The 115677-nt window shown below is 42.7% G+C and overlaps 1 protein-coding gene across 16 annotated transcripts; it reads right to left on the bottom strand.

Moving 5' to 3' along the window:
• Window positions 1–20173: 20173 nt before the first annotated feature.
• LOC100353215 (zinc finger protein 717) lies at window positions 20174–74346 on the bottom strand. Of its 16 annotated transcripts, none has more exons than XM_008274894.4 (4): window positions 73930–74346; window positions 25535–25661; window positions 25206–25298; window positions 20174–23722 (listed from the first exon to the last, which is right to left on the bottom strand). In XM_008274894.4, the coding sequence occupies exons 1-4, from the start codon at window positions 74329–74331 to the stop codon at window positions 21795–21797; spliced, it is 2550 nt and encodes an 849-aa protein (XP_008273116.2). In that variant the 5' UTR covers window positions 74332–74346; the 3' UTR covers window positions 20174–21794. The 16 variants fall into 16 exon arrangements, with proteins under 16 accessions (XP_008273116.2, XP_051689647.1, XP_069904831.1 ...); XM_051833687.2 differs by having other exon boundaries at window positions 25128–25298; XM_070048730.1 differs by having other exon boundaries at window positions 73905–74267.
• Window positions 74347–115677: the final 41331 nt, after the last annotated feature.

Consider the following 115677-nt stretch of genomic DNA (forward strand, 5'->3'; position numbering starts at 1 on the left):
TCCAAAGCCAGGAGCCAGGTGCTTCTCCTGGTCTCCCATGGGGTGCAGGGCCCCAAGCACTTGGGCCATCCTCCACTGCACTCCCAGGCCACAGCAGAGAGCTGGACTGGAAGAGGAGCAACCAGGACTAGAACCTGGTGCCCTTATGTGATTCTGGTGCCGCAGGAGGAGGATTAACCAAGTGAGCCACACGCCGGCCCCTAATACGATCTTATATATACAGAAATAAAAGGATCATTTACCACAATTAAATGGAATTAATCCATAGAATTCAAGCACATATCAAAATATACAAATCAATAAATGTGACCCACCATATATGAACGACATCTATATATGAACAGAATATGGAAAAGTGTTAAAAATTATTAAATCTTGGGGCTGGCGCTGTAGCATAGCAGATAAAGTTGCCAACTCAGTGCCGGCATCCCATATAGGCACCTGTTTGAGTCCCAGCTGCTCCACTTCCAATCTAGCTCTCTGTCCCTGCACCCGTGTGGGATAAGCTCCTGGCTGCTAATTTTGCTCTTATCACCCTGACTTGCATCCTGGAGATGTGAAGCACGGGTGGTGTGGGGGTAGGGGTTACTCATGCAGGACTGAGAGGGGCTGACAGCACCTGTGGCGCACACAGCCAGGGTGGTATATGTTGGTTTTCAGTTGGTTTTCTTGCCCTTGAGACAAGAAGTCTTTTCTTTCTAGGGATCTGGACTCCTGGGGTTTCCCGGGCTGTGCTGGGCCCTCCACAGCTGCTCTCCTCTCCCAAGGGCCTCCTCATTGGCTTTGCTCCTTCCAGACCTCCTCCCAGCCACCTTTCCTCCCACCCCCTCACTGTGCTAGCCCCCTAAAAGATATCTGAGCCTCCTCTCCATTCCACTGGGGTTGGCACCACTAGTCCTGGCAGCACCAATGGTTAGCAGAGCTCAGCCAGCCTCTGCCCTCCTTGTAAAGGGCATAATCTGTAGTAGGAAGGGGCAATGTTCCTAGGATGGAATTCCCACCTGCCACCTGCTGTCTGGGTGTCCCTCAGCCCGTCTCCTACCTCTTTGGAATCATGGAGTGTCCCCTTGCCGGTGGGCAGAGGACCCCTGGATAGCATCCAGGTGCTCCCCTGGGACCACTGCCCAGAGTGTCCCCGCCCCCTGTGCAAGCCAGTTTTGCCAAATTACCCAACCAGCTTTTACCAAACTGCCCAACTTTCCCTCTAGAAGGTCCCAGGCAGGAAATGATGGTAGAAGACATACCACCTCAGAGGTTTGTTTCCAATGATCTAGTGCAGCAGTGAGACCTCTGGTGATCTGGGCATGACCCTGGGAAACAAGCAGCATGAACAGTTAGGTCTTCCCTGGAGTCAGGGGAGATCAGGGTGGTGTCCTGGGCCTCCATCTCACAGGGCCCCTCCCTCAGAGGTCACTGAAAAAACATCTTCTGTGACCTCGGCCCTCGGCAGAGGCTAAAGGCCTGTGTTGTCTCCTTATAGCTGGAACCAGTATACCAAGATCTAGCATGTGCTCAGCCACTGACACCCCTCCCCGCAGTCCTGGGAAAGTTGTGTGCCTCTGTGTTGCTCTCCTGAGTATCAGTGCTGGGCATGTCTGCGGCCGGCACTGCCTGCTATCCCAGCTTCCCAACGGGCGCTGGTTCAAGACATGGCTGTTGCACTTCTGATCCAGTTCCCTGCTAATGTGCTTGGGAAAAGCAGTGGAAGATGGCCCAATTGCTTGGGCCCCTGCCTCCCACATGGGAGACATGGAAGAGAAGCTCCTGGACCCTGGTTTCAGCCTGGCCTATCCCTGGCTGTTGTGGCAATCTGAGGAATATGCTAGCAGATGGGAGATCTCTCTGCATCTCTCCCTCTTCCTCTGTAACTCTTTCAAATAAATAAATATATATTTTTTAATACTAGGCACCTCTGTAGCTCAGTGACAGGGTGCCGGAGTGCCTTGAGACTCCCTAGAAGGAGGGGCTGGAGCAGGGCACAGTACCAATTCTATCCCACACACAGCAGCCTCTGAGGCATCAGACAAGGAAGGTGGCCACTGGAACAGGTGCTGTCACTGATGTAAGGGCCACCAATCCCATCAGCTGGATCTGTCTGACCAGCAACTCTGGCTGAGGAAGGGGGCGTGGCACCTCAGGACGCACTTGCATGGAGCTGAATGCACCCAGATGCCACGTGAGTGTATTAGGTCCCCAACTCCCAAGCAGGGGGCTGCCTATTTTAGAACCAACACCTCCATTTCCATATGGCACATCCTTCTCAGAGCTGCCACAGAAACCTGTTCCTTTCCTGCATGGCTGCCTCTCCTGCTCCCAGCTCCCTGCAAGGGCTTTGGGGGGTAGGGGAGTGGGCTGGGGGAGCTGGCATTTATTCCATAGCTGTGTGCCATGCCAAGTTCCCAGCAATCAGCAATTGGCAAGTAAAGGACTCTCTGTGCTGGCCTGGGTCCACCCACCTCCCAAGAGAACCCTGGAAGGGGCCCGTGTACATCTTGGACTGCTCAGTTCCCTGTGGTCTGGGTGAACATGTCAAAGCTGTCTCGAGGACTGCACTGCTTCAGGGAACTGAAGATGTTGCTGATGCTCTTGGTCCCCAGGTCTTTGGCAATAAAACAGATGAAACACACGTGAGAACGTAACGTCAGGCCCCATTCGCAGTGTTCCCAGGGCACCATGTGCAGGTGCAGCCAGGGACAGAACAGCCATTGACTCCCCCTCCCCACAAGCTGCTCAAGGAAACAAGGGGGTATCATGAGCGGCAGGGGCCCTGCTGGTGTGAGAAGGCAGGGCCGAGGGCCAGGGCATAAGTCATTTCCCATCATGCCTCTTTCTCCATGTGTTCCTCATTAACCCACTCATGATATCTAAGGACTAGGGTCATTTATGCATCTAGCCACTGTTTCTTAGGCACCCTCAATGTCCAGTACCGACCTAGCTCCTGGTGGGGCCCAGCTTGAATCTGCAAGAGGAGGGGCAGAGGCAACTTTAAAGGCACGAGGCTGGAAGGCCAGGGGAGGGACCCAGCCTCATGGGGAGAGATGGAAGGGAGGAAGTGGCTGGAATGGCAGACGCATGAGTACATGGGAACACCAGACAATGCTTAACAGAGGGGCAGCAGCAGGCTCCAATTTGAATTCTAGATATTAGGCCGGCGCCACGGCTCACTAGGCTAATCCTCCGCCTTGTGGCGCCAGCACACCGGGTTCTAGTCCCGGTCGGGGCACTGGATTCTGTCCCGGTTGCCCCTCTTGCAGGCCAGCTCTCTGCTGTGGCCAGGGAGTGCAGTGGAGCATGGCCCAAGTGCTTGGTCCCTGAACCTCATAGGAGACCAGGATAAGCACCTGGCTCCTGCCATTGGATCAGCGCGGTGTGCCGGCCGCAGCGCACCAGCCGCGGCAGCAATTGGAGGGTGAACCAACAGCAAAAGGAAGACCTTTCTCTCTGTCTCTCTCTCTCACTGTCCACTCTGCCTGTCAAAATAAAAATAAAAAATAAAAATCAATTCTAGATATTAAATCTGGTGGCCATACATGGGATGGCTCAGTGGGAAAATCTCGGTGCTGATGGAGAAAGAGCAGCTACAGCTAGGATGACAGCAACTGGCAGGCCCTGACAAAAGCTTAATTTGCTGAAATGAAGGCAGAAATGGATTAGTGGGGAAGAAGGAGGGTACCAGCAAATTATAGGAAAGAATTCCGAGAGCCCAACTCGCTAATGACATCAACATCAGCACTGTTATTTGTCACAGATTGGTGCCATCCAGTGTGACAAAAGCAGCCAGAGTCATGGGCAGTCTTTCAGATTGAATGAACCATGGAAAAAGGATGACTTCCTTCTAAATGTCAGACCCTGAATGCCTTAGGTTGCCTAGACAGTTTGAGGAAGACACAATTGCAGATATAGTCTGTCAATCACAGATTCAGCTTCTGGATTCTGATGTGGCTACAGCATCCTTCTCAAACCTGAAACCTTTGTGCCACCCTTGGCCCAGTGAACATGCAAAAGGAGATCGCTTCAGCCATGTGGAATATTCCAGTGAGAACACAGCTGGCTATGCCATTCTGCAAGAAGCCAACAACTTCTAGGCCCTTGGAACTTGCCCCCCAGCCTATCTGCCAACACAGGCTTAAACTTCAAGCGCCAGGGCCAGAGTTATGGACTCAGAGAGGTGCAATTGACAAAGACCCAGGGACACACTGGTGCTTTCTTTAAGTCTTTCCCCCAACCCCAATATGAGTCACTCACCCAGGTCTGCAAACTGGGAAGAGAGGGACACCGGGGGCACCGTGCTACCCACCATTGGGCTGATCGTGGCTGGAGACCCGGGGCCCAGGTCTATTAGGTTGTCTTCAGTCACCTAGTTCAGCACCTGAGAGAATGTTAGATGGGCATGTGAGCAGGTGCAAGGTAAGAGGAGAGGCAGGAGCACTGCAAGTGATGGATTTATCCCACCAGCACCTGTTCTGAGAGCACCAGATGTAAGCTTCCTCCAGGATGCCCAAGGCACTTTCCTTGTCTACCATCAGCCGTAATTTGCCCCACAATTACTAGAAGATTTTAACCCTAGCTAGGAAAAGGCAGGGCAAGACCAAACTCAGGCAGCTACACCTCCCATCCCAGCCCCTATGATGCGAGGGGAGCTCAGCCTCAGGAGACAGATGCTGCTGGAGCCACATTTACTCTGTCACTGGTGTTGTGAATTGACTGGCCTGATCTCTACCTCTCTAACATAGCGGGAAGAGAAGGCAGAAGGAAGCAGAGAGGGATGCACCTGCCACCGCCCTGTGGTGCTCACAGCCTGAACAGGGCTGGCCCCAGCTGTGGTTCCGGGCTCTTTGTAAAGCTGAGATTCATGGGCTCTTGGGTGAAAATGCCCCATTCACTCCTGTTACGCTGCTCCAGCACTAGCTGGAATATTGAAACACAAGCCCAGGGAGCATTCAGCTTAGCTGCTAAAATGCCTCAAACCAGAGTTCCTGGGTTTCAGTTCCAGCTCAGGCTCCTGACTCCAGCTTCCCGCTAATGTAGAGCCAGAGGGCAGTGGTGTTGGCTCAAGCCAGCTGGGTTCCTGCCACTCATGTGAACTGAATTTCCAGCTCCTGGTCTAACCCAGACCCCCCACTAAACCCTGGTCACTGTGGGCATATGGGGAGTAGACCAGCAGACAGAATCTGTGTCCAAGTCTATTTGTCAATCTCTCTATGTAAAAAAGAAAATCCCAAACCTGAGTCCATCCACTTGGGAGAAGTGGAACCACTGAGTGATACAAAGTGGCTACAGGCTAGCGCCGGGGCCCTCTGACATGCTCTCACTGCAGAGGTGACTTCCCCCAGCAAATGGTCAGGGCACCACCAGTCCCTCCCGCCACAGTCAAAAGCTGAGACAAGGTCCCGGGTTGGGACAACTGCAACAAAAATCACCCTCTGAGCCCACAAAGGTCAATGCCAGTGCAGTGTGTGTCTTCATGACCCTCCCTGGTGCCAGGCCCTTGTCCTGGGGGACTACACAGTAAGTGGTGTGCTGGCTAGAGCACAGAGGCAGTGAGGACCTCAAGGCTGTCTCAGGCTCTGGGACCCCATCTTTCAGCACGGAAGGCTGACCTAGTCAAGGTCCTTTCTGACCTTGACATTGCGTCCTTCAGGACAGTCCTGGGTGCAGGCATCGGGGTGAGGGGTGGGAACTGTGCCTGCTGTTAAACTTCCTGTTTAACTAAAGGGGAGGTCTTGGGCAGGGTGGATGTTGGGGGCACAGCAGGTTAGGCAGCTTCCTTATGGGAGTGCCTGAATGGAGTCCTAGCTACTCTAATTTTTTAAGATTTATTTATTTATATATTATTTATTTATTTGAAAGGTAAAGTTACAAAGAGGCAGAGGCAGAGAGAGAGAGAGAGAGAGGGCTTCCATCTGCTGGTTCACTCCCCAAATGACTGAAATAGCCGGAGCTGGGATGATCCGAAGCAAGGAGACTGGTGCTTCTTCTGGGTCTCCCACATGGGTGCAGGGGCCCAAGCACTTAGGCCATCTACTGCTTTCCCAGGCCATAGCAGAGAACTGGATCATAAGTGGAGCAGCTGGGACATGAACCAGTGCCCATATGGGATGCCACACTACAGGTGGCAGCTTTACCTGCTATGCCACAGTGCCAGCCTCTGGCTACTCTACTTTCTATCTAGCATCCTGCTAAGGCACCAAGGAAGCAGCGTATGATGGCCCAAGTGTTTGAGTCTCTGCAACCCACATGGGAGACCAGGATGGATTTCCAGGTTCTTGGCTTCATCATGACCCAGCCCCAGGTGTTCGTCTTTCGGGGGGAAGTGAACCAGTGGATCTTCTCCTGTCTCTGCCTTTCAAATATGCATATATAAAAATACACTATATTTATTATATATAATATATAATTTATTATGTAATTTGTTATATATATCATTTTTAAAAAATTGAATTATGATCTTATTTTTTAAAGATATTTTATGTATTTATTAACAGGACCTGGATTGGAAATGGAACAGCCAGGGCTCAAACCAGTGCTCATATGGGATGCTGGTGGCTGACCCTAATAAATAAATCTTAAAAATAAACAAATAGAAAAAAACCCTACTAGGTCTAAATCAGATGTTTCACATTTTTTCTTGTGGGAGAATGTCCAGGTTGGTCACCTTAGACTGCGTATGATCTGTCTGCACTGGAGCTGGAGGCAGTGTGTGTGTGTGTGTGTGTTTTACAGTGGTGGTGGTGGCAGCTGCGGCGGCTTGCACACCCTGCCTGCTTCTCAGACACACTGACATTTACAAAGGGAAAAGCATTTTCCCCCTTTCTCTTTTTAAAGGTGGCGAAGAGGAAATCCTTTTCCTTAGCGGAGATTGTTTATTCCCCCCTCTAATCCTTGTCAAATTCAAAGGATCCTCAAATTCAAAGCATGGCCGCCAAAGGAAGAAGCCTGGCCTGGGTAAATTAGCCCAGAAACATCTGAGCACAGCCCTTAGTGCACCTGAAGGCAAACTGCTGCTGGAGACTGGCTTAGGTGGGGACAGCTGCTGGGCCCTGTCTGTCCTGCCTTAGCATTGGTGCCCTTCGCCTTAGCCCTCAGCACAGCCAGGATGGTGTTGAACTCTTCTCTTCATTACTAGGCAACCAAGTTCAGGGTCCAGCCATGGTCTCTTCTCTGAACAGGTTCCCACCAAGGATGGTCCCTGGGAGTAGGGACTTTTAGCAAACACTACTCACAGCCTCTCTCTCTTCCTCTCTCTCCATATCCTGCTTGGGAGCCTCAGGGTGACTGGTAGCTGACCGGAGATGGAAACCCCAAAGAGAATGGCAAGTGGTCCTGGAGCCAGACCTGTGTGACATCCACACCCCTCCAGCTTGCAACATGCTCCTCTACTCAGCACCAGGGAGAAGTGAGAAGGGGCTCAGCACTGGCACCACACTGCTGCTACCTACACATACATGCTGGAGCTGTTTTAGCAAGGATGCCAGGGATGAGGGGATGAGGAAGAGGAACCTTCTCTCTCTCTCTCTCTCTCTCTCTCTCTCCCTCTCCCTCTCCCTCTCCCTCTCCCTCTCCCTCTCCCTCTCCCTCTCTCTCTCTTCCAGCCTGCAAGCACCATTTGGATCTTGATAGCCTCATTCTCAGGCTGTACAAAATGATCAACTGCAAAATGAGCCTGCGATGGAAGTACTATGCATTTCCAGTCCCATCAGATCAAATGATTCCACGGGCCTTGTACAGCCTGCAGATGGGACGTTCCCTGCCCCACAGTGGGGTCTGTCCTATCCTCAAAATTGAAAAGAAACTCTATGTGGATTCATCTACAAGTCAGCTACCACAGTTCATCTAAATTTCCTCATCTGGGGTTAAAACCGCCTTAGGGCATCAGAACAAGACCCAGGGAGACGGGCTGGTGCTGTGCATTAGTGAGTGGAGCTGCCACCTGCAGTGCTGGCATCCCATATGGGCACAGGTTTGAGTAACGGCTGCTCCACTTCCAATCCAGCTCTCTGCTATGGCCTGAGAAAGCAGTGGAAGATTTCCCCAAGTCCTTGGGCCCCTGCACCCACATGGGAGGCCTAGAGGAAGCTCCTAGCTCCTGGCTTCAGGTCAGCCCAGCTCCAGTTGTAGCAGCCAGTTGTGGAGTGAACCAGTGGATGGAAGACCTTTCTCTCTCTGCCTCTCCTCTCTCTGTAACTGTCAAGTGAATCAATAAATCTAAAAAAAAAAAAAAAAAGACCCAGTGAAGGTGGTGAGGGTGGGCAGCATTTGGGATAAAACAAGAAAAGAGCTTTGAAACGCCCCCTGGGACCGGGCTCTGCCTCCTCAGGAGCCTTGCTGGCTTTTGCCAGGCTGAGAGTGTTGCAGGACAGCAACTCAGCTGCCTTCCCAGGCTTCCCATTTCCTCCTTCCCCAATTGGGCTGTGCGCACGTGCCCTCCGTCCCCAGCCAGGCCACCTGCTGGCGCCCCTGCCTGCAGAGTCCATCTGTTTCAGGGACCTTCAGTGCCTAGCTCCCCAGCTGCCTCCCAGGCCCTGCTCACTGCTGTGCTCACACAGCACTGGGCTCGGTCTCAGTGGGACCAGGCCCTTCTGCCTTCATGTCCCTCACACCCCTGCATGGCAGCCGCTCTAGGGGAGCCCCTATGTGGCCCAAAAGCATGCAAGTACCTGTTCTGAATTGGCTGTGATGGGGCCAGTATGCTCAGAGCCAGAGCCTGCAAGTGTGGAGTAGGGAGCAGGAGGAGACAAGGAGTTAGAGACGGCGCCTGTCTTCTGCTGCAACTGGGACGGGGGCATGGTTGCAGCTGGATCCACTTCAGGGATGCTCTGCCTCGGGCAACAACATAGTGCTATGTACATTGGGGCTGGCTCCACAGCTGGGCCTGGCACCACCCCAGGTAGCACTCCTGGGTCCACTCTGGGCCCAGTCCTTCCACCCACACAGTAGGACCACCAGCAGTCTGGTGACACCTGGACAGGGACCCCTGCCAGACTCTGGTGCTTTCCTTGTTCTCGCCTGTGACAGCGTGAATGGCAACAGAAAGGCACTTTCAATTCTGCAGCGTGGAGCCCCCCCCGCCACTGCTGGCACCAGGAGAGCAGCAGGAGGCGGCCCCCACATCAGTCTTTCCTGGGATCTAAGGACTCCAAGGATTTCCTGGGATTAATACTGAACACCCACAGCTTAGCCTCCCTTCTAGATCCACGTGGTGTGCATAGCTGAAAAACCATGGGGCCACACTTTGCCCCTCTGTGCTGATCTGGTTCCTGAGAATGGGTGCCAGGGCCTCTGAAAAGTAGGTGTAAATGACCTGCACAGGATGGTTCTGCCCAGCAGCCGCCCCTACAGCACCCAGTCCTGCTATTACACTCCTCCACAGTCTGTGAAAGCTGGGGACTGGGCGCACTGTTGCTGCTTAATCACCAGTGGGTGAGCTGTCTCACACCTGCACTATTATTTTTTAAAGTTTTGTTTATTTACTTGAAAGTCAGAGTTACACACAGAGAGGAGAGGCAGAGAGAGAGAGAGAGAGAGAGAGAGAGAGAGAGAGAGAGAGAGAGAGAGAGAGGTCCTCCATCCAATGGTTCACTCCCCAGTTGGCCACAACACTGGAGCTGCACCGATCCAAAGCCAGGAGCTAGGAGTTTCTTCTGGGTCTCCCATGTGGGTGCAATGGCCCAAGGACTTGGGTAATCTTCTAATGCTTTCCCAGACCATAGCAGAGAGCTGGATCAGAAGTGGAGCAGCCGGGACTCGAACCAGCACCCATATGGGATGCCAGCGTTTCAGGCCAGGGTGTTAACCTGCTGTGCCACAGCACTGGCCCCTTCCCCTTGTTATTAAAAGGCAATGTCCCTGGGCTTTTAGAGTGCACAGATGACAAGCTGAGTAATTCACACTGGAGTGGCAGAAGTGCAGTGGCAGCCGCTTGGCCTACACGTTGTGCAGCAGATTCTTTCTAGAAAAATGCCAGCTGGAAGCTTACCCGCTGCAGTGTGTGTATGGGAGACAGACTGTCCAAGTCTGCCATGGGAAATTCTACTCCTTTCCTCTTCAGCTCCTCTGCACCACCCAGCTGAGATCAGGGCTTCTGCAGAAGGTGTCAGCCCACGCCTGCAGAAGGCCGAGAAGGCCAGTGAGAAGGATCATCCCCCACCCTGCCCCCGCCCCCCAAAGGCGGCTGCAGCACCTGGAAATCTGGGGCAGCCCCAGAGACCAGCACTCTCCTACACTTGAATGCAAAGCTCCCTGTTGAAACCTATGGTGGACCTCCCCTGGTGAAATTCTGTTTTGCAGGTGCCACTGACAGTGTGAACGAGAACATGAAATGGAACTCTGGGGTGAATTTCCTTGGCAAAGACACAGGGAAATAACACCTAAGCCCCATGCACAACCTAGGATGCAGCCATCTCCATAGCCACGAGGAAAGCAACTGCTGGGCTCTGCAGCTGAAGGGAGGGGCGGGTAGAGGGGGTGGCCCTCCATCCCAGGGGGAGGGAGCAGCTGCAGGAAAACTGAGAGAAAGCAAAGACATTGATGTGGGGTGTGAAATCTAAGCCAGCTCCAGCTCACAGCAGATCAGTGACAGTCATAGCTGTGACTGCCTAGCCCAGCCTGAGATGACTTTAGCCCAGAGGAGGGCTTATCCCCAAGGGTCCTGCTACCCCACCCCAAGCTTCTTCCATCATGTCCTCCTTATGGCCAGTGTCAACATACAAGGGCCAGGTAGAAAAATCCAACAGAAAGCATGGCCATTTGATTTCCTAAAAACAATGCAGGGGCTAGCACTGTGGCACAATAGGTTAATCTTCCACCTGCAGTGCTAGCACCCAATATGGGCGCTGGTCTTAGTCCTGGCTATTCCACTTCTGATCCATTTCTCTGCCATGGTCTGGGAAAGCACTAGAAGATGGCCCAAGTGCTTGTGCCCCTGCACTCACATGGGAGACCCGAAGAAGCTCCTGGCTCTGGCTTTGGATTGGCCCAGCTCCAGCTGTTGCAGCCATTTGGGGAGTGAACCAGCTCATGGAGAACCTGTCTGTCTTTCTCACTGTAACTCTGCCTCTAAGTAAATAAATAAAACCTTTTACACACACACACACACACACACACACACACACACACAATGTAGACAGGAAAGAGCCGGGATTCCAACAGATTACCATTTCTTTAAAAACTCTTAGATATTTTCTTACAAAATATTCCACTCTTTGGAAGTTAAAGAATGTATCAAAAAAGGCGTATCTGGGGCCTGTTGATGTGATACAGTGGGTCAAGCTGCTGCTTGCCATATGGACGCCAGTTTAGTCCTGACTATTCCACTTCTGATCCAGATCCCTGCTAATGCACCTGGAAAAGCAGAAGATGGCCCAAGTGCTTGGGCTGCTGCTGCTCACATGGGAGACCTGGATGAAACTCCTGGCTACTGGCTTTGGACTGGGCCAGCCCCAGTCATTGCGGCCACTTGGGGGAGTGAATCAGCAGGAAGATTTCTCTCTGTCTCTCCCTCTCTCTCTGTAACTTTGTCTTTCAAATAAATAAATCTTAAAAAAAAAAAAGTCATAGCCAGCACTGTGGCATAGTGGGTAAGGCTACCAACTGCAGTGTCAGCATATGGGCGCTGGTTCAAGTCCACTTTTGATCCAGTTCTGTTATAGCTGGAAAAAACAGTGGAAGATGACCCAAGTCCTTGGACCCCTGCATCCATGTGGGAGACCCTGAGGAAGCTCCTGGCTCCTGACTTCAGATCTGCTCAGCTCCAGCCGTTGCAGCCATTTGGGGAGTGATGTTTATTTGGAAGATTTAGAGAAAAAGAGAGAGAGAGAGGCATTCCATCAACCGGTTCACTCCCCAAATGGCTGTAATGGCTGGAGCTGCACCAATCCAAAGCCAGGAGCTTCTTCTGGGTCTGTCACATGGGTGTAGGGGTCTTAGCACTTGGACCATCTTCTGCTGCTTTCCCAGGCCATAGCAGAGAGCTGGATCAGAAGAGGGGCAATGAGATTTGAACCAGCATCCATATGGGATGCCAGCACTTCAGGCCTGGGCTTTAACCTGCTGTGACATAGCACCAACCCCTCTCTTGACTTCTTAAAAACATTTCCTGTAACAAAAAAAAAAAAAATACAAAGATGTCTACTCTCACTTAAATTGTATATAGTGCTGAAACTTCTAGTAGGAGCAATTAATGACAAAATGAAATGACTTCATGATAAAACTATTCAGTGTCCTGAATTTCGTGGCCCATTAAGCCATTGTGTTGTCAGCATTCCATATCAGAGTGCCAGCTCTAAGCCTAGCTACTTTACTTCTGATCCAGTGTCTTGCTAATATGCCTGGGAAAGCAGCACACAGTCCAATCCTATGTGCCTGTCACCCAATGTAAGAGACAATGATGTACTTTCTGGCAGCTGGCTTCAGCCTGCCCCAGATCAGGCTGTTGTAGCCATTTAAGAAATAAGCTAGTGGATGGGATAACTGTCTCACTATCACTCTCACTCTTTCTCTCCCCATCTGTCTGCCTCTCAGGCTCTCTGCTTTTAAAACAAATAGGGCCCAACACTGTGGCACAGTAAATTAAGTGGCCACCTGCAATAACAGCATCTCATGTGGGCACCAGTTTGGGCCCCATCAGATTCACTTCCATTTCAGTTCTCAGGTAATACACCTGGGTTAAGCAAATAGAAGACCATCCAAGTGTTTGGGCCCCTGAAACCCCGTGGAGGCCTGAAAGAAGCTCTTGGCCGCTGGATTTGGCCTGGCTCAGCCCTGGTTATTGTAGTGCTTGTGGGAAGTGAACCAGCAGATGGAAGAAAACTCTCTCTTTCTGTAACTGCCTTTCAAACAAACAAATAAATCTTATAACAAGAAAACAATGAATAAACATTTTTTTATTTGACAGGTAGAGTTGTAGACAGTGAGAGAGAGAGAAACAGAGAGAAAGGTCTTCCTTCCATTGGATCACTCCCCAAATGGCCACCACGGCCAGCGCTGCATTGATCCGAAGCCAAGAGCCAGGTGCTTCTTCCTGGTCTCCCATGCAGGTGCAGGGGTCCAAGCACTTGGGCCATCCTCCACTGCCTTTCTGGGCCACAGCAGAGAGCTGAACTGGAAGAGGAGCAACCGGGACTAGAACCCGGAGCCCATATGGGATGCCAATGCTGCAGGCAAAGGGTTAACCAAGTGAGCCACGGCGCCGGCCCTGAATAAACATTTGTAAAGATTTCATTTATTTGAAAGGCAGAGCTAGAGAGAGAGAGACAGAGAGAGAGAAATTGTCCACCCACAGGTTCACTGCCCAAATGTCTACAGTGGCCATGGCTGGGTCAGGGGCCAGGAGCTTCTTCTGGGTCTTGCATGGATTTCCCAGTGCATTAGCAAAGAGCTGGATAGGAAGTAGAGCATACAGCACTCAAACCAGTGCCCACATTGGATGTCAGAATTGCAGGTGGTGGCTCAATTCATTCTGTAACAATGCTGGACCCAAATAAATATATCTTTGAAAAGGAAAGTAAAAAATTATTAAACTCAAAAATGAATTCAGCCAGCACCATGGCTCTCTAGGCTAATCCTCCACCTGTGGCGCTGGCACACTGGGTTCTAGTCCCGGTCGGGGTGCCGGATTCTGTCCTGGTTGCCCCTCTTCCAGGCCAGCTCTCTGATGTGGCCTGGGAGTGCAGTGGAGGATGGCCCAAGTGCTTGGGCCCTGCACCCGCATGGGAGACCAGGAGAAGCACCTGGCTCCTGGCTTCGGGTCAGCGTGGTGCGCCGGCCACAGTGTGCTGGCCATGGCAGCCATTGGAGGATGAACAAAGGGCAAAAGAAAGACCTTTCTCTCTGTCTCTTTCGTATTGTCCACTCTGTCAAAAAATAAAATTGAATTCAGCAGAGTTGCATGATACATCAACCACATTGTAGTAATTAAGTTATATGAAAAATGTTTGAAGCAACTGCAGATTTATCTTGGAGAAGGACAGACTTATTTAATGCCAGGGATGAATGTGCTGCCCTAACAAATAGTGAACAAATAAAGAATATGATGTTTCAGAGTAAAAGATGGAAGTGTTTGAATATATGTTGTTTCCTAGGCTGCCATAATAAATCACTACGAAATAGGTGACTTAAAACAACAAAATTGGGATGGGCATTTGGCCAAGCATTTGCAATGCTTCCTGGGGATCAGTCTTGAATCCAGGCTACACTATCATGTCCAACTTCCTGCTGATGTGCCTCCCTCTATGCACCAAGTGAGGCTGGGTTCTTGCTACCTATGTGGGAAACCCAGATTGAGTTACAAGCTTCTGGCATTGACCTGGTCCATCCATGGCTGCTGTATGCATTTGGGGAGTAAATCAAAGGATGATTTTGCTCTCCCATTCTCTCTTCCTCTCCTCTTCTCTCTTCACCTTCCTTTCTCCTTCTCTATCCCCCTTTCAAATATAAATACATACATAAAAACATGCAATAAAAACATCTTTTTCTGTTCTGGAGGCTGGACGTTTGAGATCAGGGTGTCAGCAGGGCCATATTCCCTCTAATTGCTCTGGAGAAGAATGCCTCCTTCTAACTTTTGATAGTGAGCTGTAATCCTTGGCATTTATTGGCTAGAAGCTGTATCTCTAATCTCTGCCTGTGTTGTCTTGACATTCTCCTTTCTGTGTGTCTTCATGGGGCCTCCTTATAAAAACAATACACATTGAATTTAGGGCCCATCCTGATGGGGAATAATCTTAGATTAGCTACTTGGATATGCAAAATTCAATTTCCAAATAAAATCACATTTTGAGTTTCCAGGTAGACATGAATTTGAAGGAAATAGTATTCAACCCAGTAGAGTTTAGTTTGCTTGTTTATCAGTTCATTTAAGGAAACCTTTTAAAACTACTCTATCTACAAAGAAAATAGAGCATCTCATTAAATAGTGAGCATTGAGTCAAACAAAAAGTCAAAACACAAACAGTAGACATGAGTAGGTAGACAAGAATTGATGAATTTGATTGAGACTTAGAACTGAATTAGTTCATTGTTAATCCTTCCTCAGCTTCCCATTAGCTTACTAAAGTGTGTTTCACCATCAAGATGTTCACCTGAGAGCCTGTGAAATGTCTAGAAGTCAGGCAAGCACACAATGCAAACAGTACACATTTAGTTCTTTTCCTCTAGATAAGAAAATTATACAAAGCATGAGGATTTCTTGGGGGCAGCATAGGCATATCCTAGAATGACCACTAACTTTCCCACATCCATAGTGTTCATGTCTTATGTAATCCCCACACCTTGAGTTTGGGTAGAAATTTTGTTTTATCTAATGAACAAAATATAGCAAAGGAAAGGGATTTTCAAGGTGCAATTAATATACCATTTCAGTTGATTTTATGTTCAACTTAAATATCTTGAAAGAGGAATGGGGCCTTTGGTGATGTTGAAGACACTCCTTGCTAGCTTGTCTCATTAAAGAATCGTATTGAGAAAGTCCACATGGAAAATAACTGTAGGTGGTGTCTAGGACAAGAGGACAGCTTCCAATAGAAACTTAGAAAAAAAGACATGATGCCCTGAAAAATGAGAAAGCTGGGAAGAAAATGACGATGGCAGGAGAGTGGGAGCCCTGTGATCATGGGTCAAGAAAGCAAAGGGAGTGAACTAGCAGATGGAAGATCTCTCTCTCTCTCTCTCTCTCTCTCTCTCCCTCTCTCTCTGTAGCTCTACCTCTCAAATCTTTGAAAAATAAATCATTTAAAATGTAAAAAGAAACAGTAATAGGTCTAATAAAAATAACAGAATATTTCTTAAGTAAATTCATGTAATCAATACAAAATTGAATATGTCTATTAAGAGGAGAAAAGGACTTAAATAAATATGCCCCAATAGAAGACATGTAAATGGCCAATATTTGAAAACATCTTAACATCACTAATTTTTGGTGAGACAAAAAATTAGAACAGCAATGTATCACTTTCTACCTGTTAGGAATAGCTATGATAAAAAGATACAAAATCATAAGTGCTCATGAAGATGGAGAAAAGATACTGTACTCTATGCAACTGTATATTAAAACAGACAGCTTGGTAAATAGCATAAACTAAAACAAAAATACCATTAGTTTTAGCAATTCTCTACTAAGGTATATATGAAAGACATGGAACCAGTATAATGAAGACCTATCCATACTCTCATGTGCATTACACATTACTCAGAATAGTTAGATGTAGAAGCTATGGACATATCTACCTACACATGAATAGACTTGAAATGTGGCATTTAAACACAGTGGGGTTCTACTGAGCCTTGAATAATGATATTCCGTCACTTTTGACAATTTACGTGAACATAGAGAATATCATGTGAAGTGACAAACTCAGAAGGAAGTAAAGACAAATATGTTATCTCATTTATATTTCAATTCTGAAAAACTGAAATGCATATTAGAGAAAGAATAGTAGGGGGAAAGTGGTGGAGTAAGGATAAAGGGGACACATTGGACAAGGGGCACAAAGTTTCCAGTAGATAGGAGGAATGAGTCTACAGCTGTGCTGCACAGCATGGAAATTATAATGCTGAATTTCATATTTCAAATGTCTAAGAGAGGCTCTTAAAAGCTCTAACCATAAAATACATGAGATGAAGTATATGTGAATAATTCTCATTTGAAAATTCCAGAATTTGGGGCCAGCGCTATGGCGCAGCGGGTTAACGCCCTGGCCTGAAGCGCCGGCATCCCATATGGGCACCTGTTTGAGTCCTGGCTGCTCCTCTTCCAATCCAGCTCTCTGCTATGGCCTGGGAAAGCAGTAGAAGATGGCCCAAGACTTTGGGCCCCTGCACCCATGTGGGAAACCTGCATCCATGTGGGAGACCCGGAAGAAGCCCCTGGCTCCTGGCTTCGGATGGGCACAGCTCCAACTGTTGTGGCCATCTGGGGAGTGAGCCATTGGACAGAAGACCTCTCTCTCTCTCTACCTTTCCTCTCTCTCTCATTTTTAAACTTTTATTTAGTAGATATAAATTTCCAAAGTACAGTTTATGGATTGCAATGGCTTTTCCCCCCCCATAACTTCCTACCCACCCACAACCCTCCCATCTCCCGCTCCCTCTCCCATTCCATTCACATCAAGATTCACTTTCGATTATATTTATATACAGAAGATCAATTTAGTATACATTAAGTAAAGATTTCATCAGTTTAACCCCACATGGAACATAAATTGCCAACTACTGTTTCAGCAGTAGTCAAATCATTAATTCACATTGAACTACACATTAAGGACAGAGATCCTACATGGGGAGTAAGTGCACAGTGACTCCTGTTGTTGACTTAACAAATTGACACTCTTGTTTAAGGTGTCAGCAATCTCCGCAGGCTCTAGTGATGAGTTGACAAGGCTATGGAAGCCTTTTGAGTTTGCCGACTTTGATCTTATTTCAACAAGGTCATAGTCAAAGTGGAAGTTCTTTCCTCCCTTCAGAGAAAGGTACCTCCTTCTTTGATGGCCCGTTCTTTTGACTGGGATCTCACTCGGAAAGATCTTTCATTTAGGTTTGTTTTTGTTTTTGTTTGTTTGTTTTGTTTTTTGCCAGAGTGTCTTGGCTTTCCATGTCTAAAATACTCTCATGGGCTCTTCAGCCAGATCCAAATGCCTCAAGGGCTGATTCCAAGTCCAGAGTGCTGTTTAGGACAACTGCCATTCTATGAGTCTGCTGTGTTTCCCACTTCCCATGTTGGATCGTTCTCCCCCTTTTTTGATTCTATCAGTTAGTATTAGCAGACACTAGTCTTGTTTATGTGATCCCTTTGATTCTTAGACCTATCATTACGGTCTGTTGTGACCTGAAATTGATCACTTGGACTAGTGAGGTGGCATTGGTACATGCAACCTTGATGGGATTGTATTGGAATCCCCTGGCACATTTCTAACTCCACCACTTGGGGTAAGTCAGCTTAAGCATGTCCCAAATTGTACATCCCCTCTCTCTCTTATTCCCACTCTTATATTTAACAGAGATCACTTTTCAGTTAACTTTAAACACCTAAGAGTAATTGTGTGTTAATTGCATAGCTCAACCAATGGTATTAGTAACTCTTTCAAATAAATAAAAATAAATCTTAAAAAAAAATTTCAGAATTAACATTCAGCAAATGATTACATCATACCCCACAATTATATACAACTATTTCCCAGTTGAGTTTTTGAAAAAGGAACAGATTATCAGGTTACACAAACCTAACAACAATATAATGTATATAGGATTAAAAACTTTTTAAAACTTTTTTGTATTAATACAAAGAGAAATTTCCATGTATTCCATAGCAGAGTGAGAACTTTTTTAAAGCTGTATCTGAGGGGCTGGCACTATGGTGTAGTGGATGAAGCTGCCACCTGCAGTGCTGGCATCCCATTTGGGTGTCAGTTCCAGTCCTGGCTGCCCACTTCTTATCCAGCTCTCTGCTATGGCCTGGGAAAGCAGTGGAAGGTGGTCCAAGGGTATGGGCCCCTGTACCCATGTGGGAGACCTGGATGAAGCTCCAGTTTCCTGGCTTGGATCAGCTCAGCTCTGGCCATTGCAGCAATTTGGGGAGTGAACCAGTGGATAGAAGACCCCACCCCCCCGTAGAGTTACAGAGAGAGGAAGAGACAAAGAGAGAGCTCTTCCATCCACTGATTCACTTCCCAAATGGTCACAACAGCTGGGGCTGTGCTAGGCTGAAACCAGCAGGCAAGAATTTCTTCTGGGTCTCCCCTGTGGGTGCAGGGGCCCAAGTACTTGGGCCATCTTCTTCTGTTTCTCCAGGTGCATTAGTTGCAAGCTGGACGGGAAGTGGAGCAGCCAAGACTTAAACCTGGGCCCATATGGGATGTCAGCACTGTAGGCTGCTGCTTATCCTGGCAGAGCATAGCAGTTGCCCCAATAAAAATTTAAAAGAAAAAAGTCAAAGATAAAAATAGTTCAAAAACTGAATGATGCAGCCAGCGCTGTGGCTCACTAGGCTAATCCTCCACCTGCGGCGCCAGCACACCGGGTTCTAGTCCCAGTCAGGGTGCCAGATTCTGTCCTGGTTGCCCTTCTTCCAGGCCAGTTCTCTGCTGTGGCCCGGGAAGGCAGTGGAGGATGGCCCAAGTCCTTGGGCCCTCCACCCTCATGGGAGACCAGAAGCACCTGGTTCCTGGCTTCGGATCGGCACGCCAGCCGCAGAGGCTAATAGAGGGTGAACCAATGGTAAAAGGAAGACCTTTCTCTCTGTCCAATCTTTCAAAAAAATAAATAAATAAAAAACTGAATGATGGGGCTGGCGCTGTGTCGTAGCAGGTAAAGTTGTCATCTCGAGTGCTGGCATTCTATATAGGTGCCAATACAAGACCCGACTGCTCCACTTCTGATCTTTGGCCTGTGAAAGCAGTATAAGACGGCCAAGTCCTTGGGCCCTTGCACCTGTGTGGGAGACTCAGAAGAGGCTCCTGGCTCCTGGCTTTGGATAGGTGCAGCTCTAGCAATTAAGGCCATCTGGATATTGAACAAACACATTGATGATCTCTTTCTCTCTCTGCCTCTGCCTATCTGCAACTGTGCCTTTCAAATAAATAAATCTTTTATAAAAAAAAAAAGTTTTTTAAAAAAAGTTATTTGTCTTGCCTATCTGAAGTTGTCCTGAACATTGGACTGTTTCAGAAGAAACTGTTAAGTTCAGTGTTGGTACTGGTGGGCATTTTACTAATCTATTACAGAGCATGCTCTCTAATGCCATTACACTCTCTGCCGCTGCTTCTCTCTGTAACTCTGGCTTTCAAGTAAACAAATAACTCTTTTTTAAAAAATCTGAATGATGATAAGAGTGCTGCCTATACTATCTGGACATTCCAATACTGGACAGAATGGACTTGAAAACAAAAGATATTACTGGAGATAAATAAGACATATTTTGTCTAACAAAAGCATCAACAAATATGGTCAAAATACAATTATAGAAACACATATTTCTAAGGAAACATGTTAAACAGTTAATGAAAAAAGAACAAAGATAAACAGAGTGGACTGGACAATAGCAGTACCTGAACATGACAATATGCCACTTGGAATAAAGAACAGAACAAGTAAAACACACTGAAAAAGCATAGAACAAACACACTCACTTACCTCAATTCATTCAGAAAGAGAATGCACAATTTTTGCAAGTATACATGCAATATTTTTCCTTTTGTTTTTAAAGATTTATTTATTTATTCCAAGTTCTTGTCTCTGGGCAATAAGGAAGTGAGGAAAGAAAATTAGAAAAGGAGGAACAGGAATAAAAGACTTAAAAGGGATTATATACTCAGTAATACAGGAGATTCAGGAGATAAGGAGTATTGCAATTTTTAAGACTTGAGGTTGTCCCTGTAAAGAATGAGGGTGATATGTGCAACAATACCTACTTGAATATTCAAATAGACCTTGGGTAGTGTAGTCTAATCCAGATGTGCACACAGACAAGCTGAAATTTCTCATGAGTTCACAGGTCACCACAAGCTCACTCCCTTTTGCTGGACATGATACTCACCATGCTAGGCTGGAGTACAGTATTATGGCTGCAACATGTGTCAGTTGACATACCTGTGGACACATCACTGGTTTGCAGTACAATAATGTGGGGAAAGAATCCTGGGTAGACAACAAAAGTGCTATTCATCAATAACTTTGTAATTAATGAAGATGGTATTCCAAATAAATATTGCAATAACTTGCTCAACTGTTGCAATTTTAATATTTCTTATCAAAATTTATACACGAGAGCACAGTTCAGATACTTGGTTCCAATCACAATGAGAAACAAAAACTGCAGGTTGCGTATGAAAAAGAATTTCTGAAGAATGGTTAACCACTCTATATCACAATTCATCATGTGAATTGCCTAATACTTGCTAAGGTGTGATTCCAGCAAAGAATTCTAAACACATTACATTTTCAGAGCTTCTCTCTGTAATCTTGTTAGGTTTTGTGGAAGTTTGCCTTACAGTAAAGGCTTTTCCAATTGTAATGCATTCATAAGACTTTTCCCTTGTGCAAGTTCTCAGTTAACAATTGAGAGATGACTCATGGTACAAAACTTTTCTATGTATGAATGTTTTCTCATTTCTGAGTCTCTTCATGTGAACTGACAACTGATTTGTGGCAGAGAAATTTTTTCACATTCATTAAATTGATTATTTTTCTTTATTAATTCTCTGGTGTTGTTGATGTTTAATTTCTGGCTAAGGGTTTTCTCATATTTGCTTCATTTGAAGGACATCAACTTTAGTGAATTCTATATTTATGCAAGCCTGAATTCCAGGGAAATAATTTCCACATGTATTACACTCCTAAGAAACCCCCATTGTGAATGCTCTGATTTATAATGATTGATTTCTGACAAATGGACAAATGACTTTTTGTGACAATAATAAACTTTATAACCTTTCCCCTTTATGGCAATCCCTGTTGTATGGGGTGTGATTTCCAGTAAAAGGCTTAGTCACAATGGTTACAATGACTTTGGAAAAAAGCCCTTCCACATTCATCATATTCATAAAGTCTCTCTCTTGTTTGAATTCCATGATGTGTTACGAGGTATTACTTCTGACAAAAGCCTTTCCCACATTTATAACATTCATAAATCTCCACCTTGTGAGTTCTCTGATGTTGTGTAGTGTGATTTTGGCAAAGAGCTTTCCAACAATCATTACAGTCATAAGGTTTCTCCCTCATGTGAATTCTCTGATTTTTATGAAGTGTTACTTCTGAATAAAAGCTTTTTGAAATGCATTACATTCATAGGATTTCTTCCCATTTAATTAGATGATATGCAATGAGGGTAAAAGACTTTCCAAGTCATTACATTCATATGGTTTCTTCCCTCTGTGAATTTTCAGATGCATTCTGAGTTGTGACTTACGGGCAAAAGCTTTTCCACAGACATTACATTCATAAGGTTTCAACCTTGTGTGAATCCTTTGATGTTTGATGAGGGTTGACTTGCACAGAAAAGCTTTTCCACACTCACTGCACTCATAAGGTTTCTCCCCTGTGTGAATTCTCTGATGTATGATGAGGGTTGACTTTTGGCCAAAGGCTTTGCCACAGTCATTACATTTATAAGGTTTCTCCCCAGTGTGAATTCTCTGGTGTGAGACAAGGTATGATTTATAGCAAAAGGCTTTTCCACAGTCATTGCATGCATAAGGTTTCTCCCCTGTGTGAATTATCTGATGCATTCTGAGTTTTGACTTATTGCAAAATGCTTTTCCACAGTCATTACATTCATAAGGTTTCTCTCCTGTGTGAATACTCTGATGCATTCTGAGTTGTGACTTACGGACAAAAGCTTTTCCACAGTCATTGCATTCATAAGGTTTCTCCCCCGTGTGAATTCTCTGATGTTTGATGAGGGCTGACTTTTGGCCAAAGGCTTTCCCACAGTGATTGCATTCATAAGGTTTCTCCCCTGTGTGAATTCTCTGATGTATGATGAGGGTTGACTTTTGGCCAAAGGCTTTGCCACAGTCATTACATTTATAAGGTTTCTCCCCAGTGTGAATTCTCTGATGTGTTATGAGTTGTGACTTATTGCCAAAGGCTTTTTCACAGTCATTACATATATGAGGTTTCTCCCCTGTGTGAATTCTCTGGTGTGATATGAGGTGTGACTTATTGCCAAAGGCTTTTCCACAGTCATTACATTCATAAGGTTTTTCCCCTGTGTGAATTTTCTGATGTCTTATTAGATATGACTTACGACCAAAGGCTTTTCCACAGTCATTGCATTCATAAGGTTTCTCTCCTGTGTGAATTCTCTGATGTTTGATGAGATCTGACTTATGGCCAAAGGCTTTTCCACAGTCATTACATTCATGAGGTTTCTCCCCTGTGTGAATTCTCTGATGTGCTATGAGGTATGATTTCTGGAAAAAGGCTTTTCCACACTCGCTACACTCATGAGGTTTCTTCCATGTGTGAATTTTCTGATGTGTAATTAGATCTGACTTCTTGTAAGTAGTTTCTCCACATTCATTACACACATTTGGGTTTTCCTGTATGTGAGTACTGTGATGAGTGGTGTGGCAGGATTTAGAACTGAATGATTTTCCACAAAGTTTACATGTGTAGGGTTTTTTCTCTATATGTAGTCTTTGATTTATTACAAGATGTGATTGGTAAATGACAGGTTCAACATACCTAATATATTCATAAAATTTCTCCCTTGTGTTGGTTTGTTGATGCATACTGAGGTTGGAATTTTCATGGTAAGCTTTTTGTATTTGAGTTGTCTCTCCAACAGTGACAGTTGATTTATTACAGATGTCTTCCATATGAACCCTCTCAGATTTACAGAACATCTTTTCTGTGAAGACTTTTCCTTGTACAATAGGTTCAAATGGTTGCTTCACATTATGAATCTTGTGATGCTGACTGAGTGGCTCACAGAACTGGAGACAGTCCCAGGGTACTTTAGTGGCATCAAATGTCTCTCCAGCCTGTAGTTGATCAGGCCCACTGGGGAGACAGCTGTTGTGACATACATTGCATTCCTCAGGTTTTAATCCTGAATAGTTTCCCTTTTTGATAAACAGTTTTGGAATATGGCTTGAACTTAAATTAAGTGTTTTTCTTAATTCAACTCTGTTGGGAGCTGATGTCTTGCTATTTTTCAAAACACCTTGATTCAGATTTTTGTCCTGACTTTCCTGGTTGGTTGTATTCATGTCATCCCTTTTCATGGCAACTGAAATAAAAAGAAAAAAGTCACTGAGTCACATATACTGTTTCTCCTGGCATACTCATATAAAAGGAATGAAGTTACTTTTTATCCAAGTGGCATAATGACCATTTTATGGTTTTCCTCTTTCATACATTAATATATTAAATTGTACCAATAGATTTTCCAATTTCAATCATGAATGTGTTCACTACCTGCATTTTTTTCAAGTATGGCAGAATTGCTTTTATTGTAAGATGTGTTAACTCACTGTGTGGGATGCCTGCATCCCAAAACAGTGTAAGTTTGAGCCCTGGCTATTCTGTTTCCATATAGCTCTCTGCTTATGTAAACTTGGAGGCAGCAGATGAGGGTTAATGTGCTTTGGACCCTGTGACACACCAGAGAAGACTAGCTGGAATTGCAGGCTTTTGGCTTCAGACTAGTTAGATGTAAGTGTTGCAGGCATTTGGCAAGTGAGTTAATAGAGGATTTCTTTCTCTCTTTTTCTCCTCCCACGCTACTCTGCTGTTCATAAACATGAAGCAACTATGTAAGATTTAAAGAAGGGACAAATATTTAGTAGAAATATTCACCTATTGCATAGCAACTAGTTTTTCCCATCTTTTTTTTCCAGTATACTTTTATAAAAAATGTGTGTTTTGTGCTCCTCTGATATTTTAACCATAAATATGGGAGTTTTGCTGGATCATTTACTTGCAGATGGAGAAAAGTGAAATGTGTTTATATTATTGTAAGCAGGACCACATTTAAGGAACAGGATTTGAATCTGTGGTTGCCTCTTGTTCAGTCTTCCTAGGAAAAGCATTTGTGGGATTTTTCAAATGAAAAACTGCTTTTATCTCCATTCTATGAAAGCTCCCTCACATTCTAAGGAAATCTGACATCTTTAGCTTCTCAGAACTACAACAGATACAGAAAAGTCCTAATATACAACCATGGGTGTAACTCCCAACAAGGTTGTGGTCACATTCTTTGAAATGTGTTTTCTAGCTCATTCTGAAACCGCTAGCCCTGGTTATACCCTCTCAATTATTTGTATAAATATTGTTAATTGATAATTTGAGTTTCAGAAGACTTTTGACCAACTGTCTCCTATTTTCACAGAAAACTTAATTTCCTTTGCCTTTTGTATCTTTTTGTTTGTCAATTATACTGAAAAATAAGAGAATTCATACTCCAAATTCCAGTCCTAAAAAAATCTGAGCCACAACAAAAACCCATGAGGTTACTTGACCTTAGGACTCAGAATCTCATGACTTTCTGCTTAAGTCTATTATTACTTATGTTTATGTTCTTACACAAGTTCATGTGTAGTTTCATGATTTTTTCTTCCAAACATTTATTTTATTTATTTGAAAATGAGTTACCAAGAGAGGTAGAGACAGAGAGAGAGAGAAAAATCTTCTACCTTCTAATTCACTCCACAAGTGGCTACAACAACCTGGGCTTTCTGCTTGGTTTCCCTGCCCATTATGTGCACACTGACCTGGAAGGCTCTCATTTAGGTATTCTTCCACCATCCATGGCTCTGCTCCTTGCTCTAACTTGATGATCAAGTCAGGTTTGGTAATGCAGGACCCTATTAATGAAAAAAATTTTAGACTTTGTGAAATCATTATCTTGGGTTATTTAAAGGACTATAGCTTGATCCAGAAGCTATGTAACAAATGTTCCAATTTGAATCCTTTCCTCGATGGTACTTTATTCATGGATTCAAATTCTATACCAGTCCATCACTAAACTTTGTAAAGTGTTCACTGATTTGTCAAAGAGCAAGAAAATGTTACCACTGGGCATCTGCTGGGTGTCACTCACCCAAGGAGAACAGGCTGCTGTAGGTCTCCAGCATCACATCTCTGTACAGGATTTTCTGAGCATTGTTCATTTTCTGCCATTCCTCCCAGGTAAAGTACACAGCTAGATCTTCAAATGCTATCATCACCTGCAATATTATATTTCTGGTCAACATATCAACTCTGTCACAAAATCAACACTAATAGTTGTGTATTTTGTGTATGGATATGAAGGAAGAAGGCAGGACGTGGTTTCATTTTAGATTTGTTGAGTGTTTAAAAAGTTACACAGAAGAATTGAACAGAGTCAAACCTATGGTCTATCAGCTATGAAAAATGCCCAAGCTGGAGGAAAACAGGAGCTTCAGGCCCTTCACAAAGGGCCACATCTGTTAAGGGAAACTGCACAGAAGGCTCAAAGGGGAATAAGATTGACTCTGGAATGAGCAATCTTAAGGAGAAGAATGCAGAAGCATTCAGGGAAAAAGGCAAGAAACTATCAGTGAAATTATGATGGGAATGAACAGAGAATTTCCAGAAAAGCACCATTCACAGTCACTTCCAATATGGCACAGAAAAAAAAAATATTTTAAAAGACATGGCAGGCATTTAGCTTAGTGTTTACTAGACACCTCAGAGTACCTTGCTTGGATTTACAGTGCCAGTTTCAGCTTTGAGCTCCTAGCTAATGCAGACCAGGGAAAGCAGTGGTGATGCCACAATTTTGGAGACCTAGTCTCCATTCTTCACTCCTGGCTTCAGTCTTGCCCTACCTCTGTTTGGTATAGTTATTTAGAGAGTGAATAAGTGTGTGGAAGTTATCTCTTGGTCCATCAATTTCTTTCTATATCAAGCTCATAAATATCTTTAAATAAGAGACAAAATTCAGGTAAGACAAAATATAAAAAAACAGCTTTTGGCTTTTTCTAGTATTACTCTGATACAAATCTGAAGAACTGAAATAACATTATACAAAATTAAAATGAAAACAATGGAATTATTTGCCCAAAAACAAAACTTGGGAAAATCTGCAGTACAATCTGCATTTGTGACTCACTGAGAAAAATGCTTAGAGGTTTAAGAACCTAGACTAGGGGGCCAGTGCTGTGGTGTAGCGGATTAACACCGTAGCCTGAAGTGCCAGCATCCCATATGAGTGCCAGTTCAAGATCTGCTGCTCCACTTCGGATCCAGCTCTCCGCTATGGCCTAGGAAAGAAGTAGAAGATGGCCCAAGTCCTTAGGCCCCTGCGCCCACATGGGAGTCATGGAAGAAGCTCCTGGCTCCTGGCTTCAGATCAGCACAGTTCTGGCAGTGGAGGCCAATTGGGGAGTGAACCATCAAATGGAAGACCTCTCTCTCTCTCTCCCTCCCTCCCTCTCTCTCTCTGACTCTCCTCTCTCTGTGTAACTCTGACTTTCAAATAAATCTTTAAAAAAAAGAACCTAGAGTAAGCACAAGCATTGTGGTGCAGCAGGTTAAGCCTCAACCTGCAATGCTGATATCCCATATTAACAGACGATTTGAGTCCTGGCTACTCCACTTCCAATAGAGTTACCTGATAATGTGCACGGGTGTATTTAAAAGATTTGTTAAGGGACTTAAAGGGAGATTTAGACCCCAATACAATAGTACTGGGGGACTTCAATACTCCACTCTCAGAAATAGACAGATCAACAGGACAGAAGGTCAACAAGGAGACAGTAGATTTAAATGACACTATAGCCCAAAGGGATCTAACAGATATCTACACAACTTTTCATCCTACACGTAAAGCATTTACATTCTTCTCAGCAGTACATGGAACCTTCTCTAGGATTGACCACATACTAGGCCATAAAGCAAGTCTCAGCAAATTCAAAAGAATTAGAATCATACCATGCAGCTTCTCAGACCATAAAGGAATTAAGTTCGAAATTAGCAACCCAGGAATCCCTAGAGCATATGCAAACTCATGGAGATTGAACAACATGCTCCTGAATGAACAATGGGTCATAGAAGAAATTAAAAGAGAAATCAAAAATTTTCTGGACGTAAATAAGAATGACAGCACAACATATCAAAACTTATGGGATACAGCAAAAGCAGTGTTAAGAGGAAAGTTTATATCAATAGGTGCCTACATCAAGAAATTGGAAAGGCACCAAATAGATGAGCTTTCAATTCACCTCAAGGATCTAGAAAACCTACAGCAAACCAGACCCAAATCTAGTAGAAGAGAAATAATTAAAATCAGAGAAGAAATCAACAGGATTGAATCCAAAAAACACATTACAAAAAATCAACCCAACGAGGAGCTGGTTTTTTGAAAAAATAAACAAAATCGACACCCTATTGGCCCAACTAATTAAAAAACAGAAGAGAAAAGACCCAAATCAATAAAATCAGAGATGAAAAAGGAAATGTAACAACAGACACCACAGAAATAAAAAGAATCATCAGAAATTACTACAAGGACTTGTATGCCAGCAAACAGGAAACTTTATCAAAAAAGAATTGATTCCTGGACACACGCAACCTACCTAGATTGAACCAGGAAGATATAGAAAACCTACACAGACCCATAACTGAGACAGAAATTTAAACAGTAATAAAGACCCTCCCAACAAAGAAAAGCCCAGGACCAGATGGATTCACTGCTGAATTCTACCAGACAATTAAAGAAGAACTAACTCCAATTCTTCTCAAACTATTCAGAACAATTGAAAAAGAGGGAAACCTCCCAAATTCTTTCTATGAAGCCAGCTTCACCTTAATTCCTAAGCCAGAGAAAGATGCAGCATTGAAAGAGAATTACAGACCAATATCCCTGATGAACATAGATGCAAAAACCCTCAATAAAATTCTGGCCAATAGAAGGGAACAACACATCAGAAAGATCATCCACCCAGACCAAGTGGGATTTATCCCTGGTATGCAGGGATGGTTCAATGTTCAAAAACAATCCATGTGATACACCACACTAACAGACTGCAGAAGAAAAACCATATGATTATCTCAATAGACACCGAGAAAGCATTTGATAAAATACAACACCCGTTCATGATGAAAACTCTAAGCAAACTGGGTTTGGAAAGAACATTCCTCAATACAATCAAAGCAATTTATGAAAAACCCACGGCCAACATCCTATTGAATGGGGAAAAGTTGGAAGCATTTCCACTGAGGTCTGGCACCAGACAGGGAGGCCCACTCTCGCCACTGCTATTCAATATAGTTCTGGAAGTTCTAGCCAGAGCTATTAGGCAAGAAAAAGAAATGAAAGGGATACAAGTTGGGAAGGAAGAACTCAAACTATCCCTCTTTGCAGATGATATGATTCTTTATTTAGGGGAACCAAAGAACTCTACTAAGAGACTATTGGAACTCATAGAAGAGTCCGGCAAAGCGGCAGGATATAAAATCAATGTACAAAAATCAACAGCCTTTCTATACACAGGCAATGCCACAACTGAGGAAGAACTTCTAACATCAATCCCATTCACAATAGCTACAAAAACAATCAAATGCCTTGGAATAAACTGAACCAAGCACGTTAAAGATCTCTACGATGAGAATTACAAAATCTTAAAGAAAGAAATAGAAGAGGATACCAAAAAATGGAAAAATCTTCCATGCTCATGGATTGGAAGAATCAATATCATCAAAATGTCCATTCTCCCAGAAGTAATTTATACATTCAATGCAATACCAATCAAGATACCGAAGACCTTCTTCTCAGATCTGAAAAAATGATCCTGAAATTCATATGGAGACACAAGAGACCTCAAACAGCTAAAGAATCTTGTACAACAAAAACAAAGCTGGAGGCATCACAATACCAGATTTCAGGACACACTACAGGGCAGTTGTTATCAAAACAGCATGGTACTGGTACAGAAACAGATGGATAGACCAATGGAACAGAATTGAAACACCAGAAATCAACCCAAACATCTACAGCCAACTTACATTTGATCAAGGATCCAAAAGCAATCCCTGGAGTAAGGACTTACTTCCCAGTAAGTTCTGGGAAAATTGGATTTCCACATGCAGAATCATGAAGCAAGACCCTTACCTTTCACCTTACACAAAAATTCACTCAACATGGATTAAAGACTTAAATCTTCGACCTGACACCATCAAATTATTAGAGAGCATTGGAAAAACCCTGTAAGATATATAGGTACTGGCAAAGACTTCCTGGAAAAGACCCAAGAAGCACAGGCAGTCAAAGCCAAAATTAACATTTGGGATTGCATCAAATTGAGAAGTTTCTGTACTTCAAAAGATACAGACAGGAAAGTGAAGAGGCAACCCACAGAATGGGAAAAAATATTTGCAAACTACGCCACAGATAAAGGCTTGATAACCAGAATCTACAAAGAAATCAAGAAACTCCACAACATCAAAACAAACAACCCACTTAAGAGACGGGCCAAGGACCTCAATAGACATTTTTCAAAAAAGGAAATCCAAATGGCCAACAGACACATGACAAAATGTTCAAGATCACTAGCAATCAGGGAAATGCAAATCAAAACCACAATGAGGTTTCACCTCACCCCGGTTAGAATGGCTCACATTCAGAAAGCTACCAACAACAGATGCTGGCGAGGATGTGGGGAAAAAGGGACACTAACCCACTGTTGGTGGGAATGCAAACTGGTCAAGCCACTATGGAAGTCAGTCTGGAGATTCCTCAGAAACCTGAAGATAACCCTACCGTTCGACCCAGCCATCCCACTCCTTGGAATTTACCCAAAGGAAATTAAATTGGAAAACAAAAAAACTGTCTGCACTTTAATGTTTATTGTGGCTCAATTCACAATAGCTAAGACCTGGAACCAACCCAAATGCCCATCAACAGTAGACTGGATAAAGAAATTATGGGACATGTACTCTATAGAATACTATACAGCAGTCAAAAACAATGAAACCCCGTCATTTGCAACAAGATGGAGAAATCTGGAAAATATTATGCTGAGTGAATTAAGCCACTCCCACAGGGATAAATATCATATGTTATCCCTGATCGGGGACAATTAACTGAGCATAAAAGAGGAAACCTGTTGAAGTGAAATGGACACTATGAGAAACAGTGACTTGATCAGCTCTTGTCCTGACTGTTGATGTACAATGTAATACATTATCCATTTTAGTATTTTTTTTTGTTCTAGTACTATTGGTTGAACTCTGTAATTAACACACAATTATTCTTAGGTGTTTAAATTTTAACTGAAAAGTGATCCCTGTTAAATATAACAGTGGGAATAAGAGAGGGAGGAGATGTACAATTTGGGACATGCTCAATTGGACTTGCCCCAAATGGTGGAGTTAGAAATGTGCCAGGGGATTCCAATACAATTCCATCAAGGTGGCATGTACCAATGCCACCTCACTAGTCCAAGTGATCAATTTCAGTTCACAATTGATCACACTGATAGGTCTAAGAGTCAAATGGATCACACAAACAAGACTAGTGTCTGCTAATACTAACTGATAGAATCAAAAATGGAGAGAAATATCCAACATGGGAATCAGGATACACAGCAGACTCATAGAATGGCAGATGTTCTAAATAGCACTCTGGCCTCAGAATCAGCTCTTAAGGAATTCGGATCTGGCTGAAGAGCCCATGAGAGTATTTTAGGCATGGAAAGCCAAGACACTCTGGGGAATAAAAAAAAAAAAAAAAAAAAAAAAAAAAAAAAAAAAAAAAAAAAAAAAAGACCTAAATGAAAGATCTCTGTGAGTGAGATCCCAGTGGAAAGAATGGGGCCATCAAAGAAGGAGGTACCTTTCTCTGAAGGGAGGAGCGAACTTCCACTTTGACTATGGCCCTGTCGGAATAAGACCGAAGTTGGCGAACTCAAAAGGCTTCCATAGCCTTGGCAACTCATCACTAGAGCCTAGGGACATTACTGACGCCATAAACAAGAGTGTCAAATTGTTAAGTCAACAACAGGAGTCACTGTGTATTTACTCTTCATGTGGGATCTGTCCTTTATGTGTTGTCGAATGTGAAGTAATGCTGTATCTATACTGAAACAGTATTTTACACTTTGTGTTTCTGTGTAGGTGCAAACTGATGAAATCTTTACTTAATATATACTGAATCGATCTTCAGTATATAAAGAGAATATAAAATAAATCTTGATGTGAATGGAATGGGAGAGGGAGTGGGAGATGGGAGGGGTGCGAGTGGGAGGGAAGTTATGGGGGGAAAGCCATTGTAATCCATAAACTGTACTTTGGAAATTTATATTTACTAAATAAAAATTAATAAAAAAGAAAAAGCAAAAAAAAATTGTACCTAGGAACTACATTGAATCTATTCTCTTTGTTGTAACATCACATTAACATGAGAATTATAGTAATTATCATGCATTTTCTATTATCTTCAGAATTTAATGTACTAATAAATCCCTTTAAAAAACATAAAATAAATTTTAAAAATGAAGCCTAAAAAAAAGATTCAATACAATACTCAACAAAATACCAAGGATATTCTTCTCAGATATAGATAAAAAGGCTTTGAAATTCATATGGAAACAGAGGAGACTCTGAATAGCCAAATCAATCTTATACAACAAAAACAAGGCTAGAGGCCAGTGCCGTGGCTCACTAGGCTAATCCTCCGCCTTGCAGCGCTGCCACACCGGGTTCTAGTCCCGGTCGGGGCACCGGATTCTGTCCCGGTTGCTCCTCTTCCAGGCCAGCTCTCTGCTGTGGCCAGGGAGTACAGTGGAGGATGGCCCAAGTGCTTGGGCCCTGCACCCCATGGGAGACCAGGATAAGCACCTGGCTCCTGCCATAGGATCAGCATGGTGCACTGGCCACGGCGGCCATTGGAGGGTGAACCAACAGCAAATGAAGACCTTTCTCTCTGTCTCTCTCTCTCACTGTCCACTCTGCCTATCAAAACAAACAAACAAACAAGGCTAGAGCCATCACAATACCAGATTTCAAGACATACTATAACCCAAACAGTTGTAAACCAACAGTCTGGTAATGATACAGAAACAGATGCACAGACCAACAGAACAGAATAGAAATGCTAGAAATCAATTAAAGCATCTACAATCAACTTTTATTTAACAAAGGAGCTAAAATCAATCCCTGGAGCAAGGGCAATGTATTCAACAAATACTGCTGAGAAAACTGGATTTCCACAGGAAGAAGTATGAGCAAGATCCCTACCTTACACCTTAGACAAAAATGCACTCAAAATGGATTAATCTTAAATGTACAACCCAACACCATCAAATTATTAAAGAAAACTGGGGAAACCCTGCAAGAAAATGGCACAGGAAAAGAGTTCTTAGAAAAGACCCCAGAAACACAGGCAATAACAGGAAAAATTAACAAATGGGATTGCATCAAATTGAGAAGCTTCTGTATTTCAAAAGAAAATTCTCCATAGAGTGAAGAGGCAACCAACAGAATGGGAGAAGTTACAAATGAAAAAGGATTAATAACAAGAATATACAAAGAATTCAAAAAACTCCACAAAAACCCAGTTAAGAGATGGGACAGACTTAAATAGACATTTTTCAAAAAGTGAAATTCAAATGGCCAAAACACGCATGCAAAATGCTCGGGATTGCTAGTGGTCAGAGAAATGCAGATAAAAACCACAAAGAGTTTCATCTCCAGTTTGCGTGGCTTTCATACAGAAGTCAACAAACAACAAACGCTGGTGCAGATGTGGGTATAAATGTACCCTAATCCACTATTGGTGGGAATGTAAACTGGTAAAGCAACTATGGATGATAGTATGGAGATACCTCAGAAATCTGATACGGACCTGCCATATGACCCAGCCATCCCTCTCTCAAGACTTTAACCAAGGGAAATGAAATCAGCAAATAAAAAAGTTATCTGGACCACCATGTTTATTGCAGCTCAATTCACAAAAGCTAAGACATGGAATTAACCTAAATGCTTGTCAGGTTAAGACTGGATAATTTATGGGATAGGTATACCATGGAATACTACACAGTGGGAAAGAAAAAAAATTAAATCCAGTCATTTACAACAAAATGGATGAATTGGGAAAACATTATACTTAGTGAAATAAGCCAGTCCCAAAGGGACAAATACCATATATTCTCTCTGATATATGATAACTAATAGAGCACCTAAAAGGAAATCTGTGGAAGGGAAAATGACACTTTGAGAAGCAACGACTTGAACAGCTATTGTCATGATTGTTGAGGAACAGTTTTGTTTTTTATACTATTTGTTGAACTCTTTACTTAACATAGAGTTAAACATATGTGTATAAAATTGATTGAAACTAGATCTCAGTAAAAAAATGAGGAATAAGAGAGGGAGGAGAAAGAGAAATTAGAGCATGAGTGGGCATGGTAAGAAGAAACCACATTCCTAAAGTTATAATTATGAAGTATATAAAGTTTATAACTGTAAAGCTGTGAAGGCCTACAAACATTCCTATGGACTTACTTCTAAGGGTACAATTTAAAAACTTGCCATGGGAACACAAATCACCTTAGATTGAATGGGAAAAATGCATCTTAAATGTTAAAGTGACCATATGGATAGGATCAAGGGTTTGATAATAATTATAGATAGAATTAAAAAGGAGTGAATGTGCCAACATGGGAAGTAATCCACATAGCAGATTCATAGAATGACAATCTCTTTAAGCAGCACTCTATCCTCAGAATCAGCACTTAAGGCATTCTGATCTGGCTGAGAAGCCCATGTGAGCATTTCAGGAATTGAAAGCCAAGAAAGTGAAGCAAAAAGTTTCTTACATGAAAGATCTCAGTGGGTGAGACCCCAGTGGCAAGAAGTGGTCATCAAAGAAGGAGGCACTTTTCTCTTAAAGGAGGAGAGAACTTCCACTTTGCTTTAGGCCTTTTCTAAATATTGACAGAGTTTGTGGATTCAAAAGGCTTCCATAGCCTAGGCAGCTCACATCAAGAGCTTTGGGTGGTCACTGACATCATACATAAGAGTGTTAATTGTTAAACTAACAGCAAGAATCACTGTGCACTAACTTCCCATGTAGAACCTCTGTCCTCAAAGAGTTGTATTATAACTATATCTAAGTGCTCCCGGGAGATGTTCCACTCTAGGATGCTTCTTTAATTACATTTCTAAAAAAAAAAAAAAAAAAAAAGGATGTAGGACTGACACTATGGCATAGCAGGTAAAGGCATCACCTGCATTGCCAGCATCCCATATGGGTGCCGGTTCAAGTCCCAGCTGTTCCACTTCTGATCCAAATCTCTGCTATGGCCTAGGAAAGCAGTAGAAGATGGCACAAGTCCTTGGGCACTTGCACCCATGTGGGAAGTCCTGAAGAAAGCTCCTGGCTCCTAGCTTTGGATCAGCACAGCTCCAGCCATTGTGGCCATCTGGGGTGTAAACCAGCAGATGGCTCTGCCTCTCCTTCTCTCTGTGTGTACCTTTCAAGTAAAATAAATCTTAAAAAAAAAAAAAAAGGAAGTGAAATTAACTTCAAGATGCAATGACTTTGAACTACCCTTGTCTTGACTGTTGAGGAACTGTTTTTGTGGTTTTTTTTTTGCATGTAAATTACTGAACACTTTACTTATTATAGAGCCATTGTTCTGTATATAAAATTAATCAAAAATGGGTTTGACTGGAGAATGTGACTGGGAATGGGAGAGGTAGGAGGAGAAAGGGTGGGAGAGTGGGCGGGAAGGTGGGTATGGTGGGAAGAATCATTATATTCCTAAAAATGTACCTATGAAATGCATCAATTTTGCATTCCTTAGATAAAGTTTCTTATGGGGGAAATTTTTTTAAAAAATGATAGAGAAGTAAAGAACAATTTTCCCAATGAACACAGATGAAAAACTCCTCAACAAAATTTAGCCAATCAAACCCCACAACACATCAGAAAGGTCATTCACCCAGACCAAGTGGGATTTATTCCTGGGATGCAGGGATGGTTCAACATTCACCAATCAATCAATATGATACATCATGTTAACAAACTGAAGAACTCAAACCATACAATCATCTCAATAGATGCAGAGAAAGCATTTCATAAAATACAACACCCTTTCATGAAGAAAACTCTAAGCAAATTGGGTATAGAAGGAACATTCCTGAAAACAATCAAGGCAAATTATGACAAATCCACAGCCAGCATGTTATTCAATGGGAAAAATTTGGAAGCATTCTTACTGAGATCCAGAACCAGACAAGGATGCCCACTCTCACCACTGTTATTCAATATAGTCCTGGAAGTTTTAGCCAGAGACATTAGGCAAGAAAAAGAAATCAAAGGGATACAATTTGGGAAGGAGGAAGTCAAACTATCCCTATTTGCAGATGATATAATGGATCCAAAAGACTCCATTAAGAAACAATTGAAACTCTTGGAAAAGTTTGGAAAAGTAGCAAAATGTAAAATCAACAAACAAAAATCAACAGTTTTCATATACACAGACAATACCACAGCTGAGAAAGAGCTCCTAAGACTAATCCCATTCAAAATGGCTACCAAAAAAATCAAATACCTTGGAATAAATAAAGATCTCTGCAATGAGAATTAAAAAAAAAAAAAAAAAACTAAGAAAGGAATAGAAGGTACAAAAAATTAGGAAACTCTTCCATGTTCATGGATTAAAAGAGTCAATATCATCTAATGTTCTCCCAAAAGCAATTTAAATTTAATGCAATACCAATGAAAATTCCAAATACATCCTTCTCAGATTTAGAAAAAAATGATTTTGGAGACCCCCAAATAGCTAAACCAATATTATTCAACAAAAATAAGGCTAGAGGCATCATAATGCCAAATTTCAAGACATACTACAGGGCAGTTATAATCAAAACAGCCTGATACTGGTACAAAAACAGATGCATAGCCAGCAGAACAGAACAGAAATGCCAGAAATCAATCCAAGCATCTACAACTAGCTTATATTTGACAAAGGAGCTAAAACCAATCCATGAAGCAAGGAGAGTCTCTTCAGCAAATGAAGCTGGGAAAACTGGATCTCTACATGCAGAAGCATGAAGCAAGATCTCTACCTTATACCTTTCACCAAAGCTACTCAAAATGGACTAAGCACCTAAATCTATGACCTGACACCATTGAATTATTAGAGAACATTGGGGAAACCCTACAAGATAATGACATAGACAAAGACTTCTTAGAAAAGATCCCAGGGGCACAAGCAATCAAAGCCAAAATAGACAAATGGGACTTCATCAAGTTGAGAAGCTTCTGCACTGCAAAAGAAATGCTCAGGAAAGTTAAGAGGCAACTGACAGAATGGGAGAAATTATTCACAAACTATTCAACTGATAAAGGATTAATAACCAGAATATATAAAGAGATCAAGAAACTCAACAACAAAACAAACAACCCAGTTAAGAGATGGGCAAAGGACTTAAATAGCCATTTTTCAAAAGAGTAAATCAAAATGGCCAGTGGACACATGTAAAAATATTCAGGATTGCTGGCCATCAGAGAAATGCAAATCAAAACCACAATGAGGTTTCCCCTCATCCCAGTTAAAATGGCTTTCATACAGAAATCAACAAACAATAAACGCTGGCAAGAATGTGGGGGAAAAGGTACCTTAATCCACTGTTGGTAAGAATGTAAACCAGCACATTCACCATGTAAGACAGTATGGGGGTACCTCAGAAATCCGAATATAGACCCACCATATGATCCATCCATCCCTCTCCTGGGAATTTACCCAAGGGAAATGAAATCAGCACATGAAACAGCTATCCATGTTTATCGTGGTTCAATTCACAATAGCAAAGACATGGAATCAACCCAAATGCCTAGAAACTGAAAAATGAACAAAGAAATTATGGGATATGTACATCATAGAGTACAATACCACAGTAAAACAAAAATGAAATCTGGTCATTTGCAATAAATTGGATGAAACTAAAACATCATACTTATATGACATATAAATACATCAGTCTCAAAGGGACAAATATCATACATTCTCCCTGACTTGTGATAACTAGTATGGCACCTAAAAGGCAATCTGCAGAAGTGTAACTTTGTTACTAGTGAGGAACAGTTTGGGGTTTTTTTTTCATTCTTTTATTTTATCTTATTTTACTTTTCTTTTTTTTTTAGTAAATATAAATTTCCAAAGTACAGTTTATGGATTACAATGGCTTTCCCCCCCATAACTTCCCTCCCACACGCACCCCGCCCATCTCCCACTCCCTCTCCCATTCCATTCACATCAAGATTATCAATTCTCTTTATATACAGAAGATCGATTCAGTATATATTAAGTAAAGATATCCTTAGTTTGCACCCACACAGAAACACAAAGTGTAAAATACTGTTTCAGTCTAGATATAGCATTACTTCACATTGGACAACACATTAAGGACAGATCCCACATGAGAAGTAAGTACACAATGACTCCTGTTGTTGACTTAACAATTTGACACTCTTGTTTATGGTGTCAGTAATGTCCCTAGGCTCTAGTGATGAGTTGCCAAGGCTATGGAAGCCTTTTGAGTTCGCCAACTTCGGTCTTATTCCGACAGGGCCATAGTCAAAGTGGAAGTTCGCTCCTCCCTTCAGAGAAAGGTACCTCCTTCTTTGATGGCCCCATTCTTTCCACTGGGATCTCACTCACAGAGATCTTTCATTTAGGTCTTTTTTTTTTTTTTTTTTTTTTTTATTCCCCAGAGTGTCTTGGCTTTCCATGCCTAAAATACTCTCATGGGCTCTTCAGCCAGATCCGAATTCCTTAAGGGCTGATTCTGAGGCCAGAGTGCTATTTAGAACATCTGCCATTCTATGAGTCTGCTGTGTATCCCACTTCCCATGTTGGATCGTTCTCTCCATTTTTGATTCTATCAGTTAGTATTAGCAGACACTAGTCTTGTTTGTGTGATCCATTTGACTTAGACCTATCAGTGTGATCAACTGTGAACTGAAATTGATCACTTGGACTAGTGAGGTGGCATTGGTACATGCCACCTTGATGGAATTGTATTGGAATCCTCTGGCACGTTTCTAACTCCACCATTTGGGGCAAGTCCAATTGAGCATGTCCCAAATTGTACATCTCCTCCCTCTCTTGAATTCTTAACATAGAGTTAACCATATGTGTATAAACTTAATAGAAAATAGATTTTAGTTTAAATGTGTGAGAATAATATAGGGATGAAGAAGGGTGGTAGGACTGTGGGTAGGAGGGCAGGCACAAGCTTACATTCAATATCATACTAAAGTTGCAATTGTGAAATGTATGAATTTTGTAACTGTAAAGCAGTATAGTTCTACATACATTACTATGGAATTCTAAGGGTACAGCTTAAAAACTTGTCATGGAACCCCAAATCCTCTTAAGCTGGGTGTTAAAAATAGCATTTTAAGTGTTATAGTGATCATATGGATAGGATTAAGTGTTAAAGTGATCATATAGATAGGATCAAATGTTAAAGCAATCATATAAATAGGACTAAATGTTTTGTAATAATAATAGATAGAATTAAAAAGGAGTGAATGTTCCAAAATGGGAAGCATACAGCCAACTCATAGAATGACAATCACCTGAAGTAGCACTCTGACATTAGAATCAGATCTTAAGGCACTCTGGTCTGGCTGAAAAGCCCAGGGGAGCATTCAGTCATGGAAAGCCAAGACATTGTGGCAAAAAAATGTTCTACATGAAAAACCTCTGTGGGTGAGAACCCAGTGGAAAGCAGCAGCCACCAAAGAAGGATGTACTCTCCTCTGAAGAGAGGAGAGAGCTTCCATTTTGCCTATGATCTTGTCAGAGTACTGAAGGAGTTTGTGGATCCAAAAGGCTTCCATAGCCTAGGCAGCTCCTGTCAAGAGCCTTGGGTCATTACTGACATCATACATAAGAGTTCATTGTTAAAATAAACAAGGTAACTATGTGCTAATTTCCCATGCAGGACCTCTGTCCTGAAAGAGTTATACCATGAGACTTAATAGTAAAACTTGTTCTCGAAGAATAACTTCATTTTAGTGCATTAAGTGGAGGATATTCTTACATCTCATAAGTTATAGTTATGTCTAGGTGCTCACAATAGATGTATTATTCTTGGGTTCTTCTTTAAATTTAATAAGTTTTTTTTTTTTTTTTACAGCAAAATTACCTTTGAGATGTAATGACTTTGAACAGCCCATCCCTGGACTGTTGAGGAACAGTTTTCATGTTTTTCTGCTTTTTTTTTTTTCCTTTTTCTTTCTCAAACAAACTTTTTAACTCTTTACCTAAAATAGAGCTAATCTTCTGTGTATAAAGTTAAATGAAAATAAATCTTAGTAAAAAACAAGAATGGGGGGCCAGCACTGTGGTGTAGCAGGTAAAGCCGCTGCCTACAGTGCCGGCATCCCATATGGGTGCCCGTTCGAGTCCCAACTGCTCCACTTCCAATCCAGTTCTCTGCTCTTGCCTGGGAAAGCAGTGGAAGGCCCAAGTCCTTGGGCCCCTGGACCCACGTGGGAAACCTGGAAGAAACTCCTGGCTTCAGATCGGCTCAGCTCCAGCCATTGTGGCCAATTGGGGAGTGAACCAGCAGATGGAAGACCTCTCTCTCTCTCTCCTCTCTGCCTCTCCTCTAACTCTGACTTTAAAATAAATAAGTCTTTTAAAAAAAAATGGAAACAGGAAAGGGAAGAGGAGTGGTAGGACCATGGGCGGGAGGATAGTTATTGTGGAAAGAATTACTATGTTCCTAAAATTGTATTCACAAAATGCATGCAAATAAATTTTAAAAATAAATGAAAATAAAATATTTATAGGATAGCAAAAAAATAATAATAATAAGGCAAGCATCATCATGTAGCAAGGAAAGCTGCCACCTGCAATGTAAGCAATCCATATAGTCACTGGTTCATGTTCCAGCTATTCTGGTAATGGCCTGAGGAAAGCACTAAAAGATGACCCAAGTACTTAGCCAAATGCTACCAATGTGGGAGATCCAGATGAAGCTCCTGGACCCTGGACTCAGTCTCTCTCATTCGTGCTCATTGTAACCATCTGGGGAGTAAACGAGCAGATGGAAGATCTCTCTGTGACTCTTCCTCTCTCTATATAACAATTTTCAATTAGATCTTAGCAAACCTGCTGATACTAAAAAAAAGTCTTGGGAATCAGACAAATAAATTCTCTGGTGATCAGAAGGTTATGCTTCACATTTCTGTTTATATAAGGTCATTATATTCTTTTGGTTTATATTTTAAGAAACTTATTAGCACATGAAGCCTCATTTAGTGTAATTTTATTATTTCAGAAAATGGGAAATAGGCTCACAGTAATTTTCTGTAGCTTTATGTATATTGTGTATTGTTCAAGATTTTCAAGACGAAATTACTGACAGTAAGTGGAAAAATTTTTATGATTTGCTTTTGGAAGTCACTCATTCCATAAACAGAATAAGGATGAAAAGGAAAGAAATGCTCATGGCAGTCTTCTGAACCAGTCTTCTATTTGAACTGGTGATAGTTTCTGAAGTTGATCTGAAAAATAAACATGCTTTTTAATTAAGTATGGCAAAATAGAAAACACTAGCCAAAAGTTAGGGTACCAGGCATCTACAAATCATGTGACACTACTCAAATCACCTATCTCCTGAAATACAATTTATTTTATCTTTTTAACATACAGAGACCCTGGAAAACCCTTCTTGAGCGACCAGAAGAACTATTAGTATACTAGGAGCAGCAGCATAACCCAGATATTAAGTATATGACAGACTAGGTTTCACAGACCTCAAATGATGGAAATCATGACAGTGCAATGAACTAATGGGCATGTGGTCAGAAGCAGTGTAGATAGTGACTCTCAGAAGTTATCCTTCCATCCCAGGCTACACCCTCAAGACAACTAAAATAAGTAACATTTGCTAGGCCTTTCCTTTCTTTCTAATGGATTCACAACTTTCTTTTGAAGGCTGGTCCAGAACTTCCAATATCACCCAGTCTTTGATAACAGACTAGGTAAGGTAATATCAAATAAATATTGTTCATTTGGTCACCATGACCAATAACTGCTTAGATCATTCAAAACCTAAGATCTTTACATTTCAGTGACTTTTTTTTTTTTTGACAAGCAGAGTCTGCTCTGAGGCCTTAACGCATTGTCTCAGAAAGCATTAAGCGGTATTCTGTCAGAAATGATTCCAATTCATGAAGCTCCCTTCTTCAAATATCTTTTTGTTGTTGTTGTTTATTTTTCTTAAAAACTACTCAATTCCAAAGGAAATGAGACTGTCACCCAGTACCCCAACTCCCATGTTCCTGGAAATTAGGTCTTGTATAAGATTCTATAACTTCTATGAAGTGCAGTAAACCAGAAACTTCAAGATACACCATAAAACCTCACAAATACAACTGCCACCAAGTGTAAGTCAGCCTGCACACACCTCACAATAATTTCTCAGAGAATGTAAGGAAATTTCACTAGTAATACTAATATACTCATGATACAGATGGGTAAACAGTGACAGAGGTGCAACCTATATTCACCCCATACACATTTCAGCTCAAATGGTCTGAACACCCACCTACATCCCATGGCCATTGTGGATGCAGCAGACTGTCTACAAAATTTTAGAACCACCATCTGTACACCTGGAGTCACACACTGGTCTTCTATCATAGCATCACTTTCTGCTAAAAAAAAAAAAAAAATCCTGGAAAGCCTAACTTTATTCATTGTGGGTGACTCTGTGCCTGGCTGGGAGACTGCCTAGCCATGCAGGAGGTTAAGAGGGCATACCATACCATACCCCCTGGGAAAGGCTCTGGTCAGGGGCTCAGCACACTGACAGCCACACATGACCTGATTACTGGCAGGTGGCAAAGACCTCAGGCACATTTCCTCCATTCCCACTTCCTGTTGAAGGGCCTTGTAATTGTCAACTAGGTAAACAGCTTCTGGGTGTGGCCCAGACCCTCAAAGGCCACCTGAAAGACTTTGTAGGCTATGTAACCTTCAAGCTGATTGGGGAAGCATAGAGGCGCCAGCATCTACTTTATCCTATAGAATTAGTGTCGCCAACCTGAACTAGCTACTCCTCTTTGCCTGCCCTTTAAAGCTTGTGCCTGATTGTTGATAAATGGATATGTCCACCAAAACTGTCTCTGGTGCTTCTTGTCAAAGAATGCTGTCATCCCAACAGTATGGGCCTCACAGGATGAGCCCAAAGTTCATTCCTTTTTCAGCTAAAGAACTTGTCTAGCCACATGAGACACCCAAATAATACTTCAATTCCTCATTAATTATTGGTTTCACAAATTTAAATGTAAAAGAAACAAACTATAAGTGGAAAAATTTAATCATGGAAAGAATCTTTGGAAATTATCATTATATTTATCTTCTATTTTCCATAATTAAATCATGGTTCTAGAATCCTCAAATACCTCTACAGATATTAGGGAAAAAACTCCAAGGACTCTTTTAACTTTAATATTCAAAGAAGAAACTAAGATCCTTTAATGACTGATTTTTTTTAAAGATTTGATTTATTCATTTAAGAGATAGTTACAGACAGTCAGAGGGAGAAACAGAGAGAAAGATCTTCCATCTGCTGGTTCACTCCCCAAATGGCTGCAGTGGTCAAAGCTGAACCCTTCTGAAGACAGGAGCCAGAAGCTTCTTCCAGGTCTCCGATGCAGGTACAGGGGTCCAAGCACTTGAGCCATTTTCTGCTTTCCCTGGTCATATCAGAGAGCTAGATGGAAGAGGAATGGCTGGGACAAGAACCAGCACCCATATGGGATGCCAGTGCTTCAGGCAAAGGATTAACCTACTGTGCCACAGCACCAGTCCCTGAATAACTCATTTTTAATCCTTTAAAACAATGCTTGATTTTACCTAATAAGACATTTTGTGTGCCATCAATGGATCATATTTCACAGAGAAATAATAATAACTTATCAGATTAATATGGCTGGAAAACAGGATGAGTGCCTTGTAAAATCTTTGCAAATATTTAAAACACTATCTAGTAATTCTTTATTGAAAAGATTCTGAAATTCATCAATCATTACTCCATTCAATTATCTATATATATCTAACAAAGCTTTTTTTTGAGAACTGCACTTAATTTGTGGTTTATGACACAAATTAGGCAAAGAGACAAATATTGGGGTATCATGGAGCTCCTGCTTTTACTCCTTTTCTGTCTAAATGAGAATGGGCATGAAATTATGATCAAGTTCTTGAGGATTTGAGCGGTAGTGTCACAGTCCACTGACTCTTGGCCCACAGCTACTGATCATTTTTTCTATGCATAATATATGAATTGTGCTGTTCAAATTCCTGTATCAATCCTGATCTGGTAATTGTCTTCCAGTGACTACTCTGCAAATTGAGGGACCTGAGTCTTGAGCTTCCATCTTTTCTTTTTCTTTCTTTTTGACAGGCAGAGTGGAGAGTGAGAGAGAGACAGAGAGAAAGGTCTTCCTTTTTGCCGTTGGTTCACTTCCCAATGGCCGCTGCGGCCGGCGCATCACGCTGATCCGAAGCCAGGAGCCAGGTGCTTCTCCTGGTCTCCCATGCGGGTGCAGAGCCCAAGGACCTGGGCCATCCTCCACTGCACTCCCGGGCCACAGCAGAGAGCTGGCATGGAGAGCTTCCATCTTAAGTAACTTCACCTCAAACCCAGAAGAAAATTATCATTTGGTTCCCAGCCTCATATGATTCAAACAGAAAATGAAGCTGCAGGGATTAAAGAACTAGAGGAGTATTATGAAATATTGGATTCCCCTGTCCTCTCCAAGAATTATTGCTCCCTAGAGTGGTAGCCACATACTTCCGACAGCAGGAGTTGCTCATTTTGGAACTGCAGTTGAAAATTCTGGGGGAATTCCTGAGAAGAAAGAAAGTGGGAAGGTCACACCCAGTTGTTGATTGGTCTTTTACAACTCACTTCCTTTCTCTGGATTTTAAATATACCTTCTGAGTAACGACTGGCATTTATATTTCAAGCACTTAGAAAGAGGAGCTCTAATACCAGATTAGTACTGAATGAAGAATGACAAATATAGTCCACAGGATATAAAGAGAGAGATGACCATAGAGTTGAAACTGACTAGTTCAGGATACTACAAAAACTAAAATTTGAGATCAATCTTGAGCTACTTATCACTAATGGAAATCTGTAGTAATGTACCAGCCAATGTTATTTGATCATATATTCTGATTAATATATTCTATAAAAAGAGATAACATGCCACCTTTCCCCACATGCACTGAAGCCTTGCTCCCTAAATTAACTATATTCAGTCAAAGACATGCTACACACATTTTCTCATGAATTAAGCCACATTCACAAATAAATATAGAATGTATCATACAGAAGAAAAGCCACATTTTATGTGGAATTGTATTTGGGATATTTCTGTGCCCTCACGTAGATTGGTCTGTATTACTCTAAGGTGTAAAATTTTATTATGTTCCTCATAGTTGTTTATTAAAAAAAGAAAAGGAATAAAGTTGCTCACTCTCACCACTACTATTCAATACAGTTCTAAAAGTTTTAGCCACAGCAATAATGCAAGAAAAAGAAACCAAAGGGATACATATTAGAAAGGAGAAGATTCAATAATCCCTATTTGCAGATGACATGATCCTCTATACTGGGAAACCAAAAGACTCCACCAAGAGATTACTGAAGCTCATAGGAGAGTTTGCTAAAGTTGCAAGATATAAAATCAACACACAATCAGTAACCTTTATAGAAACAAAAAAATCCATGGCTGAGAAAGACCTTACCAGATCAGTGCCATTCACAATAGCTACAAAAAAATTTTATTACCTTTGAATAAATTTAATCAATTGTATGAAAGATCTCAATAAGGAAACTTATAAAACATTAAAGAAATAGAAGAAAACACACAAAAAAGGAAAAATCTTCCACGTCCATAAATTGGAAGAACAAATAGCACCAAAATTCCCAAACGACCAAAAGCAATTATTAATTTTTAATTTTATTTTATTCTTAAAACTCTGAGAGGCAGAGTTACAGAGAGAGGGAGAGACAGAGAGAGAGATGTTTTCCATCTGCTGGTTCACTAACCAGATGGCTGTAATGGCCAGAGCTGGGCTGATCTGAACCCAGGAGCCAGGAGTTTCCTCAGGGTCTCCCACATGGGTACAGGGGCCCAAGCACTTGGGCCATCTTCCACTGCCTTCCCAGGCCATTAGCAGATATCTGGATCAGAAGAGGAGCAGCTGGGACATAACTGGCACCCATATGAGATGCCAATGCTTCAGGTGGAGCCTCTACCTACTATACCACAGGGCCAGCCCCCCAAAAGCAACTTAAGATTTAGTGTGATCCCAATTAAAATACCAACAATATTCTCAGAGATAGAGGAAAATGATGCAAAAATTGATATGAAATGCTAAAGCAATCTTAAACAACAAAAACAAAGTGGGAGACATCACAATTCTACAATTCAAGATCTACTACAGGGCAGTTATAATTAAAATAGCCTGTTATTGTCACCAAAAAGACAGGTAGAGACCTATGAAACAGAATAGAATCTTCAGAAATCAATCCACACATGTATAACCAACTAGTTTGTGACAAACAAGCTTAAAGCAATCCCTGGAGAAAGGACAGTCTCTTCAAAAATGGTGCTGGGAAAATTTAGTCATCACATGTAGTATGAAACAAAATCCCTACCTTACAGTTTATATAAAAATCAAACATAATTAGATCAGTCAGCTAAGTCTATATGATACAATCAAACTACTATAAGAAAACATCAGGGAAACTGCAAGACATTAGCATAGGCAAAGACTTTTGGGAAAGATCCCACAAAGCACAGGAATAAAAGCAAAAAATAATCAAATGAGATTACATCAAGTTAAGATACTCAACTATAAACACTCAAAAAAAGGAACAAACTGACATCATAGAAGAAAATATTTGCAAACTATGCAATTGAAAAACTATCAATATCCAGAATCTCTAATGAGCTCAAGAAACTCAACAACAAAATAAATAATCCAGTCAAGAAACAGTCAACAGGCATTTTTCTTGTTATATTGAAATTTTTTTCAAGGATGAAATTCAAATGGCCAAAAGATACATGAAAAAATGCTCAGTATCACTAGCCATCAGGGAATGCTAATAGAAACCCCAATGAGTTTTCACCTTACCCCAATTAGAATGGCTATCATACAGAACCAAAAATCAGGGGCAGATGCTGTGGTGTAGCAGGTTAAGCCACTGCCTGCAGTGCTGGTTTGGGTCCTGACTGCTCCACTTCTGGACCAGTTCTCTGCTAATATGCCTGGAAAAGCTGCAGAAAATGACCTAAGTGCTTGGGCTCATGCACCCATTTGGGAGACCCAGAGGACACCCAGAGGACACTCCTGGCTCCAGATTGGCCCAGCATTAGCTGCTGCATCCATTTGGGGAGTGAATTAGCAGATGGAAGACTCTCTCTTGCCTCTGCCTCTCTGTAACTCAACCTTTCAAATAAATATTTAAAAAAAAAAAAATCAAACAATAAAGGCTGGTGAGGATGTAGGAGAAAAAGTACCCTAATCCATTATTGGTGGTAATGTAAACTAGTATAGCCATTATGGCAGACAGTATGGAGATGCCTCAGAACTCTGAAAACAGATGTACCATATCTGCCATCCCACTCCCAGGAATTTATGAAAATGAAATGAAATCAGCATATGAAATATTTCTCTACCTCCATGTTTACTGCAGCTCAATTCACTATAGCTAAGATATGAAATCAACCCAGATGGCCATCAACTGGAGATTGGATAAAGAAAATGAGTTGTGTACATATACGAAGCGGAATACTATTAAGCCATCAATGAGAATAAAACTCTCTTTTTCAACAAAATGGATGCAATTGGATACCATTATGTTTATCAAAGAATCCAGTCCCAAAAAGACAAATACCATATGTTTTCTCTGATTTATTGTAACTAATATACAAAGAATAAAAAAATAATGTGTATGAGTGAAACTGACATTTTAAGATTTGATTATTGTCTGTAGCTCTTGTCTATACACTTGAGGAACATTGATTTTTCTCCTTACTACTTGTTGAGTTCTTTCTTTTGTAGAGAGTTAAAGCTTATGATTATAAAATAAACTGAAAGCATGCCATTTAAAAAATTAAAATCAACCAATGGAGGAGGGAGTGTGCAGCATGAGCAAGAAAGAGAATAGGGTAGGAAGCATCATTTTGCCTTAAATCCATATACTTGAATTACATGAAATTTGTTAATTTTATATACATTTTAAAAAATAAACTTAGTACTAGAATAAAAAAAAGACCTGAGGTCAGTATTTTCTGACTCACTATATAATTATTAGTCTTTACTTGTGTCTGACCATGTTTGGTTTTATATTTATTTATTTTTTAAGTATATTCTTTAAAAAGAGAGATAAAATTAATGTCACCATTCCATCTTATCTATCCAGTTTCTGCTATGCTATTAATTTATCATGAATTCATATCCATGTCTTCTTAAAAACATGCAAGGTATCCTAAAGAAGGAAAGTCATATTTTATGTGGATTTGAGTTTGGAGGAGTAAAATACAAAATATTACTTAAAATTTGAATTAAATGTATTATTTTCAAAATATGTAAAGAATCATATAATTTTCTTAACTAAAAATGAGATATAAACATAATTTACAAACTTTGTCATTTATATATTAAGAATGTTTATGCAATTCATTATATTTCGGTTATATGTAAATATCACCACTCTCAATAACAGAGTATTTTTAGTCATTCAGAAAGTTATGAGTGGGCATTTGGCTGAGTTGTTAAGATGCTGCTAGGTAAATGGATTTATGATCTACATAAGGATAGCCTATCGCCACCCACTATCTGGGAAGCAATGGCTCAAGAATGTGGGAGGCTTTGAGCCATGTTGGAGTCTGGGATTAATTATTTTTTAAATCAAATTACTTATTTGAAAAACAGGGAGAGAGATCTTCCCTATTCCAAAGTTTTCCAAACTAAAGTCAGCACAAGTGTGGTGGACTGTTTCTGTAGATATGCTTACTACGGGCCTGACATGTAATGGAAGATGGATCTATGTGTTCTCTTTCCAAATACAGAACCTCCATCATTCATATAACATAGGACACTACCTCTTAGCCACACTCACCCTGAACAAATTCCTGGACACAGGTAACTAGAGAGAGAACAAATAAGGATGCCTAACTCCCATAATTGGCAGCAGACAAGAGGGAGATCCTGGTATTTCCATTTCATTGTGTCAGAACAGAGGAGAAGAAAATAGACCTGGATTAAATAGCACCAAGTCTCTTTGCTCTTTCTAAACCATAAACTTTCTGTGGTTTTTCTTTAATTCCTGTATGTCTTTGAGACTTTTCTAGAATAGCTTCTCATTTTGATTTCTTTTTGTTTTTTTTTTGTTTTGATTTTAAGTAGTACTTACCAATTTTATTAAAACAAGCATCTCTACTGCTATTTACCACCATGCCCAAATTCTATGAATCATTCAATTTTAATGCTCATAATGTTTAGTGAATTATTAATTATATTTGTAATTGCCACATAATAAAGACAAATTAGCTAAAAATAATTCAAGTCAACCAAATGTCAGTCTCATAACTGATTCATGGTATTATTTATGGTTTGGGGGGCTTTGCAGATGATTACATGTGCCACGAAATGGCAATTTTTAAAAATTCTGCAATAGGAGCTGGCGCCGTGTCTCACTTGGTTAATCCTCTGCCTGGGGCACTGGCATCCCATATGGGCACTGGGTTCTAGTCCCATTTGCTCCTCCTCCAGTCCAGCTCTCTGCCGTGGCCCAGGGAAGGCAGTAGAGGAAGGCCCAAGTCTTTGGGCCCTGCACCCACATGGGAGACCAGGGGAAGCACCTGGCTCCTGGCTTCGGATCAGCATGGTGCAACAGACGTAGCGGCCATTGAGGGGTGAACCAACGGAAAAGGAAGACCTTTCTCTGTCTCTCTCTCTCTCTTTGTCCACTCTGCCTGTCAAAAAAAAAAAAATCTGCTTCAATGCACTAGATTTATGATTTTCAGAATGTATCTTTCCTATGTGTAATGTGGTCCGTGCGAGATTTGACTAACAGAAATGTCAAATGTGATAGGTTTTTTTGTTTTTGTTTTTGTTTTTAAAGATGTATTTGAGAGGCCAAATGGCCACATTGGCTGGAGCTGGGCTGATTCAAAGTCAGGAGCCAGCAGCCAGCAGCCAGCAGCCAAGAACCAGGAGCTTCCTTTAGTTCAACCTCCACAACTATGAGAAATAAATTTCCATGATTTAAATCATACAATCTGTGGTATTTTGTCTTCAAATAAATTCATCCTTATTTCTTCCAGCATTTCATTGCAGTCACTAGAAGGTTACCATGGTTATCAAGGAAATATGGAAATTAAAAACTATAACTTTAGGTGGCCAAACATCTAAAAACACAAGAAAAAAATATCAGTAAGCAACCTACTACCCTTCTCAAGAGCATAGAAAAAACAAGAATGAGTCAAATCCAAAGGCAATAGGAAAAAGTGAGTAATAAAAATAACAGCAGAAATAAAGAAGAATCTTAAGTAATATTAAAATTAATAAAATGAAGAGCTGATTTTTTGAAAAGAAAAATTAATGCCCCACTTAAACTAAGAAAACTGAAATGATTCAAATGAATGAAATCAAAGAAAAGAGAAGAAACAAATCTATTCCAACAGGAAAGTAAGAATTCAAACTTATATTTCTACTTGCAGAAAACATGGTTCTATATGGAGAGAAACCTAAGAACATTATCAAGACAATTCTGGAACTAATAAATGAATTTAGTAAAACTGACAACATGAAATACAAACAAAATCAGTAGCACCTTTGTATATAATAATGAACTCAGTGGGAAATAAATTATAAGAACAAATATATTTACAATTGTCACAAAAAAATAAAGTACCTTGCAGTAAATTTAACCCAGAATATGAAAGCCCTCTACTATAAAATCACAAAGTAATGATGAAAGAAATTAAATATATAAAAATTGGATGTCTCATGTTCATAGATTGAAACAAGTAGTTATGACTGAAATTTTTATGTTGTCCAGTGTAATGTGTACATTTACTCCAATTTGCATCAAAACACCAATGTAATTTTTCACAGAGGGGATAGTATTATAGCACAATGGGTTAAACTGTCACCTGCAATACCACTATCCCATATAAGAACAATTGTTAACTCCTGACAGCTCTGCTTTTCATCCAGCTCCCAGCTAATGTGCTTGGGAAAGCAGGAGAAGATGACCCAAGTTCCTCGGTCCCTGCCACCAATGTGGGGGATCTAGATGAAGTTCCAGACTCTGGATTTGACTTGGCTCAGCCCCAGCCATTGTTGCCATTGGGGAAGTAAACCAGCAGATGAAAAATTTTGATTCTCTGGCTCTCTCTGTCACTCTGCCTTTCAAATAGAAAAATCTTTTTAAAAAGAAAATAAATTCAGCTGGCATTGTGGTGTGGTAGGCTGGGCCTCTGCCTGTGATGCTGGCATCCCATATGGGTGCTGGCTCATGTCCCGGCTATTCTTCTTCTGATCCAGCTCTCTGCTATGGCCTGGGAAAGCAGTAGAAGATAGCCCAAGTGCTTGGACCGCTATACCCATGTGGGAGACCTGGCAGAAGCTCCTGGCTTCATATTGGCTCAGCTCCAGTTGTTGCAGCCATTTCAGGAGTGAACCACCAGATGGAAGACCATTCTCTCCATCTCCTCCTCTGTCTGTCTGTAACTCTACCTCTCAAATAAAAAAAAAAAAAAAAGAAAGAAAGAAAAGAAATTCACAGAACTAGAAAAAACAAACCTAAAGTTCATTTGAAATCAGAAAATCCCCACATAGTCAAAGCGATCTGGAACAACATAACAAATCTGCATGCATCACAGTATCTGATTTCAAGACATATTATGGAAGCAGTGTAAGCACTGGCTTGAAAACAGAAAATGGAACAAAATAGAAAGAAACAAACCCACATTTCCCCAGACAATTCATCCTTAACAAAAGAACCAAAATACCCTGGAGAAAGAAGAATTTCTTTAGCAAATGTTCCAGAAGACATACCCCAACAATCTTACACTTTGTAAAAGTCAACTCATAATGAATTAAAAATCCAAATATTAGAACAAAAATTAAGTAAATACAGAGGAAACTGTAAAACATTGGCATAGAAAAGTTTTTGAGTGAGATTCCAAAAGCACAAGTAACAAAAATAAAAACAGACTAATTTGGTTGTATCAAACTAAGATACATTCTTCACAGTGAAGTAATCATCAGAGTGATGAGATACTGCAGAAAACATTTGAAAACTCTGAATATGACAAAGGATTGATATCCAGAACATATATAGAATTGAAAGACTCCAAAACAGTAAATAAAAAATACAGTTAAGAAATGGGCAAGGATCTTAATAGACATTTCTCTGAGGAAGAAATGTAAATGATCAAAACATATGTGAATACACTCAATGTCACTAGCAATTAGGTAAATGTAAATCAAACACAGTATCAGGCCTCAACACCTGTGAGAGAATGCAATGATCAGGTTTTTGTCTGTGCAACAAGTGGGTATAGAGGACCCTGTTCAACTTCAGAGAGCAGAGTCTACATGGAGGTAAAGAAAACCTTTTTTTCCTAATAGGCTTGTTAAAACCCTCACCAGTGCTTGTTTGTCTTTGCCACTATTTTGGGTCTCACAGCTTTCCTTCTACTAAACTCCTATTTAGCCTCTTCTCTGTTGCTTATAAAAATAGTAGACCTTCTATTTACTAAGGATAGTTTTGTTTGTTTTGTTTCATTTTTAATTCCTTCTGTTTCTTACTAAGTTCTTCCAAGGAATCACAACCCTCAAAAGATGCTTTCATTTATGCAGTCTGCAGTTTTCACAAGCTACTACATGCCAAGTAGTATGCTAAAGGCAAGGCATAGGCCAGGAACAGAGCAAAGTTCTCAATGATTAAAGCAGAGATGGGGTCAGAGGCCAATGACAAAGATGAAGATGGAGAGGCAGGCAGAGGTGAGATGAGGCAGAGGCATGTGACATAGGTGAAGGTATGAAGATGAAATAAGGTGACTGCTATGGAGTTTTACATTCTGTTTGCAAATGAATTGAAGTTGAGAGCAAGAGTGTGAGCCATGTTAGATAATTAGTACTTTTCCAATTGTGTAGGAGACAGTGGACATAAGGAAGGTGGGACCACGGAGGTGGCAGGTGGAATGAAGAGATTTGAAAAACACCTAAGGAATAGAATTGGCCAGGCATGGATAAGTGAATGACAAAAATGGAATAACTGATGATTCCCAAATATTTGCTTTGTATAGGAGGTTGAATGTTGGTGACATATTCTGATATAAGAATTTTCAGACAGACAAGATTACTTTTAATTTTTCCCATATTGATTTTGAGGAGCCCTATGAAGGTTACAGCTGCATATGTGAGTTCTATACTCAGGAGAAATGTAAATTTCTTTAATATAAAGTATGAAGTCATGAGGAGTAGAAGAGATTACTTAGGCACTACATTATTTGAATACATATATACAATAGAAACTGATTAAGCTATGCAGCTAGTATTAAAGCACTGCAATAGTAAACATAAGAGCAATACCAATATTTAATTTTAGGTAGGAGAGACTGCAGATGCACTGAAACGGAGTAATCAGAAGTATAGAGAAAAGCCAGGGAAATGAGACACAATGTATGCTGAGGAAGGGAGTGTTTGAGGAGGGAGCTAGGAAATGTGTCAGATGCTGACTTCTAACCATGTTCTTTGTTCTCATTAGTTCTCTTTGTTCTCATTAGTTCTATATCCCATTATTCTGCCTCACTTTGATAATATAATTTATTCTTAATGAAATTATATTTTCTTATTACCAAGTTGTCATATTAACCCTTAAAAAATGCCTGGATTCTGTACCTAGAAGAGGGTTGGGCACATAGAACTTTAATAAATATTATGTGAATGACATGCACTCAGTATATGAGGAATTAAAAGCATAAATTGCATTTTTTAAGATTTATTTATTTATTTGAAAGAGTTAGAGAGAAGGAGAGGCAGAGAGAGAGAGATTCTCCACCCACTGGTTCACTCCCCAACTGGCCACAATAGTCAGAGCTTTCCCAGGACATAGCAGAGAGCTGGATTAGAAGAGGAGCAGCCAGGACTCAAACTGGCATCCATATAGGATGCCGGTAGTGCAGATGGTGGCTTTACCCACTATGCCACAGCGCCAGCCCCCATAAATTGCATTTAACCAACACAATAATCACCAATGCCCTTGGGAAGAGCCATTTGAGAAGAATAGTGGGAACAAAAATAAAACTTCAATGAATTGAATAAAACCAGAGAGAAAAGGAAATGAAGTGGATGTCAACATTAATGGCTATTTGGAGCAATTTAAATTAATAGGGGGGCCAGCGCGGTGGCACAGCGGGTTAACACCCTAGCCTGAGGCACTGGCAAATCATATGGGCACCAGTTCAAGACCCAGCTGCTCCACTTCCAATCCAGCTCTCTGCTGAGGCCTGGGGAAAGCAGTAGAAGATGGCCAAAGTCCTTGGCACCCTGCACCCATGTGGGAGACCTGGAAGAAGCTCCTGGCTTCAGATCAGTGCAGCTTTGGCCATTGTGGCCAATTGGGGGGGTGAATCAGCAGATGGAAGATCTCCCTCCCCCCCCTCTGCCTCTCCTCTAATTCTGACTTTCAAATAAAATAAGTAAATCTTTGAAAGAAAGAGCAAGAGGAAGGGAAGGAAAGGAGAGAGGAGAGAGGAGAGGGGAGAGGGGAGAGGAGAGGAGAGAAGATAAGACAAAAGAGAAGGGAGGGAGGGAGGGAGGGAGGAATTGCTTGCTAGGGAAAGCGGCTGACATTGTGGCACACTGGGTTAAGCTGTGAACCATGTGAGCGCTAGTTTGAGTCTAGGCTATTCCACTTCCAATTCAGCTCTCTGCTAATGCACCTGGGAAAGCAGAAGATAGCACAAGAAATTAGGACTCCGCTTCTCATAGGAAAGACCTGGATGAAGCTCCTGATATCAGCCTGGCCCAGCCCCAGCTGTTGTGACTCTTTGGGGAGTGAGCCAGCAGATGAGAGATCTCTCTCTTTCCCTCTCTCTCTGTAACCTTGCCTTTCAAATAAACAAATCTTTAATAAACAAATAAACTAATAGAAAGAAAAAAACTACAATATTATGTCATCTTATTCCAAAAAGATAAAAAATAGCAAATGCTAGAAAGGATTTGAGAAAAGAAAACCCTTATACATTGTGGGTGAGAACAGTATGGTTGTTCCTCAAAAAAAGATAAAAATGGAAATACTAGCTGCATAGCTTAATCAGTTTCTATTGTGTATATGTATTCAAATATTGCACTATATATATCACTAGTACAGATTAATTAAAAATTATGTAAATAAAATTTTAAAAATCAGAACTGTTTTTATTTACTAACATGGATTATCTGAAAATGAAATTGGAACACAGTTCCATGTATAACAGAATAAAAAACAAGAGATAATATCCTCCAGCACTGTTAGTGATTAATGAAATACCTAACCCAACAATCAACAAATCAACGTGGTCTTTCCATCTGAACTTTCTGATCAGCCCTTATATGATTTACTATCAGATAAACTGGTATTCTGGAAATACATGGAAGGGTCCTTATACTGGTCTATTCATTGTTAATACTACTGTCAAATTACACACAGGGTCGCCAACCTTGTACCTGTCTCACAGTTGAAATACAGACTAGGGGTGGGTTACTAAGCCTAATAGGAAGAAAGCTCGTGTCCTTCACTGGAGTACCTGAGTTCAGTTCCTGGATATGGATACAGCTCCTGATGCCAGCTTCCTATTCATGTGGCCTCTGGGAAGCTGTGGTAATGGCTCAAGTGATTAGGTTCAGGAAATGCATGGAAAATCAGGATTGGGTTTTCAGCAACTAGCTTTTGCCAAAAAAAACGGATTCTTTTTAAAAAATTTATTTAATTTGAAAGGCAGATTTACAGAGGGAGAGATCTTCCATCCACTGGTTCACTACCCAAATAGCTGCAATGACTGAGGATGTGACAAGCCAAAGCCAAGAGCCCAGAACTCAATCTGGGTTCCCATAAGGGAATATTTATCTTATATATTTGGTCAAATACATAAAGACTATAAGGTTTTTTGTAATATTGTTCATGATAGGAGTAAAACAGAAACAACCAAAATGTATATTGTAGGGAATTGGTAAAATACATTATGGTATATCTATACAATAGAATACTAAATATTTAATGGTATGAAAATGATTTAGGAACAAAGTGCTTTTATGTAAAACAAGGTACAGAAGAAAATGCCCCTTTGTAAAGAAAAAAGACACATACATAATATCTTTTTTAAAAATTTTATTCACTCATTTTCATTTCATTCATAAGGCAGAGAGAAATTTTACATATGCTGGCTCACTCTTCAAATTGGGCCAATATTGGGCTGGGCTAGGCTGAAGCAAGGAGCTAGGGGAACTTCATCTTGGTCTCCCACATGGGCAAAGGAGCCAAGGACTTTGACCATTTTTTACTGTTTTCCCAGACACATTAGCAGGAAGTTGGATCAGAACTGGAGCAGCCAGGAAGTGAACTGGTGCCCATAAGAGATCAAAGGTAGAGACGTAACCCATTAGCAGCTTTTTTTTCTTTTTTAAGATTTATTTTATTTATTTGAAAGAGTTACAGGGTAAGATAGAGACAGAGAAAGAGGTCTTCCATCCACTCATTCACTCCCCAAATGGCCAAAATGGCCAGTACTGAGCTGATCAGGAGCCAGGAGCTTCTGGGTCTCCCACATGGGTCCAGGGGCCCAAAAACTTGGGCCATCCTCTGCTGCTTTCCCAGGTACATCAGCAGAGAGCTAGATCAGAAGTGGAGCAGCTGGTTCTCAAACTGGTGCCCATATGGGATGCCTGCACTGTAGACCAGCACTCCAACCTGCTATGCCACAGTGCCAGCCCCGAGAGACTTAACCTGTTAGACCACAATGCCAGCCCCATGCTTATATATTTTCATAAAGGTACTTCAAAAGGTTCATGGAAAGTGGAATTAATAGATAACATTATTTTGGTGGAAAAATTGAAATCCATTCAAGTACACGTTCTACAAACATTTTTGAAGTTTTATTGTATGCATGGCCTTCAAAATTTATTACAGCAAAGCAAACAATCATTTAAATTCAGTTTTTCATGATGCACCTAAGTACCCTTGAATATAGGTGTATAGAAGTTTCAGAAGAGAATGTATGAAACTTTCAAGAGTACTTTGTTATGGGAAGTATGACTAGTATAGAAAAAGGGAATGACATTTTTATTTTATACTGTTCTAATATAAGAATATGGTACTTAAAAAATGCATAGGCTTGTATTGAACAAGATGTATCTAAACTTTATAAAATAATGTTATTTTTAATACAAAATATACATGAGTATATTTTTTTAAGATTTATTTATTTATTCAAAAGAGTTACAGAGAGGTAGAGGGAGAGACAGAGGGAGGTCTTCCATCTGTTGGTTCATTCCCAGATGGCCACAACGGTCAGATTTGCTGATATGAAGGCAGGAGTCAGGAGCTTCTTCCAGATCTCCCACATGAATGCAGGGGTCCAAGGACCTGGGCCACCTTGTACTGCTTTCCTAGGCCATAGCAAAGAGCTGCATCAGAAGTAGAGCAGCCAGGACTCGAACCAGCCTCTATATGGGATGCTAGCACTGCAGGAGGTGGCTATACAACTGCTATGTCACAGTGCTAGCCCCGGAGTATATGTTTTAAACATAGTTGATTATAAAAGCTTGTTTCAGGGCTGGTGCTGTGGCACAGCAGGTTGACACCTTGGCCTGAGGTGCTGTCATCCCATGTGGGCGCTGATTTGAGACCCGGCTGTTCCACTTCCTGTCCAGTTCTCTGCTATGGCCTGGGAGAGCAGTACAAGATGGCCTAAGCCCTTGGGTCCCTGCACCCGTGTGGGAAACCCAGAGGAGGCTCCTGGCTCCAAGCTTTGAATTGCCACAGCTCTAGTCTTTCAGCCAGTTGAGGAGTGAATCATCAGATGGAGGACCTCTCTCTCTCTCTCTTTCTCTCTCTCTCTCTGCCTCTCCTCTCACTGTGTAACTCTGACTTTCAAATAAATAAATAAATCTTTAAAAAAAAAAAAAGAGCTTATGTTTCTACTCAAATGCAGTGGTGAAAAGGAATTATAATTTACTCACAAAATAATTTAGAACTTCCTAACAGTATCTAACTTATATTGAAGGAAAATATCCTAAAATGTCTTTTGTTTGTTTGTGAATTATATTGCCTCAAAATAGCATTTCCTACCTCAAAGTTATTAAAAGCTTTGAAATGGAGACAAACTCCACGATGTTGGTAGATGTTTTATTCTAAATTCTTTATATACTCATGTTAATCCCAGTCTCTTATTTTAGAAAAATAAGGGTTAATGGTTTATAACTCCTCCTAGTCTATGATGGTTACAAAGTAAAACATCTAGTCAAGGTATGAATTTTTAAATTTCTTATCTGGAATCAACTTACAGTAAGAAAAATTTTGTGGCACTAATAGTCTTTAAATACAAATAAAGAGAATATTTAGCAACTTGAGAACAAGTGGCTATCAAAATGATTCAGATTCAGACAAGATAAGATTCCTTGTGGGGTAACCACATACTAAACTCATGATTTTTATATAAATGTCTCACTGTCACAGACTGAACAGCAGCAAAACATGTTATCAGAATGATGAACATGCATCTAACTTTAAACACAGATGTTTCCTGTTAGGACTTTATTGGCCCAAGTATGTATGTTAACAATGCAGGTCCTTTTAAGAAACTCTGCATACAAAATAGCCAAGAGCCAAAACAGAACTCCAAAAAAATCAGACATCATCTTCTCAGAAATATATGAAAAGACTCAGAAATAAATATTTCTGTTGTAAAGTGAACTGCAGGGGCCAGCACTATGGCATAGTGGGTAAAGCCACCTCCTGCAGTGCTGGCATCCCATGTGGGCACTGGTTTAGGTACCAGCTGCTCCATTTCCAATCCAGCACTCTGCTGTGGCCTGGGAAAGCAGTAGAAGATGGCCCAAGTCTTTGAGCTGCTGCACCCATGTGGGAGACCTGGAGGAAGCTCCTGGCTCCTGGCTTTGGATTGGTTCAGCTTCTGCTGTTGCAGCCATCTAGGGACTGAACCAGTGCATGGAAGACTTCCGTGCTTCTGCTTCTGCCTCTGCCTTTCTTCTGTAGTTCTGCCTTTCAAATAAAAATTGCAACCATTATTGTTTGTTTTCTTTCAAAACTTCAAGTGGACATAGGTCATAAAATCAAAAGTATATAGTTTCATACATACTAAAGCTTATCACAGACAACTGGTACTAATGAATGGATTCTCTCATAGTCTCTCTATATAAATAATTAACAAACCAATTCTATTTTTCCTACTCTGCAAAGCCAATCAATGAAATTGATTTAGAATTTTTAAAATCACTCACAAATACACAATGTTAGTGGTTTTGAGCTTTATAGGAACATAAAATAAAAATTTTTAATTCTTGTGCTTCTTAACATCAGAGAGTTCTAAGACATTAAGTGGTATTTTTTGTTTCAAACCCATATAACACTAACAATGTGCAGAAAAGGATGAGGATTTTTGTTTTAACTTATGCGATTTTTCCTCTACAGCAAATCCAGGAAGAGAGTCCTGTGAAACAAATAAAAAGCCCTTGGTGCTGTTAAATGATTACTTTTTGTTCAGGAACCTCCAAGCAACCACACCACTGTTCTAGTGAGGTTCTTTCTGTGGCGGGAACCTTCTCTTTCCTCTGCTTCTTCAGGCAGATCCAGGGAGGCAAGCTGGAATCTCAGGGGAAGGCCATGGGGGCGTGGAGAAGCATGCATCTCGTCTGCAGGCAGTGTGTCTGAAAGTTTCTTCTCAAGACCAAATTGACAGGTCTCTATCCATTGAGAAAAAAAGACTCATCATAAAAATTAGTAACACAGAAAAGAACCATTGGAATTCCATTCTTTCTGTCTCAGTAAAGTGGAGAAATAGCTCTCAGAGTAAAACAGACTTTAAAGAGTCTGTGCAATATCTCTGTGGCTTCCCTCACATTCTAAGGACAGACCTCAGAATTGCCTGCTGCCCTTCCAGAAAGGTTAATCAATAAATAAATCCTTAGTAAAAAGAAAAAACAGCTAGTTTTTCTTTCTATATTACATACTAGATAAGAGTTCTGTCTTTGAATCAATAGCTTATGATTTTTATTCATTATTCCTTCTTTGAAACTGAAGTGGGGCAGGCAAAAACATGGATGTAAGAGGGGAGGGGAGGAGCTTAAAGTACCAGATTGTAAAATAGGAACAAATGGACACAAAGGCTAGAGGTGAGGGGGTAAAGATTAGGTTAGGGGAAAAAAGTCAACTTCTTAAATCTTTCAAAACAGAAAGAAAGAAAGGAGGGGGAAACTGATAGTGCAGTATGGTTATGTTCTTATGGAATTATGTTCTTATGGAATCCATTCTCTTTATATTCATAAAAATAAAAATGTTTGTCAAAAAAAAAAAGAAAAATTAAAAGTTAATTCCTTTATTGCATTACTACAGCCTCATTGTAAGACTAAAAACAGAACCCAAAGGCAGGCATGGGTTGCAGGGAAGGGCACAGTAAAAGTGGCAGTGACAACCCAACTTCTCTAACAACCTCTGCGCCTTAACTTCTGATCCGGCAAAGTTTACATATCACCCAGAATCAGCTTCATAAAATAACGCACTTAGGGTAAAGGCTCAGAGAAAATCAATGACCCCACTATCTCTTTGCCTATAAAGCATCTTAGAAGTTAGCACACTGCTGAAGAAAGATTATGCCTGGGGTCAGCATTGTGGCATAGCTAATAAAGCTGCCACCTGCAGTGCTGGCATCCTATATGGGCACCAGTTCTAGTCCTGGCTGCTCCACTTCTGATCCAGCTCTCTGCTATGGCCTGGAAAAGCAGCAGAATATGGCCCAAGTCCTTGGGCCTACATACCAACGTGGGAGGCCTGGAAGAAGCTCCTGGCTTTGGACTGGCATAGCTCTGGCCATTGCAGCCAATTGGAGAGTGAACCAGCAGATGGAAAACCTCTTTTTCTCTCTGCCTTTCCTTCTCTCTGTGTGTAACTCTGACTTTCAAATAAATACATAAATCTTTAAAAAAAAAAAAAAAAAAAAAAGGATCAGCGCTGTGGCGCAGCAGCTTAACACCCTGGCCTGAAGTGCCGACATCCTGTATGGGCACTAGTTCGAGACCCAGCTACTCCACTTCCAATCCAGCTCTCTGTATGGCCTGGGAAAGCAGTAGAAGGTGGCCCATGTACCTGCGTGGGAGACCAGGAGGAAGTTCCTGGCTCCTGGCTTCGAATCAGCACACCTCTGGCCATTGCAGCCAACTGGTGAGCGAACCAGCGGATGGAAGACCTCTCTCTCTCTCTCTCCCTCTCTGCCTCTCCTTCCTCTTTGTAACTCTTTCAAATAAATAAATTAAAAAAATTTTTTTAAAAAGATTATGCTTAAGATATGTATAAAGAACACAAGGATATAAAGTTGGGAGGCAGTTTGGTGATTTATAAACACCTGCAGTGAAGTGCAGATAAATGAAAGGGATGGATCCAAGAATGAGGCATTATTCAGACAACAGAGTATAGTGGAAAAGCCCAGCCAGTAGTGATCAACAAGCCTATAAGTTGAGATTTATGAGTATTTGCAAAGTATACAAATGAGTTACACATATAGCAGCAGTAATTTTTCCCTCTTAGGACACAAGACCAAAGAGTCTTATTTTTTTTTTTCAATCTATCAGTTTTTCATTTCATTTTAAAGGCAAGGGAAGATGGAGAGGAAGAAAGATTTCTTCCATTTGCTGGTATATCCTCAAAGGCTTACAACAGCTGGCAAAGTGCCACCCTGAAGCCAGGATCCTGGAACTTCATTCAGGCCTGGGTGAGTTCAGCTGATTCAGAGGACACACAGTCCTCACTCAGTGATACCTGTCTTTATAAAGACACATCTCAATACAAAGTAACACTCCCTATTCAGGACATTTGAGACCTGAGAGAAAACTTTAAATACAATGCAGATGAAGAGTAAAACAGAAATCCAGAGGTTGCCGTGAGCCAACAGGTTTCTTGCCTACTGGAGAACCAGCTGAGTCACCAGGGAGACCAAGGAAAGAGAGCCAAGCAAAGCCACTTGGGACCTGTGCGGACCTGTGCACGAGTCTCTCGAGTGAGCATGAAGGCAGCCCAGTCATCGGCAGTTTTGGGCCCCCTTAACCCTAGAATGGGTCAACAAACTAGCCAACGGCAATTCAGACTGACTTATCAGACTGGCAGTCTAGCTAAATATAGTGTCACCCATTCAGGAGTCTGGACACATAAATGGTCTAAAAAGAACCATCAGGAGATTCACACAACTGGAGCCAGAGTGCTAAGTGGGAAATAAATGCACAGATCCTAGCCCAAGGCAGCAGACAATGCTAACCTTCTCTTTTGTTGTAAAATTTCCTTACTTTATCTTAAGGGCCTTGAGAAACAGATCTGTAGACATCTTACATGTAAAACAAATGTGGATTATTCATAATTGTTCTATAAATATTAGCATTCTTTCCCTGATCAATGAGCCTCAGGAACTAGTTCAGGGTGGGGCCATTAAAAGGAATCACTTCAGTTTCCTTTTCAGGGAAGTATACATCCTCCATGAACTGCTTCTTACAAAACACTTCTCTCAATTTCCAGGAGAAATAAGTCAACCTTGAAGAGGCTATTTTTTTTTTCCATAGAGCCTAATACCTGCCTTGTGAATCACCTGTGATGCCAGGTAGATGGGCGAGAAAGCCAACTGGAATCATCTACGAGGAGACAAGATACTGTACCCAAATTACTATATTCCACTCTACAGAAAAACGCAAACTGAATCACAAAGAACCCCAGTCAACCAATCCCCTGGTTTAAGCAAAGGACATACTTGTAATACTCCAAATCCGCAGGCGTCTTTCTGGTGTGCTCTCATGTGGACTATCTGCTTGGGGATACAGAGTATAGGTGGGAGGCTGCAGCAGAAAAATGGTCAATGTTTCAATTATAAAACTGATTTTTCATTACCTCAAATTCAGTCATAAAACTTTCTGTTCTAAGCAAGAGATACACATAAAGCCATGCTCATCCCTCTCTCAACAAAACTTTAATGCTTACTGCACATTTAGGAGTGCATTATTGCATTTAATTACACCACTTCCCTATATTTTATAAGCACATCTTAACCATTGGAAGAAAACTGAAAAGTGAGCCATGTATATCAGAAACTATGTTAGGAATTGTCTCTAAATTTAACAAAAAAGGAACTCTAAAATAATGTTAATTTTGGTGATCTGCACAAATGACCTATGTCCTATTACTTTGTGCTTTGAATACTTTCCAAGACTTCTTCTGGCCTCTCCATCCTCCCTTGTCCTTCATATCCCTTCTACATCACTACCCTCTCTGTCCCTGAAGCTCTCTCTTTGGAAGCAATTTTACAGACTGCAACTCAGTCATTATTTCAAAATGGTTTCGTAGGGAGGGCCTGAATGACCTAATACCCCTTAAATATATATATATTTCCATAAACAGACAACAGAGTATAGTGGAAAAGCCGCTGCCTGTGATGCTGGCATCCGATATTGTGCATGAGTTTATGTCCCAGCTGCTCCACCTCTGATACAACTCCATAATGTGCCTGGGGAAGCAGCAAAGAATGACGCTTGGGCTACTGCCCCCACATAGGAAATACGGAACATGCTGGCTCCTGGCTTTAACCCAGTCCAGCCCCAGCTGTTCTGACCTTAGGGATATGAACCAGCAGATGGATATTTTAATGTCTCCCTCCCTCCCTCTCTCTCTCTCTGGAACTCTATTTACTTAAAAGCCAAATTTACACAGAGAGAGAAGGAGAGGCAGAGAGATAGAGGTGTCTTTCATCTGCTGGTTAACTCCCCAATTAGCTGCAATGGCTGGGGCTGTACCCATCCAAAGCCAGGAGCTTCTTCTGGGTCTCTCCCATGGGTCCAGGGGCCATCTTCTATCGCTTTCTCAGCCCATACCAGAGAACTGGATCAGAAGTGGAGCAGCCAGGACTCAAACCAGCGCCCACGTGGGATGCCGGCACTATAGGTGGTGCTTTATCTGCTATGCAACAGCACCAGCCCCTCAATCCTTTCTTACAGAAAAAAAGTTATTTCTCTTGCTATCCAAGCACTCAAATCCAAAAGAACCAATGCTATTCAGTACAACTTCCAAGGCTGCTCAAGCACTGAAGGAAAAAATGGAGCAAGGGGCCCAAACCTGAGTGGCTACAGGATGCCAGTCCCCTCTTCACCCTGCACCTGAATTTCTGATTGCAGATGGTTTCAAAGGCAACTCCAGATGCTGCAGTGGTGAACAAATAGCCTCAATTACAGACACTCCCTGTGTGGGCAACAGCAGAGAGTATACCACAAGGGAGGAATACATTGGGGGAAAAAAGGATGTTAATGTTAGCTGGTGCCGCGGCTCAATAGGCTAATCCTCCACCTTGCGGCGCCAGCACACCGGGTTCTAGCCCCGGTCGGGGCACCGGATTCTGTACCGGTTGTCCCTCTTCCAGGCCAGCTCTCTGCTGTGGCCCGGGAGTACAGTGGAGGATGGCCCAAGTGCTTGGGCCCTGCACCCCATGGGAGACCAGGAGAAGCACCTGGCTCCTGGCTTCGGATCAGTGCGGTGTGCCAGCCGCAGCACGCGGAGGATGAACCAATGGCAAAGGAAGACCTTTCTTTCTGTCTCTCTCTCTCACTGTCCACTCTGCCTGTCAAAAAAAAAAAAAAAAAAAAAAAAAGGATGTTAATGTGTATAGCTAAGAATTTCCCCACCCTGCTGATCACAGTCTCAAGAATGTCCCGGACAGAATTCCGTTTCACTTTGGAAAACAGACTCCATAAACTTTCTTCCACCTAGGTGTATTCTTACGTGAAGGATCCATCTCCCTGTGGGAGATTATGCCATCGCAAATGGCAAACCAGGCAAAAAGCAGAATTATGGCTTCAATCCTCAGAAGTGAATGGATAACCACATCTATGAATTATGACTGGAAAAATAAGCTTCCTCCTGCTCCAGGAATCTGACATAGGTTTAGGCTAAAATAAGAAACACAGAGACCTCGTGGATTTGTTAGATGAGAAGAAAGCAAGCTTGATCTTCAATTACTACTTCATAGCATATTGGTTTGAGAGGATTTCATTTTCCGCTTATATTTGAAGAAATAAAAAGGTATAAACAGTTTCAGGGGCCAGCACTGTGGCACAGCAGGTTAAGCCTCTGGCCTGCAGTGCCAGTATCCCATATGGCTGCCAATTCAAGTCATGGCTGCTCCACTTCTGATCCCACTCTGTTATGGCCTAGGAAAGGAGAAGATGGCCCAAGTCCTTGGGCCCCGTACCTGCATGGGAGACCTGGAAGAAACTCTAGACTCCTGGCTTTGGACCAGTGCAGCTCTGGCCATTGTGACCATTTCAGAAGTGAACCAGCAAATGGAAGACCTCTCTCTCTACCTCTGTCTCTCTGTAACTCTGCCTTTCAAATAAATAAATAAATCTTTTTAAAAAAAATCTGTTTCTGCCTCTCCTTCTCTGTAACTCTTTCAAATAAATAAATAAATCACTTAAAAGTTAAAAAATAAAAAAATTAAATATGTGAATCTTTGAAAAAGAGAAAAAAGAATCAGTACCAACTTAAAGCATGGCAGCTTTAGACACTGATGACATTATAGCTAGCTACTCAAAAATGACAACCAACATAAACTCACTAAACAAGAACCAAAATAAAACAGAACAGTCCAATGTAATGCCAATATTTGTTCAGCAGATATCACAAAGATCTTGACACACAAGTCAACAAAAGGATAAAAGGGAGGGGCTGGCTTTGTGCCACGGGGGATCAAGCCACCACTAAATAAAATACTGGCATCCAATTTAAGTGTCCATTAAAAAAAAAAAAAAAGGTTACATATTTATTTACTTGAAAGTCAGAGTTATGGGAGCTGGCACTGTGGCACAGCTGGTCGAGGCCCTGGCTTGAAGTACTGGAATCCCATGTGGGCACTGGTTCAGATGTTGGCTGCTCCACTTCCAATTCAGCTTCCTGCTAATGTACCTGGGAAAGCAGCAGAGGGTGGCCTAAGTCCTTGGGCCCCTACACTCACCTAGAAGACCCAGAAGAAGCTACTGGCTTGTGGCTTCAGATCAGCTCATCTCTGGCCATTGGGGACTGAACCAGTGGATAGAAGACATCTTTTGCTCTGTCTCTACCTTTCTCAAATAAATAAATCATTAAAAAAAAAAAAAAAAGAGTTACAGAGAGTAGGGAAAGACAGATGGGACAGCATTGTGGAATACTATGTAAAGCTGCTGCTTGCAATGCTGGCATCCTATATGGGCACCAGTTCATGTCCTGGATGCTCCACTTCTGATCCAGCTCCCTGCTATTGGTCTCAGAGAAGCAGAAGATAGCCAAAATACTTGGGTCCTTGCCACCCATATGGGAGACCTGGATGAAGATTCTGGCTCCTGGTTTGGGCCTGGCTTGGACCTGGCCCAGCCCTGGCCATTATAGCCATCTAAGGAGTAGACCAGCAGATGGAAATTTTTTCTCTCTTTCTTTCCCTTTCTCTCTGTATCTCTGCCTTGCAAATAAATAAATAAATCCTAAAAAAAGAGAGAGATTTTCTACCTGAAGTGGCTGCAATGGCCAGGGCTGAGCCAGATAGAAACCAGAAGCCAGTAGGTTCATCTGGGTCTCCCACACGGGTTGCAGGGGCCCAAACACTTGAGCCATCCTCTGTTGCTTTTCTCAGGCCATTAACAGGGAGCTGGATCAGAAATGGAGCAACTAGGACATGAACTGGCACCCATATGAGAAGCTGGCATTGCAGGTGGTGGCTTTTCCCATTGTACCACAATGCCAGCCCCATGAGTGCCAGTTTGAGCCACAGCTGTTCCATTTCTGATCCAGTTCCCTAATGCAACTGGGAAGCAGAAGCAGGTGGTGCAAATACTTGGACCTCTGTACCCATTTTGAAGACTTGGATGGACTTCCAGTCTCCAGTATATAACCTGGGTCAGTCCTGCTGATTGTGGTCTCTTGAAGAATGAACCAGCAAACCCAAGAGCCCCATCCTTCAGTCTCTGCCTCTTTCTCTGTAACTCTGTCTTTAAAATAAAAATGTTTGACCTTAAAAAAATAAATAAATAAAAGGAACAGGTGAAAGAGGAGCAACAGTCAAATAACAGAGCAAGGCTACAGTTGTGCTGTCCCTCAGCAGCTTTCTGCCTTAAGTGGGGTCTCCAGCTTATAGACAATGACATAAAAGACACACACATGTTTCAAGATAAAAGATGAGAGGTATGGAAGGCAGGTTGATTTTATGACTTTTATTGAAAAGGTACACTGGGTTTAGATAGTTGCCTTTTAGTGTAGCAAAGTTAACCCAGTACATAATTCAAAGAGATAGACTGAAGAAGATACACTGACAGGGGAGAGAACTGCAATGTCTCCTTTGCTCTTCTAGCAACATAAAGAGAAGGAAAAAGGATACTCATGTCTGTGGTTATAAAAAGGATGGAATACAGGAGCCAGCACTGTGACACAGTGAGTTAAAGCCCCAACCTGCAGTGCCAGCACCCCATATGGGCACCGGTTCATATCCTAGCTGCTCCTCTTCCGATCCAGCTCTCTACTATGGCCTGGGAAAGCAGAAGATGGCCCAAGTGCTTGGACCCCTGTACCCGTTTAGGAGAACCAGAGGAAGCTCCTGGCTCCTGGCTTTGGATCAGCTCAGCTCTGTCATTGTGGTCATTTGAGGGTGAACGAGTGGAATGGAAGACCTCTCTCTCTCTCTCTGGCTCTACCACTCTCTATAACTCTGCCTTTCAAATAAATAAAGTAATTCTTTAAAAAAAAAAAAAAAAGAAAAAGAAAGAAAAAGGATGGAAGCACAAAAATTCTGGAACAGGGGGATCAAAGTTCAGATATAGTTTTTTTACATCTCAGAACATAATGTGGTATAGGAAAACACCATCGGTTCATCAATTCTTACCAGGATCCAGGAAAACTGCCCTGCCTACTCACAGCCCAAATATTTCAAAACACATTTTTCTGAATACATTCTGAACACATTCATGCAGAAGATTACAGGACTCAGCACTCTGAGTTTCCAAGTGCCAAATGAAGGTTCAGTTTCCACTATAGGCAGGTGTAGCCCAACCAGGCACTCAGAGAACATGAGAAAAACTTTTCCACAAGCAGGAACTGAAATATATAGCAACCACACAAAACAATTGTGTCTAGCACTCAGAGTAATCCCAGGGCAAACACCCATCAAACCTGTTAAGTCCTAAGAGAAGTCAGTTTTCCAGTCTTGAAATCACAATAAAAACATAATTACTTGACATAGTTTATGGTGACTGATATCATCTTTGTCCTTCTCTGAAAAGTAGCCTGATGTGGAAAAGGGCTGGCAGTTATGAAAATAGAATCCCATGCAGTCTGCTGGATATGAACCAAAGGAAAAGCTAAAAAATAATACCAAGACCAGAGAAACATGATGAGAAAAGCAATGAAATGAAGGATGATGAGTTTCTTCAGCCCTCTGCTCCATCAAATTCCCTAGGAACTTACACTTCTAATGCAGTGGCATTCATTGCACTGCCAAAGGGCTGGAAGGTAGGATAAGTCATCCACCTAGAAAATGCCCAGTGTGAGTTCATCAATCTCTTTCAATGGCCAATGTCACACAGGAAGCAGTCTTCCCAGGGAAGGAAGCCAAGTGGCATCTTGGATCAAGGCAGTGATTATTTCTGGGCAATCATGCCCTTTGCAAGCCAGCAGAAATAGCAAAGAAAAAAAAGGGAAAAGAAACAGGAGGAAAAAAATGGAATTCCCAAGTGGTGGAGACTCCATATTTCTGACTTACAGATGCTCAGACGAGACACCACAGGCCTTAGGAGTCAGTGGGCAGCAGCAGCACACCATAATCACTCAGAAATTTCAACAATTTCCTGTAGTCTACACATAGCTGATTTTGGTCTATACACATTCCAGGTTAAATTCACCACAGACAAGTGAATAAAAAGGCTTACAAAAACCTTCAAATACACTATTCCCTGAGAAATACATTATTCCCATAGCAGCCATCTCAGACAGAAGATATCTCTCTTTGATTGGATTTATTCATTTATTTGCAAGGCAGAGACACAGAGAGGATGGGAGAGAATGAGAAAGATTTTTCATTACTGACCTTGCAAAATCAAGCCACCCAATACAGTAGGTGGGGGTTCTATAAATTAATGCAGCACTACTCATGGCAGACTTGATATTCAGAGACCAGTTTTGAGCTATGCAATTCCCCCAAATATATCCTCTCCTCATCTCCCCCAACAAGGACCAGGCACTGAAGAAGCCCATCATGCACATCTAGAAAAGAACATTTATACATACTGAGTTGGTACCGGTTGTACATGTAGATACCTCACGCACACTGGTCATAAACATGCATTTCCAGAAACAGGTTCCCTGTGAGCCAACAGCAGCAGCATTATTTTTGATGCACATGCCTCTCTCATCCTCTCTCATCACAAAGGATTCCAATTTCTCTGTTCTGAGAAGGAATAAAGCCATTTCAACAACCTGCCCAGAATCTCTGATAGTATTTAGAAACATAATTGGTATTGGCATATGTTGCCTAGATGTGCTTTCTTCCACAGGATTGGTAATAATAGTTAATCATCCACTCTTTTTTTAAAATTTATTTATTTGAGAGGCAGGGTTAGAGTGATCTTCCATCCACTGTTTCACTCCCCAGATGGCTGCAACAGCCAGAGCTGGGCTGACCCAAAGCCAGGAGCTTCCCCAGGGGCCCCTACACTTGGGCCATCTTCTACTGCCTTTCCAGGCCATTAGCAGAGAGCTGGATCAGAAGAGGAGCAGCAGGGACATGAACTAGTGCGCAAATAGAATGCCAGAGCCACAAGCAGAGGCTTAACCTACTAGGGCACAGCACCAGCCCCTTTCATTCACTCATATACAGATTAATAAACTGCAATGGATTTGCTATTAACATTTTTCAGGGGTGGGAAAGTTTTTTCTGTCATGCCATTTGGATATTTATAACATTATTATTGGACCATACAAAACTATTCACTCAAAAATCAGCTTGCTGTAGATTAATTATCCAGTCTGACCTGCAGTTGTCTTGGCAGGGCCAGAACAAATGATTTCATCAACCTTACATGGCCCACAGGCTGGAGGTTCCCCACCCCTGATTTAGAGCAAAATATTAACTAATGCTCTGACTTCTTTTGCTTTGCTTATTGGCCCAGTCAGAGATAATGTCCAATAAAGGCCCACGGAATGAACTGGAGTTAAAAGAAACTTCTTTCCATTTCCCTTGTGAATTTAGATTGTGCATTTTCATAGCCACTTCAAAATATCTATTGCTGGGCTAGCATTCAAGCACACTAGGTTAAGCTACCATCTGCAATGCCAGAACCCATACAAGCACCAGTTCAAGTCCCAGCTGCTCTATTCCAATCCTGTTTCCTACTAATACACCTGTGAAAGGCAGCAGAAGATGGCACAACACTTGGGTCCCTGCCACCCACATGGGAGTTCCAAACGCAGTTTCAGGCTTCTGGCTTCAGTCTGGCCCTACCCTAGCCAATGTTGCCATTTGGGAACTGAAACTGGTCTCTCTCTCTCTCTTTTTAAAATTATTTTAAATGAGATGAGAGAAAGCTTATTTATCAAAGCCAGGATAACAACATAAATACTAGGACTCATAAACTTCAAAAATATACACTAAAAAGAAATTGAAACAAAATATAACCAAAATCATCATCTACTACAGATTATAATCTTTATATAGACAGTCATACCAGAAAAAATTTACCCCCCACTTTGAAAAAAATCCACCTGGGGCTGGCATAGTAGGTTAAGCAGCCACTTTCAGTGTTGGCATCCCACATGGACACTGGTTCAAGACCTGTCTGCTCCATTTCCAATCCAGCTCTCAGCTAAAGCACCTGGGAAAGCAGTAGAAGATGGCCAAAGTGTTTGGGCCTCTGTACCCAAGTGGGAAACTAGGAAGATGCTCCTAGCTCCTGGCTTCAGCCTGGTCCACCCCAAGACATTGTGGTCATTTAAAGAGTGAACCAATGGATACAGGACTTCTCTCTGTGTCTCTCCCTTTCTGTAACTCTGCCTTTCAAGTAAATAAAATGAATCTTAAAAAAAAAAAAAAAAAAAACACCCTATACAATGTAATATTTTAGCTATTCCTTCACACAGAGAAACATTTGATAAACTAGATGAATCCTCCTGGCTTGATGCAATTCAGAGAGAATTTCCTACTACCAACATGTGGAAGACATCAATGACTGCCATTAATGGGAAGATGGACAGACACAATCAAATTGCTTCATCACATGGCACCTTTCCTTAAGGACATCACTGCTACGTTACCAGATTATGTACCTCACATAAAACACTTCTCTCTTACAAATGGTAAAGAACTTGCCAGAAACTTACAGCAGTGCAGGGAATGATGTGCCAAGGGCAGCCAACTACCCTGATGAGTCTAGGAATCCTGTTCTTGGCTGTTTCCAAGTCACATTTAATGGACACCCAACAGGGTTGCTCAGAAAGTGGTCTTACAGTTGTTTCTCAGGTGTGAAACAGCTTTTCCCACCAGAAACACATAAATGCTTACCCATTCGTAAACACTGTGATAGGAAGTAAACTGGAGATAAGATCAAAACAAGACACTGGGTTTGAGAGGAGAAATGCTGTCACCCTCATACTCGCTACCCCAGGATTCAGTTTCTATTTTTACTTCCTAGATAACCTCATTATGCTAAATGAATTTCATACATTAGTAATCTGGTGACAACACCACTCTAACAGAATGTGTGAATCACTGTTATTCATGTGAAAACTTCATTACATTGAAAGTTAGTCTGTAGCAATAGTTTTCAAGACTACATCGTTTATTCTATGTGGGCATCTCTGGGTGGGGGAGGGGCACTTTTTTCTCTTTTTTCTTACCCCTCCTCAAATTAATAAGTTGTACAAAGGCTTCCACAGCCCACAGCCGTTATGAAAATCTTGAACTAATATCCTCCCATGTTAAAAATGTCATGAGGCTAAACACAGAACCCAGAATAAGAGAAGTAACTGGCCCTCTTAATTAACACAGTATGGACTATAAGATAATCAACTTGGTGGAGCACTGGGTGACTGTAAAGAACTGGGAAGAGAAAAACTGTTACTTTTCTGTATTTTCGCTTTCATTGTTCTCTTTATGTTAATCCATATTAAAATAGCTCATTATTGACTCACACAGTAGACGTGTACTAGTTTCAATTCATTTATCACTTTGCAAAGGGATCAGCAGCAGGTAATAGCAGTCGACACCCTTGCTAACAGGAGAAGAAAGAAGGGCTGAAGACAGAGATCAGAAAGCAGCAAAATAAATCACCAGCTATGTGTCCATGGCCTCAAGCTCCAGATTGAAAAATTAATTAAATTAAGCAAGAAATTAATTAATTGAACACGAGAGAGAGAGAATCCATAAAGCTATTGAACACCCTTCATGCTGCTCCCGCTGAGAAAAGATCACCCAAACACTCAGGGCCCCAGCTGCCAGATGTGTCCCCGGGGACCCCACCGGGCCACAGAGGTGCAGGACGGAGGGCGGGAAGCAGACCCTAGTCTCATCCTCCATCATACCCCCCTGCTGCCTTGGGCTCCCTGCTGAAAGCTACTGAGCCCCTCCCGGCCAGAATCACCGCGGGAGGGCATTCTGCTATCCACCTGAAGTGGGAACCGGCCTTATTTAAATATAGAGAACGGGAGTCTCCTTGCCTTCCTTCCTGAGCTCTTACCTGTTCTGCTAGTGCAGGTCTCCCGTTGGTGCACATTAAGTTTAAGCGAGGTTGCCCGCGGTACTGGCCGAGTGCTGGGACGCTGGGAAGTGGCGCTGGGAAACAGGACACCCGGTCCTAGCCCTGACTGCAGAAGAAGCTGCTAGGGTCACTGACAAGCAAGCTCCCCAAGTCTGGGAGCCGCCGGTCACCCTCTCACCTTCCCCTCTCACACACAAATCTGCGCCCCTTCCTGTTCACCATACTTGCCGTGGAAAGTCCTGGGAGCAGTCCCCTTTCTGCAGGACGCAAGGGGAGCAAGCGGAGAGTGTGAGACAGGAAAAGTCCCCGGCTCGTGGGCCCCACGGCGGCAGAGGCAGAGGCACAGAAGCAGCGGGGGGCAGGCCTGGGGCGTGTTCGCAAACTGCCTGGGACTGCACTTGCAGAGCAAGACGGGCGGTGAGTGTGGGAGAAGGAGCAGCGCGGCCTCTCTGGGCCCACGCGGATCAGTAGGCGAAGCGCCTCCGTTCCCAACCAGGAGCCACAGGGCGGGCAGGCACGCGCACGCGCGCGTTCCCCACAGTCCCACGCAGGGGCATTCGGAGCACGGAAAACGTCAGAGCACCTGGCGACTCTGGGAAATGGAGTCCAGGCGCGGGCACTCCCAGCGAGACCAGACGGCCCTCCGCAAGGGCTTCAGTGTGCGGTAGGTGGATCCAGACATCAAAAAGCAGCAAAACAAGCCAGCTACGTTTCCCCGCCCTCACACTCCAGACTGCAAAGCTTGCGCTAACTAATCACGGAAGAGGGTCCTATACACAAAGCTACCGTACATCACCCGCGCTACTCGCCCTGGGAAAAAGTCAGCCGCACACACAGGGACCCAGATGACAGGTGTGTCCGCGGGAACCCCACGGGCCGACGAGGTTCAGGATGGGGGCGGCGGGGCAGATCCTAGTTTGATCCTCCTTCCCCAGCCCTCTGCCGCCTCCGGCTCCCCGCTGACAGCCAAGGAGCCCCACACGGATGGAACCGTCGCAGGATACTGCAGGAGGCCCTTCCAGACAGCATTACTCGACCCACCCAAAGAGAACCAGGCTAATTTAAATACAGCGAAGGGGAGTCTCTCCGGCTCCCTGTGCTCTCTCCTGCCTTGCTTGCGCAGTTCCGACATCCGGTGACCTCTCTCTTGTAAACACTAAATAAGCACATTAAGGAAAATCTGAACAAGGTAACGCGCAGGACTGGACGGGCGCCGGGAGGCTGGGCAGCGGCGGAGGGGGAACAAGACAGCCAAGGTCTCAGCCCTGACCGTGCCCGGGAAAGCCGCCAGGACCGCTGACAAGAAAATGAGACATCTCGGAGCCGCCAGCCGCCCTCTCCCACCCCTCTCCCACACATACGCACCCGCGCCCCTTCTTGTTCTCCGTACTTGCCGTGGAAAGTCCTGGAGCACGTCCTCCTTCCGCAGGACACACGAGAAGCAAAGCGGGGAGCGTGAGGCAGGAAAAGTCCCCGGCTCGTGGGCCCACGGCGGCAGATGCAGAGGCGCAGAAGCAGCGGGGGCAGGCTCGGGTGTGTGTTCGCAAACCGCCTGGGACTGCACTTGCAGAGAAAGACACGCAGTGAATGTGGGAGAAGAAACGCGGTCCCCCAGGGCCCACGCGGATAAGTACGCGAACTTCCTCCGTTCCCAGCTGAGCGCCACAGGGACAGGCATGCGCACGCGCGTGCGCAGGGCACGTTCTCCCGCATTCCCACGCACTAGCTTTCGGAGCGCGGAAAACGTCAGAGGCGCTGGCGATTCTGGGAAATGGAGTCCAGACCGGGGCATTCCTGGAGCCGAGCGGGCCCGCCCAAGGGCTTCAGTGTGGGGTGGGCGGAGACAGACTGGGAGCCCAGGTGGTTTTCCTTACACCCCTCCTTCCCCTCGTTCCCACCCCAAAATCTCAAGGATGAGTTGATGTTCTTCCTTTCTTGAACCAAAGTCTTAAAAAAATGACAGCAACTGCTGCTCCCAAACCGTGATTCTTTCATAAAGTCTGTCTTCTTTCAGGAAAAGCTTACTGGCTGCTTTGTTCCTGGACATCTCTCAAATAATAAATGACTATGAATACAATATAACTTTTAGCAGAGGTGTAGATAGCATAGTTTAATATCCAAATGTGAGAATACAATTTTTATTTGTGTTTTATTGGTGTTTATTTTTTTCAAATCATTGTACACCATCCATTAATTCACCAAGTACAGAAACAAATAGGAGAACTGGACACAGAACTAACATTGCCTAGTATCTTCCAGGAGCCAGGTTAAGGGACTAAATGCTTTACATCATAATATTTATACCTTAGATTAGTTCTGGAGACGGAATTATCAATTTACAAAGAGGAAAATGAGGTGGAAAGTGTTTAGAATTGAATTTGCCCATGGCCATATGGTTAAGAAGTCTAGGTTAAAGGCCAACAAAAATGAAATACTAGTTTAAGAAATCCTTCTTTTGTCCGGAGGCCCAATTTCTAAAACTCCGTATTTTTCATCTGGAAAATAAAAAATGAGTGAAAGAGTATCTACAAAGATAATGTACACTGTAGGATTATAGGATTATAACTTGTCTAAAAAGGAAGGAGGGGCAGGTGCTGTGGCATGCTGGTTGATGCCCTGGCCTGAAGTGCCAGCATCCCATATGGGCGGCAGTTTGAGACCCAACTGTTCCACTTCTGATCCCGCTCTCTGCTATGGCCTAGGAAAGCAATGGAAGATGGCCCAAGTCCTTGGGCCCCTGCACCCACGTGGGAGACCCAGAAGAAGCTCCTGCCTCCTGACTTTGGATCGGCGCAGCTCCGGCCGTGCTGTCTAATTGGGGAGTGAACAATCGGATGGAAGACCTCTCTCTCTCTCTGCCTCTCTTCTCTCTGTGTAACTCTTTCAAGTAAATAAATAAATCCTTTAACAAATAAAAAAGGAAGGAGATTCAAAGTTGATATTACTCCATGATTATTTTTTCTTATGTTTAATATCAATATAGCATATAAATATTATACATTCTTAGGTATATATGTGTTGTTGGATTTTTAAGTTTTTAAGTAGAAATGCAAATGGTAGCTGGATGGCATGGAGTTCTATGTTTGGGCTTACTTCTGTCAATTATAATTCATGGGATTAGAGATGCTGGATTAGGAATGCTTAAATCTATCTACTCATTTCACACTGGTGTTTACTGTGTCAGGCAATAGTCTTTGGTTAGATTGTTCTTTCTTACCAGACTGAAAACATTATGAAGGCAAGAAACATGTTTCCTTTGACATTAAAACTCAGTATCTTGATAGAATATCTTGTTGAATGAGTAATTGAGGATATAAAAAATAAACAAATATAATTTCTGATACCCAAGAACTACCTAGTAGAAGAGACAATGAAATAGAAATCTACTTGATGACTGCCACAATATACAATTTGTTGTTGAGACAGGTTTGATGACAAAAGGGGATTATTAATAACTACACATGGATGAAGTGTATAAACAGGAGCCATCCAGGGGCAAGCAGATTAAATGTTAACCCTAGCTATGTAAGATATTCCATTCATTTATTTAATAAGCATTTATTAATCATTCTTTTGTTCAGTGGGTGAAAAGAACTACCAGCCACTTGATTTCCCCAGAAATTTGAATGAAAGATACTGAATTACCAATAAATGCAGGGAAAGTGTGCTGAATCACAAAAGGCTTTGGACACAAAGGTAAGAAAATCAAAAAGCATGGAGGTCAATTAAAAAATATATTAAATGTAATTTAATAGGATCTGAGCCAGGATACTGTGGTAGGGGGAGTGAAGAACAGCACAACAATCAGAGCATTCAAGGCCAATATTCACAATTCACTTAGTGATAATGCAACACTGTAGCTTGGCTTCATGTGTACAACTAAACCTCACGCACTTGATGTATCATTCTGTTTGGAGCACATGGAGTCAGAGAGGGTAGAGGAGCATGATGTGTGGGGTGGCTGTGCAGAGGAAGGGGAGGAGGAGGAGGAGAAGAGCAAGAGTCCCCAGCACTGTGGGGATAAGGAGAAGAGGAGGAAGGGAGACAGAGATGACTTGTCTGCATTATGCCTGTCCTAAAGGCTTTTTCAGTCCTAGGATAGATGACAAGGACATAGACAATTACAAAATGATGTGATAAAAGCTGTAGATGCCAATAGAATCACCTACATCATTTTTAGATGCCATGCCCATGTGAGGCAGGAACCATTGAGTTAAGATAAAATCTCAGAGGTAGCAGAGCCCAGAAATGACACCATTGTCTAAAATGAAAATAGGCAGGTGGTAGGCAGAGGCTTGGTAACTGAAGCTGGGCCCGGACTATGCATCCTGACTGACGGGGAGGCTGTCAAACCTCTCATTACTCTGGACGAGGCTGAGATCCTTCAGCTTCTATCATAATGCCCATGTTTCTACAAAGATGCATAACCAAGAAAGATCCTCATCTCTGGATTTGACTGGAGGGACTGTGAGAGCTCCGCACATTTGAGGCCAGAATCTTTTGAACCCTAAGGTTTCCTCTTTCATAGGAAGGTTCTTTTCTATCATTGTCTTCTTAGCATAAACTTCTCCTGCCACCAGATCTCCCACAAACCCACATCAAAGGGCAGATGATAATAACTTGTTGAGTGAACAAAATCTTGAGGTGTCATCTAAATAGAAGACTTATGAATCTATTCTCATCTTATGGGTGTACTTCAAGGTGAGAAAACTGAGGCAGGGGACTTTGGTCATGCTCAACCTTGGAGTCCTCCTTACATTGCCAAATAAATAAATAAATAAGAAGGAAAGAAAGATAGTCCCAAATCCCATTCACAGCTCAGAAGTGCCCTGCCACCCATCTCCTGGGTACATGCTCCTGGAAAATGACAAATCCCCTAAGACCAGAGATGGGCAGGTACAATCTTGACACCATAGAAAGCATTGGAGGAGGAGAAGCTCTGCCCCACTAGAGCCTATTGGCCAAAGGATTCAGTGGAAGGCTCAAAGGTTGTTGCACTGAACATCTGCCCACAGAGTAGGCACAGAGGGCCTGAGATGTGCTATGGTTTGTGACCTCATGGTACTGACTGCAGCTGTTGACACATCAGAAATGGGTGGTAGGCAGAGGTTTAGCTATCTCTGCCTCTACCTGGTCAGCATTACCATATGCATGGAATGAGTCTGCTCTTGGAGTGCCTGCTGAAGCAAAGGGCTACATGGAGACTTGTAGTCAGAAGTCTGAAGCACTGGCCTCAAGGTTGGAGAGTTGCCATGGTGACAGTGTTTTCAGGGGTGATGTGTCAGGGGCAGTCTTAGGAAGGCAGGGAGGCCTCCTAACCATGCGCCCTTCCCCTTATGCTCCTCTGAACTTAGATGACCTGAGTTGAGTGCAACAGCCTGGGTGGGTAATACTGAGAGGCCACCAGATGAGATTCTAGTTTATGTATGCAGGTTGTGGGTCATAATGCCAACAGTACGTGCAATGCTGGGTGCTGGCCAATGTGGTCTGGCCAATATGATCTGCGTAAGAGTCTAACAGAAGGAGAGTGGGGCATGGGATTTTCAAGACATATTGGTGAGTGAGTGAAGCAGGCTGATTTCTTACCTGGAACTACTAGAGAAGGGGAAGAAAGGTTTGTAGTCTAGGAACTCAGCAAAAAGAAAGAGTACATCCTCTTCCCTCCTTCCCTCCTTCCCTCCTTCCCTCCTTCCCTCCTTCCCTCCTTCCCCAAGACGCACACTCAAGGTTAGCAGTTGCCCTCCTGGTAAATCTGAATTGGTGGTGGTAACAATGTTGGAAGCTGTGAATAAAGGGCCTAATGTGGCTAACTTTCTGTTTGTCTTTCCTACAAATGCTTCAAGAAATAATATTTTCTTAATCCAAAAATAGGCATGTGCATATCTTGAGACTTGACTGAGAGTTCCTATAAAGTGTAAGTCCTACCTGATGACTGAAAAATGCTAGATGTACTCTGTGACTATATATATATATATATATATATCCTACAGGGAGGATCTCTGTGAGACCTCAGAGGAAAGAAAGGGTCATCAAAGAAGGAGACACTCTTCTCTGAAGGGAGAAGAGAACATCCACTTTGCTTATGGCCGTGTCCAAATACTGAAGGAGTCTGTGGTCACAAAAGGCTTTCATAGCCTTTTCATGGCAAGAGCCTCGGATGATCACTGACATCATAAAAGAGTATTAATTGTTAAATGAACAATAGTAGTGACTGTGCACTTGCTCCCCAGGTAGGACCTCTGTCCCTTCTGAATTGTAATATGAGAATCAACTGCAAATTCTCTCCCCAAACTGTACTCTATATGTTGTATGTGGGTGTGGGGGCAAATTATTGAAGTCTATTATTAGCATAGAATTTGTGTTCTGTATACAAATTCATACTAGAAATGGTCCATAATGAAGAAGGAGATGTTAGAGGGAATGGGAGGTGGGATGGGAGTGGGGGTGGGGCTTGGGGGAAAGAACCACTATATTCCTAAAGTTGTGTCTATGTAAAAATGCATTCCTTAAATTAAAATTTAAAAAAGAAAAAAAAGAAAAATGCTAGATATGTGGCCCTTTGTCAAGGATTTGGAGTGCTATAATCAGAGCTGGATTTTGCCATTGATTGTGGGGAGCAACTCGGACTAGACTGTTACTGGAATTAAGACTTATTCTATGCATCTGCTCTCCCACAATATGGCGCTGGGAGAGGAGTAAACAGCTTCTACCCAGCTGCCTCTCACCAACTTGACAAGCTGCAGGAGCTGCTCCTGATTGGAGGAGAGCGGCGTGCTCGGCGTGTGGGCAGCCGAGTTGGGATTGGCGGAGGAGGACTATAAAGGAGGAGAGAGACGGCATGCACGAGGAAACATCTAAGGGGAACATCTAAGGGGAACACCTGTGCAGCCCCCGAGAGAGCCGGCCGGCGGTGTGCCGCTCCCCTGCGGAAGTGGGGAAAGTGGCCAGGGGGAACCGCCCTTCCACGGAGGTGGAAGGGACAGTAGCCAACCTGGGAAGAACCAGCAGCAAACCCGGGGAGGGCCGAGCAGACGAAAGAACAGCGCAGGGTCCTGTGTCGTTCCTCCACGAAGAGGGGGAGCGACATAATGGTGCCGCGACTTGGATATGAAGCCTAGGCAGGACTTAGTGTCGTTCCTCCATGAAGAGGGGGAGCGACATAATGGTGCCGTGACTCGGATAGGAAACTTAGGACGGATAGGAAACTTAGGAGGGAAGAAACGGGAAGAACTGGGAAATTATCGGAGAGAGAGACTAGCAAACAGCCTAGGGAAAAGCCGGACGAAAAAGGTGCCGGAAGAAGCTATTGAAAGCCTAGGCATAGACTCAGATATGGACTACGGGGGGAAACTGGGAGAAATCTCTAAGGTCGAAAGCGAAAGTGAAAGCTAGAACAAACAAGACTCAGATGCAGACTGTGGGGAGAGGCCAGGAGAAATGAGGGAGGAGTATTGTTGGAAGAAAGCTTGGGGAAACATACCGGGTAGAGGAAAATGTTAGGGAAATTGAAGCCGCGGGGGGCAGGCCAAGGCGGAGACGAAAGCCACTTTGGGATTCTCAAGTTAGCCCGGGAATGGGGGGCGAAAAGTTGAAACCAGAAGCGGAAACGTAAGCCAGATTGGGATCCGTCTGATTAGCCCGGGGAGCAAAGGACGGGAAGCCAAATCGTGGGGCGGAGACGTGAGCTGGGTTGAATTCGCCAGGTTAGCCCGGGGAACTTAGATTGAATGCTAGTGGCGGAGACGTAAGCTACGCTGTGTGACTCGCGGAGGCTGCCGCACGCAGACAGAGCGTGCGGGGCTCAAGTAGATAGGGAACGCTGGGCTAGTGCGAAGCCGCACAGATGAGAGAGGCGCGGGCTGAAGCGGCTCAGAGCCGGAAAGCCGCCGAGAAGCAGCCTCGGGGCGGGCGCCAGGAAGCCGCGGGGATAAGAGAAACAGAAGTTTAGAAGTAAAATGAGAGAAATAGGAATGTTGGCAGACAGAAGTAAAATGGGAGAAATAGGAATGCCCGGAGATAGAGAAATAGAGAAATAGAAAGGCCTCCCCGCAATACTGCAATGAGAGAGCTTGGATTCGGTCTGCCTGATTAGGGAGGTGGTGAGCACCTGCGGGCGGCTAGCAGCTTATGCGCCGCAGGTCACCGAAGACAGGCACGAATTAACATCAATAAGGCCTCCCCACAACACAGCAATGAGAGAGCTTGGATTCGGTCTGCCTGATTAGTAAGGCGGTAAGCACCAGCAGGCAGCTCGACCAGAGTATGAGCTGCAGGTCACCGAAGATAGGCACGAACCAACACTAATAAGTCTCCCCCACAATATGGCAATGAGAAGGCTTGGATTCGGTCTGCCTGATTAGTAAGGCGGTAAGCACCAGCGGGCAGCTCGACCAGAGTATGAGCTGCAGGGCACCGAACACAGGCACGCATCAGCGCCTAAAAACCTCCTTACAACATGGCGAAGAGAGGACCCGGATTCGGTTTGCCTGATTGATAGGACTTGTAAGAACCTGTGGCAACTCTGGCAAGTAGAGCAGAGTGTGTGCCGCGGGACACCGAAGACAGGCGCGTATCAACGCCAAAAAATAAAAAGAAAGGGGGATCTGTGGGGAGCAGCTCGGACTAGACTGTTACTGGAATTAAGACTTATTCTATGCATCTGCTCTCCCACAATATGGCGCTGGGAGAGGAGTAAACAGCTTCTACCCAGCTGCCTCTCACCAACTTGACAAGCTGCAGGAGCTGCTCCTGATTGGAGGAGAGCGGCGTGCTCGGCGTGTGGGCAGCCGAGTTGGGATTGGCGGAGGAGGACTATAAAGGAGGAGAGAGACGGCATGTACCAGGAACATCTAAGGGGAACATCTAAGGGGAACACCTGTGCAGCCCCCGAGAGAGCCGGCCGGCGGTGTGCCGCTCCCCTGCGGAAGTGGGGAAAGTGGCCAGGGGGAACCGCCCTTCCACGGAGGTGGAAGGGACGGTAGCCAACCCGGGAAGAACCAGCAGCAAACCCGGGGAGGGCCGAGCAGACGAAAGAACAGCGCAGGGTCCTGTGTCGTTCCTCCACGAAGAGGGGGAGCGACATAATGGTGCCGTGACTCGGATATGAAGCCTAGGCAGGGTTTAGTGTCGTTCCTCCATGAAGAGGGGGAGCGACAATTGATGGTGCACATCATTTTCTCTACTACAGTCTTTGGCCACTCCTATGGCATTTATCCTTGTTATACATTTCCTCAGACTCCCAGCTGAAAGGCAGCCAAACATGAATCCCAAAAGCTAAAGACTGAAGTCTATGTGAACTGCAATAAATAGTGATTGGCTAAATTTTCATTATAGAATTTTCCAGAAATTGCCTTCATCCAGGTCTGCTTTATTCTAGCTTTATTATATACAATAATAGAGGAAGGACAAAAATCCTTACATCCATGTTGACCTCTCACCTACACAACAAGCAGTTCCCTGTTTCTCTGTCTTGCTAATACAGCCCCACTGTGCCTTGACCAGTCCTGCCCTGCCTCACCTGTTGGATACAGCACTATCTGAGGACTCCTGCTATCAGCCTGAGATCTCTCTCACTCCTCCCAAGCTGTTTCCCTTTGTCTCAGTAGTTCAGCCTCAGAGTCCAGCCTCAGCCCAAGCCCCTTCCAGCTCACACTGTTATCTCAAAGGACCTTTGAATCCAGCCTAAACACCCCCTCTGTCTCAGCAGCCCGGCTTTAGCTCAGCCCTCCAACCCCTCCCAGCCACATTGTACTATATAAACCAACAGTCTGTAAGGGAGGGAGTTCTCTTTTTGCTGTGTGTTTGCTGGAAAGTTTCCACCATGCATTCACTTTGGAGTGAATAAACCATCTGAATAAATCTGGTCTAGCCGTGGCTTTGTTATTGACATTAACCCCCTAAAATATATATCGAAACATGGCCCCCTAAGAGTTTCTCAAAAGTCTCATTTGGGTGCCATGTATGTTATCAGAATTTGGGGTGCCATAGGATATCACCATATGCTTACTAATAAGTCCCCAACAGTAATAAGCCCATGTGGGTTCTTGCCTAATATTCAGAGAAGAATTCTGAATACCAGCATAAATGAGTGAGGCAGCATGGTACATTTTAAGCTTTTATTCAGGGAGAAAGATGCATAGAGGAATGAGGGCCCTGTCTAAAGGAGAGAGGTAAGTCTGGGTTCACATCAAGCACCAGGAACCAGCCATGTGGAGGAACATCTGGGACAGGAAGCATGGGGTAGGAGGCCCAAAGGCCACATGCCCTGAAGGTACAGGACTGCAGCCCGTCCAATGCTGGCAAGAGGCCAGGCAAAGGAAAAGGGGTGAACACACCGTATCCCAGGCTTTTAATCCACTTTTAAAGGGGAGTGGTTAATTAACCTGATTGGCCAGTGGGTACATGGTGTGGCCAGGTAGGGGCATGAGGTCACACAGGGGCATGGTGAGGGCATGGTCTTCTAGCACACAAACCTAATAAATTTTAACCTGTATGTGTGTCTACTTCAGCTTCATGCTGTCTCCTCTTTCCTGACACATAGCATGTGTTGTTTTGTGGGCTTGTGTTTGGAGACTTAAGTATACAACCTCAATAGCCTGCCATTTAAAAGCCAATTTCTAACAAGAACTTGGAATTGGCTCCACTAATCTGTGTGTATGATCTTAGAAATTCTCTTGGCTGCTTTTACTGGGAGGTGGGTGTCAGGAAGTGAGCTGTTGTGAAGGGATCTGTGCGGTTTCTCTTATGAATTCTGTGGTGCTTCACTGAAACTTGGAACACTATGATTTAAGCCTTCAAATTAAAATCTCATTAACAATTTTTGCTTAAAGAGGCTAAAAATAATCAGCTACTTCAATCATAGACCTTGGATAAGTGTTCTCCCTCCAACTTGAAATTTCTAAAGAGGATTTCACTTAATGTTTTATGATTGATGTTTTCAGAAAAGGAAGAAATAGAGCTACCCTTTTTTCCCTTGACTTAGCAGAACTTACTTGTGAAAAGGAAGGGGAGTGTGCAACCCAGTGACTGTTGATATCTGGAGGCCTGATCTCCTAATGGCTGCTCCCGTGATTTCCTACAGCTTTTCCATGTGAGTGAAATCAGGTGAGAAAGGATAGTGTACCAGCCAAAGGACTCTGGCAATTAATATGTACATTAGAGAGACAAGACTGTGTGAGGAGTATTGAAAATTTCCATTAAAAATGTGTGTCAGGGCCGGCCCCGCGGCTCACTAGGCTAATCCTCCACCTAGCGGCGCCGGCACACCGGGTTCTAGTCCCGGTCGGAGCGCCGGATTCTGTCCCGGTTGCCCCTCTTACAGGCCCTCTGCTGTGGCCCAGGAAGGCAGTGGAGGATGGCCCAAGTGCTTGGGCCCTGCACCCCATGGGAGACCAGGAGAAGCACCTGGCTCCTGCCTTCCGATCAGCGCGGTGCGCCTGCCACAGCCTGCCAGCCGTGGCGGCCATTGGAGGGTGAACCAACAGCAAAAGGAAGACCTTTCTCTCTCTCTCTCTCTCTCTCTCTCTCTCACTATCCACTCTGCCTGTCAAAAAAAAAAATGTGTGTGTCCGGGAAAAACTAGGTATGGATTTTAAAAAATTGTGACAATATTAACTTACCTTTTAATTCCATATTTCCCGTGAACTTTTTAAAGTCTCCTTTCATATAGTTTGCCCTCTGGGAGGGCTCAAGCCCTCTAGGGAGGAATACAGGAGGCATCGATGTCTCTTGTGACTGCATCATGTGTTGATTTGGCTTATAAGCTCAGAGTATGGGAGCTCAAGTGTGGCTCATTGGATACAGTCTGAGAGGACAGTGGTAGTAAAGATTGTAAACTAGTATTTGTTGAGTAATTGTATGCCAGACATGGCTGTTAAGCTGTTAGTGTTTTAAATGTGTTTGCCCAAGCACTAGATACTATTATTGACATTATTTTTCAGATGAAGAACAGAGATTACCCAAGATGCTGTTGCTAAGCAGTGGCAAAGCCAGTATTCAAACCTGGAAGCATTTTCTTAATGATGATGGTTAATTTGTGGTTGGTTTTGTCAGAATCTGGTTGATTGCATATACTCTATATACTGTCTACACATTGCAGATTGTTTTTTTTTTTTTGAAAAGGTTTATTTATTTGAAAGGTAGAGTTACAGAGAGGCAGATAGAGATACAGAGAGAGAGAGAGAAAGATAGAGAGGCTGGCGCCCTGGCTCACTAGGCTAATCCTCCGCCTGCGGCGCCGGCACCCCGGGTTCTAGTCCCGGTCGGGGCACCGGATTCTGTCCCAGTTGCCCCTCTTCCAGGACAGCTCTCTGCTGTGGCCCAGGAGTGAGTGCAGTGGAGGATGGCCCAAGTGCTTGGGCCCTGCACCCCATGGGAGACCAGGAGAAGCACCTGGCTCCTGCCATCAGATCGGCGCGGTGTGCCCGCTGCAGCGCGCCGGCCGTGGCGGCCATTGGAGGGTGAACCAACGGCAAAGGAAGACCTTTCTCTCTGTCTCTCTCTCATTGTCCACTCTGTCTGTCGAGAGAGAGAGAGAACCTTCTATCACTGGTTTACTCTCCAAATAGCCACAATGGCTATTTGGCTGTAGCTGGGCTGAGACAAAGCCAGGAGCTTCTTCTGGGTCTCCCACTTAGGTTCAGGGGCTCAAGCACTTGGGACATCCTCCACTGCCTTCCCAGGCACATTGACAAGGACCTGGATCAGAAGTGGAGCAACTGGGACTGGAACTGCAGCCCACAGGGATGCCAGAGCTGCAGGTGACAGCTTACCTACTATGGCACAGTGTTGGCCCAAGGTTAAGACTTTCAAAAGTCCTTATATATGACCTAAATTTGGCTAGAGAAGACTTTAAGGCCTGAAAGGACCTTGCATCACACCTTGAATAAGAAATCTGAGAGGGGCCAGCGCTGTGGTGCAGCTGGTTAACAACCTGGCCTGAAGCATCAGCATCTCATATGGGTGATGGTTCAAGTCCTGACTGCTCCACTTCTGATCCAGCTCTCTTCTATGGCCTGGGAAAGCAGTGGAAGATGGCCCAAGTCCTTGGGACCCTGCACCTGCGTGGGAGAGCCGAAAGAAGCTCCTGGCTCCTGGCTTCAGCTTGGCGCAGCTCTGGCCATTGCAGCCGATTGGGGAGCGAACCAGTGGATGGAAGACCTCTCTCTCTCTGCCTCTCCTTTCTCTGTGTAACTCTTTCAAATGAATAAATAAATCTTTAAAAAAAAGAAATCTGAGAATATTGCTGTCTCCCATCTCAGCTAATCTTCAGAAGTAGATGATGTAAAGTTATTTTGCTTTCTGTATTCCAAAGGGATGTTGGTCCTTTTGCCTCACCTAGTGATTCCAGAGTGAAACACAAGGTGGCCTTTGTCTACCCAGCTAAAGGGATTTTGGTGTTTTTGGAGGGGCTACAACACAGTGGGTAAAACTGGTGCTGTGCTTGTGGAAGATCCAGAAAGAATTTATCACAATTTTCAGCCTTACCACCACTGAATCCCTATAAGCTTTCAAATATAAATTTAGGTACTTTCAGGACCTACATTAGTACATAGCTCAGTCAATATGCAGGTGAGTAAGTGTGGCTAATTCAGTGAGGCATGAGAGAGATGGGGAGAGAAATGACATTTGGCATTGCTCATTCCGTGCAGGTGGTAGTGGGCTGTTTGCCTTTGAAACATTCTGTGGACTTCACTGGGTTCTATCCCCTCTAGTTTGGATGCAAGTACCTAGGTGCCCACTGGCAACCATTCAGAGACAAGCTTTTGGATTTGGTGAGATGAGGCCATTTTTGTACTGAGCAGTGAGATTTCTCATTTGAAGACTAAAGTAGTGAGAACTTTAGGTGTTGGATTTTAAAAGAAGAAAGACAAAATTTTTGCCTTACCTATTGTGGGGAGCAACTGGGAGCAACTCGGACTAGACTAAGTTACTGGAATTAAGACTTATTCTATGCATCTGCTCTCCCACAATATGGCGCTGGGAGAGGAAAAAACAGCTTCTATGCAGCTGCCTCTTGCCAACTTGAGTGATGACCTCCAGGAGCTGATCCTGCTCCTGATTGGAGGAGAGCAGCGTACTCGGCGTGTGGGCAGCCGAGTGGGATTGGCAGAAGAGGACTATAAAGGAGGAGAGAGACAACTTGCACCAGGAACATCTGAGGGAACACCTATGCAGTCCCCGAGAGAGCCGGCCGGCGGTGTGCCGCTCCCCCGCGGAAGTGGGGAAAGTGGTAGGGGAACCGCGGAGGTGGAAGGGACGGTAGCCAACCCGGGAAGAACCAGCAGCAAATCCGGGAAGGGCCGAGCAGATGAAAGAACAGCGCAGGGTCTTCTGTCGTTCCTCCACGAAGAGGGGGAGCGACACCTATATTTTCTATTTTATTTATATTTATTTTAGGAAACTTGCATTATTTATAAGTAAAACTTACACCTTGATTCTAACATTTAATTAGGCCTCTGAGGATCAGATATCATGCAAATTTCAAATAGCAATGTAAAGAGAAAATAACATTTTTCACATGTTCAGAAAACTTTTCTAGACTTTAGTAGTGTTCCCATTACTACTACATTTATGTTTTCTCTTTTTCTTGCCCTATTTAAAAAGTCCTGTAGTGATTTAGGGCCTCTAGGGGAGAGTAAGTCTGAAGATGGCAAAAGAAAAGGCCTAAGATTGTGGTCACTTAAGATCTTTAGGCCTAGTTCAGTTTTCCAAGGGGCCCTCTCCTAGTGTATGGGGTTGGGAAATTGTCAGAATGTCCTGAGCAAACTCCCTTCTGGTGGACACTGCATTCACATTTGGAGAAGAGAAGATGCTGTGAAGAGATGTCTAGATCAAGATAGGAAAACCAGGGGCAGAGGAGAGCCTTGGACTGCCCCTCTGAGTTTTAATGTGAACGGTTGCCACCCAAAAAGTGTACACAGATTTTCTCCCTTCTCTCTTTTGACCTTCAGAGCTCCATCTTCAAGTGAAGACCAGTGTTGCATGTTGTTTTCAAAATGATTTGGGTGATTCAGAGAGGAAAAAAATGCATCATACACTGGTATCAGGGCCTTGAACTTTGGTAATGAATATTGAGGTTTAGAAGAGGGGACCAAAGACACAGGAGAGGCAGGTTTTTCATGGATATTACTGAATACTGTTATCCACTGTTAGAACAAGGCAACAGTAGATATAGTAGAAGGAGAGTAACAAAGTTTATTATTATTATTATTATTATTCCTCTCCCTTAAGATTTAGATGCATCTGGCTGGTACATTCTTCCATCTTTACAGACTGGAGCAGTTCCACATCCTTGTGTTTACTTTCAAGAGCCAGGAAAGTGCTAGACTCCCATTTATGTTCTCTTGTGGTATTCCAGACTTCTGCTCCATATTCAATAGAAAGCTGGAAGCTGTCACTCCCCCTCTTCGTGGAGGAACGACACAGGACCCTGCGCTGTTCTTTCGTCTGCTTGGCCCTCCCCGGGTTTGCTGCTGGTTCTTCCCAGGTTGGCTACTGTCCCTTCCACCTCCGTGGAAGGGCGGTTCCCCCTGGCCACTTTCCCCACTTCCGCAGGGGAGCGGCACACCGCCGGCCGGCTCTCTCGGGGGCTGCACAGGTGTTCCCCTTAGATGTTCCCCTTAGATGTTCCTGGTACATGCCGTCTCTCTCCTCCTTTATAGTCCTCCTCCGCCAATCCTAACTCGGCTGCCCACACGCCGAGTACGCTGCTCTCCTCCAATCAGGAGCAAGTCCTACAGTTTATTGGCTGAACTGGAGGCAGCTGTGTAGAAGCTGTTTTCTCCTCTCCCAGCACCATATTGTGGGAGAGCAGATGCATAGAATAAGTCTTAATTCCAGTAACTTAGTCTAGTCCGAGTTGCTCCCCACAGATCCCCCTTTCTTTTTATTTTTTGGCGTTGATACGCGCCTGTCTTCGGTGCCCCGCGGCACACACTCTGCTGTGCTTGCTAGAGTTGCCACAGGTTCTTACAAGTCCTATCAATCAGGCAAACCGAATCCGGGTCCTCTCTTCGCCATGTTGTAAGGAGGTTTTTAGGCGCTGATGCGTGCCTGTCTTCGGTGACCTGCGGCTCATACTCTGGTCGAGCCGCCTGCTGGTACTTACCACCTTAATCAGGCAGACCGAATCCAAGCTCTCTCATTGCCATGTTGTGGGGAGACTTATTGGTGTTGATAACGTGCCTGTCTTCGGTGACCTGCAGCTCACACTCTGGTCGAGCTGCCCGCTGGTGCTTATCGCCCTAATCAGGCAGACCGAATCCAAGCTCTCTCATTGCCATGTTGTGGGGAGACTTATTGGTGTTGATAACGTGCCTGTCTTCGGTGACCTGCAGCTCACACTCTGGTCGAGCTGCCCGCTGGTGCTTATCGCCCTAATCAGGCAGACCGAATCCAAGCTCTCTCATTGCCATGTTGTGGGGAGACTTATTGGTGTTGATAACGTGCCTGTCTTCGGTGACCTGCAGCTCACACTCTGGTCGAGCTGCCCGCTGGTGCTTATCGCCCTAATCAGGCAGACCGAATCCAAGCTCTCTCATTGCTGTGTTGTGGGGAGGCCTTATTGATGTTAATTCGTGCCTGTCTTCGGTGACCTGCGGCGCATAAGCTGCTAGCCGCCCGCAGGTGCTCATCGCCTCACTAATCAGGCAGACCGAATCCAAGCTCTCTCATTGCCATATTGTGGGGAGGCCTTTCTATTTCTCTATTTCTCTATCTCCGGGCATTCCTATTTCTCCCATTTTACTTCTATCTTCCAGCATTCCTATTTCTCTCATTTTACTTCTAAACTTCTGTTTCTCTTATCCCTGTGGCTACCCGGCGCCCGCCCCGAGGCTGCTTCACGGCTCTGCGCGGCTTCCCGGCGCCTCGCCCCGCCGGCGGGCTCCCGGCTCTGCACGGCTCGGCTTCGCGCGCACGCTCCGCTGTCTCCACGCACTTCGCGCCCGCACCACGGCCTCGCGCCAGCTCCGCGTTCCCTATCTATTCACGCCCCGTGCTCTCTCTGCACGCGGCGGCTTCCGCGAATGTTTCCACCACCACCGGCATTCAGTCCAAGTTCCCCGGACTAACCTGGCGAATTCCAACCTGGCGGCCCACGTCTCTGCTTCTGGTTCCAGATCTTCGCCTCTTGCTCCCCGGGCTGACTTGAAGAATTCCAAGATGGCTTGGCCTGCACTCGCGGCTTCATCCTCCCTAACATTTTTCTCTACCCGGTATGTTTCCCTAAGTTTTCTTCCAACAATATTCCTCCCTCATTTCTCCTGGCCTCTCCCCACAGTCCGTATCCAAGTCTAAGTTTCTTATAGGTTTCACTTTCACTTTCAACCTGCAGTCCGTATCTGACTCTAAGTTTCTTCTTGCTTTCACTTTAAATCCTAACTTCTTTCCCACAGTCCGTATCCGAGTCCAAGCCTCCTCCAGGTTTCACTTTCGCTTTCAATCTCCTAGCTTCCCCGCCATAGTCCGCATCCGAGTCTATGAAAGCTTTCACTTTCGCTTTCAATCCTAACTTCTTTCCCACAGTCCATATCCGAGTCTATGCCTAGGCTTTCAATAGCTTCTTCCGGCACCTAGGCTCTTTGCTAGTCTCTCTCTCCAGTATTTTCCCACTTCTTCCCGTTTCTTCCCTCCTAAGTTTCCTATCCGTCCTAGGTTTCCTATCTGAGTCACGGCACCATTATGTCGCTCCCCCTCTTCGTGGAGGAACGACACAGGACCCTGCGCTGTTCTTTCGTCTGCTCGGCCCTCCCCGGGTTTGCTGCTGGTTCTTCCCGGGTTGGCTACTGTCCCTTCCACCTCCGTGGAAGGGCGGTTCCCCCTGGCCACTTTCCCCACTTCCGCAGGGGAGCAGCACACCGCCGGCCAGCTCTCTCGGGGGCTGCACAGGTGTTCCCCTTAGATGTTCCCCTTAGATGTTCCTGGTACATGCCGTCTCTCTCCTCCTTTATAGTCCTCCTCCGCCAATCCTAACTCGGCTGCCCACACGCCGAGTACGCTGCTCTCCTCCAATCAGGAGCAAGTCCTACAGTTTATTGGCTGAACTGGAGGCAGCTGTGTAGAAGCTGTTTTCTCCTCTCCCAGCACCATATTGTGGGAGAGCAGATGCATAGAATAAGTCTTAATTCCAGTAACTTAGTCTAGTCCGAGTTGCTCCCCACAGGAAGCCATGGCATCAATGCACCCATGGTAACAGTAGCATTCTTCCCTCCCCGGAGGCATCACCACTTTTTAATGCTGATTTTGAGATCATGTGTGTCAAGCCACAGATTCATCCTCAGGTATCTGTCACATCATAGCCTCAGCAAAGGTGAGATAGGCAAAAAAGGAAGGGAGAAGAGCTGTGCTTTCTGGGACACTGAGGGGCTTCTCAGGGCATCCTGACTTTTTGTGCCTCATCGTGAATCTCTGTCTTAAATGTTGGACCTGCTTCAGGCATCCTAGGGAGAGGAGACTTCAAGTTGCCTTAGAGGTCTCAGGGAAGAGCTGGGTACATTATTTCTTTCTGTTTTCAGCTTTTGAGAATCAAAATATTTCCTCCTCTCCTATTCTCCCTCTTTCTGTTGTATTTCCTTTCTGAAATGCTTCTTGTTCTTTTAAATACTCTTGCAGCCAATCTCTAAGATTATCCCCAATGATCCTTATCATGATTCACACCCTTTGCATACTCACTGAATCTGAGATAGCCCTGTAGAAACTGTAGTATGTCATGAAAGAAATGATGTCTGACTTCTGAGGCTTTTATAAAAGATCATTCCCATCTGCCTTGGGCCATTTCATATAGGGTAAACCCCCATACTGCAAGTGAAGAGCCAAAGTGACTCCATTTTAAAACAATAAAAAAAAGCATCCTCTGTTTCCCATAGCAGACCTGAGTCCTTGTAAAAGCAGGCATTCAGGCATTCCGGAGATAGCAAAGCTTACCAGGGACAGCCAGCTCGGTAGACCAAGGACAGCACAGTAGAGATTGCTGAACAAAGTAACTCCCTGTGCCCAGAGCTTTCGTGCTGTAAGCCCCGCTGTAACTCCCTGTACCCAGAACTTCCGCGCTGTAAGCCCCCACTTAACTCCCTGCGCCCAAAGCTTCCATGCTGTATGTAACTCTTTTTTTGCTGATGTAGCCCTTTTTCCCTTTAAAAACTCTCCCAAACAAAGACCGGGGCCTCACTCCTTCCTCCGCTGTGCCGGGTGGTTGGATGGGGTCCCTGTAGTGGCTTGTACTCCCGAATAAACCTTGCTTTTGCAGTTCGGTGTGATCGACTCTCTGGGGGTCTCTGTGGGGATCTAATGATCTGATGGGGTAAGGAGTCCCATAGAAGGAATGTTCTTCCAGATTCTATCTGGAAAGCCTGGCTCTGCTCAGCACACTGTGGCTAACTGGAATCAAGCAAAGCAACCATGGGATGCTAATTAGCAAACAGGCAGAAAATCAAATGGGCAGGAGGGAAGAGACAGGACAAAGAGCATAACAAAGGACACTCAGGAAATCCTGTGGAGAGGCACATGTGTGTCAAAGTTGGGGTCTAGCCAAAATCCAGTGACAACATATCAATCATGTGAATGAGCTTTAAGTGAACCCGTCAGCCTCAGTCACACCTTCAGATGACTACAGCGCCAGTGAATGTCTGACTTCAGCCTCAGGAGAGACCCTGCACCACACAGCTACTCAGTCCTCTCTCACATCCCTACTCAGGATCTGTGAACAGTAACTGAAGTTCTGATGAGTTTTTTAAGTCACAGTTGGTATAATCTGTGAGCAGCATTGCATAATCTAAATAACTACATTTTTTGGTTGTTGGAAAGTAAAATTTCCTGGCTTGCTTATTTTCCTTTATGACAAATTGTCCTCAAAATCTTTCACCTCATACAATAGTACTCCTAGAAGCACAGAGTAGCAGCAGAGAGACATGTGCCCTATGATTCTGAAATCCTTGGTGTTTACTTTGGGGGCATAACTGGGGACAGCTGGCACAATTATTGTATTGTGGATATCTTGGTTGTGTCTGACTCTAGGACTATGCTTGTCCTGCAGGGCTACACCATTAGGCTGTATAAACTTGTTGCAGTGGGAGCAGCTTCTGTAGTAAGCAGGAGAGGAAAAACAGAATCTCAGCATTGAGTATTTGGAAGACAGGTAGGAATAGAATCCATTCAAAGAAAACTGGGCTCATTTTCTTTTTTAATGCTTTCTATTTATTTGTATTCATTTGCTAAAAAGACATAGTTAGAGAGAGAGAGAGAGAGAGAGAGAGAGAAGAGAGGGTGATAAAGACAGAGACAGAGAAATGAGAGAGGGAGAGAGAGAGAGAGAGGTGTGGGGGAGAGAGAGAGGTGTGGGGGAGAGAGGGAGGTAGAGAGGGAGAGTGAAAAAGAGAGCTTTCATCTATTAGTTCATTCCCCAAAAGGACACAATAGCTGGGATTGGGCCATATCAAAACTGGGAGCCAGTTGTTTCATCCAGTTTTCCCATATGGATGGCAGGAACTCAAACATTTGGGCCAACCTCTACTGCCTTCCCAGGTACATTAGAAGGGAGCTGGATAGAAGTGGAGTAGCCAGGGCTCAGACTGGTACCCATATGGTACCCATATGGGATTCTGGCACTGCAGGCTGTGTCTCAACCAGCTGTGGCTCCATGTCAGACCTTGGACTCACTTCTTGACTTTTCTAGGGAATGTCTTTAGAAAATTGACATATTTGGGGACAATTCTCTAGTGTAGCATGTAAAGCTACCACATGTGGTGTCAGCATCCCATATGGGAGACAGTTCATGACCTTGCTGCCCCGTCTCCCATCCAGTTCCCTGCTGATGTGCCTGGGAAAGTAGAGGGCCCCTGAAACTGTGTGGGAGACCCAGATTATGCTCCTGAATCCTGGCTTCAGACCAGCCCAGCTTTGGCTATTGAAGCCACCTAGGAAGTGAGCCAGTCAGTGGGTGGAAGATCTATCTCTCTGTCTCTCTTTCTTTCTAAAAACTAAAAATAAATAGATAAATAGATAAATAGATAAATAAAGATTACAGGAGATATACAGCATGGATAATTCGGGAATATAAAATGATCAGTTCCACATAAGGAGACCCATGTAAAAAGAGAAGTAACATATTTTGCCTATAGCAGACTCCACAACCATTTCTGTTTTCCCTCTCTTCTTTTTCCTATTCTCCATTTAAGAAGTGGTTTGCCATCGGGGAATTAGAGTCAGGGCTTCTGAGGCCTTGGAAGATAGGATCTGGATAAGGAAAAGTTTTGAAGAAAGAAACTAGAGGTAAAAGGAAATATCATTTTGGGAGCTGCCCATGCCATACTTTTTCTGCTTCTTGCTCCTGTAGGTGCTATACAGTCACCTCTGCTCTTTGAAACTGTCAGTTTCTTTGCCATGATGAGTGTGCCTGGTTGATGGGTTAGGGATTTGATAATGTAATTTCTTCCAGCTTGGAAATCAGGTATCTATAATAATACACCATAATACACCATAGTCTTTCTCTTACAGAAATAGATTTCAGCCACTAAGTAAACCTGAGAGGGTCATGAGGCTTTAGCCATCCCACACATGTCCATTGCCTATGAACTCTCATAATCACTTGATACTTCCATTATGACATTTACTGCCTCCTGCTTCATAGCACTGGCTGATGTATGAATTTGTTATCTTCTCTTGTAGTGGTTCACATTCATGTTCCTGAAGGTAAAGACTTATCTGTGTCTCAGTTTGGTCCATCATGGCCATTTTGCATCTCTCACTCAAGGATATTTACTTATTTATTTAATTACTCATTTAAATGCTTATGACATAATGTAGTCCATATTTTAAAGACCTGCACTACTAATTTTCTTCCTAGATTAGGCACCAAAACCATCCAGACCTAGGCCAGGTTAATTCCTAAAATTTACAAGGATTTGGGTCTGATTAAAGATTATCTCCAGGGGCCAGTGTTGTGGCATAGCAGGTTAAGCCACTGCCTGCAAAACCAGCTTCCCATATGGGTGCCAGTTTCAGTCCTGGCTGCCTCACTTCCTATCCAGTTCCTTGTTAATACACTTGTGAAAGCAGCTGAAGGTGGCTCAAGTCATTGGGCCTCTGCCACAGTGTGGGAGTCCTGAAAGAAGCTAATGGCTCCTGGCTCTTGGCTTTGGCATGGCCCAGCTCTAGCCATTGCAAGCATTTGGGGAATGAACCAGCTAAAGCCAGGAGGTAGAAAGTCCATTTGTTTCCCACTTGGGTGGCAGAGGTCCAAGTACTTGAGTCATATTTGTTATGGGTTCCAAGATGCCTTCACAAGGAACTGTGTTGAAAGCAGGGCACACAAGACTCAGAGTGGCAATCTCATATGGGATGCTGGCATTACAGACAGTGGTATACCTGCTGTGCCACAATGCCAGCCCTTCAGAGGAGGTTCTTGGCCTGAATGTCAGATAATTAGCTGGAAGTGCCTGGATTACTGAGTAATAACTTACATACACTTGTAACAAAGAGCAAACCCTGTTAGGATTCATTTAATTTCTTACTGTAACAGTGATGGATTTGAGTAGATCTAAGACCAGTGAAAATGATATACATCAACCTCAGTAAGTCTCCACAATGCTGTGAACAAAGGTTAGAATGTGACTTTGGAGTCAGAATCTGTTTGATGCCCATCATATCGTCTCAGGAAACAGATGGACAGTTTTAGACCTGATAGTGGCAGCTTTAAATTACCTCATTTTTCAGTTTTCATCCAGGTTTGCAGGTAGTAAGGCATTAATAGTATTCAGAGAAAGCTTAGAAGATGAATTGGAGAAGTGAGTCTCAGGTAGGACAGCATCTCTCCAGTGAAGTCGTTATCAGGAGGTTTTCATTAGAGGTTTCATTAGATTTTCATCAGAGCCTTGTGTTGATTAGATCTGGTCAACACAGGAAGTAGAGAGATTGGAAATTTCAGAAGAGAAAGAAAAATTATTATTTTTTATTTATTTGACAGATAGAGTTAGAGAGAGAGAGAGAGAAAGGTCTTCCTTCCATTGGTTCACCCCCCAGATGGCCACCATGGCTGAAACTATGCCAATCCAAAGCCAGGAGCCAGGTGCCTCCTCCTGGTCTCCCATGCGGGTCCAGGTGCCCAAGCATGTGGGCCATCCTCAACTGACCTCCTGGGCCACAGCAGAGAGCTGGACTGGAAGAGGAGCAACCTGGACTAGAACCCAGTGCCCATATGGGAGGCCAGCGCCGCAGGCAGAGGATTAACCAAGTGAGCCACGAGCTGGCCCTCAAGAAAAATTATTATAGGCACAAATATGTGACTTAAAATCTTCATATAAAAAGAAAACAAATTGGGGCCGGTGCTGTGGCATAGTAGGTAAAACTGCCACCTGCAGTGCTGGCATATATGGGTACCAGTTCGAGTCCCAGCTGCTCCACTTCTGATCCATCTCTCTATTATAGGTGGGAAAGCACTAGAAGCTGGCCCAAGTTCTTGGGCCGCTGAACCCATGTGAGAGACCCAAAAGAAACTCCTGGCTCCTGGCTTTGGATCAGCACAGCTCCAGCTGTTGCAGCCAACTGGGGAGTGAACCATCAGATGCAAGACTCTCTCTCTGCCTCTCCTTCTCTATGTGTAACTCTGACTTTCAAATAAATAAATATATCTTTTAAAATTTTTAAAAAAGAAAAGAAAACAAATAAAATAGAGTTTTAGTGACTGATTTCTTTTCTAGGCTAAATAAACTTATCATGTGGGAGAAATTGTTCCAAATAATATGAAGATAACTTATTATTTTAATAAGGACAAAATGGAATCTAAATGGAGGTTGGAAGGGCCAGCATTGTGGTCCTGTGGGTTAATTTGCAACTTCTGATGCTGGCATTCTAAAATGAAGTGGTGCTTCAAGTCCCAGATGCTCTGCTTCTGATACAGTTCCCTGCTAGCACACCAGAGAAGTCAGCAGACAATGACTCAAATACTTGGGCACCAGCTACCCGATGGAAGACCTGGATAGAGTTCCAGGCTACTGATTTCAGCCTGGCCAAGACCACGCTGTGAACCAGAAGATGAAAGACTCTTTCTCTGCCTCTCTCTGTGTCTAATTTTGCCTTTCAAATAAATAATCAAATACTTGAAAAAAATAAAAGAACTTCAGGGAACATTTATTTGTAGGCTCACCCAGTCAGTCAGTCAGTTACTGTGTCTACCATATCATAGGCCCCATCCTAAGAGAAGACAAAAATTAAATGAGATGGATTCTGCTCTACACTCAAGTGGAAGTATAGATATATATTGTGGGGAGCAACTGAGACTAGGCTAAGTTATTGGAATTAAGATTTATTCTATGTATCTGCTCTCCCACGATATGGCGCTGGGGAGGAGTAAACTTCTACGCAGCTGCCTCTCGCCAACTTGAGTGATGACCTGCAGGAGCTGATCCTGCTCCTGATTGGAGGAGAGCAGCGTACTCGGCGTGTGGGTAGCAGAGTTGGGATTGGTGGAAGAGGACTATAAAGGAGGAGAGAGACAACATGCACCAGGAACACCTGAGGAATATCTGAGCAGCCCCCGAGAGAGCCGGCCGGCGGTGTGCCGCTCCCCCACGGAAGTGGGGAAAGTGGCAGGGGGAACCTCCCTTCCACAGAGGTGGAAGGGACAGTAGCCAACCCGGGAAGGACCAGCAGCAAACCCGGGAAGGGCCGAGCAGACAAAAGAACAGCGCAGGGTCCTGTGTCGTTCCTCCGCGAAGAGGGGGAGCGACATAATGGTGCCGTGACTCGGATAGGAAGCCTAGGAGCGACAATATATAAACAAGTAAAACCAGAAAAGTATTATTTCACCAGTTCTACAAATAAAGTGAATAACTTAAAGTAAGGGCAGAGAGGAGAAAACAGTATATAAGTCTGAGCCTGCTGTTAGTCTATAAAGACTGGAATAGACAGCAGTGAGACTCTCTGGTTATTCATCCACTTGCAGTTTGCAGAAGGGTGCAAGGTTTCCATCAGAGCCTCAGTGGACCCTGTTTGAACCTCTGTGTGTCAGATGTTGCATTTCTATCAGTAATACTTATATACATACGCTGTATAGTTGCATATACACTTATTTGTATAATCCTGTTTTGGAGATTTAAACATTTTATGTCCATATAATTCATGTGAATGTAAGATAAATAAGCATATGTGTAAGTGTACCCATATATAATGAAGTGAATTTATGAATGTCTTTCATGGTGTGGTGAGTGATACACTGAGAAATGTGTTTGAATAAACATATATTTCATAGAATCTCCAGGTATTTTCATTATAATGTGTATATTTGTTACTTCCATTTATACATATCAACCAATATTCACATACATATTTGTGCATTTGTTACTTCTTCATTTACAATTATGTGGGTTTGTTTACTCAATACTGGATAAAGATTACTCACTACCACTAAAGTCCTGAATGTTGTCTAAAAGCCTCCTAGGACTAAAAGCCAAAGAGCTTCTGATGAGCTTGAGTCCTCTGCCTTGAACATGCACAGTAAGGTGTCATTTGCTTTGAACATAAACAGCAACATCCCCACACTACACCTCAAACATGGGAATGAAACTCACAGCCAGAAATGTGGGTGCCTTATTAAATATGCTCTTCATCCATCTACCTTGGAATGGGGAAGGGGAAACTAACACTCTGATTTTGATGTATTGATGCTATTCCATCACAAGTCTTGCTAACCACAAAGATATCTGATCCATCCTCCATGTGTAATGCACCTGAGAAAAATGAGCCTTTAAGACCCTTTTATCTCCAGCTTTGTGGAGTCTAGATAACCAGCAGCTCAACTATATATGCAGAGAGAAATGCCTTTATCTCTGTGGACATGGTCAGAAATTATCAGACTAAGAACGTGAAGTCTTCAGAGTTAGGGTCCCTTAATTTGGCTTGGGGATATTTCCAAAAGGCAATAGATGCTTTAAACCCTGGAAAGATTTCCCCCATTCTGAAGCTCTCTTCCCTTCTGTTTTCCCACTGCCTCCAGGGCTGCCCGAGAACCCACAGTTAGCTACAGTTCTCCTCAGGGTAGAGCCTGAGCTCCAACCTCAGCATGTGGAAGATCATTCTCTTTTATTTCCTTCTCTCTCCCTCTCTTTCTTTTAGTAATTTTGCCTTTCAAATGAATAAAAATAAATGTTTTAAAAAGAGTGAGTGGGAGAGGGGGGCAGAGCCAAGATAGCGGAATAGTGAGGGTGCGCACCGATAGTCCGGGAAAATTTAGTTTAATAAAAGGGGAGTTACGGTAGCCTCAGAAGAAAGAACCAGGAAAATATTGCAGAGGAAACTCTTCTGGATCGAGTGGCTGTGAATCGGAGGACCTACTGGGAGAACAAGGTCGCCCACCGCGTGGAAGCCGAGCCGCGGGACCGAGCCGCAGAAGCCGCAGGGTCTGCGCGCCAGTGCTCGAAGGGGAGTGCATGCCACACAGACAACAGCGGGGAGACTTGGGACGTCCAGGGCTCCGAGTCCACACATCGGCACTGGAAGGGGAGGTGAGCTCAATAACCCGAGACATTGGTCAGAATCTAGAGGGGGGCCTGAAAGTGCAGCAAACTCACTACCAGAAAGAAGGAAAAAAAAAGCTTCGGGGTTTCTCTTCCCCCTAACCTTGCAAAGGTTGCAAGGCTGCAAGGCTTGAAGAATTCCCAAGAGACAAAGAGCAGGCCCCCTCTCTGGATTTACATATCAACGGGGGAGAGCTAAGGAACTGAGTCACTACAACTCAGTAGCCTAGACAACCCAGTGGGAGTCCAGAGGAGCCTAAACGGACTCTGGGGGTAGAAGCCAGAGACTGGAAGCTAAATACCATCAATTCTGCACAGCCGTGCCATGCGGTATAACTTACCCCCTGAATAAATAAAATATATAAATAAATAAAAAGAGAGAGATTAACACACATAACCTGAGGGTGTCACCTTTGCACACCCTTAACCAGAAAGAACCAAGCAGAGCTCTCAGGCCGCACCCATCTCAGGCCTCCAAGGCTCCTCCAACAGCAGGCAGTCCACTAAACACGGACATAGTATAAAATAAAAAAAAAAAGCACAGTGACGCAAGAAGAATTAACTATGCCAAGTAACAAACACAGAAATCGAGGGAACAAGATCAACGATGACACTATGATGCCTCCAAATAAACAAAACACCCCAAACCAAGATTATGAAGATGATGAGATAGAAGAAATGCAAGATACGGATTTCAAAAAATTTATGATAAGAGCATTTAGAAGTTTTCAAAAGCAAATCCTTGAACTACAGAAATCCTTATTGGACAAGATTGAAAATCTCTCTCGTGAAAATGAAATTTTAAGGAAGAATCAAAATGAAACTCAGAAACTAGTAGAACAGGAAAGTGTGATAGTGAAGAGAAATCAAAATGAAATGAAGAGCTCAATAGATCAAATGACAAACACATTAGAAAGCCTTAAAAACAGAATGGGTGAAGCAGAAGAGAGAATATCAGACTTAGAAGACAGAGAACAGGAAAACATACAGTCAAACCAAAGAAAAGAAGAGGAAATTAGAAATCTAAAAAATATTGTTGGGAATCTACAGGATACTATTAAAAAAAACCAACATTCGAGTTCTAGGAATTCCTGAAAGCATGGAGAGAGAGAAAGGATTAGAAGGCCTTTTTAGTGAGATACTAGCAGAGAACTTTCCAGGTTTGGAGAAGGACAGAGACATCCTAGTACAGGAAGCTCATAGAACCCCCAATAAACATGACCAAAAGAGATCCTCACCACGACACGTGGTAATTAAACTTACCACAGTGAAACATAAAGAAAAGATCCTAAAATGTGCAAGAGAGAAACGTCAGATTACTCTCAGAGGATCTCCAATCAGACTCACAGCAGACTTCTCATCAGAAACACTACAGGCTAGGAGGGAATGGCGAGATATAGCCCAGGTGCTAAGAGAGAAAAATTGCCAGCCCAGAATATTATATCCTGCCAAGCTCTCATTTGTGAATGAAGGTGAAATAAAGACCTTTCATAGCAAACAGAAATTGAAAGACTTTGTGGCCACTCGTCCGGCCCTGCAAAAGATACTTAAAGATGTGCTACACTCAGAAACACAGAAACACGGCCATCAATATGAAAGAAGGGAAAGGAAGAACACCTACCAGTAAAAGAGCATGGGAAGCTCAAAGCATATACTAGAAAATATTTCCGGGAAAATGCCAGGGCAAAGTCACGACGTATCAATAGTCACATTGAACATTAATGGTCTGAATTCTTCAGTTAAAAGACACCGTTTGGCTGACTGGCTCAAAGAACACAACCCAGCTATTTGTTGCCTACAAGAAACACATCTCACTAACAAAGAGGCATGCAGACTGAAAGTGAAAGGTTGGAAAAAGCCACTATGGAAATCAGTCTGGAGATTCCTCAGAAACCTGAAGATAACCCTACCATTCGACCCAGCCATCCCACTCCTTGGAATTTACCCAAAGGAATTTAAATTGGCAAACAAAAAAGCGGTCTGCAGCCTAATGTTTATTGCAGCACAATTCACAATAGCTAAGACCTGGAACCAACCTAAATGCCCATCAACGGTAGACTGGATAAAGAAATTATGGGATATGTACTCTTTAGAATACTATACTGCAGTAAGAAACAACGAAATCCAGTCATTTGCAACAAAATGGAGGAATCTGGAACACATCATGCTGAGTGAAATAAGCCAGTCCCAAAGGGACAAATACCATATGTTCTCCCTGATCGGTGACAACTGACTGAACACCAAAAAGGAAACTTGTTGAAGTGAAAGGGACACTATGGGAAACGGTGACTTGATCAGCATAGCCCTGACTGTTAATGAACAACTTAATACATTATCCCTCTTAGTAGTTTTTTTGTCTGTTCTACTTAATATGACTGATTTAATTCTGTAATTAATACACAGTTATTCTTAAGTGTTGAAATTTAACTGAAATGTGATCCCTGTTAAACATAAGAGTAGGAATAAGAGAGGGAAGAGATATATAATTTGGGACATGCTCAAGCTGACTTGCCCCAAATGGTAGAGTTAGAAACATACCAGGGGACTCCAATTTAATCCCATCAAGGTGGCATGTACCAATGCCATCTCACTAGTCCAAGTGATCAATTTCAGTTCACAATTGATCATAATGAAAGAACTAAGAGTCAAAGGGAGCACATAAGCAAGTCTAGTACCTGCTAACACTAACCGATAGAATAAATAAAGGGGAGAGTGATCCAACATGGGAAGTGAGATACTCAGCAGACTCATAGAATGGCAGATGCCCTAAATAGCACTCTGGCCTCAGAATCAGCCCTAAAGGCACTCGGATCTGGCTGAAAAGCCCATGAGAGTATTTCAGGCATGGAAAGCCAAGACACTCTGGCAAAAGATCTCTGTGAGTGAGATCTCAGTGGAAAGAACAGGTCTTCAAAGAAGGAGGTACCTTTCTCTGAAGGGAGGAGAGAACCTCCACTTTGACTATGACCTTGTCTAAACAAGATAAGAGTCGGAGAACTCAAGGGGCTTCCATAGCCTTGGAAACTCATGACTGGAGCATAGGGAGATTACTGATGCCATAGACAGGAGTGTCAATTGGTAAAGTCAACAACAGGAGTCACTGTGTACTTACTCCTCATGTAGGATCTCTGTCCTTAATGTGAGACTTAATGCTATAACGAGTACTCAAACAGTATATTTCACTTTGTGTTTCTATGGGGGTGCAAACTGTTGAAATCTTTACTTAATGTATACTAAACTGATCTTCTGTAAAAAAAATAAATAAAGAAAGAAGAAGAAGAAATTATCAATTCCCAACTTGACTCTCACTGGGATTAAACATGACAATAGGTCTGATCTGATTTCATCATCATTTAAAAAAATCATCTATTATTTTTCACTTTATGTTTCTGTGTGGGAGCAAACTGTTGAAATCCTTACTTAATGTATACTAAGCTGATCTTCTGTATATTAAGATAATCGAAAATGAATCTTGATGTGAATGGAAGGGGAGTGGGAGTGGGAAAGGGGAGGGTTGTGGGTGGGAGGGACGGTATGGGGGGGAAGCCATAGTAATCCATTATTCGTACTTTGGAAACGTATATTCATTAAATAAAAGTTAAAAAATAAAAAATAAAAAAAAAATAAAAAAAAAAAAAAGAAAGTGAAAGGTTGGAAAAAGATATTCCATGCCAACAAAAACCAAAAAAAAGCAGGTGTAGCCATATTAATATCAGACAAAATAAACTTTAATACAAAAACTGTTAAGAGAGACAAAGAGGGACACTATATAATGATTAAGGGTTCAATTCAACAGGAAGATGTAACTATTACAAATGTATATGCACCTAATTACAGGGCACCAGTTTATCTAAAAGATTTATTAACGGACTTAAAGGGAGATTTAGATTCCAATACAATAGTACTGGGGGACTTCAATACTCCACTCTCAGAAATAGACAGATCATCCGGACAGAAGATCAACAAAGAAACAGCAGATTTAATTGACACTATTGCCCAAATGGATCTAACAGATATCTACAGAACTTTCAACCCTACATCTACAGACTTCACATTCTTCTCAGCAGTGCATGGAACCTTCTCTAGGATTGACCACATTCTAGGCCATAAAGCAAGTCTCAGCAAATTTAAAAGAATTAGAATCATACCATGCAGCTTCTCAGACTACAGCGGAATGAAGCTGGAAATTAGCAACTCAGGAAACCCCAGAAAGTATGCAAACACATGGAGACTGAACAACATGCTCCTGAATGAACAATGGGTCATAGAGGAAATTAAAAGAGAAATCAAAAATTTTCTGGAAGTACAGGAGGATAACAGCACAACATACCAAAACTTATGGGATACAGCAAAAGCATTGTTAAGAGGAAAGTATATATCAATAGGTGCCTACATCAAGAAATTGGAAAGGCACCAAATAGATGAGCTTTCAGCGCATCTCAAGGACCTAGAAAATCTGCAGCAAACCAGACCCAAATCTAGTAGGAGAAGAGAAATAATTAAAATCAGAGAAGAAATCAACAGGATTGAATCCAAAAAAAAAAACTACAAAAAATCAGCCAAGCGAGAAGCTGGTTTTTTGAAAAAATAAACAAAATCGACACCTTATTGGCCCAACTAACTAAAAAAAGAAGAGAAAAGACCCAAATCAATAAAATCAGAGATGAAAAAGGAAATGTAACAACAGACACTACAGAAATAAAAAGAATCATCAGAAATTACTACAAGGACCTGTATGCCAGCAAACAGGGAAACCTATCAGAAATGGATAGATTCCTGGACACATGCAACCTACCTAAATTGAACCAGGAAGACATCGAAAACCTAAATAGACCCATAACTGAAACAGAAATTGAAACAGTAATTAAGGCCCTCCCAACAAAGAAAAGCCCAGGACCAGATGGATTCATTGCTGAATTCTACCAGACATTTAAAGAAGAACTAATCCCATTTCTTCTCAAACTATTCAGAACAATCGAAAAAGAGGGAGTCCTCCCAAATTCTTTCTATGAAGCCAGCATCACCTTAATCCCTAAGCCAGAGAAAGATGCAGCACTGAAAGAAAATTACAGACCAATATCCCTGATGAACATAGATGCAAAAATCCTCAATAAAATTCTGGCCAATAGAGTACAACAACACATAAGGAAAATCATCCACCCCGACCAAGTGGGATTCATCCCTGGTATGCAGGGATGGTTCAACATTCGCAAATCAATCATTGTGATTCACCACATTAACAGACTGCAAAAGAAAAACCATATGATTATCTCAATTGATGCAGAGAAAGCATTTGATAAAATTCAACACCCTTTCATGATGAAAACTCTAAGCAAATTGGGTATAGAAGGAACATTCCTCAATATAATCAAAGCAATTTATAAAAAACCCACAACCAGCATCCTATTGAATGGGGAAAAGTTGGAAGCATTTCCACTGAAATCTGGCACCAGGCAGGGATGCCCACTCTCACCACTGCTATTTAACATAGTTCTGGAAGTTTTAGCCAGAGCCATCAGACAAGAAAAAGAAATCAAAGGAATACAAATTGAGAAGGAAGAAGTCAAACTATCCCTCTTTGCAGACGATATGATTCTTTACTTAGAGGATTCAAAGAACTCTACTAAGAGACTATTAGAACTCACAGAGGAGTTTGGCAAAGTGGCAGGATATAAAATCAATGCACAAAAATCAACAGCCTTTGTATACACAAGCAATGCCACGGCTGAGAAAGAACTGCTAAGATCAATCCCATTCATAATAGCTACAAAAACAATCAAATACCTTGGAATAAACTTAACCAAAGACGTTAAAGATCTCTACGATGAAAATTACAAAATCTTAAAGAAAGAAATAGAAGAGGATACCACAAAATGGAAAAATCTTCCATGCTCATGGATTGGAAGAATCAACATCATCAAAATGTCCATTCTCCGAAAAGCAATTTATAGATTCAATGCAATCCCAATCAAGATACCAAAGACATTCTTCTCAGATCTCGAAAAAATGATGCTGAAATTCATATGGAGGCACAAGAGACCTCGAATAGCTAAAGCAATCTTGTACAACAAAAACAAAGCTGGAGGCATCACAATACCAGATTTCAGGACATACTACAGGGCAGTTGTAATCAAAACAGCATGGTACTGGTACAGAAACAGATGGATAGACCAATGGAACAGAATTGAAACACCAGAAATCAACTCAAACATCTACAGCCAACTTATATTTGACCATGGATCTAAAACCAATTCCTGGAGCAAGGACAGTCTATTCAATAAATGGTGCTGGGAAAACTGGATTTCCACATGCAGAAGCATGAAGCAAGACCCCTACCTTTCACCTTACACAAAAATCCACTCAACGTCGATTAAAGACCTAAATCTACGACCTGACACCATCAAGTTATTAGAGAACATTGGAGAAACCCTTCAAGATATTGGCACAGGCAAAGAATTTCTGGAAAAGACCCGGGAGGCACAGGCAGTCAAAGCCAAAATCAACTATTGGGATTGCATCAAATTGAGAAGTTTCTGTACTGCAAAAGAAACAGTCAGGAGAGTGAAGAGACAACCGACAGAATGGGAAAAATATTTGCAAACTATGCAACAGATAAAGGGTTAATAACCAGAATCTACAAAGAGATCAAGAAACTCCACAAAAACAAAACCAACAACCCACTTAAGAGATGGGCCAAGGACCTCAATAGACATTTTTCAAAAGAGGAAATCCAAATGGCCAACAGGCACATGAAAAAATGTTCAAGGTCACTAGCAATCAGGGAAATGCAAATCAAAACCACAATGAGGTTTCACCTCACCCCGGTTAGAATGACTCACATACACAAATCTACCAACAACAGATGCTGGCGAGGATGTGGGTAAAAAGGGACACTAACCCACTGTTGGTGGGAATGCAAACTGGTCAAGCCACTATGGAAGTCAGTCTGGACATTCCTCAGAAACCTGAAGATAACCCTACCGTTCGACCCAGCCATCCCACTCCTTGGAATTTACCCAAAGGAGTTTAAATTGACAAACAAAAAGCGGTCTGCACCCTAATGTTTATTGCAGCACAATTCACAATAGCTAAAACCTGGAACCAACCTAAATGCCCATCAACGGTAGACTGGATAAAGAAATTATGGGATATGTATTCTTTAGAATACTATACCGCAGTAAGAAACAACGAAATCCAGTCATTTGCATCAAAATGGAGGAATCTGGAACACATCATGCTGAGTGAAGTAAGCCAGTCCCAAAGGGACAAATACCATATGTTCTCCCTGATCGGTGACAACTGACTGAACACCAAAAAGGAAACCTGTTGAAGTGAAATGGACACTATGAGAAACGGTGACTTGATCAGCATAGCCCTGACTGTTAATGAACAACTTAATACATTATCCCTCTTAGTAGTTTTTTTGTCTGTTCTACTTAATATGACTGGTTTAATTCTTTAATTAATACACAGTTATTCTTAAGTGTTGAAATTTAACTGAAATGTGATCCCTGTTAAACATAAGAGTGGGAATAAGAGAGGGAAGAGATGTACAATTTGGGACATGCTCAAGCTGACTTGCCCCAAATGGTAGAGTTAGAAACATACCAGGGGACTCCAATTCAATCCCATCAAGGTGGCATGTACCAATGCCATCTCACTATTCCAAGTGATCAATTTCAGTTCACAATTGATCATAATGAAAGGACTAAGAGTCAAAGGGAGCACATAAAGAAGTCTAGTACCTGCTAATACTAACCGATAGAATAAATAAAGGGGAGAGTGATCCAACATGGGAAGCGAGATACTCAGCAGACTCAGAATGGCGGATGTCCTAAACAGCACTCTGGCCTCAGAATCAGCCCTAAAGGCACTCGGATCTGGCTGAAAAGCCCATGAGAGTATTTCAGGCATGGAAAGCCAAGACATTCCGGCAAAAAAAAAAAAAAAAAAAACCACCACCTAAATAAAAGATTTCTGTGAGTGAGATCCCAGTGGAAAGAACAGGTCTTCAAAGAAGGAGGTACCTTTCTCTGAAGGGAGGAGAGAACCTCCACTTTGACTATGACCTTGTCTAAACAAGATAAGAGTCGGAGAACTCAAGGGGCTTCCATAGCCTTGGAAACTCATGACTGGAGCATAGGGAGATTACTGATGCCATAAACAGGAGTGTCAATTGGTAAAGTCAACAACAGGAGTCACTGTGTACTTACTCCTCATGTAGGATCTCTGTCCTTAATGTGAGACTTAATGCTATAACGAGTACTCAAACAGTATATTTCACTTTGTGTTTCTATGGGGGTGCAAACTGTTGAAATCTTTACTTAATGTATACTAAACTGATCTTCTGTAAAAAAAATAAATAAAGAAAGAAGAAGAAGAAATTATCAATTCCCAACTTGACTCTCACTGGGATTAAACATGACAATAGGTCTGATCTGATTTCATCATCATTTAAAAAATCATCTATTATTTTTCACTTTATGTTTCTGTGTGGGAGCAAACTGTTGAAATCTTTACTTAATGTATGCTAAACTGATTTTCTGTATATAAAGAGAATCGAAAATGAATTTTGATGTGAATGGAAGGGGAGAGGGAGTGGGAAAGGGGAGGGTTGTGGGTGGGAGGGACGTTATGGGGGGGAAGCCATTGTAATCCATAAGCCGTACTTTGGAAATTTATATTCATTAAATAAAAGTTAAAAAAAATATTGATAGGACCATATTTGGAGAAGACTTGTGAGGTTCCATTGAAAGATGCTCTCTGTAGACCCATTTAACTACTTTGTTAAGGGATAGGTCCAGAGTCGTCTTTACTTTTACCCTATTCAGTTGCTTTTTCAGAGAGGCCAATGGGGCTCGATCAGATGTGAAAGTACCAGTTGCTTCTAATTCTTCACAACTGACATTGAACTCTGATACTCCCGGACTAGCCTCAGACCTCAGCCAAAATCTGCCTATTTTGGAAACTGGTGGCTTCCAAAAGTTTCTGAAGCTTTCTGTCTACTTCACTGTCACCTTCACCTTCACTGGCTCTCAAGGAGTAGCCATTTGGCAAGTCCACTAGTCCTTCCAGTTGTCCTAAAGCCAAAGTGCTCTCTGTCTCCTAGATAGTGCTGATTTGAGCAACCTACCTCTCTTCAGCCTTGCATTTCAGTCTCTGAGCTTTGTGGTGCTCCTCCTTTTGGGTGCCATCACCCTCTAAACATCTTAATGCTCTTATGGAGACTACATGAATATTTACTCATCACAGTGTTTTGGAAATTGTGACTAATTTTCGATGTTTTAGAAAGTCTATCTTTTTCTTTAAAGACTTTGAAAACTGTGTATAGTGGAGATGATGGATTCTTTTTTACACCAGGTATTGGCTGACAGAAAGTGGCTTTCATTTCTGGATATGTTATGTCAGCCTTCTTAAAATGTAAACACATTGGTCTAATGAATCTTTAGGTGGTTTTCTCATAAAGTCATCTCTGACAAAGCAGACCTTGGTAACCATCTCTTCCATGCCTTCTTTCCTATTTGAATACTTTTAACAACTTGTAACTTCTGTTTCTCCCTGGGCACCAGGTGCCGGCCCCTGCAAATATGTTGTAGTGTATTCATAGTTTTTGCTTGATATGTATTTAGTTGGTTGCTGAGAATATGATGTGTGTACATATATGTTTGGGGGATGTGATGTCTGTGTGGGTATTTGGTGTTAAGGGAGAAGGTTATTTCTTTGTGAGTGTATTTTTGAGTGTATTTGAGTGGCATGGAAACAGTGCATGTATACACTTAGGGATTAGGTGTTAGTAAATTGGGTGTTTTCCTGTTGGTGGACTCTCAATCAGAGATGTGGGGCACCAAGGCTCTTCAGAGGCAAAGAGCTTTTGTTCTCGTGTGCAGGACCAGAGCAGAGTTTGTCTCCCAATTCCGGGCCCTGAGCAAAGCATTGCATTGTCTTATATACCCTAGCACAAAGAACTCTACGTTTTTTTTTAAACTTTTATTTAATGCATATAAATTTCCAAAGTACGACTTATGGATTACAATGGCTTCCCCCCCATACCGTCCCTCCCACCCACAACCCTCCCCTTTCCCACTCCCTCTCCCCTTCCATTCACATCAAGATTCATTTTTGATTATCTTAATATACAGAAGATCAGCTTAGTATACATCAAGTATGGATTTCAACAGTTTGCTCCCACACAGAAACATAAAGTGAAAAATAATAGATGATTTTTTTTAAATGATGATGAAATCAGAGCAGACCTATTGTCATGTTTAATCCCAGTGAGAGTCAAGTTGGGAATTGATAATTTCTTTTTTTTTTTTACAGAGGATCAGTTTAGTATGCATTAAGTAAGGATTTCAACAGTTTGCACCCCCATAGAAACACAAAGTGAAATATATTGTTTGAGTACTCGTTATAGCATTAAATCTCAATGTACAGCACATTAAGAATAGAGATCCTACATGAGAGAGCCTTACAAACAGAATGGGTGAAGCAGAAGAGAGAATATCGGACTTAGAAGACAGAGAACAGGAAAGGATACAGTCAGACCAAAGAAAAGACGAGGAAATTAGAAATCTAAAACATATTGTCCGGAATCTTCAGGATACTATTAAAAAACCCAACATTCGGGTTCTAGGAGTTCCTGAAGGCATGGAGAGGGAGAAAGGATTAGAAGGTCTTTTTAGTGAGATATTAGCAGAAAATTTCCCAGGTTTGGAGAAGGACAGAGAAATCCTAGTACAGGAAGCTCACAGAACCCCTAATAAACACGACCAAAAGAGATCCTCACCACGACACGTTGTAATTAAACTCTCCACAGTGAAACATAAAGAAAAGATCCTAAAATGTGCAAGAGAGAAATGTCAGATTACTCTCAGAGGATCTCCAATCAGACTCACAGCTGACTTCTCATCAGAAACTCTAAAAGCTAGGAGGGAATGGCGAGATATAGCCCAGGTACTAAGAGAGAACAACTGCCAGCCCAGAATATTATATCCTGCAAAGCTATCATTTGTGAATGAAGGTGAAATAAAGACTTTTCATTGCAAACAGAAATTGAAAGAATTTGTTGCCACTCGTCCAGCCCTGCAAAAGATGCTTAAAGATGTGTTACACACAGAAACACAGAAACACGGTCATCAATATGAAAGAAGGTAAAGGAAGGAAATCAAGGAAGGAAACCTCACACCAAAAGATCACAGGGAATTCAAAGCATATATTAGAACTTATCTTTGGCAAATGGCAGGGCAAAGTTACCACTTATCATTAGTCACTTTGAACGTGAATGGCCTGAACTGTCCAGTTAAAAGACACCGATTGGCTGATTGGGTTAAGGAACAAAACCCATCTATTTGCTGCTTACAAGAAACACATCTTTCCAACAAAGATCCATACAGACTGAAAGTGAAAGCCTGGAAAAAGATATACCATGCCAACAGAAATGAAAAAAGAGCAGGCGTAGCCATCTTAATATCGGACAACATAAACTTTACCACAAAAACTGTTAAGAGAGACAAAGAGGGACACTATATCATGATTAAGGGATCAATTCAACAGGAAGATATAACAATTATCAATGTATATGCACCTAACTACAGGGCACCAGTTTATCTAAAAGATTTATTAACGGACTTAAAGGGAGACTTAGACCCCAATACAGTAGTACTGGGGGACTTCAATACTCCACTCTCAGAAATAGACAGATCATCCGGTCAGAAGATCAACAAGGATACAGTAGATTTAAACGACACTATAGCCCAAATGGATCTAACAGATATATACAGAACTTTCAATCCTACAGCTAAAGATTTTACATTCTTCTCAGCAGTGCATGGAACCTTCTCTAGGATTGACCACATGCTAGGCCATAAAGCAAGTCTCAGCAAATTCAAAAGAATTAGAATCATACCATGCAGCTTCTCAGACCATAAAGGAATGAAGTTGGAGATTGGCAACTCAGGAATCCCCAGAGCATACGCAAACACATGGAGATTGAACAACATGCTCCTGAATGAACAATGGGTCATAGAAGAAATCAAAAGAGAAATCAAAAACTTTCTGGAAGTAAATGAGGATAACAGCACAACATACCAAAACTTATGGGACGCAGCAAAAGCAGTGTTAAGAGGAAAGTTTATATCAATAGGTGCCTACATCAAGAAATTGGAAAGACACCAATTAGATGAGCTTTCAATTCACCTCAAGGATCTAGAAAACCTACAGCAAACCAGACCCAAATCTAGTAGGAGAAGAGAAATAATTAAAATCAGAGAAGAAATCAACAGGATTGAATCCAAAAAAACATTACAAAAATCAGCCAAATGAGGAGCTGGTTTTTTGAAAAAATAAACAAAATTGACACACCATTGGCCCAACTAACTAAAAAAAGAAGAGAAAAGACCCAAATCAATAAAATCAGAGATGAAAAAGGACACGTAACGACAGACACCACAGAAATAAAAAGAATCATCAGAAATTACTACAAGGACTTGTATGCCAGCAAACAGGGAAACCTATCAGAAATGGATAGATTCCTGGACACATGCAACCTACCTAAATTGAACCAGGAAGACATCGAAAACCTAAATAGACCCATAACTGAGACAGAAATTGAAACAGTAATAAAGGCCCTCCCAACAAAGAAAAGCCCAGGACCAGATGGATTCACTGCTGAATTCTACCAGACGTTTAAAGAAGAACTAACTCCAATTCTTCTCAAACTATTCAGAACAATCGAAAAAGAGGGAGTCCTCCCAAATTCTTTCTATGAAGCCAGCATCACCTTAATTCCTAAGCCAGAAAAAGATGCAGCACTGAAAGAGAATTACAGACCAATATCCCTGATGAACATAGATGCAAAAATCCTCAATAAAATTCTCGCCAATAGAATGCAACAACACATCAGAAAGATCATCCACCCAGACCAAGTGGGATTTATCCCTGGTATGCAGGGATGGTTCAATGTGCGCAAGACTTTCAATGTGATACACCACATTAACAGACTGCAGAAGAAAAACCATATGATTATCTCAATAGATGCCGAGAAAGCATTTGATAAAATACAACACCCGTTCATGATGAAAACTCTAAGCAAACTGGGTTTGGAAGGAACATTCCTCAATACAATCAAAGCAATCTATGAAAAACCCACAGCCAACATCCTATTGAATGGGGAACAGTTGGAAGCATTTCCACTGAGATCTGGAACCAGACAGGGATGCCCACTCTCACCACTGCTATTCAATATAGTTCTGGAGGTTCTAGCCAGAGCTATTAGGCAAGAAAAAGAAATTAAAGGGATACAAATTGGGAAGGAAGAACTCAAACTATCCCTCTTTGCAGATGACATGATTCTTTATTTAGGGGACCCAAGGAACTCTACTAAGAGACTATTGGAACTCATAGAAGAGTTTGGCAAAGTAGCAGGGTATAAAATCAATGCACAAAAATCAACAGCCTTTGTATACACAGACAATGCCATGGCTGAGGAAGAACTGCTAAGATCAATCCCATTCTCAATAGCTACAAAAACAATCAAATACCTTGGAATAAACTTAACCAAAGACGTTAAAGATCTCTACGATGAAAATTACAAATCCTTAAAGAAAGAAATAGAAGAGGATACCAAGAAATGGAAAAATCTTCCATGCTCATGGATTGGAAGAATCAATATCATCAAAATGTCCATTCTCCCAAAAGCAATTTACAGATTCAATGCAATACCAATCAAGATACCAAAGACATTCTTCTCAGATCTGGAGAAAATGGTGCTGAAATTTATATGGAGGCACAAGAGACCTCGAATAGCTAAAGCAATCTTGTACAACAAAAACAAAGCCGGAGGCATCACAATACCAGATTTCAGGACATACTACAGGGCAGTTGTAATCAAAACAGCATGGTACTGGTACAGAAACAGATGGATAGACCAATGGAACAGAATTGAAACACCAGAAATCAACCCAAACATCTACAGCCAACTTATATTTGATCAAGGATCTAAAACTAATTCCTGGAGCAAGGACAGTCTATTCAATAAATGGTGCTGGGAAAATTGGATTTCCACGTGCAGAAGCATGAAGCAAGACCCCTACCTTACACCTTACACAAAAATCCACTCAACATGGATTAAAGACCTAAATCTACGACCTGACACCATCAAGTTATTAGAGAACATTGGAGAAACCCTTCAAGATATTGGCACAGGCAAAGAATTTCTGGAAAAGACCCGGGAGGCACAGGCAGTCAAAGCCAAAATCAACTATTGGGATTGCATCAAATTGAGAAGTTTCTGTACTGCAAAAGAAACAGTCAGGAGAGTGAAGAGACAACCGACAGAATGGGAAAAAATATTTGCAAACTATGCAACAGATAAAGGGTTAATAACCAGAATCTACAAAGAGATCAAGAAACTCCACAAAAACAAAACCAACAACCCACTTAAGAGATGGGCCAAGGACCTCAATAGACATTTTTCAAAAGAGGAAATCCAAATGGCCAACAGGCACATGAAAAAATGTTCAAGGTCATTAGCAATCAGGGATATGCAAATCAAAACCACAATGAGGTTTCACCTCACCCCGGTTAGAATGGCTCACATGCAGAAATCTACCAACAACAGATGCTGGCGAGGATGTGGGTAAAAAGGGACACTAACCCACTGTTGGTGGGAATGCAAACTGGTCAAGCCACTATGGAAGTCAGTCTGGACATTCCTCAGAAACCTGAAGATAACCCTACCGTTCGACCCAGCCATCCCACTCCTTGGAATTTACCCAAAGGAATTTAAATTGGCAAACAAAAAAGAGGTCTGCACCCTAATGTTTATTGCAGCTCAATTCACAATAGCTAAGACCTGGAACCAACCTAAATGCCCATCAACGATAGACTGGATAAAGAAATTATGGGATATGTACTCTTTAGAATACTATACCGCAGTAAGAAACAACGAAATCCAGTCATTTGCAACAAAATGGAGGAATCTGGAACACATCATGCTGAGTGAAATAAGCCAGTCCCAAAGGGACAAATACCATATGTTCTCCCTGATCGGTGACGACTGACTGAACACCAAGAGGGAAACCTGTTGGAGTGAGGTGGACACTATGGGAAACGGTGGCTTGATCAGCATAGCCCTGACTGTTAATGAACAACTTAATACATTATCCCTCTTAGTAGTTTTTTTTATCTGTTCTACTTAATATGACTGGTTTAGATCTGTAATTGATGCACAGTTATTCTTAAGTGTTGAAAATTAACTGAAATGTGATCCCTGTAGAACTCTACGTTTTTAACCACATGTGCAGTTATACAACTTTTGATTGGATATCTGAGAGCTACAGCACTACTAACACAACCATCCCACAAAGTCAGAGCTGCGTGACCCTGAGTTGATGCAGTTGAGTAGCTGCATCACCAGAGTCGATCTAATTGCCGTTGGATTTCTCAGAAAGCTCCCCTCCACTCCACTGTTTCTGGCATGTCCCTGGTTGAATGACTCCACAGTTTTTGCCTTTAACTGTTTTTTTTCTTCCTTGAGGGGAAGGGTCCCTGCCATGTTACCAAAGAGTACTGTAACAGTCCTGTGTATCTTCTTGAATACTGAAGTGTGTGTGTGTGTGTGTTATGTGTAATATGAGTATTTATTAGCATATATTGAGATTACTATAGGGTTTTGTATTTTGCCTGTAGATGTGTGGTTGATATATAATCATGATATTTATGGATTTGTGTATCAGAGATATTCACAGGTCTTCTTTGTGCTTTTATGGAATGCAGTGTTTGAAGATTTCTCAAAATGTGTCACCCAGCATTTGTGGTGTGTTCTTATTTAATTGACTTAGGTTTTTTGTGATTCTGTTTTTCACTTAATGGAATATGAGGAAGTTAATATTCTGGGAGATGTGGTAGATTCAGTGTGTGTTTGTGTGGAAACCGGAATGGTTTGGTTTATTTGTGCATTAGTGTTTTCTGGAGGATGGAGAATGTGCATGTTAAAGCTAGGGAATACCTGTGCATCTCTTTGTGTGTGGTGCCTGAAATGAACTGCTGCTTTTGTTTGGGAGTCTGTGCATGCATCGTTTTCAATTTTCAGTTGGTCACTGAAATGTATATAGTCATTGTGTCCTTTGCACATGTTTGTATTCAAGTGTACGCTTTGTGTGTGTGTGTGTGTCTGTTTGTGTTTATATATATATTTATATATATACATTATATATATATATATATTTATATATTTTTTTCGCAGACCCAGACTGGGTTTTATTGAGATGCCAGGATCAGGCACGTGTCTGGTAGCCAGGAAGAGAGGGAGGTGGCACAGGCCGTTGAGCTGGCGGAGTGGGTGGGCCCGTGTCCATGGTGCACATCCCCTCTCTGCCCGGGGCTGAGTGGGCGCAAGAACCCTCCTGGCTAAATGGCACACTCAGGCCTGCGGGACCTGGCACCCGCACTAGAGGCTCCATGGGGAGGGACTGGAAGCACTGTTTTCCCCGTGAGAGGGGGGAAGGAGAGTAGGAGAGTGCAGGCGGAGGGGAGGTGTGGTGGGGTGACGGTGGCCAAGGCGGGCTCCCTTCTTGGGTATCTGCACCCACCCCGTGGCCCTGGGTGGGTGCATATGAATGTCATATGAAAAT

The sequence above is a fragment of the Oryctolagus cuniculus genome, chromosome 1, assembly GCF_964237555.1.
Source record: "Oryctolagus cuniculus chromosome 1, mOryCun1.1, whole genome shotgun sequence".
Classification (NCBI taxonomy): Eukaryota; Metazoa; Chordata; class Mammalia; order Lagomorpha; family Leporidae; genus Oryctolagus; species Oryctolagus cuniculus.

Bases quoted from the DNA above. Each gene is read 5' to 3' on its own strand.
- LOC100353215 (XM_051833687.2), bottom strand. From the start codon at position 74,331: ATGCCCCGGTCTGGACTCCATTTCCCAGAATCGCCAGCGCCTCTGACG. The intron at 25,662-73,929 runs GTACGGAGAACA...ATAATATTGCAG, and splicing joins TCCAGGACTTTCCACGGCAA to GTGATGATAGCATTTGAAGA. The intron at 23,723-25,127 runs GTAGAAGATTTT...TTTTTATTTCAG, and splicing joins CTTGTGGAGTGAATTAGAAG to TTGCCATGAAAAGGGATGAC.